This window comes from Archocentrus centrarchus, chromosome 13 (genome assembly GCF_007364275.1).
Source record: "Archocentrus centrarchus isolate MPI-CPG fArcCen1 chromosome 13, fArcCen1, whole genome shotgun sequence".
NCBI classification, from domain to species: Eukaryota; Metazoa; Chordata; class Actinopteri; order Cichliformes; family Cichlidae; genus Archocentrus; species Archocentrus centrarchus.
In genome coordinates, this window is record NC_044358.1 from 41,881,079 (window position 1) to 42,025,257 (window position 144,179).

Genomic DNA, 144,179 nt, shown 5'->3' on the forward strand with positions numbered 1-144,179 from the left:
ACTCCTTGGGAGACAACATTGACAAAGAACCTCCAGGAATTCGTGATGAATGAGACCCTTGGATGCAGGCATTTTGGGACCTACAAGCTTAGGGTTAGGTTAAGGTTCGGTTGGCTCAGGACCCTCTGGGTTAGATGACTTGGGATACTCAGAAGACTTCGGTGATCCTGGTGGCTGAGATGACTCTGAAGGCACTGCAGCACACTACTCTGAAGGTGTTGCAGATGCTGATAACTCTGAAGATTCTGATGACACAGATGACTCTGATGACTAAAGATTATGATGATTCAGGCGGTGGAGACTCTGATGACTGTGGAGACTTTGACGACTCAGGCCGCTCAGGTGACCTTGAAGACTCGGGCCACTTGGGTTACTCTGAAGACAAGGGTTGCTGTGGCAACTCCCAGCACACAGGCTTGGGTTGTGCTGCGTATGCAACTGTCTCCTTTGTCGACTGGGGAACATCACTGCTTCTAGAGGCTGAAGTGGTGGTTGGGTCCTTGCTGTAATCACTCTTGAGACAGGTACAGGTGCATGGATAGGCTGCGCTCTTACTGCCCTTACCTGGAAACAGGTACAGGTGCAGGGATAGACTGGACCTGTACTACTGAGTCCAGTTCAGGTACATAATTCACAGTCTCTGGAAATGCGGGCTGTGAAACATTAGTCCTAGAGCTGGGGACACAGGTAGCAGTCTCTGAGGTGGCAGGTTTGAAGACACAACACAAAGAGTCTCTTGTTTTGTCAGCTCAGATACACCATATAAAAGGCCATTGCTATTTAGCTTAGAAATACAATATGAAAATTTATCCTGAAGCTCAAGCTCAAAAACACAGTACTCACTCATATTAGCAACTGGCTTTGAAACAAAAAGCTTAAAAAAAAAAAAACTGAAACAAAAGAATTTCCAAAAGCCCAGTACCATGACACAGGCTTTCTCACATGCTCAGTATAGATACTACCAGGTGGCGTATTACTCAGTCTTTAAGTTTCACATTAGTCGGCTGGTAGCGGTAGTTGTGCCAATGCAAAGCAGGCTAACTCTAACAAAGCCAAGGCGATGTGCCTGAAACCTACAGTAAAACCTCACTGCAGGATATTGAAAATAATCTGAATTAAGGTTGAGCCTGGACACATCTGGCTCATCATATATCTCATCAACAGCACAAATAGCAACAATAATAATAATAATAATAATAATAATAAGTGCAGCTGGAAACCCAGCGGTGGAAATCTGCTCTGTGATCTTTTGGCAACATGGAAAGTGGCATAAATTCCCTTTTTGCATCTGCACCTCCTGCAGGTGCAACTTGACTTGAAAAGCTTTCACTGCGTCATACATGTGAGTAATCCTTGTCGTCCCTGAAGCTGCAGGTTTAATGCATTAAGATGCTTCGTTATGTCGCACAGAAAGGCCGACTCCTTTCATCCTGGAGTCTTTTCCTTTACTTTCTATGAACTGACAGATTTCCTCAGGCAGCTTATCGCACCTGTGTGTGATAAGGCACATCACCAAATTCAGAAGCTATTTCCCCCAGAAAAGACCGAAACTTTGTCGTTGACTTTTGACTTTGTGGCTGTCGTGCAAACAATGAAGCCCAATCTGACCAGAACAGGAACAGAAATCTTTAATAAATTAAAATAAAGTTTAATTAAATCAGCTCCTTGGCCGGCATATGCGAGCAGACTAATGGCTTTGAAGGCTAAAATTAGATAAAAATTTCCTTTTTTCCTTCCTATTTAGAGAAAAATATACATCAGCAGACACTATTGAAGTCCCAATAATGTCCCTGCATTATCATAACAGTTTGCACTTTTTCTATATTTCAGGTAAAGTGTGGTTTAAATCTGCACCACTGACTTGTGCCATAAAATTACCTCTTGATCTTCTTTCAGCTGCAACAAAAGTCTTATTTATTAGTGACAAAGCTGCCGTTGAAGCAGCAGCGCCTATGTGTGCATGCACTGTGACACAGAGAACACGGTGAAACCTGTTTTATATGAAGAACTGCTCATCTGTAGTGCTTGTACCTGTCTGTGTGCACGTTTAAAACCCAGTTAAATTGTTGCATTGTCCCCAGTACAGTAACTGCCAGTCTTCACATGCCATAAGCAGGCAAACTAACAGATTTTAGGTCTTGGCACATATTAAACCAAAGATAACATGATGCCTAGACACACTGTCAGGTAGATTTTGTTTTCATTAAAAACAGCCAGGCCTGTTTCCATCAGCTTCAAGTGTTTGTATGCCAAGCCAAGCAATGCTGATGTGGTCTTTAGTGTAGCTTGAAAGTGTTAACACTCTTTTCATCTAACTCAGCAAAAAAACAAACATTGAACTCAATATGTCAAAATATTGCTCAAGGATAATTCAGTTACTCTGAAACCACTTATCTTTGAATCCATTCATACTGCTCAACAAAACAAACAAGCAGAGAAGTAGGTCAAATAAAAAAGAAATGATTTCTTATTTCTGAATAAAATTCTTTGGAAAAATTCAAAATGATGCAAGTATTTAAACTGCATTCCTTCATACAACAAATACAGGGGTTGGACAATGAAACTGAAACACCTGGTTTTAGACCACAATAATTTATTAGTATGGTGTAGGGCCTCCTTTTGCGGCCAATACAGCTTCAATTCGTCTTGGGAATGACATATACAAGTCCTGCACAGCGGTCAGAGGGATTTTAAGCCATTCTTCTTGCAGGATAGTGGCCAGGTCACGACGTGATGCTGGTGGAGGAAAACGTTTCCTGACTCGCTCCTCCAAAACCCCCCAAAGTGGCTCAATAATATTTAGATCTGGTGACTGTGCAGGCCATGGGAGATGTTCAACTTCACTTTCATGTTCATCAAACCAATCTTTCACCAGTCTTGCTGTGTGTATTGGTGCATTGTCATCCTGATACACGGCACCGCCTTCAGGATACAATGTTTGAACTATTGGATGCACATGGTCCTCCAGAATGGTTCAGTAGTCCTTGGCAGTGACGCACCCATCTAGCACAAGTATTGGGCCAAGGGAATGCCATGATATGGCAGCCCAAACCATCACTGATCCACCCCCATGCTTCACTCTGGGCATGCAACAGTCTGGGTGGTACGCTTCTTTGGGGCTTCTCCACACCGTAACTCTCCCGGATGTGGGGAAAACAGTAAAGGTGGACTCATCAGAGAACAATACATGTTTCACATTGTCCACAGCCCAAGATTTGCGCTCCTTCCACCATTGAAACTGACGTTTGGCATTGGCACGAGTGACCAAAGGTTTGGCTATAGCAGCCCGGCTGTGTATATTGACCCTGTGGAGCTCCCGACAGACAGTTTTGGTGGAAACAGGAGAGTTGAGGTGCACATTTAATTCTGCAGTGATTCGGGCAGCCGTGGTTTTATGTTTTTTGGATAAAATCCGGGTTAGCACCCGAACATCCCTTTCAGACAGCTTCCTCTTGCATCCACATTTAATTCTGCCGTGATTTGGGCAGCCGTGGTTTTATGTTTTTTGGATACAATCCGGGTTAGCACCCAAACATCCCTTTCAGACAGCTTCCTCTTGCGTCCACAGTTAATCCTGTTGGATGTGGTTCGTCCTTCTTGGTGGTATGCTGACATTACCCTGGATACCGTGGCTCTTGATACATCACAAAGACTTGCTGTCTTGGTCACAGATGCACCAACAAGACGTGCACCAACAATTTGTCCTCTTTTGAACTCTGGAATGTCACCCATAATGTTGTGTGCATTGCAATATTTTGAGCAAAACTGTGCTCTTACCCTGCTAATTGGACCTTCACACTCTGCTCTTACTGGTGCAATGTGCAATTAATGAAGACTGGCCACCAGGCTGGTCCAATTTAGCCATGAAACCTCCCACACTAAAATGACAGGTGTTTCAGTTTCATTGTCCAACCCCTGTATGTAATATATGTTTATATGTAACAAGCATGCATCACATATATACATTTCTATATTTGCTCTATCTTTCTATCTGTTCTGCTTTATTGGCACGACAGTTTGTAAAAACTATTTTGCTAAAGTACAAAAAATAGAAAAAAGATACATATATAGTATAAATTAATTCAGATTATTTCATTCACTGTCCTGCAGGTTGGGGGGGGTTATATGTTTATATATGGGGCAGCCTGTCTCCTTCTCATAGGAGAATTTTTAATTATGAGATTTCATTTGGCTCAGTGAAATCTGGATAAAGTAAATGTTCCTTACTTCACTGAATGATTTACAGTTTAGGAGAAGAGCATTTCCATTTCAACCTCAGTTTTCAAGCAGTGATCACATCTGTTTTCTCTCAGTTGCTGTGTTTTTCTTTTTCTTTTTTTTTTCAGCCGCCAGTTTGTAATTCGGAGCCGACACTTGGTTAAGCATACATCTCTGCTTTCTATCTCTGAGAGTTAAGCCATATTCTACCAATTTATCATTTCTGTTTAGGGCCAGCTAATATTCTACTGAGTTTTGGCTTTTAATTTCCATATAGGTTTATTTGCATTGTGTTTTAATTTGGTTTACTCCAGATGGTGTTTGGAAAGCAGTGTTGTGCAACTGACTGGGGTGTGTTTGAGTGTCAGGAGATTGTTTCCTGGCTTCATCTCTTGGGTTTCTATTAGTGCTGTCACAATGTCAGATTTTCATGATTATTTTATATGAATATATAATTATATAAATAAACAAACACAATATCTCATAATCTACAATTATTAAGTTACTTAAGTGAATTAAAGGACCTCCAGTGACTGGCTCTTTAGCATTTTCGATAACAGCTAGCAACATGTACATCCAGTATAAACACTACAGTCTCTGGTTTATTAACCCATAACCCATTTCTCCTTGAAGGAAAATTCATTCAGAATTAAAAAAAAATAAAAATAATTAAAAAGATATTTGAGAAAATTTCCAGAACATGTGAACTCTTTAAAGAAAGGGATAATAAAAACAAATTAAGGTAAGAGGAAATTGTAATGTTAGGGCCAGTGTGAAGAGTCCTGTTGCAGGGGTGGACTTTGGAACTGCTGTCCTGATTAAATTGAAATGTACAGCTCACTGAAACTGTTTTAAAAATGTATAGAACTAACAAAATGATTCATTATTGTGATAAATGTTTAGTATCAAAATGCTTTAGATGCAAGAGTTTTATTTTTTGAAATGGTAATCATCAAAACACAATTATCATGACAATTCTAATACATCCCTCCACCAATCTATTTTCTTAACCTCTTACCCAGATTAGAGTTGAGGGGGAGCCTGCCTAGCCCACACTGTGAGTAAATAAAATGTCATAATTTCCCTGAAGATGTCTGACCTGCACATGTTGAGGGTGATCCTCAGGTGAGCCCTCTCTGACACTTTTCTCCCTGCTGACGCTGTTAGATCTCATGGTGGGATGTTTTGGGAGGCAGGAAATGGCAGATGACCAGGTCCAGCATGGCAGCTCCACAGGATGCCGACAACAGGGGCAGAGCACAGAGCAGATGGGTCGTCGTGAGCCATCACGTGGCCTTGCTCCCTCTCCAGCTGCTACACAGCTACTACACATGTTGTGAGAGCATGGCAGGATCAGGGTAATGTCATATTCCTGTTTACAAGCTGGACAGCAGGGGAAGTGCTGCAAACACTCTGTGTATTTGTCCTCATCCTCTCCCCTTCTGAGCCATCCCACATTTGACTCCTTGCTCCTTATTTTAGGACAATAGTTGTTCCCTGGCATTTTGGTTTTTATTTAGATGCTTTATTGTTGTAGCTGTATGACATCCAATTTTTCTTTGAAATTCTGAGAAACCTAAAATCCACATTTGCCTGACTTCACATATCCAGCGATCATCTCCAGAAAGCCTCAGTGTCTAGAAGCAGCATCCAAAATCAGTCCTCTCAGGAAAGAGACCACGGGGCAACGGCTGAATGTAGAGATGTCCTTTTGGCAGAAAATCACAAAGATACTCTAATGGGTAGTGATATTCCACTGAGGCCTTTCACACAGTCAGACTGCAGGATTTAAGGAACAGATATATTCCTGTTGTGATGTCTAGTCTGGCTATGGGGGTGAAACAGGTGGAATGACCAAGCAGAATAAAATATAGAAAGACACAGAGAGAGAGAGAGAGAGAGAGAGAGAGAGGGAGAAAGGGGGTGGGGTGGGGGGTGGTGCAGAAGGGAGGGTGAGCAGAGAAGAGAGGAGACCGGCCTTTTGAGAGGTACTTGTTGCTGCAGTTGCCATGGTTATGGCTCTTCCTGCAGGGACTCAGCTGCAGGATAATGCACTACAAAAAACACTTATGCACACAGGCGCACGCACACACACACACACACACACACACACACACACACACACACACACACACACACACACACACACACACACACACACGCACACATACACACACACACACACAAACACCTGAATGTCCACCCACATACGCACACACACTGAAATTATGGGTTCATCTCTGGGGATTTTCTGAGTGCTATTACCAACATAATCCCTGCAACACTGTTGTACAAATGAAGTAACACTTTTTTTTTTTTTCCTGGTCTGGATGCTGCTCTCCTGTTGAGCTGTGCATCCCTCATGGAGGACAAGAGGTCCACCTACAGGACTACATTACATGAATGAAAGATAATTGTTGCACTTCTTTGTAATTCACAGCTGGGGAGAAGGTGACAGCTCATTTTCCCCCTCATCCATAGGCAGTGGGGTTGTGTGAAGCCAACGTGAGAGAGCACTCTCAGGCGTTATGAAAACAACAGTGAGGTATCAGGAGATTATTTGACTTTGAACGATGTGTGTTTTTTTTCATTGTGGTCTGCATTAAAGCAAGGAATAAAGATGACAATGTGTGTGATAAAAGTGATCTTAGACAAGCATAGACACAGTGTGATTATTTTTTGGCAAGATCCCCAGTTTTCCTCATGGGAATTCTTGTGAACTATGGTCACATAGTTGAAGCATTGCTCAATGTAATACCAGAGAAGTTTGTCAAAGCCTGTGATCAAGTGTTTCCTTGAGTTCACCTGTGTGCAGTATTGAAGTGTATGGATGCAATAGTGTGAATTATTAGGCACATTTATTCATATTCATCACTGGTAGGGTTCAGGGGTACTAGGGGCATGTTTTGCACCCTGCAAGAGATTTGTACCAGTGATATAAACCAAATTCATAATCTCTGAAAATACCACATATAATAATATATTGCAAGACAGTACTCAAGTTCCTGTGTAATATTTTGTTCTTCCTTGTGGCTTTCAGTTATTTTCATGCATGAATTATGAGAACCTCAGTCAAGATTTTTTTTTTTTTTCCTGTGTGCTTTTATTCCTCTTTAGGCATGAAAAAAAATGCAGTTGAAATTTTGTTTATGAACCGGTTTTTCATGGAGTGACAAACATGTCCGCCCAGCTGGGCACCATGCATTTGACTCTTAAACCTGAGAAACATGTATTTAACCCACCAATAACAGAAAAGGATATTGCACCCTCAGATCGACTGTCACTGCTGCCAGCATTGACTAATCCTGATCCTGTTAATTACATTCACATAACAAGCTTCCCATGACTGGCCAATGATGTGTGGGGCTGATAAGCAACTATAAAAACAAAACATGCGTATACAACAGAGCAGCTTTTGAATAACTCTTCACTGGGTCCTACACATTTTGTCAGTGAGCACTATGTTGATTTAGGGCTTAACCAGTGTTTTTTTGTTTTTTTCATAAAAAGCCTATCCTAACTCCCACACTCTCGCAGGGCAAATTACAACCACCATCTCTTTGAACGTGTCTTTGGACTGTGGGAGAAAGCTGGAGTATCTGAAAAGAACCTTCCCAAAACACTGGAAGAGCACATAACGGCCCGTGGGTCTGAGCCAGGTATTTTTTTGCTGCAACCAAGGGGGCATGCCTTGAGTATTGTATGCCATCAAAATGTCTGGATTTTTGAATTTGAGAAAATGCTATTTATTGCAAAAATGTGTCAGTTTTTATTTATGTAACTGATAATGGTCTGTTATGTTCTAAGTGTATGACAGCAGCGCCAGTTTAAACACCTTAGTAGTGTGTGAAAGTGTTTTTGCATTTTGCCAATGAGTTCAACCTCTAAAACTCCCAAAGGTGCAGTGAGTAGTGAAGACCATGTCATTGTTGTATTTTTTGCCAGTGCCTCCGCAATGTAACGGTTTAGATGTTTACTGAACAAGTGAATCATCCCTGGTTTAGTTCTGGGTTGTAAAAATCTGTCAACTCAAACATGCGCAGACCAGCTGAAAGTCACTCACTGTATTTTCTTCCTCTTCTGCCACTCCCTAGTTGAAAACATTCAGGGAATGCTGCTTGAAAATCAAATCTAAAGTGCATTCCAGGACAGATATACATGCAATAGGGGTACAAGAGAATACTGAGGTTGCAGCAGGAATGCACTTTAGATTTGATTTTCAAATCTAAAGTGCATTCCTGCTGCAACCTCAGTTTTCTCTTGTACCCCTATTGCATGTATATCTGTCCTGGAAGAGGTCTCCTCCAATATTCCTGTTACCTATTACCTAGTCCTATTACAATATACCTATATACAATAACCTTTCATTTCTAAATGTGCCAAAACAAACTGGTTTCCTTTTTGTAAGCAACGAACATGACTTGGCCATTACAGGTTGTGTCAGTAGTATTGCTGTTGCTGTTGCACAAACTACCTCTAGTTTAGTGTCTTATGAAACTAAACAGACAGCTATATGACATAAATGAAATGCAACATCTCATTATGAATTCAGCATGAGTTCTATATGTCTGCATCATGGTGTCATAACTGGGTTACGATAGTCTGGGTCTACGTGGTGCCTCTCTGATTTTATTTGCACTGAGGAGCCAAAGCCAATTATTAACTTGAGCTTAGTTAAATACACAGCCTTCATTCTCTAAAAGCCTGCAGCTAAGCCACAGACCACCCTTAACAAGTGCTTTATTGTGCGGAACAACTGACAGAGAAAACAGCGGAAGAGATTTTTGACGCCAGTAATTCTGGGACTCTGCTTGAGCTTTGCAGACAGAAAACAGATTACCTGATGAATACAAAATGATTTTGAAATGTCTGTGATCGGACCTAATTTCCACGGCAACAAAAAGAAGAAGGTGCAGGTTGAGAGACCATAGCTGAAGAAACCATGCGTGCAGGAGCGGGTAATGGCGTATAGCAGTAAGTATACCGCCTGTACTCATGCTCTATATTGCTGCTCACAAAGATGGAGATCAAGTGACTGATTTACACATACTCAGAGTGGTGTATAAATGTTTAACTTTTATGTCAAACATGGAGTCCTAGATTGTCAATCTTATCTCGTGTAGTACAAGGCTTGGAGGAGGGGTAATGTGAATAATAAATCATTATTAATTGTGTCACATGCCCCAAAACCTGACAGAAAAGGTTTTGGCAATACTCATACATGTTATTATCTGTTATTTGAACATGTTAAAATGATTGCTACAAAGAAAAAAGGGACAAAAAACAAACCAAAATGAAATAACAATCATCATCATCCTAATCAAATAATGATAAATAATGTGCAAAAAAAAGAGTAAAAAGAAACATGTAAGTTTTCAGAACAGTTGGAGCTTCATGCTCTTTTTTTTTTTTTTTTAAGGAATTGTGATTCATGACATTGTTATGAGTCATAATCACCAAGAACAAAGGCTAAATGAAAGTAGTTGAAGACATTCCTTCATTCATCCCATTCCAACTTTCAGAGTAAACCTAAAGATATGTGGGCAGAGTGTATAAATGGAAATAGCTGTAAACCTTGCCAGGATGAAACCCGTGGGTGGTGTTTTGGTAAGATGAGAAGATGACACATAGCCGGACGAGCTACACCACTTGCTGTTTACCTCACTGAACTCTTTGCACCGGTATGAGCATGAGAGGGAGGAGATATAATAAAAACATATGCAGACGGATTAAAGTCTGTCTGCTGCTGCATGAAAGAACCAGATGGCATCTCATCAGTGGTCTCCATTGTGTACTCCTCCAGGACTTCTGCTACTACTGCTGCTGATTGGAGTAATTTCCATCCACCGACCTCAAGTCCATGCAAGACCATTTTTGTGCTTACCTGAAGCAAGGAAAACTATGATGAATAGATTTGTAAACCAGGTGAGGAAATGGCCCATCTATTTTCTTCCACTTATCCATAGAAATTTAACAAAGTAGAATAAAAACTATATATATATATGGGGACACTGATAAACAGTTTTTAAATGTTCACATTTAAAAGAAGAAGAAAAAGAGCTTGATGCTTTTTATTTATTAAAATGAGTAATTTCTATTAATGCATGAATGACATGCTAGGGTTGCTGTACTCAGGTTGGCTGCAGCGGCTCTGACGAGCTGCCCTCTCCGGTATGCCTATGTATCACGTTGCAGCCAGCGGAGTGGGAAAAGAAAACTGTAAGTACTACCTTCATACACCGAAGCACGTCCAGCACAAACAATTTGTGGGAATATGGGAGTATGTGTAGTGTAGGTGACATTTTTTTGGCTTTCAGTTCACCTTTGTTTAGTTTGAGTGTTTCGATTTAGAGTTTATTGTTACAAAATGTTCAGTTTAAGTTGGGTTTTTAACACTTCCAGTGTTTTTTTTTTTTTTTTAATCATATCGTAGGTGGTTTCTGTCAGGCTAAAGATTTACGATGCACAGAACAAACACTCGACACGCCGTCACACAGACATCCTAATCTCAGTAAATGTGTATGTCAGTGGCGACTGACAAAGACTGAAACTTATTTTATTTAGTTTCACAAGGGGACAATATATTTCAATTTTTTCATTTTTAATTATTTTTCAGTTATTTTGTAGTTTAGTTTTACTTAACTATCACGAGCTCCATCGAGACTACTTCCAGAAAATCCTGTGCTCTGGTCTTCTGTTACAAGTTACTATCGTACGCCGAGCGTCAAACAGCAATTTTGAATTTCTTGAAAAGTAGATTTTCTCACGTGTTCAATAACATACTTTACTTTTATCGTGTAGTTCAAGACTTGGAGGAGGAGTAAAGCGAACAATAAATCATAATTAATGTGTCACATGCTCAAAATGTGGCAGAAAAGTTTTGGTAATACTCCACAGGCTTCCATGGAAGTTATATAATGCCACTGTACTTCACTTACAAAGTCTGTTGCTCTTCCGGTCTGACAGCCATGCTACTGTTGTGACTGGTAGCTGCGTGCAGTCAAATTTTCCTGTATATAGACTCAGTGGATAAAATGTGATTGATACTGACTCTGCCCATACATTTATAGATCGTATATTTGAAAACCTCCAAACAGTAACTAAAAAAGTAACATGTTTAATTATATCAAACAGTACTTTCGTAAAGTGTGTAACTAGCTGCAATCAATCGCTGGTCCTAGCCATGCCAATGGTAGTGTAAGCCATTATTTGACAGTACTCTGGCCCAATCACACTGGTAGACGGGCACCAGGGAGGTCCAATCATGTTTCTCTGGATACACCCCTGCTAACACTGCTAACAATAAAAATGTGGACATGCTGACAATTTGTTCTAAACACAAAATTATATCTGACTGTTGGGATTGAAATTAGGTCTGCAGATATTTGGGTGCATATAAAATTAAGATACATTTATATTTTATAGTAGTAATAAATGAAATATCAAATGTTATAAATGGGATGTAGTAAAGCCTCAGTCTCTTGTTCTGTTTGTGCTGAGGATCCAGAATAATAGCATCAACTGCAAAATCAAACAGTCATCAAGACATTTCACTTAAACCCACATTCACGTCACTGTTACATTGGAGGTAAAGCGAGAAGATTGCCAAACCAATACGATTCCTCCTATGGAAACATATACCAGATCTATCTGCCACTGCTGCTGTAGCTAAAAAAGGTAAAATGCTTTAATAAATAAATAACAAAGGCAAAAAACCATAATTTCTTTTCAAAACAGGGGCATAAGATCCACTGAATAGTGACAACTGCTATTTAGCAGATTTGCATCTAACAGTCAGCAGGTTACAACAACAATAAATCTGCATGTTCAAACATTTCATATCGCATGCCCTGCGCTAAATAGCAACAGAAGACATTTGGCTCAATTTTATGTAGATCAGCTGTTGTTGTAGCCATGAGCAAGATGTATGATATCCAAGTATCATTCAAAAACAGACCCTGCATCTTTCTTGTTCAGTTGACCAGGATCATATCCATATCAGATTGATGGGGGCATAACTAGTGTTTACAAGTGGTGGTCATGACTGAGTTAAATTCCACTGAATTTAGTGTGAGTGAAATGCAATTCAGTAGAACTGGACAGAAACCAAGGTTCACACTGCGAGACCAGATTAAAGTGCAAGACACTGTTGTGTAACGGGCTGCTGCCAACTTTAGTCTTTCGAGTAGGCACATACTCCCCAACCTGAACCAAACTGTGGGAATGATAAGAAATGATAACATTTAATGGATGGATAACTCTGAAGGCAGATGTCATTTCAAAGCCATAACCCATGATATTTTCCAAACAATACTGAAATTATTATTTTAATTCATTTGTTGTTCTGTTTTTTCATTTGTAAAGTTGATATTGCATCATTATGACTGAGGTTTCAGGCAATCTTTCAGCAATCAATTTGTTGGAGTTTGCTGGTTCCAGAAAACGTTTAACATACACAGCCATGTTATCAAAGAAGGAAGGCAATGTTGGGTTTTGATCTCCTATCTACTGTGGTGTGCATATAGCATACTGACATTATGCTGGTACAGTCTTACAGAGCCACTCAGATACCTTTTTTAAAAAAAAAGGAAAGTGGTTTTGAGAGCAAAATGTTTTCACATTCTCGTGTGACAAAAGTTTTCAGCTACTTAATCTTCCAAAAGGTCTTCCCTTAAAAACAGGTCATCTGAACGTTGGCATATGCTGTTACAAATCCCAGATATGTATTGTTTAGCATTAATGTGACCATCACTGCACCACAATATCCTCTTTGCTGCCCATATTTTCTGAGAATTCTTTGAATATATTAATAATATTAAACCATAAAAAGTACTCCAAATCTGTGCAACTTCATAGTCAAAAACAGTCATCAGCCATTTAAATTCTCAGTATTTTTTTAATACTGAGAATCCATCCATTGGGCAGCTGGTAGGGTACACCCTGGGCAGCTTGCCAGTCCATCACCAGCCTTTTCTAACCACACTTTATATTAATTTAAATGCAAATCACTGCATTCTATTTTTATTTACATGCATCACAATACCGTATGTACAGTATTGGTAAAATGGGATTGTACCTCATAGCAAAGTTGTGACCATTTGTGCGACTGGGTTTGTTTTTGTCAAGCTCCAGGAGAAGCGCGCCGATGTGCTGGCATCCCTCCAGTTGTTTAAGGAGGTAGTCCAGACTGTGAGGAATCAGAAAATGTCGACGTGCCTGGGGGTTCTGGAGAGCACTGTCAAAAGTTATCAGGCCAATATCAGGAGAATCGCAATTCAGGTAACATGTCGAAACACTAAATGGTTTTATAAACATTGTACAAAATTTTAAGGTGTTGTTACTATGGTTAATCAGACCCTCCAACACCAACAAGACATCTTTTAATGTCCAGTGTATCCTGCCTTATAGTCGACACAGACACAGACATGTTATTAGCAGTTTTAATTTATGAATGTCTATAGATTCACTGAAAAAAAAAAAACAAAAAACTCTGTCCAATGAATGCTTAACTGAATTTTTCTTGCTTACAGGGTGATCTGGTGATCATGTCTCCTTCTGAACTTCAGAACTGTTCAAATAAAACCAGCTTGAATGAAGTGATGGAAGATTTCAAAAGACTACTCGCAGGAAAAATCGAGCGCTTTGCTGTGGACCTGTGTCGAAAATGACACAGGATAATGAGTCATTATGGACCATTAGGCTCAGTCAGTAAAAGGATGGGATCTGATTTGGGCTGCTGTGCAACCACAGTCCTGATCCAAGATGTCGAATAAAGTCAGCTGAGAGGACCTGAGACGCAGGAAGAAAGGACTATGAGTGAGCATGTGCATAGAACAGTATGGCTGTTTTGACATTTGCACTGGATACAAGAATGAATAAAGACCTGAGAGTGCGCTATATGCATATATGCATATATGAGGATGTAATAGGTGTGAGCTGAATGTCTAAAACCTCGAATTAGACGGTATGATGTTTATAACATACTTACCTTCTATGCTTGGCTTTTGAGAATTAGCACACATAACTCACTAAGCCTGCCTTTAGTTCTGCAGATTTTCAGTCCTAAATCAAAAATAGTGGACAAATTGAAGTTTGGACCTCATGCTGGCATGAGAAAAAGTTAAGAGATCATTACAGTCAATAGGCTCGCCTCATCCAACTGAAATGGGAAATTTCAGAGTGTGCTGTAGCTTTCGGCCGAACAACTGACACGTCAACAGACCGCTGTGTCACACTGCCTGCATGGCTAAAATTAAGATGAATTACTTAGACTCAAATGAAGGAGTTGATACTGATAATAGAGTTGACAGCAGCGTGCTTTAGATCTAAAAGCCCACTGTTTGTCTTTACAAAGATATATTGCGCAATCAAGTGTTAGTGCCAGGTAAATCCAAATCAGCTTTTAAGATGAAGAAATCTGAGTAAAGTGCTATTTGCTCTCCTGGCTTTACATCAGACAGCCCACACATTAACTGTTACCCTGCAGGGAATAATGACCAGCTACCTATACTGGAGCTAAAACAAGCAGAGCATGTCTGTATGTGCTCATCCTTGTGACTGTTGCGCCCTCTGTAGGTGCTGGATGAGAGGTGCTCCGTGTTGGGTCCTGCAGTGACAATAGGTATCACCTCTTTTTCATCACCAGCTGTGGATGATGGCTGGTAACTGCGTATTTATGAAGGCCTGGACTGCAAGAAACACTGGTACAACATGATGACTGTACTGATGTCTGTAAATGTCAGTGTTGAAAATTCAAGGCGATATGTGTGCATGCAGAGAGAATTTGTTATTCTGCATTACTTCTATGAATTCTGCACATATGTATGTGCTTGCTTTTTTAATGTATGTAAGAATGCTGCTCAATTTATATATATACATATATATATATAAAATAAACAGTAGCTAATTATTGGTGATCCACTGCAGTGCCTATTGAAGGCTTTTTGACTGTATTTGTTATTTATTTATTTAGGACTTTGGACTGTGTGGCAGCAGTTGGATCACTCTGTATTATATGGATCAGTTTAATCACTAATATTAAATTAACTCTTTCAACATTTTTTTTTCAAATAAAGCCACAAAATATATATCACTTTTTCAAAATCGTGTTTTAAAATAACAGTGTGAAAAAATGGAAGGAGCATGATTTCTTGATCTTGGTTTTCAAAGTTCACAGATTCACTCAGTAATAAAGTATATTTAATATCAATACTACATTGACTATGTTTTCTTTTTTAGTTGAAAGTTTAGAATTGTAATCTCTGTATTGAAACACTGTAAAATCGTAAGGGTATCCAGTGCCAAAAAGTGATTTTTGGTATTTGCCAAAAAATTACTGGCTGTATTTAAACTATTGTAAATGACTTTTTGACCTATAATCTGTGAAACATCGGTCAAGCATAACTCTCATGAATGATATCAAGTCATTTTGAGCGAGAAACAACATTCTTGTAACAGGGTTGCAACTTTTATATGTTCTTTATCAGGGTAAAAACTCATGACATCACATTTTTTTCCTCTTCAGAACGGTGGGATTTTCTGGTTTTTAAGTGGCTACTTCAGGGAGATCTGGCCAAGAGGGCAGCAGAAATTGCAACAAATTTAACATCACAGCTCTATAAAGATATTTTAAAACTACTGAAATGTAGGTACAATAGCTCAGTAATAAAGATACTTGAAAAACAGGTAATTTCTTTATTTTATATGTAAGGTCTTTATAAATCCTGTTGACTACAATCTAGTTACCAATATAAGCAAATATATTAAACATTAAAAAAAAAAAAAAACACACACAGAAACATCTGAGATCACTTTCTGGCACTATACCAGCTTTACTAATGCTAATTAATGCCCAGCCTGATGCAGCACGTGGCCAGAAGAATGCAGTGCCGTGATTGGCCCAGCTTAGCTGATCATATGACCGAAGGCAACAGGCAGGAACAGAGGGGCAGTGGAAAACGGATCAGTGGAGCGTGTCAAGCTACGGAAGAACGGACAGGATAGTACCGGAAGTTGCCTCCACAACAAGGCGTTTCTGCAGTCGTCTGTGCTGGTATTTTGTGAGTTATGCTGCCTGAATTAACACCAGACAGTAGGTTTTAATATGTGTGTATGACTTTTGTATGTGTGGTAGCTAGGTACAATTACGTTTCTAATTTTTTATTTAGGGGTATTTTAGCGCCGTTAACCTGCCGAAATCTTTTATTCTAAAGGTTAAAACCGGAAATTACCGTCATTAAGGCAAATTTACGTTCACACGTCACATGATACTCTTAAATAGCTGAATGAAAGGATGTTACGGTGCAACGGTCACTAGATGTAGGGTTTAGCTGAGGTTTTTATCGCTATTGGAAGGCGCTACTCGTTTTAAAATGTAGGTTTTACGTGCTACTTTTATTTTAAGTTATTTTTTAAATTAATGACACAACCAGTGCTTTGCTGTGTAGGTAGGTAAAGTTGATTATTTATTTTTTTATTACCACTCAGCAATCAGGACGCATCAGTCAGTCACTGATAGACCTGTGTTGGCCTTTGAAACTGTTCGCAAACGTTTATTAGCAAGATATCCGACAAAACAGACAGATTATCAGAGTAAAACTGTGGTGACAGCTCGCTCAGAATTTGTTAGGGGGACACTTCATGAAGTTTTGAAGCTCGTCCGGGAGCAGGTTTCACTATGACAGAACGGACCCCTCTCCTCCACTACCGCCTCTCTACCAGCGTCAATGAATCCGAGCTGCGGTCACAGTCGGGCGCGCAGGCCCCGGATGAGCACCCGGGCACCCCCAGGCGGAGGGCTGCCCAACAGAACCAACCGAGGAAACTCACCACCTTCGTCGGTGTAGTCATCCCTACCTTGCTGTCGATGTTCAGCGTGGTAGTCTTTCTCAGAATAGGTGAGTACTCATTCTGACAGATGTGCGCTTCTCACCTGTTTGATGAGAGGGATGCCAAACTCCATTCAAAATCTATAAAGTTGAGTGTGCATAACTTTGCAGCTTCTGAAATGCTCAGTGCTCTTCTGTTTTTTAATTTTTTAATTTTTTTTTTGAAAGAGCACAACCGAGCAGCCACTTTAAATCAGAGTCCCCTTATTTCTGACATGCCAGCTTTGCAGTGCAAGTGTAACAGCATGTTTTGATCTCACATAGTTTTCCATATAGCAGTGGATGAATTCCCGCAGTCAGCATGAGAGACTTTCCCACATAATTTATCTACAGCCTTTGTCTTCCTACCTTTGTGCAGATTTGCTAAAGAGCTGAGCTTCACATAGCCAGGATATTAATGTTGTACAAAAGTGAGAAAATGTAAAAATATCTCTGGTGTAAACTGACTGTTCTGTATGGGTTAAATTCTACAAGCTGTATTTGTTGCTTGTAGACCAAATTAGAGGAAGGATTCCTCTGTCACTGTGGTTTTATTCATAAAACTAGAAGCACTCAGAGAGTGCAAACCTCCGTCAAGGCCATAGGGTCAGTGACGCTGTAGTACGTGTATCTAAATACTGTGAAATAATCTTTCATCTTTCCCAGACAACAACAACCCCCTATCCTGCAATAGTGAAGAATCCTTAAAAAATTCCTGGATCCAGATCGTGATCCGGATCACCGCCAAAATTTAATCACTTCTTCCTCTTGTCATTTCTAACCACTCCACAAAATTTCATCGAAATCCGTTCATAACTTTTGGAGTAATCCTGCTGACAAACAAACAAACAAACAGACAGACAAACCAACACGACCGAAAACATAACCTCCTTGGCGGAGGTAACTATCCAAGAAATTCCTCTTACAGTGAGGACTAGATTCTGGTGATAATCAAAGTGGTTTACAAATTAAATTAGGTCATAATTTAGGTCATGAGAAGAGGACTGTTGGGACTAGGGAGAAGGACTTTTAAAAACCTTAAGAGTTCATTAAGCAGAGGAGAAAATGACAGAAAGATAAAGAAGTCAGAGAAATGATCTCCAAATATTAAATAAATGACAGTGTGTTAATGAACTGTTCCAGATGAGATTGTGCAGGGATGTCTGGGGTCCAACTCATTAAAACACTACATAAATATATATATAATATATCATAATGTCATGCATTTTCCCTTTTTTTCCCCATTTAAAACATTAAAAGAGGTCACACCCAACTTCACCTCTTCTCTCTCATCACTGTGTTGCTTTTCTGGGTGTTGCTGCTTGTGTGCGTCTTCCCCTCATTGGTTGTTTTCTAACTCTTTTTCTTTTTTTTTCACTCCAGCTCCCCCACTGTCCCCCTCTCCTCCCTCAGTCCCGTGAGATGTCAGCTGCTGTGCAGCAAGCACACCTAAAACACACACATGCACACACTCACACGGGTACACATAGTGTTGTGTCTGTGTTCAGACTGCTCTTCTCTCACTCTACCCTGGTAGTCTGCACAGGAACTGCTAAGAGTTTCATTGTGGATGTGAAACTACTAATTTATCAGCCTTGACAACTGGCATAGATAAAAATGAAGACTGGTGGTTTTTTTAAGTCCAGCTAACGGGTTTCATATCAAAGTTTGCCTTAAAAAATGCCATACTGACAAGATAGTACTGACAACAAAGTAAAGCTGCATTCATTAACCATGTCTGCTGCTTTCCTCCATCCCTTTTGTTTATTAAAGAGCTTGTGGTTCTGGTCCTTGGTGATGATGTGACATCCACAGCAGTACTGGTTACAGACAGTGTATGAAACCATGCTGCTTTGAATGCTGCTCAGTTCATTTTTACATCAGTAGAAACTGACAATAATGTGGTGTCTGCCATGCTGTAACAGGAGCTTAATATCTTGTCCCACCTTTATTTCAATGCAGATTACTGTGCTTTTAAAAATCATTTTTATTTATATGTATTGTTGTATCAAGACCATAATTTTCCCCAGAATGGCTTTCTGTCAGGAACCATTCCAACCACAGATGTCACTGTGGGTAGTGGGAATTTCCTTCCAACATGTGATTCCAGTTTTGCTTTTGCTAATGTTGGAATGTTTTCACGAGTTACGTTTTTAGCCAAAGACAAAGCTTTCATTTTCATTTCCTGAAGGAGTTTTGCAGATTTACCGCATTCACTGTACAGTGGAAGCAAACAATTTTTTTTTCTGCAATGCAAACTTAGCCTTCTTAATGATAGCCACTATAATCAGCTGCTTTTTGGAGGAGGGGGGGGGGGGGGGGGGGGTCATGTTACTTTAAATGCTCAAATTTTCAACACTGTGTTTGATACTATACTGGTGCAACTTCTGCTTTCAGTCAGCTGAGCAGAGGTCTGTACCATGAAGCAGGAATAGTGGCTTAGTGAGGTAAATTCAGGTTTAAAACCATTTTTCAAAGGTGGTTCACTTCTTACTGGGGTACATCTCCAAGCTAAGATAGCTTTGTCTTCTAGATTTAGCTTTTGGTGACGAGCATAAAAAAGACACAAAACATAATTAAAGTTCATGTTTCTGTCTGGATGATATTTCTCTGTATAACTCCCTACCTTGGGCAACTGATAACTGACCCTAAGCAACACGCTAGACATCTGAGCGTTTTTGATCAACACCTCAGTTTGAAGCAGCACACCGAGTCTAGGTCAGACGTTCTATGTAGAAATGTTACCAAGACGTTTATTTCTTCCTAATTAGAGTATTTAAATTCATTGTGCTGCTGGCTCACAGTCGCATGCAGCTGTAAAACTACTAAGTGACACAGAGAACATGTTAATCCAGAATTACACTGGCTTCCCATTCACTGCAGAATCTGATTTAGGGTTTTATTGATTACTTTTAAATCACTGCGTGATACGGCTCTACTTCATATCGCAGAACTTTTACTCCTTTATTATGCACCCATCTGACTATTGAATTTTGTATGAATCTTTAAAAAAAAAATTTTTTTCCTCTTGCCCTCTTAACTGTTTTGTTCTCGTGTTCTTTTATGATGTCATGCTCTTATTTTCTGTATTTTTGGATTCTGAGTGCTACTGTTTCTGGTTTACAAAGGTGCTTCAGGTTAAATTAAACCAGATCAGGTGTTCTTTGGAATCTCTTTGTAGTAGAGGTCCCAGGCGGTCTGTGTTTCTGCTGATTGTGTTTGTGCTCTGTCTGACTAGGGTTTGCAGTGGGACAGGCTGGACTCTACCAAGCTATTGCCATGTTTGTGGTGGCCTACTTCATCATCTGTATGACTGTGCTGTCTGTCTGTGCCATCTCCACCAATGGAGCCCTGGATGCTGGGGGAGCCTATTGTATCCTCTTAAAGCACACACATATAAGACATCTGCATGTGTCAGTAACATAGTCAGTGGTCCAGGTATCCTAAGCACACACACTAGTTAAACAAAGACAAACTGTATGTTAGTACAATTCAGTTCTTTTCAGTGACATTGAATGGACCTGGGGTTGGTCATTTTAAGGATAAAATCATGTTTATTTTGGGTCCTGACCAATAGAACCCTTATAGCCACATTTATGTAAAATGTGCTGATAAGCCAGGATTAAATTCTAAGTATTTTGGTTAGATGCCTCCTGGCTTCCTGCCTTCCATGCCTTTATTAGATTTGTTTAGTCTGTGCTGTTCAGAAGTCATAACATGCAATCGGCAATATGATCTTTCATGAAAACATGCAGAGTGCATAAAGACGTCTGTACATAATGTAGGTATGATTGAGTCACTGCTGTAGTGTTCTCTTAATGTTTTCCAGCCATTTTGTCTTCCTATTTTGCCCATTTTCTCTAATTTTATTTGTGCCATGGCCCCAGACATGGGTACTCACAGTGTGATAGCACTTGGGAGAATTCAGCTTTCCAGCCATGATCATGTCATTTACACAGTTCTAATTGGGTGCATTTCCAAGATTATTCAAAAACTCCCAGTATGAGTTCATGAAACTTGTTTGACAGTTGGAGGATGGCCAAAGGAAGAACCATTTAAATTTTACTGTGATTCTGGATCATGTTGATCAAAACTGAGGCAACTGACCTTGTCATATAATATGCTTCTAGTCCTCTTGGAGTAGTAATCTCAGCCCAGTAGGTTGAGATTTTGACAAACTATGTTTATTCATGATCTTTCTAAGAATTAGAAATATCGACACTGTCTTTTTGTATGTTCATTAAACATGACGCCTAAGCCTGAAGTCAGCTCTAACTTAGACTTGAGCTTAGGCCTTGCTTTGGCTAAATGAAATGTCTGCCTTTCAGCACTTATCAAGCTCAAAAATTAACCACACTGCTCAATAACATTAAAGGAATAGTTTTTAATCAGAGTATAACATAAGGTCAATTAAACTTATGCAGCTGGTTTCCCAGTCATGGACTAAGCATGGTCCTAGACTAAAAAGAAAAAGTCAGTGAAGACCACAATAGGAAAAAGTATTTAGTCCTGGATTAGACATAATCCCTGTATGGGAAACTGGGCCCTGGAATATTGATCTGGGCACTTAAGTAGCCAAGGGGTTGTTAATCAGTTTTAGCTGCTTTGGTGTTCATGAAATTAACAACAGATGCACTAGAGGGGCAACAATGAGACAGACAACCCCCAAAACAGGAATGGTTTTACAGGTGGAGGCCACTGACAAGTTTTCCCTCCTCATCTTTTGTGACTTTTTTTTTCTTTTTTAAAACCAGTTTTACATTTGGCTCGGGTCAGTGTCAATACTGATAGCATGAGTTGATACCTGGACCCTACAGAGGTTGCACAGATAGTCCAACTCCTCCGGGATGGCACATCAATACATGTCATTGCCAGAACGCTTGCTGTGTCTCCCAGCAAAGTCTCAAGAGGATGGATGAAATTATAGGACACAGGCAGTGATTATAGGACAGCTTGACAGGGCCGTAGAAGGTCCTTAACCCATCATCAGGACTGGTATGTGCTCCTTTGTGCAAGGAGGAACTGTATGAGCACTGCCAGAGTCCTACAAAATGACCCCCTGGTGTGAATTTCTCTGACCAAATGATCAGAAACAGACTTCATGAGGGTGGCCTAAAGGCCCGATATCCTCTAGTGGGCCCTGTGCTCACTGCCTGGCACTGTGGAACCCTGATTTTCATTTGCCATAGAATACAGAAATTGGCAGGTCCACCACTCATCATACTGAATGATGCATAACGTTCTTCATGGCTTCTCAGGATCCTTTCACATCTGTCACGTGTGCTCAGGGTGAACCTGCTTTTCACTGATGAGAACACGTTCACCCTGAGTTCATGTGCCAGATGTGAAAGGATCCTGAGATGCCGTGGAGAACGTTATGCTCCCTGTGACATCGTTCAGCATGACCAGTTTGTTGGTGGGTTAGCGATGGTCTGGGGACGCATATCCATAAAGGGATGCACAGATTGCCATTAGGCATCACGATGAAATCCTTGGACCCATTGTCAGACCCTACACTGGTGCAGTGGGTCCTGGGTTTGTCGTGGTGCTAGACAATGCCTGGCCTCATGGTGAGAGTATGCAGCCATTTCCTGGAGGATGAAGGAATTGATACCACTGACTGGCCCCACACTCGCCTACCTAATCTAAATCCAATAGAACGCCTCTGGGACATTATGTTTTGGTCTATCCGACATGGTCAGGTTGCACTTCAGACTGTCCACAAGCTCAGTGATGCCCTGGTCCAGATCTGGGAGATCCCCCAGGACACCACCCATTGTCTCATTAGGAGAATGCCCCAATGTTGTCAGGCATGCATACAAGCCCATGAAGACCATGAAACACTTTGTACTTTGCCTTAATGTCACCCAGACATGATCAGCCGAGCATTGGGTCCAGAGTTTGGTGGTAGCATTGGCCTCATGTTTTTCCTGGCTAATGTGTGCGGCAGTGCTCTGTTTGTACTGGGTCTGGTTGAAGCCATCTTGTCTACATTTGGAGTCCCTGAAGGTAAATTTAGCTTTTATAGTTTGTCTCATATGCATAATTAAAAAAAAATTAAGTCATGTTGAGGTTGGGAGTGGTGTATTTAACTAGAAGAAAATGCTGGAGCTTGCTTATCGAATCTCTCATTCTGTCCTTCTAGTCGGGAATGTAGCCACTTCTAACATCCAGGTCCTTCCTTCTGGCTACTGGTGGTCTCTGCTTTATGGTACTTGCATTGCCCTACTCTGCCTGGTGGTGTGCCTGGTGGGAGCCCATATTTATGCTAAGGCCACCTTCCTCATCTTTGTGATTGTTATTGTTGTACTAGTCACTGTCTTCATCAGCTTCTTCGCCGTACAACCTCGAACCATCCTGCTTCCTGACGTGATGCTCAATGCGACGGGCCCCACCACAGCCAATTTTACTGGCTTCAAGTTGGACACGCTCCTTGGGAATGTGTGGGGTAAGGTGGGGGACTGCTGGGTCAAAAATTTGAAATGCTGCTTGCTCATACCAACATGTTTGGAATGCTTTTTATGCTCTCCTGTATGTTTACTCCTTGTGCACATTTTACTATGTGATACCATGATTTAAAGTTACTTTTAGATTGGGGATGGTTAGAACTAATTCATCTTCTATTAACTTCTGTTAATTAGATATATTAAAACTATGCTAATCAACAGCTTAAAATACAAGACAAACGCTGGAGTCTGGATGTAGTGCTGGGTTGCAGTCCTTAGAAGTTACTGGGTCTCACTGGATGAAATCGGTTACAAAGAAGCTGCTGCACAATAAACCTCCTTGTGATAGCTTTGGTTGCTAGCAGATTGCCACAGTTACTTATAGTTTTTCATATTTGTTTGCAAATGCTTGCTAACTACTAGCCGAGTGGTAGTAGAAGTTTAAAAGGTGTGACACAAACCAGAAATGTTGAATGTTCACTTTCAAAGTAAAAGTTGAGCCTACTGAAACATGCTGACTGTAGCACTGAGGCGCAACAGTCTCCATTTTTGGTTTTGTCACACTTTTCACTGTTTCACTACAACTCAGAGTAGCTGGACAGTGGTTATAGGCAAGTCCTCCATTCCCATCAAACTAGGACTGAGAACCGTCCAGAGAGAAGGAGGCAGTCATGTTTCTATAGTTCAATCCTGGTTTTCTGCATTGAAAACATTAAACTTTTACTGCATCAGAATCTAGTGGTTGCTTACAAACATAACTGGTAATATGAGATTTGAAAATTATTTTCTTTGTTTAACTTTATAATTTAATGAATAATGAACTGCATTTTTTTGAGAAGTTTTATTTGTGGTGCATCTCCCTGAAAAGGGACCACCTTATGCTGCTTTCCAGCTGCATAGTTGGCATCTACTAGAGTAGCTTTGGATGACTCACAATTCAAAAATAATTCTTCATTATCTTATCCTGGGCCTTCGTGCAGCCCCTCATTTCATCAACTTCATCAAAAAGTAAGGTGTTTCAGCACCTCTGTTTAAGACCTACCTTAATTAAAACTACTTTTCCACTGATTGGCTGCTTCCTGCAAATAGAAGTTTTAGACAGCAGGTGGGTGGGGTCTTCATGTTCATATCCAGCACTGTGGCCTGACATGACGAAATAAAGGACATCCTCTCTCATTGACATCATACAAAGGGTATTAAAAAACTGCCTAAAGCCTGAGCTTTTATCTCTGAATAGTTATCAAAAGTCTGTTTTGTTCTTACATATGATGTGCACTCCCAATTGTGCACATTTAGCCCTTTTAAAAGAATAAGATAAATCATGATGAAGTTGGATGTGCAGGCTGGTACAGAAGACTGCATGCCTCCAGTCCAAATTGAACTTTCTTTGAGGAGTGGTAGTGTTGATAAAAGCATTGACTCCAATGCCATATCTGTTTGTCTTCCTGCAGCTAATTACACTGTAGATTATACAACACAGAATACAATGACCTTTGCCACTGTGTTCGCTGTCATGTTCAACGGCTGCACCGGCATCATGGCTGGCTCTAACATGTCAGGTAAGTGAACAAATGTTGTGTATGCGAAACCTGATTATGTGTGTAGGAACATACAGCCAGAGGTGGCAAAAATAACATTCTGTACTTCAGTAGAAGAATAAGTACTTGTGTTAAAAAAATACTTTGGCAAAAGTTGAAGTACTGGTTCAACCTCTTTATTTGAGTAAAAGTAAAAAAGTACAGGCCCTGAAATGTACTCAAAGTACAAAAATGAAATTAGTTCTTTGGAGGACGTTTTTACCAGCTATTATTTGTGTAAAGCTAACTGAACTTCATTTTATATTATTGTAATAACATAAAATAATACATGAGAATACAAACATTATTGCAAAATAAATTTTAATCCTAATGAATGCACTCAGCTTGAATCTGTTATGTAGGACACAAACTGTGTTTAAACACAGCTCTATTCTCTGTAGCCTCCATAGTAGAGGGTGACTGTGCCTCCACCTAAACACCAACATGAGGATACTCAGGGGTTACAGTGGGATTCAGAAGGTGAAGGAACCCTAAGATCAGCTGTAGTGGCTCTGCATGGGGAGAAGAATCACAACTTTCTCCAAACTCATTGTACATCCTATATAATGACAATGAAGGCATTCTATTCTATTTCTATTGTGAGCTCCAGGAAATTTTCTTGGTGTTGATGATCAGCTGACCTGCTGCTGCTGCTCTGAATCTCAGCATCAACAGCTTTGATTCAAAATCATCTCTGTTACACTGATGTAACCTGTAACTCTGACCATGAACACAGCCTCTGTGCACCAACACAGAGCTTTACTGTAAATATAGTACAGAAAACTAACCTGTTTATCACACACTAAACTGCAGTATTTTCATACAATCTTTGAATTACACAGTCAGCATACTTCAGTTTGTTTTGCAGTCCTTACCTTTAAATCTAACCTCTCTTCTTCCTCTCCTGTCCTCTTTCTTACATCTTTCTCCATCTCTGAGTAAAGTTATCACACATTCTTTTCTCTCCCTGGAAATACAGCAGCTGTTGTTATAGCTAGCAGACACTTTTTGTGTTTATTGATATTTGTTGAGTATTTAGAAAGGTTGCATTTAAAATTACCTGCAACAAGTTACTTCCTTTATTTTCACACCTCTTCAGCAGTGCTAGCTAAGATGCTGGAAGTAACGCGAGTGTCATAGCTCATTGTGTGGCAGGCAGGATTGGACCCCAGGATGCAGACCCAGACAAAAATTGAACTTAAAGGTGGTTTTATTAAGAAAACACAAGAAACCATAAACTCAGCTAGACTGGAGTTGGACAGGTGCCAGAACTAAATACAAACCAATGGTGCTGGGACACACACAGCGAGGGAACACTGAAGACGACGCACCAAAGAACAGATGAAAACTGAGGGCTTAAATACACATTAGGTAATCAGGGCAAGAGGAAACAGCAGGGCACAGCAGGTGAAGCAAATGAAACTAATAACAGGGGAAGCAAAACTAAACACAAAGCATGGGGAACACAAGGCTGTCAAAATAAAACAGGAAGTGACTAAACAAGGTACACGCAGACTTGACACGCGGAACTAGCACACAGACACTGGACAGAGACGCAGACCTGACACAGGGAAACACAAGGGACTAGAAATAACCAGGAATACAAAAGAGCACCAGTAAACACAATCAGAGAAATAACTGAAATAAAACCAAGAGAACACAAAACCCTGGGCCACCGGCCCAGGACCATGACAGCGAGCACAACGTATGGACACTGGCACTCAGTCTGGCCCCCTGTAATCCCTGATTACAGCGCTATAAATGATACATAAATTATATGGTTTTGCCTCTTTAATTTCTGTTTATGCGATAAACCCCGTGATGGAGGATACGCCAGCAGGATTGTCTCTTATGTGTTATTGTTCTGCCATTTAGGCTCAGATTGTTTGATGCTTTACAGCGCAGTTACCGGAAATAAAATCTTCTCTCAGACGCGTTACACCTAATGTAACGAGCCTGTTTTGAAAATATAAGGAGTAGAAAGTGCAGATAAAATGTAAAAATGTAGGGAGTGAAAGTAAAAACTAGTCAGAAAAATAAATACTCAAGTAAGGTATAGATATCTGAAAAAATCTACTTAAGTACAGTAACAAAGTATTTGTACTTCATTAATTGCTACCTTTGCTTATAGCATAAAACCTGTCTTACCCACTAGGTGACCTGAAGAATCCCAGCTACTCCATCCCACGCGGCACCATCACAGCCGTCATCTTCACCTTCATCATCTACATGGTGCTCAGCGTGCTGGTTGCCTGCAGCTGTGATCGGTGAGTAATAAATTTACACTTTTTTCACCTGCTGTAATGCATTCATTGCATCATTAACATCAGCAAACAAACAAAAAACTGTTGAACCAAAGATGGCTATTGATAAATGTTATTAATACCAATACTGGTTGTCAATAATGCTGTCCATATGTTGGCGTAAAATTAAGACATTACAGTGGCTATGACCACTTTGGATGCAATGGAAGCTGCTATGAGGGTGTTTGGTAATGTACCTACAGTGCCAGTGAACATGTAGTTAGTTATCACAAAATTCAAATTCTGTAAATGTCAGGATAACTCACACTAAAGCAGGCAAACTAAAATAATAATATCTAACTTGCTGGGGACGCCGTGAGGCCACAGTCATCTCTGCCATCCCTTTAAACATCCCGTCTGCACTGCAGTGTTACGACTAGAGAAAAAGGTGATGTGGCAGCTGTCCTAGCCTGTGGCAAAGTTTAAAGACGCACAATTCATATCAGCTTGGATTGTGTTAGATGGAAGCAGGTGAAAAGATACATCTACATGTTCACGCTTGTTGAGTGCTAAAGGAGTCTAATTTTTTTTTTTTTTGCATTTTTGGCCACAGCAGCTTTTGTTAGCAGTGGAGAGAGAGGGGAAATGGGGGAAAGATACAGGGGAAGACACACGGGCAAATTGGCGACAGGGCGGGACGCGAACCCGCGCCGCCCGCACCGCAACGCGGCATATGTGTGTGGTCGCCGGCTTCACCACTAAGCCATCCAGGCGCCCCCAAAGGAGTCTAATTTTATTCTAATTTTACCCATCAAGGTTTTGATTACACTTAGAGAAAAAAGTCTGTCTGCTGTGTGTTTGCGTGTGTGTGTGTCGTGCTTGCAATGCACAAACTCCAATGCACGCACAAACTGGTCCAGCTCCACACACCCTTCACACTGAATCACTTGGTTTTTTTTGCAGCATTGAGATGTTTTACCGTTATGTGACTTTTTTTCCTGTCGTGTTCCCCCGTATTTAATGACTGAGAATGGTTTACTTTTGATGTTGGATCTTCTGACGAAGCTGTTGCTGCTACTTGTCATCAGTTAGGAACATTTAAGGAAGTGTTTTAAACCAAAGTAACGCTGTCCTGAGCAGTAACCATAGATGGTATAAAGGATGTAGGTGATGATGTTGTGGAAAAAAATAAATTGAGCTCTGAAACGTAACTGATTTTCTGAGATTTAATGACAGAAGTCTTTGCAAAGGGATCAATACAGCACGAACAGTCTTCACACCAGCATTGACAAAGAGCAAAACTAACAACAGCTCCTTTATAGCCATTGTGTGGATACACAATCTTGTTCTCTTAGGTGTGGGGAGTTTCAGTTCCCACCATTGTGTCGGCATCAGCATGATAATGACCTGCGTCGTGACCTTGGACACGGCTTACATTTTAGTTGTTTTTCTCATCTTCGCACACTCAGTCTTTGTATAAGAGAATTACAATTACATGTACACAGAGGTTGTCTCTGGAGCTTGAAAAAGGCGACTGGACTTCTTTTTGTTTCTTGAAGACGTTTCACCTCTCATCCGAAAGGCTTCTTCAGTTCTCAACCAAATGGTGGAGAGACCCAGGTATTTAAACCCCTGTGGGCGTAGTCCCCTGGAGGTGGTTATGACCCTCTATTGATCATGTGCGTGAACACATGTGCCCAGGTGTGAAGGGGGCGTGGGTCATATTTAATCAGTGGTTTCAGTTGAAACCAATTTAGGACTCCGCTCCATTGTTTCCTGTGGCCTATTGAGGTCACTGGAACAAAGGTGTGAATGGGGGTTGAGACGTCTGGGAAGGGAGCTCAGGACAGCACTGTAAGCGGGGGAAAGTTGGTGACGTAATCCACCTCCTCTGTTCAATGATGGTTGTTCACAGTGGACATAGATGGCTTCTTTCACTCCTCTTTCAAACCATCTGTTTTCCCTGTCCAAAATGTGAACATTGGCATCCTCAAAAGAGTGCCCTTTTTCCTTCAGATGCAGGTGTACTGCTGAATCTTGTCCTGTCGAGGTGGCTCTTCTATGTTGTGCCATTCGTTTGTGAAGAGGCTGTTTGGTTTCACCAATGTAGAGGTCCGAGCACTCTTCACTGCACTGAACAGCATACACTACATCGCTGATCTTGTGTTTGGCGGGTTTGTCCTTGGGATGAACCAGTTTTTGTCTTAGGGTGTGACTTGGTTTGAAGTATACTGAGATGTCATGCTTGGAGAAAATTCTTCTGAGTTTCTCTGACAAGCCTGCCACATATGGGATGACAATGTTGTTCCTCTTGTCCTTCCCATTCTCTGTAGTTTGTGTTTGGCCTTCATTCCTGTGCATCTTAGCTGATTTGATGAAGGCCCAGTTGGGGTAACCGCATGTTTTGAGGGCTTTCTTAATGTGTGTGTGTTCCTTATGCTTCCCTTCTGCCTTAGAGGGAACACTTTCCGCACGGTGTTGTAGGGTCCTGATCACCCCAAGTTTGTGTTCCAGAGGGTGGTGGGAGTCAAAGAGGAGATACTGGTCTGTGTGTGTGGGCTTCCGGTAAACTTCAATGTTGAGGCTTCCATCTTCCTCGATAAGCACCGCACAGTCCAGGAATGGTAACTTGTTATCTCTGGTGTCCTCCCTGGTAAAACGTATGTATTTATCCACTGAGTTAATGTGACGAGTGAAGGCTTCCACTTCTTGGGTTTTGATTTTGACCCAGGTGTCATCTACATATCTGTACCAGTGGCTAGGTGCCATCCCTTTGAAAGAACCAAGAGCTTTACTTTCCACTTCCTCCATGTAAAGGTTGGCTACAATGGGAGACACTGGGGAGCCCATGGCACATCCATGCTTCTGTCTGTAGAATCCATCATTGTATTTAAAATATGTTGTGGTAAGGCAGAGATCTAAAAGTGCACAAATCTGATCTGGGGTGAAGCTGGTTCTGTTCAGTAAGGAATCGTCTTCCTGTAGTCGTCTTCTGACGGTCTCCACTGCCTCAGTTGTAGGTATGCAAGTGAAAAGTGAAACCACATCAAAGGACACCATGGTTTCATCTGGATCCAGTACAAGATTCTGGACCTTGTTAGTAAAATCTGTAGAGTTTTCAATGTGGTGGGGTGTGATGCCAACAAGCGGTGATAAGATGGTGGCGAGGTGTTTGGAAATGTTGTAGGTGACCGAGTTTATACTGCTGATAATGGGTCGAAGTGGGACTCCTTCTTTGTGGATCTTTGGGAGTCCATAAATGCATGGAGTGGCTTCTCCAGGGTACAGGCGGTAGTAAGTGGGGCGGTCAATGGCTTTTTCCTTTTCAAGTTGTTGCAGGCAGCAAACAACTTTTTTCTTGTAGTTGCTTGTGGGATCACGTCTCAAGACCTCATAAGTATTGTTGTCACTGAGGAGTGTAGTAATTTTGTTGTGGTAATCCGATGAATTCAGCACAACCGTGCACCTCCCCTTGTCGGCTGGCAGTATGGTGATGTTTTGATCCTTGCTTAGGGCTGTGATGGCCTTCTTCTCCTGAATGGTGAGGTTGGAGGGAGGAAGTCTTGCACTGGAAAGAGTGGCTGAAACTTTCATCCTGATCTGTTCTGCTACAGGATGAGAAAGTTTGTTATTTCTTATAGCGGTTTCTGTTGCTGTGATGAGGTCTACTATAGGAAGCTGTTGTGGGGCTATGGCAAAGTTGAGTCCTTTGGCTAGCACATTTTCTTCTGGTTTGGTGAGGACCCTGTCTGATAGGTTCTTCACCCACTTTCCTTGGTTTCCATTGCTTATCGTGTCGTTCTGTTTGTTAACAGATGAATGGTATGCCTTGGTTTGCAGAGTTTGAAATTTACGTAGTTGTCTTTCCTTGCCTTTGATGTGTTGTGCGAGCTGGGCTTTGTCCACAAATGTAGAAACTTCTTCTGCGATGGTGTGAGGTAAGAGTGATGAGAGTTTCTGCTGCGTCTGGTGGATTTTGTTCTGGAGTGCATCTATGGTGAAATGGACCTGTCTTATCCTTTCACTTAAAAGGTGGTTTTGTGCTCTCCATAGAATTTGGTCAGCTCTATGTCCTTTTACTGTGGACCCAAGGTGCAAACTCTTGGGAACCAGTCTGGACTGTCTGCATCTCAAGTTGAAACGAAGGTGGTTCCTGTAGTCCGCTAGCTTTCTTGAGTCCCTTTCATACTCAACTTTCCATAGCCCCACAACAGCTTCCTATAGTAGACCTCATCACAGCAACAGAAACCGCTATAAGAAATAACAAACTTTCTCATCCTGTAGCAGAACAGATCAGGATGAAAGTTTCAGCCACTCTTTCCAGTGCAAGACTTCCTCCCTCCAACCTCACCATTCAGGAGAAGAAGGCCATCACAGCCCTAAGCAAGGATCAAAACATCACCATACTGCCAGCCGACAAGGGGAGGTGCACGGTTGTGCTGAATTCATCGGATTACCACAACAAAATTACTACACTCCTCAGTGACAACAATACTTATGAGGTCTTGAGACGTGATCCCACAAGCAACTACAAGAAAAAAGTTGTTTGCTGCCTGCAACAACTTGAAAAGGAAAAAGCCATTGACCGCCCCACTTACTACCGCCTGTACCCTGGAGAAGCCACTCCATGCATTTATGGACTCCCAAAGATCCACAAAGGAGTCCCACTTCGACCCATTATCAGCAGTATAAACTCGGTCACCTACAACATTTCCAAACACCTCGCCACCATCTTATCACCGCTTGTTGGCATCACACCCCACCACATTGAAAACTCTACAGATTTTACTAACAAGGTCCAGAATCTTGTACTGGATCCAGATGAAACCATGGTGTCCTTTGATGTGGTTTCACTTTTCACTTGCATACCTACAACTGAGGCAGTGGAGACCGTCAGAAGACGACTACAGGAAGACGATTCCTTACTGAACAGAACCAGCTTCACCCCAGATCAGATTTGTGCACTTTTAGATCTCTGCCTTACCACAACATATTTTAAATACAATGATGGATTCTACAGACAGAAGCATGGATGGGCCATGGGCTCCCCAGTGTCTCCCATTGTAGCCAACCTTTACATGGAGGAAGTGGAAAGTAAAGCGCTTGGTTCTTTCAAAGGGATGGCACCTAGCCACTGGTACAGATATGTAGATGACACCTGGGTCAAAATCAAAACCCAAGAAGTGGAAGCCTTCACTCGTCACATTAACTCAGTGGATAAATACATACGTTTTACCAGGGAGGACACCAGAGATAACAAGTTACCATTCCTGGACTGTGCGGTGCTTATCGAGGAAGATGGAAGCCTCAACATTGAAGTTTACCGGAAGCCCACACACACAGACCAGTATCTCCTCTTTGACTCCCACCACCCTCTGGAACACAAACTTGGGGTGATCAGGACCCTACAACACCGTGCGGAAAGTGTTCCCTCTAAGGCAGAAGGGAAGCATAAGGAACACACACACATTAAGAAAGCCCTCAAAACATGCGGTTACCCCAACTGGGCCTTCATCAAATCAGCTAAGATGCACAGGAATGAAGGCCAAACACAAACTACAGAGAATGGGAAGGACAAGAGGAACAACATTGTCATCCCATATGTGGCAGGCTTGTCAGAGAAACTCAGAAGAATTTTCTCCAAGCATGACATCTCAGTATACTTCAAACCAAGTCACACCCTAAGACAAAAACTGGTTCATCCCAAGGACAAACCCGCCAAACACAAGATCAGCGATGTAGTGTATGCTGTTCAGTGCAGTGAAGAGTGCTCGGACCTCTACATTGGTGAAACCAAACAGCCTCTTCACAAACGAATGGCACAACATAGAAGAGCCACCTCGACAGGACAAGATTCAGCAGTACACCTGCATCTGAAGGAAAAAGGGCACTCTTTTGAGGATGCCAATGTTCACATTTTGGACAGGGAAAACAGATGGTTTGAAAGAGGAGTGAAAGAAGCCATCTATGTCCACTGTGAACAACCATCATTGAACAGAGGAGGTGGATTACGTCACCAACTTTCCCCCGCTTACAGTGCTGTCCTGAGCTCCCTTCCCAGACGTCTCAACCCCCATTCACACCTTTGTTCCAGTGACCTCAATAGGCCACAGGAAACAATGGAGCGGAGTCCTAAATTGGTTTCAACTGAAACCACTGATTAAATATGACCCACGCCCCCTTCACACCTGGGCACATGTGTTCACGCACATGATCAATAGAGGGTCATAACCACCTCCAGGGGACTACGCCCACAGGGGTTTAAATACCTGGGTCTCTCCACCATTTGGTTGAGAACTGAAGAAGCCTTTCGGATGAGAGGTGAAACGTCTTCAAGAAACAAAAAGAAGTCCAGTCGCCTTTTTCAAGCTCCAGAGACTACTATGACCTGGATGACTGAGAATCTACACAGACATACGTCCACAGAGGTTATTTGAGTTGAAACAAATTTTCCACTACAGTGTCAGCAAGTGGTTGATGAAGTGACTGAGCACATAAACTCCTCAGGAAAGCATATACAGAGGTCGAGACAGAAAGCCACTTTCCCATAGACTTCTATAGGACTAGAAATCTTTTTGCAACCACACGTGTTGCATTTTCACTTTAGTAAATCCCATAAAGGCCCCAGTAAAGCAGCCTCTTTACTAAAAGAGTCAAAGTTGCTGCACTTTACCTTTAGACAGTCAGTGCGTTGCATGTAGCTCTGTTATGATAAAATATTTTTATGTAAGCACACAGCAACTTTAAATTTGCTCTATTGATGCCAGTAGCTTTGTAACTATAAGATGTTTCTAATAGCTCTGTAAGAATGAATTAACATTGCATGAATACCAACAGCAGCACCATTTGTTCAGGCCCATGTCAATACTACGATACTGACGAGTATGGTCTTTTTATCAATTCCACACAGTGCCTCATTACCCATCCCTATGTGTAACGACCCACTGTTGATCACTGATCCACTCATATCCAAACAAGTTGCTGAACCCTTTCAGTTCATGTGCAGTCCTGTAGTAATGGATGTTAGCATGGTTTGCCTTCAGTGGATGAAATCCAATACTTATAAGCTCTCAGATAATGTGGACAGGGTTCATTTTCTGCTTCACCACGCAGAATATGAGCATCAAACATCAGACATATCAAAACCATTCATTCCAACAAGATCCTGTCCAATACCAGGTGTCAGTTAATCAAGCCAGCAATTGTTAACAACATGGACAAAGTAATGGAAACATATTTAGGATTATCAGATTTTTTTTAATACACTGTTCAGTATGTTTGCACTAGTCACTGTTGTTACTGTATAGTGTGGCTCCAACATCCATTTTATAAAAGTAAAAGCATCATGAAATCCAGATATTCAAAACCCTTAAATACAAGTGAACCGTGTCTGGATCGGACCACAGTTGATGGTGTTTTAACTATGCATACATTATTCCCACTTTATTGTCAGAATAGATAACTGGTGTTTGTGTCTTCACTTCACTCTTAAGGTTAGAGCCATAAAGTCCTTGATGTAGCAATTACTACTTGCTTTTTTCTGTTTATCTGTCCTCCCTCTCCCACGCTCTAAATGTCTGTTTCTATCGGCCTCTTGCTGAAACTCAGAGTTCAGAATTGATGCGTCTCTAAAGCGAGTGCTGCCAAGGTGCTAAACTGACATGACAGGGCTATAAAAGAGCATTGGAGATCAATACCGCCATCAGCATTCTCCCTGTCTGCTTACCACACACATACACTTGGTGATAAGAAGTTTCTAACACACTTTCTCTACATCTGCAGTCTTAAATATTTTCTTCTATAATCACAAATGTTCATATATCTATTTCATCTGTTGTAGCTATCTAAATGCATACTTACTTTATGTTATATTGTAGTAAAGGTAGACTTCTGTTCATCACCAGTGAGGCCTGTAACACTAAACCCCAAACATCACATGACACACACTAGGGATTAAAACATGTATCTGGGCGATAACTTATTCTTAAACCTGTTTGTGGTCACTGTAGTCGCAGGGAATATATAAGGGCACGTAGAGAAATTATTCCCAGCTGTACCTTGGCTAAACATTGTACAGTTTCCAAGATGAAAACACAGAAATTACATAGTAAGTCTACATATTGAGTCAACTACATAGATGAAGATTACAATAGTGCGAGAGTTAACAAGAAGACAATGAGTTCAGTGGAAGATAAATGTTGATAAACTACAAATAGATGAAATAAATAGTTAAGCAATTGTTAAATGTTCAAAGAGCTAAAATATTAGATAAATGATGACATGGCTGAAAGTAAGATTAATAAGATAAATAAACTGTGTTGGTTAAAAGCGTTGCATGAAAAATTCCAGTAGAAGTAAAATATAAATGGTTGAAATAGTCAGCTAAAAGTAATGGATAAATTGCTACAGTAGGTAACTATAAGTAGCTGATAAAAGCTGGAAGGGATATGTAAATAGTTGGTACTGCCAAATGATTGCATTTAGCTACTATATTTACTACAGATTATTATAAATCAACACTGAATACTAGATAAAAGTAATGAATAAAGAGGTGAAATAAATGGCTAACAGAATTTTGTAAATGGTTAATATGGACGGCTTATTTAAAAAAATCCAGTACAGTGTCCATCCATTTTCTGCTGCTTATCTGGGTCTGGGTTATGAGGGCAGCAGCCTCTTCCCAGTAGGACCCCCCAGTAAATCGACAGCTTTTCTTTCACACTGCTCTCTTCATCACAACAGATTGGTATAGCAAGCACCAGTGAATCAATCTCCCGCTCCACTCTTCCCTCACTCACGAACAAGACCCAAGAGATACTTAAACTCCTCCACTTGGGGCAGCAACTCGTCCCTGACCCAGATTATTAACTCCACCCTTTTCCAGCTGAGTTTTATATGTGGTGCTGGCTGATAAAAAACAAATAAAATGCTCAGACTTTTTTTTTTCCCCTCCTGGGGGTGGGGGGTGGTTAAACATACTTGTCCCTCAAGTTTTTTCCACTTGAGTTCTTCCCTTAAATCCATGCCAATAGTTTCAGCAATCTCTCCAGGAATTTGCTGACATTTGTGAGTTCTTCTCTTGATGTTATGATTATTATTCCTTATATTGAGACAATGATTGTTATTCCCTTATTGCAAAATTTAAAAACTGTAGCTAGAAATGCCTAGGAGGAATTGAAAGTACTGAAGAGACCAGTCACAACAGTTGCGGTCTGAGTTGATGTGATGTGTACTTACATTTCTAGGGAGGTGCACGTCAGGCTTTGCTGTAGGTTACAACACAGGGTTTCACAAAAATTTGTGGGTATGATTGGAGTATAAAGGCTCAGTAACAGGTAAAATTGGCTAAACTGTTATCTAAAAGTGAAGACTAAAGAGTCAAAAATAGACTGTTTATGACCAACAGTTCATAAACATTGCAGTCATTACAGGTCAGAAGTAGGATTATAATAAACAGCTGAAAGAGTCAGCAAAGGTCATGAATAAATGGCTTTTCAGAAAATGAAAAAGTTACCCATAGTATTAAACTGTTAAAACCATTAGCTAAAATGAAAATCAGTTATTCCCTAAGGAATGACTGATATACAAAAACATATGGCTTATAAATGGATAAATAAATGGCATCGGCTTTAAAACAGTTTAAGTGTGTTTAAGCCGATCACACAGGCCCGTGACGTGTTTAAGGCTAATCAATGCTAGTAACGACTAGCCTAGCTTTGTACAGGGCTACAGGTGTGGTCAGTGACACACTTGTTTGCGGTGTTTCTTAGAAATTTGATCATATGATTTACTGGCTCGCTGTTGAGAGGAAACGTATAAGTTCTTACTAAAGGAACAGATGGTTGAGGCAGAAAGTGAATCATCAGCTTTTATAGAACTGTGCGATCTGTTTAATTAGGAAAGACACAAATGCCTGGTAAATCACTTCCCTTATTCAGTTTGCTGAGGATCGTTTGATTTATTGAGGTTAATGTGTAATCATTTCTGAGAGCCACTAGAAAGTTCTTGCTATTTCTGTTCATCCTTGCGTAGGCCAAATATCTGACTTTGAGATTTCTGATTTTTTGTTAAATGTGTCTAATTGTGGAAAACATGGAAGAAAAGTTGCTAATTTAACCTTACAACAGTTACAGAGTTTGGCATATTGGCTTTTATTTCTCATCTTATTGTAAGAAGTATATGCTTTTTGGTAATGAAGCTCACTGTGTAGTCTTTTTGCCCTCTAAGAATATAGCTGGAATTCACTGTTTGCACTTCTCTCAACTTATGCAATAATCTGTGGTGTGTGTGTGTGTGTGTGTGTGTGTGTGTGTGTGTGTGTGTGTGTGTGTTGGGGGAGTTAATGCAAACTCATGAGACTACATTCATTTGATCTCCAGTAGCTACCATCAGTAGCTGAAAAGTGTGCTTGTAGTGACATTGGACACTGAACAGTCCATTTTATGATCCAGCTTTCATTTTCTCATGGAGCAAACAGGAGCTTATACGCATTACCTGTTTGTAAGGAGTGAGCTGCCTTGTACATCATCTCCTGCTTGCAGGAAAAAAAAAACAAAACATTTATTTTAAACCTTCACTGCTATTTCTGCTACATTAAGCTGGCTCACTCCTTGAAAAATATTACCAACAATACCTGAAGTGCATCATAAAACTTTATTGAATTTCTGCAAGGAAATTGCTGGAAGACCCATATTTATCACACTGCAAGAATTCAAGTAACATCTATTTTTCAAGTGCAAATGGTTCTAGAAATGAGGAAAAAAAGTGTCATCCATTATGAATGCAGGACTCGCTAATTGGCAATGAAACATTCATTACGAAACAGTAGCATTTGGTAAGCTTTGAAAAACACACTCACCGGACTCTTTATTAGGTACAGCTTGTGAGTACTGGGTTGGACCCCCTTTTACTTTCAGAATGTTCTTAATTCTTTGTGACATGAATTAAATATCATTATGGAAACATTTCTCAGAGATTTTGGTCCATATTGACATGATGACATCACATAGTAGCTGCACATTTGTTGGCTGCACGTCCATGATGTAAATCTCCCATTGCACCACATCCCAAAGGTGCTCTATTGGATTGAGATTCGGTGACTGTGGAGGCCATTTGAGTGCAGTGCAGGGTTCTAGCCAGACAGTTGGTATAAAGGTCATAAAGGGATGGAGATGGTCAGCAACAATACTCAGGTTGGCTGTGGTGTTTAAATGATGCTCAGTTGGCACTAATGAGCACAAGGTGTGCCAAGAAAATATCCCTTACATTAGATCACCACCACCAATCTCAACTGTTGATAAAAGGCAAGATGGATCCATGCTTTCATGTTGTTCCATGCTAAATTCTAATGTGCCATCTGAATGTTGGAGCAGAAATTGGGGCTCATCAGACCAGGCAATTTTCTTTTTCTAATTTTCTGTTGTCCAATTTTGTTGAGTCTATGTGAACTATTGCCTCAGTTTCCTGCTCTCAGCTGACTAGAGTGACACACAGTGTGGTCTTCTGCTGCTGTAGCCTGTCTGCTTCAAGGTTTGATGTTCTGTGCATTCAGAGATGCTGTTCTGCATACCTTGGTTGTAACAAGTAGTTATTTGAGTTACTGTTGCCTTCCTGTCAGTTGGAAGCAGTCTGGCCATTCAACTCTGAACTCCGGCTCCAACAAGGCGTCGTCACCTTGAGAATTGCCGCTCACTCCATATTTTCTCTTTTTCTCACTAGGCCCTAGAAATGGTTGTGTGGGAATGTCCCGGTAGATCGGCAGTTTCTGAAGTACTCAGACCAGCCTGTCTGGCATAAAAAACCATGCAGTGTTCAAAGTCACTTAAATCATCTTTCTTCCTCATTCTGATGGCTGGTTTGAACATCAGCAGGTCTCCTTGATTATGTCTACATGCCTAAATGCACTGAGCTCCTGCTGTGTGATTACCTGATTAGATATTTGTCTTAACAAGCAGTTGAACAGGTGTACCTGACAAGTGGCCAGTGAGTATATAGAATATATAAAATGTTATGTGGACAGAGGTCTGAATGTTCAAACAGCATTACTAATGAGTAGCAAAAAAATCTTAATTATGATTTAATTTTTAAGAGTAAAATAACTATACCCTGTATATAAGTAAACTTATAAATATTTGTAGCTTTGTCTAAAATGAGATCACTCATTTAAGGACATTAACTACAATAAAGGTGGGCTGGAAGCTGATTACTCCATGCCTTCAGGAAGACAGTGCAGTCAAAGGATGATGATTGGCAGCACATGAAATTGGCAGTAATACTTTTCTTTGCTGAACATTTTTAAAGTAAGTTCTCAAATGTTAGATAATAAAAGCAAAAAAGGAACACCTTGTGCCTGTGTTTGCCCGAGTTGTCCAAAGTGTGGCAGTCATGCTCTCTCCACAAACAGCCGCTCTTCTCTGAAAGATCTGAACTGACAAACCGACCTTTACACAAGGCTCTTCTTCTAAATTGCTACCCATTGCAAATTGTAGTGCTCCATCATAGCTTTTAAAGGCAAAGCGGTTAAGATTGTGAGTATTTAAAAGTAAATGTTGGGGGTGGGTGGGAGAAGGGCTGTTGAAAATAGCTCTTGATAACTGCTTACCTGAGTCTCTCTGTGTGTGCCGGTCTCACAGCAGCTCCCTTGTCTCAGGTGTGAGCGATTGTCGGTGTGTGCTCATTATAACGAGGGCGAAGATTGTTCACTGTGGCGCTGAGAGCTTCAGACAGTTCGGGCTCGATTTTAACATGAACTAATGTGTGATACGCTTCAGCAAGCAGAACTTTTCTGTTATGAGCTGTAGGTGGAAGTCTCACTGAAATTTCCTAGCAGTGTTATCAGTCACTTGTAGGCAGGGAAAAGTAGCAGAGTTTGATTTAAGTATACATCAGAATGAACATTTGAAGATTGATTGATTCAGTTATTATGGTTTAGTGATGCTACATCATTATAGAATATTTCAAAATGTAGAAAAGAGGAAAACCTTTCACTGAATGGGTAACTTTGCAGATATACTTATTTTGTGTTTTGCAGCCTGTAGCAGTGCACAGAAAATGAAGCCTATTTGGATGTAAAAGCCATCCAACTGGTTTCCAGGTCACTGTTAATCGAGCGGCTATTTTTTTAAAATTTATTTCTTTTTTTGTCTGTTTTGAGATTATCGCTGATGATATGCCACTGTGGTAAAAGGGGCTGTTGATGATGATGATGAAGTCTGAGGGGATAGGCGATAAAGGGGAATCTATTAACCTCATGTGGCCAGCCAGCCAGTCGTGACAGATTGCCCTGTCGCTACTTTATCAAGCTCTTTTGGTAATGTGTGTGTGTGGATAAGAAAATGCATGACAACTTATTATGATGTTCCAACTTTATTATTGTTATTGCGCTGAGTATTAGCTAGTTAAAGTGATTTAGTGGGACTTTCTGTCTTTGCTTGATTGACTTATTTGTGTTTGTGTGAGTGCACACACGTTTCCCTCAGTACTGTGCATCAGTGACCTGTGGGTAATCCGCTCTGTGCTATAGAAGCTTTTGTATTAATAACTGACTTGATAATTATATTAATTTGAATTTGCTGGGCCTCCTTTTGTGGTGCTATCTCTGACATGCAGCTTTGTAAATGCGTGTGCAATCCATACACCCCCTGCCTCTACCTCTCAACTCACACACACACACGCACACACACACACACACGCACTGTGTCTAATTCCCCCCACTTTTCTAGAAAACACATCTTTCTTCACAGAATTTTACACTTGCCCCCCCCCTCTGTTCTTTCAAAAACTGCACTGTATTTCGGCTTTCTCTTGTCTTCACCCACGCACTGCCAATTTCCATTCCAGTGTTTTCCTATCCTGTATTTAACCACCCCTCCCCTAACTTGGGTTACCTTTCATGCTTTTGATTACTTTTTTAATTATTCAATGTCATCTCCTCTGTTGCTTCAGCCCCTTCTGTATAGATCTTCTCCCAGAACTCAGATTTTTTTTTTTTTTCCAAGAATCGACCCTTATCTCTATCTGGGGGAGAAACACAGGATTTTGTGTCCCCCACTAAATGACTGTGGCCTGAGGAATGGCCACGAGCAATTAGGTTGCAGAAGTAACTGTGACTGATCACAGTTGCACAGCTAACCAAGCAACCAGAGTGTCGCATATGCAATTTCAAAATTTGAACTTTTAACGCTAACTCGTGTAGGATTTCAGAGTTTCAGCTTAGGTGTCCCACAGTGGAATTATCAAGAAGATAGAGACTATTCAGCTGAGGAGGCCGAGTAGATTTTAGATTTTAAATAAGGTGTATGACCAAAAGTGGATGAAATGGCTGCACTTAAGCTTACTGTAGGATTAAAAAAGGAACTCTAAATCATGCAAACCTGCTTATGCACGTGAGCATAGTAGTTCCCCTTTAACTAAAGCAGTCCACCCAAAGGGGTAATGAAAACAGAAATGGGATTCCTAAACTAACCTCATCAAGTGACAAATTGAGGAACATAGCGTTCTTGTCTTACCAAAGTGGCCTGTGTTGTGGTGCGTAGAGAAAATCAGGTATTTAAAAATGCAGATGAACTTCAAAATGTCTAAAAGCTTAAAAAAAAGAGATAAAATTAAAGAAATGTGCAGGAAAGAGAGCATGATGAGAGCAGAGACATTTTAAGAGTGAGACATGGTAAACAAAGAGTCCTAAATGGAAGGCTATGGGAGAATGCCTTCTCTTCTCCTTTGTCCAGTTTGTAGTTACTGGAAGGCAACAAGTCCAGCATTCCTTCTCCTCTTGTCCACGCTCACCTCCTCCTCCCTATCCCTTTCTCCTGGTGCTATCACCCCACAGCAGCGTTCTTGGCTTCCATTTCCAGTTTCTCTCTCCTCTCCCTGTCTATCATTCATTCATCCGTCCACACAGCTGTACTCCCTCCTTTTGTTAGTCACCTCCTATCTCTCTGCTGCAGAGATTCCAGTCACTTTCGCCCACTTTCTCTTCTTTTTCTCACCGCTGTCCCAGTTTTTCTAGAGGTGGGAGCTTGGGGTAACAATGGCGGCGGCACAGGCCAAGTCTTCGACAACATGTCCTCTCTGGATAAAAAACTGCAGCAATTGGAAGGAGAGACACAGGGGTAAAGAGCTTCAGACAGAGGAGAGAAAGAGAGGATTTAGGTCACAGAGAGGTGTGTATACAGGGCTTTTCATTTAAAATGCTTTGGCAGGCACATGTGTTGTCCATGATGGATATGAGGCAGTTTATTATAATTGATGGATACTTCACCTGCCATTTGTGGGATGCACTGAACTTGAATTTTAAATAAGCATTTGGATCAGATTACAAAAAATTCAGTAGAAAAGGCCTTTTTTCACTTCTGTAACTTGGTGCAAGTCTTACTGAAAAACTATTCTTGCTTTAAGTAAATGAAAATGAATATTCAGATAAATATTCAAGCTCATTTGTGATAATGAGAACATCAGTGGAAGAGAATCTCAGCACTTGGCCAGTTTAGTGGCTGTTTTGGAGCTTACAGGGTTTGTTTGAAATGACATTTGTAACTTTTTGCTAATATTAGGTTTTGTAATGATGAGAAACAGTATTGACATTTTTTCTTTTAAATTGAACTTCTCTGAGTTGTGGCATTGGCTTTATAAAGTTAAAATGTTACCCGCATGGATGCAGCAAAAGCTGCAGTTGCTCAAATGGCCACTTGAGGTGGGCTCCAAAAATGAGTATCACCACAGACTTCCATTTGAAATGCGCAACTTAAAGCAGAAATAAACGTGTTTGCAGCCTGGTACAAAACAGGTTTTTTTTTTTATATCCACCCCAACTGGAGTGAATTTTTATAGAAGTAACCTGTTTAATTATTCAGTAATAACTACGGTAAGTGATAATGTAACCCTGTGTTAGCGTTCATTTATTTAGCAAGTATTGTCTTGGTTTCAGCGACATTGGTGTCAGCGTCTGTTTCACAAAACCTTTAGTGTTGGCCATAACTCTAGAGCGTTTTGACCTAGGATGTTCAAAATATTTGAATCTTGGCGACCTTGACCTCAAGCTAAAGGTCAGAGGTCAAGTTTTCTGAAAATCTTGTGACTGGGATAACTCCAGAACGATCTCACCTAGGATGTTCAAATTCACAGTATGCATAGATGCATGCTGTTCAAGCTAGACCCATCAAACCTCACACACTTGTTCACTGACTTTACTATAACAGCACTTTAACCCCCCACCCCTCTCCCCACTGTTATGAATTCAAAACAGCTGAGTGTTGGTACCCGCTCAGCAGTGCTCTTGTTTTTTTTGTTTTTTTTTTTCTTTCTCAAAAACCATCCTTTTGTTTTTCTTTAAACATAGGGTTAGGGTTTTGGTTAGGGCCAGGGTCAGACTGCTATTCAGTTGGTGACTGAATGGGGTCAAATTGGCAATTACATGCAATTTGTTTTTGGTAATACAGCAAATGGCTATTATAAATCATCAAACATCACATATCTGTTGCTGTCTACATAGAAATTCACATTTAACAGAAATTCAAATTGAACTCTTACACTGGAACTCAACAACCTTCCTGTTCTACAGGAATATAACCAGAATATAACCAGCTGGCAGCCAGCTGAGTTATGCTCATTGACAAAGACTCATTCAGACTGATGGCAAAATGTTGACAGTCTGTCTGCATTTATAAGTTAGACAGCAATTATTTCCAAACCATTGACAATCTCTCTGAGAGTGATTTCAGTCAGTCCAAGTCAGACTGCATCTGTTTGCAGAAAAGTTGCGATCAAAAGAGGTTGCGAATGTGCAACACCCTCAAGCTCTGGGCAACCATTTAGTCATTTTATTTATTTATTTATTTTGTAGATACAAGGAGGTTGCTGTCCTGTTTTCACTCATGTGACTGAGTTATTAGCTTGCTCTTAATTAGGAGGTGTCTTTGTCAAGGTGAGCGTGTCTCGTGTTGGGAAGGGTGGTTTTTCGGGTGGAACGATTTAATGTGGTGCATGAGATAAGCCATCTTGTACGTAGTTTTCCAAGAGTATTTTAATTTACTATTTTAATTTAACTCAAAATATCGCAGTACTATGCTGTATCGATCCAAAACTCAAAGCCTCTGAAGGCTCATTTGCCTTCACTGGTGAGGACCAATAAAGTTTTGCAACCGAACAACTGACAAGCAGGCCCACTTTGTAGTATCTGCTTTTGCAGCAGTTTAACTGAATGTAACCACATCACAAACTGTTCAGTGAGTTTATTTAATGCACATCACTTCAAAATGTTAATGGTTCACTGGAGTCTTTCACAATCCCAAGAAAAAGTTTGTTTTTTTTTTTCTTCACCATGAATCCCACATCAGTCATGCTTTGTTATAAGCATCAGTTGCAAATGATGGAGTAATAAAAACAAGTCGCTGGAAATTGGAAGTTGGTGCAAAGAATGACTGAATAAAGAAAATTGGGAAATGGAAAATGAAGAGCTGCTGCAAAAACGAGATGACAATGTCGGAGGGGAAAGGATGTGATAAACATTTTATAAAAGAAGAAGACTGCCTCTGAAAAGACTGAGACGTGCTGAGAACATGTGCAGGGCTGGGAGGAAAGGGAAGACAGGCGACTGAGGAACTGATGATAAGGAAAAAAGAGAGGGAGGTTGTGTGCTTCTGTGCACGCAGAGGCCTTGTTAGTTATTGATCCTATTTAATAATCCTTAACCACACTCTGCTCCCATGAGAGCACTTAACCATCCTCCCCACCTTTTGCTAACTCTGATAACACCTATCTGCCTCCTTTCTTACTTTATGTTTGTCTCCTTTTCCTCGGCTGTTACTTTATGTCTTTGTGCATCTCGTCCTCACCTTTTGTGTCTCTTGGCTACACTCTAAAAGTAGCTGCAAGGTCAAGGTGAAGGGAGGCTGAAGACCAACAGTAAATCCCATCTCTAAAGGGTGTAATTCTGTGCTGGGCATTTGTTGTTATAGAGTCCTTGCAGTCGTGTCTAAGAGGTCTGAACGCATTCAAAACACACTGAGTTGGATGAGGACTGTAATGGTGACATAAGTTTATTTGCAATTTGCCATCCACATGTTTGGGCTGTTTCCGCCTCAGACTTTTTGAAGTGTTCTCTAAAGGTTTTGGTGCTGGCTTTGAAAGTCTTTTTCTTTAGTCCAATTTTCCACCATGCCAGTGGGAGGGAAAAAATAAAGAAATAAAGAATGTCACCCTTTAATGTTTTTCAGCCAAGATGCTATACTTTTATGTCATATACTTAAAATTCAACACTGGTTGGGATGATGGTGCACTTGTAAATAAACAAACACTTTCAGCATTTTTCTTTTTTGTAATCGATGCCAAATTCTTTGCCTGTGAAAAATGAACACTTGCTTTCTGACATATAATATTTTAATAGAAAGTCAGGGTTAAAAGTAGGAATCGGTGTGGCTTTTGAAAGCAGTAATCATTTAGATGTCGGTGATCGAATAAAGGATGCTAGAAACTAAAAGTCTGGAGTTCTTCGTTGCTGCTGTTGCTAACTAACACTGGTCAACAAAAAAAACCTTTTTTTCTGCTACCTGAGGAAAACTCTGATTTTTACTAATTTGGGTACGCTGATTCCAAATATGCAAACCAAATTTCTCTAGCACGCCAGGATCTTGAGTTACGTAACTATGCCAATAAATGCCAATCACCAAACTCGAGGTCAATGATTTTATTAGAAAAGTACACCATGAACATACAACTGGTGAAAAAAAAGACACAGATACCAAAATCAATCATATGAGGAATCTGAAACTAATACAGTCCACAATTAGTCTGCCTAAACAGTTCAGAAGTGTGACTTGTGCTTCACGGAAGTTTGACGCTGTAGAAACCAGCTTTAGACACCCATCCTGGTTGCGTTATAGTACCCCTGGTACCTGATCTCCATTTCAGAGATATCTTGATGGAACCTTTCTCCATGCTCATCGCTCACATCACCCAAATTGGGTGGAAAGAAGTCAAGATGAGAGTGAAGGAAGTGAATCAGTGACATTCTGCAACCCATGTTTGAATGATACGAGTATGTCGGCAACTAATTCTTCATAGTTTGTGGCTTTGTGGTTGCCCAAGAAATTCTGAACCACCTGAACAAATGATTCCCCTGCTCTTAGTTCAAGGGGTCTGAGCTTAGATGGAAAGTCTTTGTCTCTAACAAGCTCACGGACTTGGGAGTCCATCAAAGATTCCAGCTTTAAGCTTGGCATCACTTTGGACGGCCCCAGAAACACTATTCATCACTTGATGTAGCACTAAAACTTTGTTTTTATTGACAGATCAAAGCAGTCACTATAAGAAATTGCAAATTTCTGACATTGTTGATCCTCAATATTGGCAGTTAAACTTTAGTTGATTGAATTTTAATGACCGTATTTAGATTCAGCACCCCAGATCACCCAAATTATTGCTAAATTCTCTTCAATTTCACAATTAGAAAATCTTAGCACTCTGCATTTGCATGAGAAGCGTCAGTACAGCAATGCATTAGCTAAATATTGACACGTGCATAACTCAAGAACCTGATGTGCTAGAGAAATTCTGATTGTAGATTTGGAATCAGCATACCTGAAATGCCTTATATCAGGTATTTTTCTCCAGCTAGTAAAACCATTGTTGACCAGTGTAATCAGTCTCTTGTGTGGGCCTTCCTTTGTTCAATTCAGTTAACTTATTTTTGTTGCTTATTTAATGGAAACATGTTGTGTGACCCATGTGCTTAAAGATCCCATGAAATAGTGACTTCAGATTCATGGAAGAAGGTGGACCATCATTAATAACCCTCACGCTGCACAAGCCCTTGTAACATAAAGGCCTGGTAGGATAGTACAACTACATATTAAGGTAAACACTTTACTAGATCATGTGGAAAAACCCAACAATTACCCCCTTGAGACATAAACTTCCTTTTAACAGGAATGCTCATCTGACAAGTTAGGGTGGCTGCTTACTTTGAACACTCAGGTCCTCTAGGTTAACCGCTTTGGGGGCAAAGAGGGAATGAGCTGCCACTGCATAATCTTCTCTTTTTCTTTACTTCTGTGCTTACCGGTCAATTCTGCTAACTCTAAAGTGCCAAGAGAAGCACACCAAATGTTTATTTGTTGGAATATTGCCATCAAAAATAAATACAAACCATTGGGTCCAAAATTCTTTACATGGCAGGAGTGCCATGTTTACTTTTGCAGCCAACAACAGGAAAGTCCTTTGTGTTGGCATGTTATCTGGCTGATGTTACAATCAAAGCTAATAGTAATATGAATTAAGACCTTAATGAACCTGTTGGTGAGCTTAATGTAGGCTTCTCAAGCTCAGGGTTTTGCCTGTATTTTTGGGTGCCAAAGGAAAACCACCAACATAAAGCTTAAAAAAGTAAGTTTTGTAAGTTTTATGTTTTTGCATTAAATTTTAATAATAACAAAGATGATGTCTTGAAATCAATTATTCGAAATAATTAATATTGCTAAATTTATCTTTTGACAAGACTGTATGACTTACCAAATTAGTTTCTAACTTTGTCGGCATGTTTTTTGGTGCTGAGCAGATGACGTTTTCCAGGAACCAGATGCTTGTTGATCTTAACAGACCTATGAGGTAGAATTTGTAATTGGCAAAACAAAAAAAATTAGCTAAGAGGTTAAAAACAGTGCAAAAGTGAAATTATTGGCTGACAAACAAGATTAGACTATTTTAAACCTTTAACAATACCTGCCTGTATCCGGGCTCAAAGAAATTGGCCAAAGGATTGTTAAAGTGTTAAAAAAAATGTATTATTTATTGTATCTGGATTTATTTCTAATTTTTCTGATATGCATCATTCTTGTTCTTTATTGTTTGCATAGTTTGAACTTTGATCAGAGAAGAAGTTTTTTTTTTTTTTTTTTGTTTTTTTTAATGAGCCATGGATTGAGATTTTATCTGGCTCGCTGACTTTTTGAGAAGCAAAGGACTATCTTAATTTTTTGATGAAGTATACTTTAAAATGTAAAGCCTAAAATTGTTTTAATGTTAAGAGGAAAAAAAAATTACAGAAAGTGTGGATTAGTCCACATGAGCAACCCCTTTCACATTATGTAGTTAGTGAACTTTCTATTACCAAATAATAATTAGTTCAGCTTTAATGCTTTTTTTGTTTTGTTTTTTTGAATGTGCATATCCTGGAGAAGTGCTTTTTACGTGAAAATAAATCTAAATTAAATAACGTTTTGAAATCTAAGAGAAGAAATTATTTTTCTTTTTTCTTTATATAAAAGCATCAGTCCTGTATCCCACGAACTCTGTTACCGACTAAGAAAACAGAATCTCTTCATCAATATTGCAGTGACATCCTGCAGTACCGTGCAAAAGTCTTGAGTCACCCTTCATTTATTTGTGTTTTGCGTCCAAGGAGCCATACTTGTAACATGGCTGCTTTTTCACTGATTTTCATTCCAGTCCTTGTATCTTCCTATTTTCAGAGGTGTTTCTTTGTTTGTTTGACCTGTCAACCATTGAAGCATAAAAAAGGCACCTAACTCAAAGGATGCACCACTGTTGTGTCTGCACATAACGGACAACTTAGCAAAGAACCATTTTTAAATTGTCTTTAGGCACTTTGTTACTTGCAGCCTGTCAAAAAAACACATAATTTATTCCCAATCTTGTAGTTGAATCCATGAAAAATGCCAAAGATAACAGAGAGAAACTGGAGAAGTGCATAACAAAAGAAGAAGTGGCAGACATTATAAAAAACTACAGCAGAAGAACAGCATCTGAAATTTATGTCCTTAAGAAATAGGAGGAAAAAAACCCAGCATAGACCAGACACAGGTCCTGAGAGATGCATCTGGCCCTTCAGTTGATTCATCTACTGTTCACTGAAGCCTCTTCAGAAATGGTCTCAGTGGAAGGGTGGCTGTCAAGAAGATGGGAAACAAGGGGGAAAGGCTGAGGTATACCAAATTACACAAGAGCAGGACTGGAAATTGGTGGTAACAGGTCTTAAGAAGCGATTAATCCAAATATGAAAATTTTGGCTCACATCATTGTAAATATGTACTGTAATGGGTTGGGTCTGCATTTCAGCCAATGGTATTAGGGATCCTGTCAAAATTAAGGGAATAATGAACGTGAAAAAGTACTGTCAGATTTTGATCCACCATGCAATATCCTCTGGAAAGTGTCTGGTTGGCAACGGCTTAATTTTTCAGCATGACAGTGATCCCAAACACACTGCCAATGAACTAAAAACATAGCTGGCTAGAACAGTGGAACACTATCAGTCATGGATTGGCCTCCCCAGAGTCCGGACCTCAACATTATTGAAGCAGTGTGGGATCATCTTGACAGAGAACAGAACAAAAGGCAGCCAACATCCAAAGAAGAGCTTTGAATGGGAGAAATCTGCTCTCTCTTTCTGGTCCCTGTCAGTACTCTAGCTGCAGCATTTTGGATCAGCTGAAGGCTTTTCAGGGAGTTTTTAGGACAGCCTGATAATAATGAATTACAATAATCCACTAACTGCATGTCTTTGGACTGTGGGAGGAAACCCATGCAAACATGGGGACAACATGCAAACTCCACACAAAAAGGTCCAGGCCAAGATGGATTTGAACCCAGGACGTGAGGTAACAGTGCCATGCTGCCTGAGGACCATCATGTTTATATTTCAGAGAAGCAAATGGGTACATAATGGTGCAGTGGTGATGTTAGCTATGAGCTAGAGCCATAACCAACTCTGATCTCGTCTGAGCATGTATCGGATATTCTCTGGGATCATTAAACTGGATGATCGTTATTAGTCCCGATGAGCAGTGACCTCGGCCTTCGACAGAATGTTTATATGTTCTAATATGCCTAAACACACACACATGTACCTGCTCCTCATGTCAACATGTCATTTTTCATCCCATTTGAAAAATCGCACATAATTATTCTATAATGTTCAACCAAAGCACTGGTGAATTATCAGGAACACAAACAAATGAAATGATGGATTAAAAGATGAATGTGCATGAATAAAAAATGGTAAACAAATGAGCTGAAGGATGGAGTGGGCCGGGAGGAGTGAGAACAATCGACTAAGCAATCTCTGCAGGCTTCGTTTAGTCATCGAGCTTTGTTTCCGCCTCTTTTCTAAATGAGCTCCTTTTATCTGTCACTCTCTCCCATCCGCTTTTGTTGTCCTCTTTATTTCAATGGCAGAGCTCATTTCACGAGGGTGATCTGATCAATAATGACTATACTGCTACAAACACACACACACACACACACACACACACACACACACACACACACACACACACACACACACACACACAAATTAATAAAAAGTACACATTATAACTTTATACAGCATTAGGCCATTTCTTCATGACCACATTCGTCTTAACATTATATATAAAATGTGTGGAAATGATCAAAAAAATGTCACTTGCCTGATAAAGGGTTAAATATTATGAGGAAAAAAATATTATGGGGGAAAAAGTCAGAAGCCACTACTAAAATATCAAAACAAAGAAAAGGAAAGTGACTAAATTTCTTTGTGAGATAGTGTGAACCGATAGGGCTACTTTGCTGTTTCCTTATTTGCGTTGGATGCTTTTGAGCAGAGTTTGGTCTGTCTTGTGTCATTCCAGGTAAGTTAAACGTGATAAATGAACCCAGCTAAATTTCTTTTGTCCAATTCAAACCAAACTCTACTCTGTTTTGCTCCTTCCATATTTTTTTAAACTCCTACTGTACTTGATTGCACTTGAAAACAAATCTGCCATCTCAGGTGAAATCAAACTAGCTGATGTAATCAGGTGGCGTGTGTCTGATATTAGAAATCAGAGCCTAATTTGTAAATGAAAAGAATCAAAAAGAAAGGGAGGTTGTTGTTCTGGCAGGATCTGTCCCCAGATAAACCCTGAGTGTGAATCTGGTCTTGATTCTGGATGCTATGTTGCTCTTATGGGAAGTGGAATAGTGGAATAGCCCTCTCCTAAATTTGAAATCACAGCGATTCACACACACAGGAGTCATTGTCTTGGGGAGAAATTAATGCTACTTGCTGCTGCAGTGCACTCAACAGGAGCAGTGCCACATATGTGGAACAACTGGTCCACTCTTGTTTGTTTGTGCTGCTGATCATTAGGTTAATCTTTATAGTGTGGAAGTCATAATATAAAAATAGCTTATTTGTATTAAAGTGAAACTGTGTTAAACACAATGGAAAACGGTCCACTGTGCCCACAGTCTGGGCTTCTCATGGGTGCTTTTTCATTATTAAATGTTGTCCTGTGTCTTCTGCATCATGGTAGCTTTTTGGAGAATTGTACTCATGCTAGATGAATTCTCCCAGTCACTTTCTCCCTGCAGCCAAAGAGCTTCCCAAGCACACACCAACGAGAAACCATAAATTCTACATACGAAGCATCTGGTTGTGATAGAAGGTGACTGTTATTGTAGTGGGTGTTGCACTCTGTCAGGCTACCCTTTGTCACCAATTCTGTTTGTAGTCTCTGGAGCTTGAAAAAGGCGACTGGACTTCTTTTTGTTTCTTGAAGACGTTTCACCTCTCATCCGAAAGGCTTCTTCAGTTCTCAACCAAATGGTGGAGAGACCCAGGTATTTAAACCCCTGTGGGCGTAGTCCCCTGGAGGTGGTTATGACCCTCTATTGATCATGTGCGTGAACACATGTGCCCAGGTGTGAAGGGGGCGTGGGTCATATTTAATCAGTGGTTTCAGTTGAAACCAATTTAGGACTCCGCTCCATAGTTTCCTGTGGCCTATTGAGGTCACTGGAACAAAGGTGTGAATGGGGGTTGAGACGTCTGGGAAGGGAGCTCAGGACAGCACTGTAAGCGGGGGAAAGTTGGTGACGTAATCCACCTCCTCTGTTCAATGATGGTTGTTCACAGTGGACATAGATGGCTTCTTTCACTCCTCTTTCAAACCATCTGTTTTCCCTGTCCAAAATGTGAACATTGGCATCCTCAAAAGAGTGCCCTTTTTCCTTCAGATGCAGATGTACTGCTGAATCTTGTCCTGTCGAGGTGGCTCTTCTATGTTGTGCCATTCGTTTGTGAAGAGGCTGTTTGGTTTCACCAATGTAGAGGTCCGAGCACTCTTCACTGCACTGAACAGCATACACTACATCGCTGATCTTGTGTTTGGCGGGTTTGTCCTTGGGATGAACCAGTTTTTGTCTTAGGGTGTGACTTGGTTTGAAGTATACTGAGATGTCATGCTTGGAGAAAATTCTTCTGAGTTTCTCTGACAAGCCTGACACATATGGGATGACAATGTTGTTCCTCTTGTCCTTCCCATTCTCTGTAGTTTGTGTTTGGCCTTCATTCCTGTGCATCTTAGCTGATTTGATGAAGGCCCAGTTGGGGTAACCGCATGTTTTGAGGGCTTTCTTAATGTGTGTGTGTTCCTTATGCTTCCCTTCTGCCTTAGAGGGAACACTTTCCGCACGGTGTTGTAGGGTCCTGATCACCCCAAGTTTGTGTTCCAGAGGGTGGTGGGAGTCAAAGAGGAGATACTGGTCTGTGTGTGTGGGCTTCCGGTAAACTTCAATGTTGAGGCTTCCATCTTCCTCGATAAGCACCGCACAGTCCAGGAATGGTAACTTGTTATCTCTGGTGTCCTCCCTGGTAAAACGTATGTATTTATCCACTGAGTTAATGTGACGAGTGAAGGCTTCTACTTCTTGGGTTTTGATTTTGACCCAGGTGTCATCTACATATCTGTACCAGTGGCTAGGTGCCATCCCTTTGAAAGAACCAAGAGCTTTACTTTCCACTTCCTCCATGTAAAGGTTGGCTACAATGGGAGACACTGGGGAGCCCATGGCACATCCATGCTTCTGTCTGTAGAATCCATCATTGTATTTAAAATATGTTGTGGTAAGGCAGAGATCTAAAATTGCACAAATCTGATCTGGGGTGAAGCTGGTTCTGTTCAGTAAGGAATCGTCTTCCTGTAGTCGTCTTCTGACGGTCTCCACTGCCTCAGTTGTAGGTATGCAAGTGAAAAGTGAAACCACATCAAAGGACACCATGGTTTCATCTGGATCCAGTACAAGATTCTGGACCTTGTTAGTAAAATCTGTAGAGTTTTCAATGTGGTGGGGTGTGATGCCAACAAGCGGTGATAAGATGGTGGCGAGGTGTTTGGAAATGTTGTAGGTGACCGAGTTTATACTGCTGATAATGGGTCGAAGTGGGACTCCTTCTTTGTGGATCTTTGGGAGTCCATAAATGCATGGAGTGGCTTCTCCAGGGTACAGGCGGTAGTAAGTGGGGCGGTCAATGGCTTTTTCCTTTTCAAGTTGTTGCAGGCAGCAAACAACTTTTTTCTTGTAGTTGCTTGTGGGATCACGTCTCAAGACCTCATAAGTATTGTTGTCACTGAGGAGTGTAGTAATTTTGTTGTGGTAATCCGATGAATTCAGCACAACCGTGCACCTCCCCTTGTCGGCTGGCAGTATGGTGATGTTTTGATCCTTGCTTAGGGCTGTGATGGCCTTCTTCTCCTGAATGGTGAGGTTGGATGGAGGAAGTCTTGCACTGGAAAGAGCGGCTGAAACTTTCATCCTGATCTGTTCTGCTACAGGATGAGAAAGTTTGTTATTTCTTATAGCGGTTTCTGTTGCTGTGATGAGGTCTACTATAGGAAGCTGTTGTGGGGCTATGGCAAAGTTGAGTCCTTTGGCTAGCACATTTTCTTCTGGTTTGGTGAGGACCCTGTCTGATAGGTTCTTCACCCACTTTCCTTGGTTTCCATTGCTTATCGTGTCGTCCTGTTTGTTAACAGATGAATGGTATGCCTTGGTTTGCAGAGTTTGAAATTTACGTAGTTGTCTTTCCTTGCCTTTGATGTGTTGTGCGAGCTGGGCTTTGTCCACAAATGTAGAAACTTCTTCTGCGATGGTGTGAGGTAAGAGTGATGAGAGTTTCTGCTGCGTCTGGTGGATTTTGTTCTGGAGTGCATCTATGGTGAAATGGACCTGTCTTATCCTTTCACTTAAAAGGTGGTTCTGTGCTCTCCATAGAATTTGGTCAGCTCTATGTCCTTTTACTGTGGACCCAAGGTGCAAACTCTTGGGAACCAGTCTGGACTGTCTGCATCTCAAGTTGAAACGAAGGTGGTTCCTGTAGTCCGCTAGCTTTCTTGAGTCCCTTTCATACTCCCGCACCAATTGAAGGGTGTTCCTCCCAAAGTGCAAGGCAATATGTCTGTGTAGATTCTCAGTCATCCAGGTCATAGTAGTCTCTGGAGCTTGAAAAAGGCGACTGGACTTCTTTTTGTTTCTTGAAGACGTTTCACCTCTCATCCGAAAGGCTTCTTCAGTTCTCAACCAAATGGTGGAGAGACCCAGGTATTTAAACCCCTGTGGGCGTAGTCCCCTGGAGGTGGTTATGACCCTCTATTGATCATGTGCGTGAACACATGTGCCCAGGTGTGAAGGGGGCGTGGGTCATATTTAATCAGTGGTTTCAGTTGAAACCAATTTAGGACTCCGCTCCATAGTTTCCTGTGGCCTATTGAGGTCACTGGAACAAAGGTGTGAATGGGGGTTGAGACGTCTGGGAAGGGAGCTCAGGACAGCACTGTAAGCGGGGGAAAGTTGGTGACGTAATCCACCTCCTCTGTTCAATGATGGTTGTTCACAGTGGACATAGATGGCTTCTTTCACTCCTCTTTCAAACCATCTGTTTTCCCTGTCCAAAATGTGAACATTGGCATCCTCAAAAGAGTGCCCTTTTTCCTTCAGATGCAGATGTACTGCTGAATCTTGTCCTGTCGAGGTGGCTCTTCTATGTTGTGCCATTCGTTTGTGAAGAGGCTGTTTGGTTTCACCAATGTAGAGGTCCGAGCACTCTTCACTGCACTGAACAGCATACACTACATCGCTGATCTTGTGTTTGGCGGGTTTGTCCAAGGACGGGTTTGTCCTTGGGATGAACCAGTTTTTCAGCCGCTCTTTCCAGTGCAAGACTTCCTCCATCCAACCTCACCATTCAGGAGAAGAAGGCCATCACAGCCCTAAGCAAGGATCAAAACATCACCATACTGCCAGCCGACAAGGGGAGGTGCACGGTTGTGCTGAATTCATCGGATTACCACAACAAAATTACTACACTCCTCAGTGACAACAATACTTATGAGGTCTTGAGACGTGATCCCACAAGCAACTACAAGAAAAAAGTTGTTTGCTGCCTGCAACAACTTGAAAAGGAAAAAGCCATTGACCGCCCCACTTACTACCGCCTGTACCCTGGAGAAGCCACTCCATGCATTTATGGACTCCCAAAGATCCACAAAGAAGGAGTCCCACTTCGACCCATTATCAGCAGTATAAACTCGGTCACCTACAACATTTCCAAACACCTCGCCACCATCTTATCACCGCTTGTTGGCATCACACCCCACCACATTGAAAACTCTACAGATTTTACTAACAAGGTCCAGAATCTTGTACTGGATCCAGATGAAACCATGGTGTCCTTTGATGTGGTTTCACTTTTCACTTGCATACCTACAACTGAGGCAGTGGAGACCGTCAGAAGACGACTACAGGAAGACGATTCCTTACTGAACAGAACCAGCTTCACCCCAGATCAGATTTGTGCAATTTTAGATCTCTGCCTTACCACAACATATTTTAAATACAATGATGGATTCTACAGACAGAAGCATGGATGTGCCATGGGCTCCCCAGTGTCTCCCATTGTAGCCAACCTTTACATGGAGGAAGTGGAAAGTAAAGCTCTTGGTTCTTTCAAAGGGATGGCACCTAGCCACTGGTACAGATATGTAGATGACACCTGGGTCAAAATCAAAACCCAAGAAGTAGAAGCCTTCACTCGTCACATTAACTCAGTGGATAAATACATACGTTTTACCAGGGAGGACACCAGAGATAACAAGTTACCATTCCTGGACTGTGCGGTGCTTATCGAGGAAGATGGAAGCCTCAACATTGAAGTTTACCGGAAGCCCACACACACAGACCAGTATCTCCTCTTTGACTCCCACCACCCTCTGGAACACAAACTTGGGGTGATCAGGACCCTACAACACCGTGCGGAAAGTGTTCCCTCTAAGGCAGAAGGGAAGCATAAGGAACACACACACATTAAGAAAGCCCTCAAAACATGCGGTTACCCCAACTGGGCCTTCATCAAATCAGCTAAGATGCACAGGAATGAAGGCCAAACACAAACTACAGAGAATGGGAAGGACAAGAGGAACAACATTGTCATCCCATATGTGTCAGGCTTGTCAGAGAAACTCAGAAGAATTTTCTCCAAGCATGACATCTCAGTATACTTCAAACCAAGTCACACCCTAAGACAAAAACTGGTTCATCCCAAGGACAAACCCGCCAAACACAAGATCAGCGATGTAGTGTATGCTGTTCAGTGCAGTGAAGAGTGCTCGGACCTCTACATTGGTGAAACCAAACAGCCTCTTCACAAACGAATGGCACAACATAGAAGAGCCACCTCGACAGGACAAGATTCAGCAGTACATCTGCATCTGAAGGAAAAAGGGCTTTTGAGGATTCTTGAGGACTCTTTTGAGGATGCCAATGTTCACATTTTGGACAGGGAAAACAGATGGTTTGAAAGAGGAGTGAAAGAAGCCATCTATGTCCACTGTGAACAACCATCATTGAACAGAGGAGGTGGATTACGTCACCAACTTTCCCCCGCTTACAGTGCTGTCCTGAGCTCCCTTCCCAGACGTCTCAACCCCCATTCACACCTTTGTTCCAGTGACCTCAATAGGCCACAGGAAACTATGGAGCGGAGTCCTAAATTGGTTTCAACTGAAACCACTGATTAAATATGACCCACGCCCCCTTCACACCTGGGCACATGTGTTCACGCACATGATCAATAGAGGGTCATAACCACCTCCAGGGGACTACGCCCACAGGGGTTTAAATACCTGGGTCTCTCCACCATTTGGTTGAGAACTGAAGAAGCCTTTCGGATGAGAGGTGAAACGTCTTCAAGAAACAAAAAGAAGTCCAGTCGCCTTTTTCAAGCTCCAGAGACTACTATGACCTGGATGACTGAGAATCTACACAGACATAATTCTGTTTGTAATTTTTATGCAGTCGAGCGGTAGAGGGCGTCAGGTTCTGTGGTCAATGAGGTTACCATATTTGGTCTCAGGATGTCACCTCTGCTTTTTGCACATGTGGCAGCTTTGTTGGTTTGATCAAATGACGCCCTCTAGGTTGGACTGTAGCGGTGGGTCAGAGGCCCTAAATATGAACTTTAGTGAGAACAATTTAACACTAATTCTCCATCTTCGCTGTGCTAACATTAATCGAATGATAGTAGTGTAGGTGTCCAAAAGGTAGCATATGTCAAAAACCCCAACTTCACCCTTCCAAATGTAGCTGGTATCTAATTTTCCATTTTTGTTAATATACAATAACAAAGGTATTATTGTAGTGCTTTTAAAAAAATTGTCATCTTAGAACATTTTTAGATATCATCAAGCCGGCTTACTTACTTCTAACTTGGCTAAACCTGGTATGTCCTCATTTTCATGGACGCCTAGGCGTTACATTTTATTGTGTACCACCAAGGAGAACAGCTACACAATCATTTTTTGGAACTGAAGTATCTGGACCATGAACTGAGGCAGCACTTTGACCTGGTAATAGCTAATAATGTCAGATTTAACAGATGGATACCAGAAGCTCAGATAGTGGTACTTGACACTTAGACATTCTCATCTTACATCAGAGGTGGCAGTGCTTAACCGCTGCATGAAAGTATATACACAAATGCATTTGCTGTCATTTTATTATGAACTCATGGACATTCTCCCTCGCTCTCTATTACACACACACACACACACACACACACCATTTGTCATCACTGTCATTTCACTGTGGCTTTGTTTTTGGGAGTCAGTTTGGAAATGTCAAGCTTTTTCAAGATTTATTTTGCTGCTGCCACACGTCAGAGAAATTAATAATCAGTCTATATGTTCTGACCCACATCATCACTCACCTCTTTGGTAGGTATGCGCACACACACACACACACACACACACACACACACACATGTGCCCACACGTTTTTTTTCCTCATCATGCATACGGTGCTCTTCTTCTACTTTTTTTTTTTTTTTTTTTTTGAGAATTACACGTGCACATTTATGTAACAGACCAATGAATTTTTTTTTTCTTTTTCAGTATTATGAAAATGTCATGGAGTCTGATTAAAGCAATGGTTCATCAACTTTTCACTGCAGTGCTCACCCCACACCACACACACACACACACACACGCCAAATAAACAAAGTAGTTGGCATTTCCTAATTTCGAGGGTGATGTTAACTTCACTGCAGAACCTTTTGTTTAGTTGATTTGTGGTAATGCAAAAAAACCTGCGCGTGTGCGTGTACTGACTGCCTCTCGGGCTCCATGTGAAATAATAGTGTTCTCAGATCTTTGGATGGAGTGAACAATACTTAATAGGGCCATGATAATAAGTATTAAAATCAGTGGACCTGAAAGAAAACGTGATGGGACTCTTAATTAGGAGAGAAAAACAGAGAGAAAAAGACAGTGGACAGTGGTACACGTAGAAATAAAATGATGACTGAGAGAAGCAAGGAAAAACCTCTTGAATGGGTTTAAAAACATCATGATGAAAGAGATGGAGGGGAATAGATGGGTGTGTGTATGTGTGTGTATTAAGTTACAAAGAGAGATTGAGATGGATCAGGAGAAAGAGAGAAATACTTTGCACTCTAATTCTCATCTCTCTAGCTGTGTTGTATTGAAAAGAGGTGGGGGGGGGGCAGGCCGTAATCATGCGCTCCCTGCTGTTTTTTTTTTTTTTTTTTTTGGCACGCTCTGATCTCTCTATCTCTGTGTCTAAAACACAATCTTACACACACACACACACTGTATGTGTGTATGGTGTAGTGGTGTAGTGGGCCCTATTTTTCAGGATCTCATCATTAGGCACCTCGGCATTGTAATCATCACTTCCTCTTCAATCTTTTTCTTTTTCATCGGACATCAGCACATTTGCACAAACAAGTTTGAAACCTTCTGGATTACTTGATTGAGATCTCCTGATGTAAATAGAATATGATTAAAATAAAAGTCTGTGTTGAACGAAGAGCACTCTTTTTTTTTTTTTTTTCGTGCTAGGTCACCATTCTGTCTTCACACCAAAAGTGAGTGCCAGCCTGTTACAGTGCTCCAAAACCAACTGTGACATAAATAGTGAATTGATAGCAATATCTGGCCATGTATGATTAACATCAGAGGTGTAACAATTTACCATCGTTTGGTTTATACCTTGATTTTTTTTTTTTAAACCTAGATTTTTTTTTTTAGAGGGAATGAATAACCCAAAACATTTTGTTTTGTTTTTTTAAGACTGTTCACTTGATCATGATTGGATAATGAACAAAAAATAAACTCCATTATTCTGATATGTTTCCAGTTCACACATTGCATAAACAATCTTAAGACAATATAAGAATTTTCTTTTTCTTTTTTTTTTTTTAAGATTGATGCCAATATTTAATGCTATTAAAAATCTGAACTGGTAGAATGGTAGGATGTTACAGACATTTGTATCACTGTTTTAGAACTCCTAATTAACATTTCAATGATAAGAGAAACTAATAGGATAAATATACATTTTTCCCCCTTATGGATTTTAAAGAGTAAAACAGAAAAATGCTGCCAGTAAAACAATTTTTCTGAAGTTTATATGGCTACAATTTCTTCTTGCATATCCACCAGATCCAAGGCCCCAATACACTTTCTGTAATATTACACTAACAGAGTACTGTGACGAGTGACAGTACTGATACATGAATCCTCAAAAAATTAAAGTACCGTATTTTCCGGAGTATAAGTCGCACTTTTTTTCATAGTTTGGCTGGGGGTGCGACCTATACTCCGGAGCGACGTATATGTGACATTTATAACACATGAACCAAAATACTCCAGCCACTTGACATCTCCGTGAACTGCAGCTTTAAGGCAGTCTTGCGTAACCTGTGGGCGCAGTGGATGATGGATGGAGAGCACAGCTTAACGGCAACTGGGAGAATGCGCCACCCAACTTTCCTGGAAGTCATTGGATGGATCAAGAAAACATGGGCTTCAGTGACAACCAAACCATCCTGTTGGGATTCAGAAAGGCTGGAATAATTGGAACTGCAGCTGACGACGAGTCTGACTAACGCGACACAGAAGAGGAAGCGGCGCTTCGTCTACGGAGTGTACGGAATTGTTTAGAAGTGACACCGAGGATGAAGAATTCAATGGATTGATGGTTTGGTTAACTTGTTAGTATGTTCTTTATGCTATGGTTATCTGAATAACTTAATGTTACGTTAACATACTGTAGCGATTCTCTTAGTTAGAGAGCGTGTTGATGTTGTGGGATTTCGGACTGTTCGGGAGGTTCGTGAAGGCAGCATGGAGAGAGAGAAAAAGACCGAGAGCTTGCCTGTGTGTGTGTTGCTGTTCCGCTGTTGTAGTTGTGGTTGGCGTGGCTGTGGCCTACAGCAGCTGTTTTTCTGTTAATAAAGACGACCTTTGTTGTGAATATCGCCGACTTTGGAAGTGTGTTTACAACGTAACAATACCGAACACGTGTTCGTTGTGCGTCATGTAGCTGAATGTGCTACGTTAGCATAACGTAGGTGTAACCGTGTTCGTCCTGTTCTTTAATCCATTATTATTTTAAATTGCCGTTCAAGATGGAATTTGTGCTCTGAGTCTCGGATTCTATCAACCACCCCCCCCCCCCCCCCCCAAAAAAGTGCGACTTATAGTCCAGTGCGACCTATATATGTTTTTTCTTCTTTATTATGCATTTTTTGGCTGGTGCGACCTATACTCCGGAGCGACGTATAGTCCGAAAAATACGGTAAAGGCTTTTTAATCAGAGTAGAGCATCAAGTCAGTTAAACTTGTGGGATACTGATCTGGTCAGTTAAATAGCAGGGGGAGTTGTTAATTCATTTCAGCTGCTTTAATGAATTAACAACAGGTGCACTAGAGGGGAACAATTAGACAACCCCTAAACAGGAATGGTTTACAGGTGGGGGCCACTGACATTTTTCCCTCCTCATCTTTTCTGATTGTTTTTTTGCTAGTTTTGACACTAGTAGTGACGCTGACCCTAGCATTTGGCTAGGGTCAGCGTCACTACTGGTGGCATGAGGTGATATCTGGACCCTACAGAGGTTGTACAGGTAGTCCAGCTCCTCCAGGATGGCACATCAATACGTGTCATTGCCAGAAGGTTTGCTGTGTCTCAGTACAGTCTCAAGAGCACGGAGGAGATTCCAGGACACAGGCAGTTACTGTAGGAGAGCTGGACTGGGCTGTAAAAGGTCCTTAACCCATCATCAGGACCAGTATCTGTTCCTTTGTGCAAGGAGGAACAGGATGAGCACTGCCAGAGCCCTACAAAGTGACCTCCAGCAGTCACTGGTGTGAATGTCTCTCACCAAATGGTCAGAAACAGACTTCATGAGGGTGGCCTGATTGCCTGACTTCCTCTCGTGCGCCCTGTACTGACTGCCTGGCACCAGGGAGCTTGAATGGCTTTTGCCATAGAATACCAGAGTTGGCAGGTCCACCTGTACTTTTCACAGATGAGAGCAGGTTCATCCTGAGCACATGTGACAAACCTGAAGGCGTCTGGAGAAGCCATGGAGAACGTTATGCTGCCAGTAACATTGATCAGCATGACCGGTGTGGTGGTCTGGGAAGGCATATCCATGGAGGGGTGCACAGACCTCTATAGGCTAGGTATGCTCACCTGTCCTAAATCCAGAGGTGGGAAGTAGATTTTTCAGGTATCTGTACTTTACTTGAGTATTTATTTTTCTGAGTACTTTTTACTTTTAATCCCTACATTTTTACACAATTATCTGTACTTTCTACTTCTTACATTTTAAAAACAACAACTTTAGGTGTAACACAGACACACCACACAGTAGAGGGAGAGGCTCCTGCAAAGCTCGCTCAGAGACTGAGGAGCTAGAGGAAGCTGTGCTTTAGAGACTCCATGTGGGAATGGTGAGGAAAATGAGTGACAGAAAACATAAAGCACAAAAAATGTGTGCAGTTTGTCACACAGTGTGTCTCCTAGCTAAGGAAACAGCTGCTGTATTTCCAGGGAGAGCAAAGAATGAGCGATAACTTCACTCAGATGGAGAAAGATATAAGAAAGAGGACAGGAGAGGAAGAAAAGAGCAGCATCAGCAGCTCAGCTGATCACCAACACCAAGATCATTTACTGCAGCTCACAGTAGAAAGTTGTGATTCTTCTCCCCATGCAGAGCCACTACAGCTGATCTTAGGGTTCCTCCACCTTCTGAATCCCACTGTAACCCCTGGGTATCCTCATGTTGGTGTTTAGCTGTGGAGGACACAGTTGTTTTTTAATTCCCTTTCACAGTTTGCGTCCTACATAACAGATTCAAGCTGAGTACATTCATTAGGATTAAAATTTATTCTGGAATAACATTTCTATTCTCATGTATTATTTTATATTATTACAATAATATATAATGAGGTTCAGTTAGCTTTACACAAAAATAGCAGGTAGAAACGTCCTCCAAAGAACTACTTTTTACTTTCTTACTTTGAGTTACTTTGAGTTTTTAACACAAGTACTTGTACCTCTACTTAAGTACAGAATGTCAGTATTTTTGCCACCTCTGCCTAAACCCAATAGAACACCTCTGGGAAATTATGTTTCGGTACATCCCATGTGGTTGGGTTGCACCTCAGACTGTCCCAGGGCTCAGTGATCCCCCTGGTCCAGATCTGAGAGGAGATCCCCCAGGACACCAACATGGTCATCTCATTAGGAGCATGCCCCATCATTGTCAGGCATGCATCCAAACTACTGGGTATCATTTTGAGTTGTTGCAATGAAATTTTATCAAGATGGATGAGCCTGCTGCATCATTTTTTCACTTTAATTTTCAGAGTGAATTCAGCCCTCTGTAGGTTGATAATTTTCATTTCAATCAAATGATGTGGCATCCTTTCATTCCTAACATGTTCCGCAGTCCATATCAGTGTAGATATCCAGCATGGTTTTTTTTTTTTCCCCTTTGAGCTCTGATGTGTGTTTTCAGCAGTATAGGTGGAGATGAATGTCACGGGTGATTTGTGACAGGATAGCAGCAAAAGTGAAAGGGAAGGTTTACAAGATGGTAGTGAGACCTGCTATGATGTATGGTTTGGAGATGGTGGAACTAACAAAAAGACAGGTGGCAGAGCTGAAGATCTTAAGATTCTCACTGGGAGTTACCAAAATGGATGGGATTAGAAATAAGTACGTCAGAGGGACAGCTCGAGCGGTTCAGAAACAAAGTCAAGGCAAGGTAAGGTTGAGATGGTTTGGACATGTGCAGAGGAGGGAAAGTGGATAAACTGGAAAAATGATATTGAAGATGGAGCTGCTAGGCATGAGGAAAAGTGGAAGACCACAGAAGATCTATGGTTGTAGTGAAGGAGGACATACAGAGTGTTGGTGCTACAGTGGAGAATGCTAGTGTTAGGTTGAGATAGGAAAAAAAAAAGTAATGTTCTTATCCATTTACAGTGCCAAGTCAGAATGATATTCCCTAAATAATAATAATTACAAAAATAATAAAAAGCTACCAGAGCAACAGTTCAGACTTTACTGTGATGCAGATGACCTGTTGTTTGTTTAAGCGACAAACATAATGTGGAATATCTGGTGCATAATTAGGCAGCTGTGGTATATTTATGTAATTTCAGAGGTGTATCAAAAGGTGTATATGTATGATCATTAGTGGGCTCAGGATACAACAGTAACAGCAAGTGAATATTTCAAACAGTTGTTTTTTTTCTAGGAATAAAATAAGAACTTTATATATAAGTTTCTTTACATATAATATTCTATTCTGTGATGTTCCTGTCAGGTACTCTCCTAGCTGGTTACATAAAAGGAAAAATCATACTAATTAATAAGAATGTCTAAAACTAAGAAAGCACTAAGAAAAAGAGCACAAAGTTAAACATTGTCCTTATTAAATATTGTGTTTTAGAGTCATGGGAAGCTGTTATTCATGTTGTTCAGTAATCAAAAATGTCCATGCTAGCCAGCTGAAGTTTTCAATCCTGTTTTATATAACTTGAAACAACACAGTGCCATTGTTCCTGCAGGATGGCAAAGCCATTCACTTTGGAATCAATCTCACATCGGTTTTCTACTGTAGCTCCAAATTGTTGTGTAGAAGTACAATGGGCAACAATAGTATGAACTGTTTATGGTTGAAAGTTTTTCAAAACTGTGGTTGAAAAATGTTCAAGAAATCCTCAAGTTCCCAACCTGTCAACAAAATCTGGAAAATATTATCCCTTATAGTTTAATATTCACTCTGGTTCCGCCTGAAAAACAGGAGCACTGAGTTGTAGCACGCAGAAGTATAGTACCTCTGTAATAGAACATATGAAACTGGAGATGCTGCAGAAGCAAACTGAACATCCATTCTTCAAACCCTCACAGCATTCTGCTTCAGCGGGATTACAGTTTCCTGAGGGACATCAACATCTGGCACCCCTTTGTCATCATCGGCGTTTATTCCTCCACGCTGTCTGCTGCCATGAGCAACCTCATTGGGGCCTCACGCATCCTCTACGCCTTGGCCAAAGATGACCTGTTTGGTAGGTGGTTCCTTTTTGTGTGTCGTTTTGTTTTGTTTTTTTCAGGGAGGCATTTCCACTGAAACCACTCTTAGATTTGTTTAACATTTTGCTGACATTTCAGTGTTTTAAAATATGCCAGGGACACAGATGTGATTTGTAATGTGAAAATGCCACTGACAATTGGGAAAATACACTCTAAACTTTGGCGTGTCAGTTTCACAGCAGCACCGGCTGACAGACAATCAGATGTATCACTTTTCATAAAAAGGGTCATCCTATATGTAAATGCAAATGTTGCTACTGAATATTGTATATCCTAAGAGCAGCAGGAGATGATACGTTTGATTATAGACTAAATAATGGTAATAATAAAGCAGTTGAAATAATAATCTGCCGTCAGCTTTAATACCTAGAGCCATAATTATCCTTTCAGCTGGAGTATTTTTTACTGTCCTATATAATCCAATATCATAGTATTTGTATAACAGTGCTGTCAAAAAGTATTAGTAAAAAAGTAATTTTTTATATCCCAATTTATTTTTTTGCAGATTTGTCATGTTTCAAATCATCAAACAAATTTTAATATTAGACAGAGATAACCTGAGTAAATACAAAATGCCATCTTTAAATAATAATTTATTAAGGCAAAAATGCTAACCTAACCTCTCTGGCCCTGTGAGACAAGTAATTGCCCCCCTTGTTAAGTCATAACTTAACTGATGAGGATGTCCAACCATCAGTTATGCCCTGAGGTTCAAGAGCACTTGGGTTTTGCAGCAGGACAATGATCTGAAACAACCAGCAAGTCCACCTCTGAATGGCTCAAAAGACCCAAAATGAAGGTTTTGGAGTGACCAAGTCAAAGTCCAGACTTAAATCTGATTGAGATCCTTTGGCATGACCTTAAACAGGCCGTTCATAGTGGAAAACCCTCCAATGTGGCTGAATTAATCCAAAGACGAGTGGGCCAAAATTCCTCCACAGTGATGTGAAAGACTCACTGGCACTTATCACAGATTCTTGATTGCAGAGCTTGCTGCCAATCAGTTATTAGGTTTGGGGGGCAATTACTTTTTCACATATGGCCGGGTAGGTTTGGATAGCTTTTTTTCCCCCTTGATGAACAAAATCTTCATTTAAAGATTGCAGTTTGTATTTACTCTGGTTTACGTTTCACAGCACTGTAGTACATGTTGGGTAGTAAGTAGGTTTAGAGAATTTTTTTTAATTTCTAAAATTGCTCGTGATGTTTCTTGATATTTTTTTGACCATCTTTCAATTCGTTTAGTTATAATTTCCTCTAAAATGTATTCCTTTGCAGCATTTAAGTTGCTTCTACAGCAGGGACTGTGGGTGTGGTCCTCTACGTGAGGCTCATCTAAGGATGAAAACAATGAGCCTCACAGATTACAGTGTGAGAGCTGCTGCTGCCTTAAGAGCAGAAGCAAAAGTGTTTGGTATCACTTTTTGAGTTGACTATAATCTACATAAATATTCAATTTTTTTTACTCAGTGTCATCTAACAAAATTATACACCTGTGTTAAATATAATGGCTGTGATAGAGCAGCTCAGAGAATTGGAAGCAGCACCATGTCTGCCAGTCTTCCTTTGCTATGTCAATATTTGAGAAAAAGTTGCTAAAGACGTGTGAAAAGTTGACTAAATGTTGAATCCGAGCCACTAAGTTAGCAGCAGTGCGGTAAACTGAAGCTCCATCACAAGCTGTGATGGTTTCTATTTAAACATTTGAAACAAAAAAAAATGTGCAGCCTGCATTTACCAGGCTTGTGTCTGCATTGACTGATTAAAAATATGATGATGGATTTGCTGTGATTTTGGCTGTATGTGCAAAAATCAATGGGAGAGGACGTTACAAGCAGAACACAGTAACAGAATGTTACAGCTGCATGGGATCTGTTACAGAACAGTTCTGACCATAGATAACACAGGTGTGTTTAAATTTCCACATTAATAAAAAAAAAAAAATGTGATGCAGCATTGTTAAGATTTTCAATACCTCATCATCATCATGAAGTGTCTGGGAGCACAGTCAGGTTGGGTTGGGAATTTGGTTTGTACCTACACAGTGAAAGAATATCCAAAAAGCTGCATATTTAGGTATAACCTCAACGTCCAGCAGAACATTTTTTTTATATGTGCGTGGGAGTCTGTGTGTGTGTAGGCGTGGGTGTGTATTTCAGGGATCATTGTTGCTTATAGCTTCTTTTAAACTTCGAACACAAACCCTTTGAGTTGAAGCCATTCCCATATCAAGTGAGCGCAGCATTTGTGTGATTTCAATCACTTCTCTGTGTGAGTCGACGCTGCCTGCTGCTTTGTCATTATTAATGATTCTGAGCAACTTCCTTATCCCGTCCTCTCCTTTTTTGTTAAGCCTGTTGCAAATGGATTTGGCCTGTTTCTCTCTGTGTGTATAGCTGTGCTCGTGCGTGTGTGTCAGGGGAGATAAATGGCCGTATTAGTCAGAGTTCCTCGATGAAGTGATCAGACAGAACAGAGGCAGACGACTCCGGTAAGAGTCTGTCTGCTCGCTGACAGCCAAAGGGTTAACTTAAGTTAGATTAATCTGTTTAATTAAGAGTCAGTAACTGTGGACCCATAAATGTGTAATTTTCTTGTAGGAGAGGGTGTGTGTTTGTGTGTGTGTAAAAGGGATAATATGATCACACTGTAAATGTGTGTGTTCTTGTTGTTGTCACTCATGCATGCTACTCACTGCTTAACCTTGCCACTGTCCTATGCAAACGAAGTGATGGATGCGTCACTTTCTAGCGCACACACTCAAAAGGAGTTTCTTGTTTTTTTTCTCCTGCCATCCCACACATCTTTTCTTTCATTTCTTTCTCTTCTCTAACTCGCTAATCTCTAACTCCTTCACCTCTGTCCTGCCTCTCTCCATCTTTTCCATCTCCATCCTCTGCTGCATTGATTTGACTTCAAAGTCTCGCTGATTTAATTCCAATCCTTTATCAGCTGTGAAATTTACTCTTAAACTCAGATTCCCCTCGACCACCCATCGCCCGTCTCATCCCTGAACTTCCATTCTCTCCATCTTGTGAGCCTCATTTATGTTTCCATAGTCAGCTCTGTCTTTCACTGATCTTACCTCTGCTGTCTCAGCCACAAAAAATGAAATGTCATGGAAGAAGCTATGAGATGTACGCTCCCCTCCAAAAGTATTGCAGTGAGGACAAAACTTTATTTTTCTGTAAACTGAAAACATTTGGGGTTGACATTAAAAAATCAATATGAAACAAAAGATCAACATCTCAGCTTTTATTTCCAGGTATTTACAACTGGATGTGATACAACGTCACCCATTTTTCTTGTGAGCAAAAGAACTGGAACAAATATAACAGATTAAAGTGAATAAGACTTCATATTTAGTTGCAAATCCTTTGCTGCATCAAGCCTGTGACCCACTGACATCACTAAACTTTTGCATTCTTCTTTTGTGATGCTTTTCCAGGCTTTCACCTTAGCCTCTCCATTTGTTTGTTTTGGGGGGGTTACTCCCTTCAGTCTCCTCTTTAGCAGGTTAACTGCTGTATAAGGTTTGAGTCTGGAGATTGACTAGGCCAGTCTAAAACCTCCCACTTCCTGCCCCTGATGAACACCTTTGTAGTTTGGCAGTGTGTTTTGGGTCAAATTACTTCCACTGAGTTTCACAGATGAGCTTGCATGTTTGGGATCATGAGCAGATCCTTTCTTTCTCCAATCTTCAGCCTAAAGGTTAATCTTTGTCTCATCAGTCCATAAAACTTTGTCCCAGAATTTCTGAGGCTTGTCTCTGTACTTCTTGGCAAATTCCAGCCTGGCCTTCTGATTCTTCTTGCTGATTAGTGGTTTGCATCTTCTGGTGAAGCCTCTGTACTTTTGTTCATGAAGTCTTCTGTGAACAGTAGATTGTGATTACTTCTGATTCCTTCATTCCTGGCCTCTGGCCGTTGTTGTTGTTGATGTCACTAACAGTTGTTTTAGGGTTTTTGCTTTCCTTGGTCAACCTGTTTGACATCTGTTACTCAGCACACCAGTGACGACATCCATCTTCAGGACGTTCCAAACCCTTTGTACTGACTGTGGCCAATGTTTGTGCAATGGCTCTGATCGATTTTGCATCTTCTCTCAGCTTCACAATTGCTTGTTTTTCACTCATAGACAGCTCTCTGGTTTTCATATTGGTTATTACTCTAACTACAAATGCACAGTCTGCACAGGCAAAACCCAAATCTGAAACTGAGCGCAGACATTCAGCTCTGTTTATTGTTTGAAACAGGACACACCCGGGCAACAAAACACACCTGTCAGTCACATGTTCTGATACTTTTGCTTGCCGTAAAATGGGTGGGTTCAGACAAAAGGTGCCATCTTCTGAACTGTGTATCAGATCCAGATGTTAATACCTGTAAATAAAAGCTGAGATGTTGATTTCTTTGTCTCAAATATATCAAACCCAAATGTTTTCACTCTACAGCAAAAATAAAGGGATTGGCCTCACTGTTCCAACACTTTGGGAGGGTGGTGCATGTAAATATATGTAAATGTCTTTCAACAGACCATACAGGCCTGTAAGGTATTAGAGTGACACGTCAGCTTAGTTTGTCTCCCTCGCTGTCGCCTGCCCACTCGCTTTCCCTCTCTCTTTCTTTTCAAACCAGACATTTAGTTAATTACATAAATTTTGTGCAAATGTCAGTAACAGAAAATACCATCCCTAGTGCAAATCAGATCTGTTCTGTGCACTTTACCATTGTCACTTATTATTTATATCTGTTGCTATTGGAAATAAAAAATGAAATGAAATGGAAAGAGCCTGTGGAGTCACAGAGTGGGATTTTCAGTTGCTTCCAGTTGGTGTTTTTTTTCTCTCATACTGTGTTAACATCTCCCTATTTTAGTGTATTATTCAAACATGTCGGGTGACAAATTAGATAGACAATAAGACCTGGCAATATAGTCAGTAATGCATATCAGCAAAGTCTTGTTTATGGTCATTGCTTTGTTTAGTTTAGTTTATTATTGTCATAAATGGGTAACAATGGCATATTACTACCGCCAATGAAATACTTAGACCCAGGCCGCTCAATATTTCACATGTAAACCAAAAGCAACATTGCAGATACGTAAACTAACACTTAAATAAATAGAATAAATAAAGACCCAATGGAGCTGATTTTGAACTCTGCACATAACCTGCTACTGACCAGGTTATGTGTTCAGCACAAGTACAGGCAAAGAGATAACTGAAAACTGACTCTAAGCTCAACTTAGCTCACTAACCCATTAATCTGGCTTCATAGTACACCCCTCTGCTATTTAACTTAACCCCATATCGACACTGTGTCAAACTGTGTCCTCTTTTCTAGTTCTGGGAGCACATTTAATAGATAATACTGTCTATTAAAACCAAGGAAGGCCATTTATTGCACTCGCACTAATGTAGCTGTTCTGTCTACACATGGGCCTTGAAGCCTGGCCTTATGGTAAAGATGGTGCTAAATATTTTAATGCCAAGATTTGAAGGGTCTGTTGTTCACACCTATGTATATTTTTTCATGTCTGCAGGTAAGGTGTTGTTGCCAGCTAAGAAGACATCCCACAGTGGGAACCCCTGGGTGTCAGTGCTAATCTCCTGGTTCCTAGTGCAGGTTAGTAGTGATAAGCAAATGTGTAAAGGTTAGATTTTCTCTCGTCAGCGTCATGTTTTGTCCAAACATCAGCCGTTTTTTCCCCTGAAAATGTGGGAAAATGTTCTACATGGCATAAACAAACAAAAATAAAGAAAGAAATGTAAAAAAAAAAAAGATTCAAAGGTGACAGAAGTCCAAATAAAACAACACTAGCCTTAAACTTGGTTTCAAATATTTTTCTGAAATCAATTAATCAAGAATAAATTCCCGCTGAGCAATGGGAGATATAATGCGTGGTATAAAAGGAAGCTGGAGAACATTCAAACAAGCCACTCTTATTCCTGTATAATTAATGCAAGGTTGGCGAGGTATGAGGACAAAATCATCTCAAATTCCTGTTGTTTGGATTGTTCAGTCTTTTTGAAAGAAACTTTCCTCAGGCAAAAAGATCAGAAAGTCCTCTCTTCCTTCAAACTCAACTTATTCGTTCACCAGTTCAGCCTGAGCAGTTTGATGTCTTTGTTTTCTGTCACTGCTCAATCTGCATCCACACAGACCTGTCATTCTGCTGCTTAAATTTGTGCATTTGCATTAAACAAATGGCACCTGAAGTCAGTCATTCTGTCGACTAATGCATTCCAAAGGCGTGCTTCGGAATCACTAAAGTCTCTTTGGTTTAATGGTGTTCAGGGAGTTTTCCAGAAAAGTACAACTGACTTACTTTAACTGTTTATAGCTGTGTAGTTTGGTATTATATAGAACTTTTAAAAGGGGAGGATGCTAAAATACCACCCTTTCCCCCTTCTTTAATTAATGTCTCAGATATATACTCTTACTGGATGACTTGTCCTCCTTGTGCTATTGTGTGGTGCCCACAGTCTGTGGATTCACAGCTGATAGCAGCTGGGAGCAAAATGGATCAAGATGAAATGCATCTCACTTTTGTTAACATGATTACAGACTGCTGTCACAGAGGCTAAATCTGTCAGGTATCTGACACTTTATAATGTTATTCATAACTGCTGCCGGCATTTATGTCCCTTTAGATTAAAGTGGACCGATTATGTGCTTACTTATTTTTCTGTCATTCATATATATATATATATATATATATATATATATATATATATATATATATATATATAATTACAATGGTGGATGCCAAAGATTGAAATAATGATGTCAGTGGATGTGCAGGTAATCCTTGTGACCCAAAAAGTCCGGCTTCAGACTCCTCTAAATGCTTCATTCCAGACAGTTTTTCTAATCTTTGATCTAGGAAGGGCATCCGTCCGTCCGTCCGTCCATCCATTTTCCACCACTTTTCTACGTCCAGTTTGTAGGAACAGCAGTCTAAGCAGAGATGCCCCAAACTCTCTTTCCCCTGCCTCAGCTTTTCTTGGGGTGTGGTGGGGGAGCGGTTGGGGGCACCAGGATGCTCCTTTGCAGTGTGTCTTAGAGCTGGTCTTGGACATGCCTGAAACATTTGACGTAGGAGGCATCCAGGAGGCAGGAGTTCAGGTGCCTGAATACCTCAACCAGCTCCTTTCGATGCAGAGGATAGCAGTGCTACTCTGACCCCCTCCCAAATGACCAAGCTCCTCTTCCTGTCTCTAAGGGAGAGATCAGGCTCCCTTCAGAGGAAGCTCATTTCTGCCATTTGTATCCACAGGCTCATTCTTTCAGTCACTCTCCACAGCTCATGGCCATAAGTGAGGGTAGGAATTCAGATCAACTGATAAATTGGCAGCTTCACTTTCACACTCTTTCACCACAGCATATGGGACTGATCTCCACTCTCCCCTCACTGGATGGATGGAAGCATGGAAGGAGAAATGAATGTTCATTTCAGGTGCATAGCTCTGGCCGTGAACAGTATTTCATTTTTTTATTCGCATCTGCCATGGGATTAAGTCAACAAACAAGACATAACTAAATAAGCATTTATTAGTCTCTTTTGTACTTCTTTAAAATTGCAACTTGATCTGCAGTACTTTGGAGTTTAAAGCTTAAAGTTCACTTCACGTGCCTTTATTTTTCCATTTGATCAGAGCGTCACTCTGCAGACTCTCATCTACCAACATTAACACGGTGGTATTCACCACCCTAACAGCCCACTTCACTCACGGTGTCATAGTTTTGCTAATCTAACACAAATGTAAATGAAACACTACCAAAGCAACTTTAGAAGGATGCAACATGCATACTTACATATTTATGCCAAAATCTAAATGCTACTTTTAGGAGACTGCAATAAGAAGAAGAAGAAGAAGAAACAGCCTTTATTGTCCCGCAAAGGGGAAATTTAGGGTATTATAATAATAAGGGTATAATAATAAAAATGTAATAATAATAATAATAATAAGTTCAGGGTAAGGCTGGTGGCAGGTAGTTGTTCCTTTTACTGTCCTTCCTTCTGTCTTTCTTCATACTCATCCATGACTGCATGCATGGACCTTTCTTCAGCCTGACAGAGCTCACATTAATCCACACCACACACTAATGTCATGCCGTCAGACACACATAGTGAAATTATGCTCTCTAGAGCTTTCTTAAGCAGTTGTTTATAGTTCATGTTCACTCAAATTCAAAATATTTAAGTGAAATTTGATGATATTTAGTTTGCACAGCTTAATCTATTCAACTCCTTTCAGCATTCAGGTTTACAGTGTAAGTACAGGCTGATCATTTTGAACTGTGAATCATGCACAGCTAATCTAGTAGAGTCCACGGATGAAAATATGGAGGTGGAAATGAGCAGAATAGATTCGCTTTAATTCACAAACATTTGATAAGCAAGATTAAGTCAAACAATATCCTCTGATTGATTCTCTTCCAGTCTGGGTTAATTACTAGCAAAAAGTGATTAGAACTTTGATGCAGTGCAGACTGAACAATATCAGAGCAGCTGAATGGAACAAACCGGCACTTTTTTCCCTCTGACCAATACACAGCACACAGTGTTTTTTTCTTCTATTGTGCCATCTAAGTGGAGGAAAGAAGCCAATTTAGGCGAGGAGAAAATATTGGCAGAGGAGAGGAGGGTGGGGATAGAGAGATGAAGAGCAGGCGGAGGATCTTAGGAGCAAATAGGCCTGACTAAACCATCATTATCAGAGGTGAGTGTTAAAGGCTGAATGGCTTGTCATTATTTGCGCCCTCTCTTTTTCTCACTCACTGTCCCTCTCTCGTCCTCTTCATCCCCGACGCTCTCCAGGAGCAGAGGAGCAGCAATTAGATGGAAATCGTTAGCTGCGTCGCCGCTGCTGCCATCATCAGAAATCATTGACTCCCGTCCTCTTTCTCTCTGCCTCGTCCTCCACCGTTTGAATGATTTACTGATGACAAAAGTTTGATTGTAATCTTTGCCTTGAACTTTCACGTGCTGTGGGATTGAAAAGGAAGACAGAGGAGGGAAGAGGGAGGCACGGGCCTTGCGTTGATTTTATTGGACTTCTAAGTAAAGGCGAAATAGCCGGGGAACACACGGAGAGAAAAAGCATAAATGGTTGAAAGGAAGATTGCAGAGCATAGGGTTGAATGGGTGATCTGAAAATAAGCTGTAACCCAAGACAAATGAATAGTTTGAAGTACGTTTGGTCCAACCAAGAGCGAGACTGCAAGGTACAAACTGAAGATTTTGCTCATGAGTATTGAAAACCTTGCATGATTTAAAATTGGCCCAGCCCCTGTTAAAGGTTATCTTCTTATAAAACCTCTGGACCAGTTCAAAGAAGTCCTTTGATATTATTGTGTTGCCTATTTGATTTAAACTTAATTTTGTGACAACTTTATGAGTGACAGATGCCTCAGGGACACACGTTACAGTAGAGCTGGATTTTTACAGTCAGACCCTGGGGAACTCCTGACAACACTGTGGATTTTTTCCACTGAAAACTGCTGTTGTGTTTCCTTGGTTGTAGCTGGGTCCAGCTTTAATGACCGGTAATGATACTTAATATAAATTTGTGGTCATTTTTACAGTGAAGGTGATGTTTGTTAATGTTTGACCACAGTTTTAGAGCAGACATCCAGGAGTAATCTAACACTAGCAGACAAACTGAAAACACTCCAGAAGTGCACAAGGAGGCTACTTTGAAAGGTAGATCGGTTTTGCTGAAATCTTTTTGTTTTTTTGTGAGGAGTTGTTGAACATTTTGATTGATTGAGCAAAAGGACTGTAAATCCTAAACTGTGTTACAGGGAACGCTGACTGCTTCATCTACTGAGCTCATGTCCTCTCTTACTGAAGCACGTGTGAAACCGTTTCACTGTTTTGAAATCCTAAATATTTGTTACACATTGTGACTTTTTTAATACTTTTTGTGCATGGTGCATTCTGGGTCGATGATGTAAATTGTAAACTTCAGAGCTGTTGCAATTTCTAATGTTCCGGAGTTTACAAAACACTACAAAAAGTGTGACAGCGCACCACTTTTTATTTCTAGTGGAAAGGAAAAAAGGGAAGTGATGTTAGTCTTCACAGCTTTCCTGAGACAACTTCCAAAAGACCTGTGGCTGGGTTTCTTGGCAGTTCTCTCCTGATGTATTTGACTGAAGTTGGCTAAAAGAACCCACAAATGCTGCTTGTCATAAGGGACAACTAAAACAAAATGCTTTGTCTACAATTTTCTGTCATGAGGAATTTAAATGGAGAAACTTGACAATGGGTCACTTCAGTCAGCTCAGTGGAACAACTCAGACGGATACAGACATGTCATTTGCAGCCATACAATAGCCACCAGATGTTCTCGAGCCGGTAATTATGGACCATGTTTATGCGTGCAAATGTGAAATTGAATTGGATATAAAAGCAGAGGGGGGACTATATCATGGCAGTGGATGCAAATCTTATCTGAAATGACTGTTGATGGCATCTGTTTTATCATAAAACAATAGTTTGTGTCTCTAACAGCTGATGACAGAAAGCTGAGCTCTGTACAACAAACATCTTTCCTCTTAGTTAGCATAAAGGAGCAGTTGCAGCACCGATGCTCACCTCCTTGTCTCTGTGATCATTTTCATTTTTGATGTACAGTTTGAGTAATGTCAGTTATGCTTTCCTCCCTGATGACGCTACACTCAAAGAGAGTCCAGAGTTTGGGACTAAGACCGTTCCGACCATTTGAGATTCCAGTCTGTATTCCAATGTTAACGATGACCTATTTTATAAATACTGAGATGTTGAGATTTTATAATATAAAATTTACATTGCTTATATTAATGTTAATGTAATAAACTTTACACGTCTTCATAGTCGAGGTTCATTTGAATCCTCGTTCAATTAAAGCTGAAAGTTTTCACTTCTTTATTGTTTTATTTCAAATCCACTGTGGTGGTGTACAGAATTCAGAAAATCTTTACTGTCCTAAAACGAATGGACCCGGCTTTCTGCACCTGAACCCGAATACACACTTAAGCACGTGGTGTCTGATTGTTGCCTGGAACCTTTAGCCATTTCTGGAAAAGCACAGTTCTGTAGTCCAAAGCATTACTCAGCTTCTTCCACTTACATTTTTTTATTTAATAAAAGTGTGTGTGTGTGTGTGTGTGTGTGTGTGTGTGTGTGTGTGTGTGTGTGTGTGTGTGTGAAGGAGAGAGAGAGAGCGAGAGAGCCCTCATGCTGCATTATAATCTGTGGTAAATAATGCACACTCCTCTCCAGTAAAAACAATCTTTTAAATCAGTGCACAGTAACATGAGAGATTTGGTGTGCATACTGACACACACACACACACACACACACACACATGCACGCATCTCATTCACACTCAGTTGTGCTGTCAGAGCAGTTGTACATGCAGGCCTGTGTCTAAGTTAATGGCTAATTAATGCTCTGGTAGAGTCGGCTCCCAGGGGTGCACTGGAGAGACAACCACTGACTTTGACTGCCAGAGGTCAGCAGTGCTCTCGCCTGCTTTCTCTCTTTCTTTTGTCTTTCCCTCTCCTCTTTTTTTCTCCCCCCCTTCTCAGCCTCCCTACTCCCTCGGTGCATCTTGTGACCTGTTCTCACTGCCTGTCAATAATGTGACATCATTAATTTCAGCTCCCTGCCGTTACATTTTCTGCTTTTTCTCTCGTCTTCATTGTACATCTGCCTTATGGTCACAAAGTTGGTGATCACAGTGCTTCTACTATCTCCCCTCCACATGATATATCCCGCCATAAATATGTTCCCCAACTCTGAATGAGTTTCTGAGTGCAAATCATAAAACACACATTATCAGGTGAGGGAGAGAGAGAGGGACGGCATTCTGTGTTTGTACAGTACAGCAGTACTGTACAAACACAGTACTGCACCCCCCACCCCAGCCTGTTCTGTACAATCAGCCCCTGCAGCCCACATCCAAAAAGCTCACTCTATGATGTTGAAACAACTGCAGAAATTGTTTCATTCAGTGCAGAAGAGCTAATGACGGTCTTTACCTGAAAGATTTACACACGCTGTTCCTCTACCAACGTGATGGTGAGATGCTTGAGGAATGGAAGCTCGCAGTGGGAAAGAGATCCATTTTTTTACCTTTTATTCGCATTCACGCCACAATTCAACAGAGATTGTTGCAAATGAGTGTAATTTACATACTGAATGAACCGCTAAGCTGTGGGTTGTGTGATGGGCACAGCTGATAATGTGTTGTGAAAGTAGCATGCAGGTATTAGTGTGACATTAGAGTTTCAATAAAATAAATGATGGTGTTCAGCTGGGGTGGGGTAATCAAGGTTGTTTATCGTTAAGATTTAGTTTCATGTCAAATGGATCAAAGATGTCTGGTTGTAATATTTGCTCGGATGTGGATGCCGTTGCCATTTGCAAGCAAGGTAATGATAAATATTATAAAATGCAACACAGAATATTCTAAACCAAAATTTGATCTGATAGTTTTGATGTCTTCCATGTTGTGGTATGAAGTATAAAATGGTAAATGTGGGATTCCTTGTGGTTCCTCGAGTTTCTAAAAGGATGGGAGACAGAACATGAATCATCCCTTAGCTGTGCTGCTATAGGCTCACATTGCTTTGGGATTTCACATGATGCACTGAGCATTTCTTCTCTTCTCTCCTCCCCTTTTTTCACTCCTGATGCATTTACAGGCCAATACTGCATATCATTAACTTTTTGTCTTCTCTCTCCTATAGTCTGTGTTTTGTTCTTGTGTCTCTATGCTCTCCTTTTTTTTCTCTTCTCTTTCCCCTCACTACCCCAGTTGGTGGCGGTAGATGTCTGCCCCTCCCTCAGCCTGGTTCTGATGGAGATTTCTTCCTGTTAAAAGGGAGGTTTTTTCCTCACCATCACAATTGCTGCTAATAAGGGACCATCTGATTATTGGGGTTCTCTTTCTAATATTGTAGGGTCTTAACCTTGCAATATGAAGCACCTTGAGACAGCTGTCGTTGTCAGTTGGCTCTCTATAACTAAAACCAAATTAAAGTGAATAAAAACTTTGGATTATTGACAAAGATCAGAAGACCCTCTGTTGACTTTTCAGTCTTACACAGCTGTATTTGAAGCTGGATTTCTGATCTTAATCCTCGCTGTCAGCATTTAGGGGAATATTTAGCAGCTTGTAGTTGGAGAAAAAGCTAAACTGAAAGAAAAGTGAATATTAGATTTATCATTGACGGGTTTCCAGTTGGTTGACACATTTTAAGTTCACTATAAATCTAAAATTGTGCTGTAGCTTTATGTATGTGACTTATGACTTTGGTTGCACTCGTCTAAATATCAGTAAGTTTTTGTGTTTTTTTTTTTTTTTTTATTAATTTTTGCTTAGATGCCTGAAATAATATCTGTGGTTAACACAAGCATTAGACATTTCCATAGTTTGCTCTGTAGCATATAATAAATATGTAAAAATCCAATTTTTGTCTTCTGAAGCTTTTGTGTCCCAGGGAAGACGATGGCTAACAGCCGGCTAAATGAGAGTCTAGGTTTTCAGGGACATTCAATGTCGTCACTTCTAACACCTGAGCTCAGTGATGATGACACGTAACATTCAAACATAATGTAGTTTAATTTATAGCTTAACAATTGCATTTTACTTCTAGGTGCATTACGAGATACCAAGCACAGTAAAACAATGGAAAATGTGCATTTTAACAGGAGATACATTTGCATCAATTTATCTATCTATTTATCAATCAATTTAATGACTTCTCCAATATCCAAAATTCATGACTATTCCTAATCCACATTATCAAATCACACTAAGGACATTACTGTGCACATTATACTTTGTCACCATAATTGATTATGCTTAGTAAATTGCTCTCAGGTAAAACAGTGGCAGCTCTGACTCCCTTCAGTCACGACTTTCCTGTCCACAATTACTTGCAGTGAGTTACACAGAGCCATGTTCACCTATCCTGATATCAGGGAACATAGCAGGGAGCAGTGCTTATAATGGGGTCATCTTTTCCCTTCTCCATTAGAAGTCAACTAGTGCACTTCTGTAAGAGAAGGTGAGTCTCATACGGCCATGTGCTGTCATCATTATTAGATGTGTGGCTCTCCCTCTGAATCAGCCACTGAGAATATGAAGTGTAACTGGGTTTGGCTGTATTGTCATGTAGCTGCCCTCACTAACATAGTTGACTGACTGAACAGCAGGCTAGATAACATCTTAATTAAAACTCAACATTAGCCTCAGTAAGTGGTTGCCCGAGTAGAGCCAGGTGACCACCTGTGGTCCTTCCAGGATCCTCAGGAAAATGTAGAACAGTTTAGTTTAACAGTATCTTGCTCCCTAGATGCTAGTCTAATCTATCCTTTATGTCACCTCTTTGCCACAGTGGAGCCAGATAATTATATCTCACAGCAGAAAGGTTTCTTGGGACTAAAACTCAATTATCTGGGGATCCTTGACTTGAAAATGGATGGAACCTCTGCCCTTGTTTGCACCTTACTTTAAAGCCTCGAGTGGCTCCAGACTTTTTAATTCTAACATTTTTATATTTGGCTTTGATGACTCTGATTGCTGGGTTCCATTTGTGGATCTTATTTTATATTTTGGGAAAATATCCAGCCAACAAAGCCCTTATCAGATGTTTTCTCTGTTATTGCACTTTTCATTAACAAGCGAATGTGTAATGTGGCACACATTTCAGTACCAGGCTCCTCTTCTTTTTAACCATCTATGACTGTTACATTTGCCAGTTAGGGAACATGCTTGTTTACTTGCGTATATAAATGTGATGCTTTATCACTTTATTCTTGCATTAAAATCATGTCCTTAACTTCATATTTTGGAGTGAAAAGTTGGCAGGAGCTGGAAAAAGGTCATAAAAAAATTAAAATAGACAGTTCTGACTGCGGAGCGTAGTGTTGCTGTGAATGCTAATCCCTTCTCTCTGTTTGTCTTTCCCCCTCGCTCCCTCTTCCTTTGTTTCGGTCATTCTAGCTGGTCCTGTTTTCAGGGAAGCTCAACACCATCGCCAGCATTGTGACCATTTTCTTCCTGCTGGTCTATGCTGCCGTGGACTTGGCTTGCCTCGCCCTAGAATGGGCCTCAGCGCCTAATTTCAGGTACACACATCTGTCAATTTACACACATATGTACACAGAGATACTTTTGCATAATAAAGACTTATGGTCCTTTTTTTTTCTTCTAGCAATTTTACCCGACTCACTGAGCATACTGCCCCCCCCACTATTGTTTATGCATGTGTGTATTTGGAGGTAGTTGTTTGCCAGCTGGACGCTGCTATAGCAACGGTGTACTAATTAAAAGACATAAAACTGGCCACTGCTTATAGCCCCATATTGGACAGGGACCGACAATAAAACGGTTTGTTTTTGTGGGCGGGGGGCACAGCCTGAACTGGATGTTCAAGTAACGGCGTGTGGAGATGCTTAGAGATTTAAATTTACAATGTTTGTGTCGTGCGTGTGTGTGTGTGTGCGTGCGTGCGTGTGGTGTTTGTATTCCTAGGATGCTTGCAGTGATTCTGATTTATAAAAGCTCCCAGAAGTCATTCTCACACAACAGTAGCACAACCTAAGGATCGTGTGTGTGTGTGTGTGTGTGTGAGAGTGTGTGCGCAGCTCGATGACATCATGACACAGCCAGGCATTTAATTCGCTGTGCAACTTTTTATGACTCGTTTCATATTTTCTTTGTGAGGTGTTGATGGTGTCAGGCAAAAATGTCTTAGAAAATCCAATAACCTGTGTTATTGGATTTTTGTTTTGTTTGTGCATTTTTTTTTTTGGTTTTGTTTTGTTTTTAAAGACTTAGCTTCTCCGCTAGCTGTGAAATACATTTCCGACATGTTAACTGCCGCTGTTTTTATTTGTTATGGAGGAAAGGAACTGTTTAAAAACCACGCATTGCTTTATTGTTGTGACAGATTGCCTCCAGCGCTGCATTTGCTGTTATATATTCCTCTGCAGTGATAGTTTGAAATGAGGTGGAAGACATGTGAGAACACTTGCATCTGCCCACATCAAGGACACATCAGTCAAGTGAAGCTGAATTCAGGATACCGCAGCAAACAGCAAACATACTGTATGTGTGGAAAACAAAGAGGCTGATAAGTAATTCTTGTAATGCAGAATCTGGGTGCAGTGGGATTTATTCAACTGTTCTCTGAACATTTAGGTGCACACTGTGAGTGGATTAAACTGATGGCTGCATATTGGAGCTGAGCACCACAATTATGCTCCTGGAGAGCAGTTTAGGGATTGAATACCTCGCTTAAGGACATTCACAGAGAAGGAAAGAACTGACTCACTTGTAAGGTGATGCTCTTCAACAACAGCTGCTTCTATTTTCAATATTGAAAAGGAACCATTTATTTGCAATAGAGCTATTGATCGAGACACCGTGAAGGTTGCAGATGAAGCAGTGCCCCCCAAAAAATAACTGAGCAATGTCATTAGGTGCTCCTCTAGTGAGTTTGTCTGTCCTGCGGATGAACTCCAGCTCCACTGTATTGGACTGCAGTGTTGGTACACTCGGCGTAGCAGCAAATAAAGTGGGTTTGTCACCTGCTGGAAGTTCTTGTTAGCTTGATCCTATATCATATATTGAATCTTGCATCTCCAAATACTGTCTTTACTAACTGTTGTCCGAGATGATGGCGTTTGTGGTACAGGATCCTCTCTGGGGAGGCAGCTGAGTGATATTAAGGTTTGCCAGCAAGCTAGCTGGCAGGGAAAACATGAGACAAGAAGTTGTGGCTAGCTGAACTTTTAAAATAATAGCAAGGGGATTTTTCACAAGTAAACTGATCACAGATGTGTCATTTTCTCAGATGATTAAAAAACAGAAATAAAATGATACGAAAATGAGTTGCAAAGTACTTAAGTGGCCATTAACTCTTTCCCCCATAAAAATGACATGTTACACTTAATGACACTTCAGTATAAAGACGTGGTTTGATGACCATTAGAATAGGTTCCTGGTTTTTCTAATGGTAGCCCTAGCAAGCTGTATAGGCAGGGATCACCCCCACTAACTTCTGATGCACACCCGGTCATTTTGTTCTGGAAGCAGGCCTCAAATATGACAGAAACTGCTCAGTTCAGAAAAGAAAAACAAGGGTTTACCCAGTAGGCGTCCAAAGGGGAAAGAGTTTATATACCTGTGCATTCTGGCCATGTACAGTAAAGCCTGTGTACGAAACAGTGATATGTGAGAAATGCTTGTATTAATATTGAGAAAATTTTCTTTGCCAGTATGTTGGTGGTTTTTCTGTAGGTGTCAGATGACCGCTACATTAAAGAAGCAGCAAAAATACAGATGAGTAGCAAATCAAAGGGAAAATCAACACAAGGTAGTGTGGTGTTTGACTGCCACATGCCAATCAACTCTTGTTCATACCTGTGAATTTCAATCTAGTTACCCAGCTGTTAACAATCTGAATCTGAAATTGTCATTTCTGAAGAAGACCTGCTCAGTCAAATGAAATCAATATGACACACAGCACTTTCAGATGGATCCACTCATATAAAAAACATATTAAAACATGTTTTATATAAAATGTACATAAACCCCTGTAAAAGAGATTCATAAAGAGAACGAGAGAGAGAAGCAGAAAGATATGGGAGCTGAAGGCTGATATGATGCTGATGAAGAAGAACCTGTGTGTCTGCTCTGTATCTGCCTGCTCACTGAATGTGGCTGAACCGTCTCTTAGTCCGCCTCTGCAGTGGTACTATGGAAAGCACTGCTGCTTACTTGAATTAGAGTTGGTTATCAGTATTTAGCAAAGTAAATGCGCCTTTGACAGTTTCTTGAAAGTATTTCGTATTTCGATTCGAAAGTAGTTCGAGTTTGCTTCCCTGATATTTTAAAGTTGGCTGTTCCAACAACAACAAAACCTACTTGCTCTGTTTTTCTCAGTGAATGCTGCAGGATGTTGAACAGTTTGGCAGTGGAGGAGCTAAGAGCGCGAGTTGGTACATAAACATCACGGAAATATAGCATGACCTGAGGCCGTTTGAGGTCTAATATACAAATGAGAATATTTTAAAATCTGTTCAGTAGGATACCAGAAATGCTAAAATGGGACTGATGTGCTCTTTTTTTTTTAGTGAATAACCTTGCGGCAGAGTTCTGAACAAACTGCAGCATAAGCATGTGTTCCAAGTTTGGGGGAAAGTTTTCACCCTTTCAAAGCTGCTGTCCCTTCATCTGTATTCTTTCAAACTAGCAGTGGCTAACTGCCACAAGAGTGCACTGTCGACACCAGTGTAAACTGCACGCTTTAGTGAACAACTGGCTGTTTAAAAGTGAGTGTGAGAGAATAAATAGCTTTGTGCAAGCCACACTCAGTACCCAGTGTTTCCTCTGGTGCCTTCCATGTAGAATGCTGTGTGCTAGCTGCTCATGGCTCGTTATCGCTATGTGACCGCTGGCAAAGGCTGCAGGACACAGAGTTAGCCTCAAAACTTTTCCCACTATCCTCTCTCTGTCGGCCAAGGGGACTGGGGCCTCCGGAGCTGATAAGGTGACATGTAGTCTGGCCAGCCTCGACCCCTCCCTCCCTCCTCTCCTGAGCTGTTAATTCTGTTCACTGTTGCTGTGTCACCGGGCAAATTTTAACAACGGTTGTTTATGTATTTATTCTTTCTTTCTTTTTCCTCTCTCCGCTCTGCCTGGCTCTCTCCCACATCTCTTTCCAGGCGAAAAGAATTAAAAGCCATTTAGCGCTGTCTCTCCCCCTGAGAACTACTCTGTAATTAGCATAACTAATTTAGCAGAAATATTTCCCTTTCCCTTAAATTTGCTGTTGCGTAGGGGAGGGAAGGGGGTTGCAATTATGATGTAGCGGAAAAGATGCCCGCTTGTTAAGTGCGTCTGTGCTTGATTGTGTGTGTGTGTGTGTGTGTGTGTGTGTGTGTGTGTGTGTGTGTGTGTGTGTGTGTGTGTGTGTGTGTGTCTGCACAGAGAGAGTGAAGGTATGCAATTTTGGAGCCTGGGTGTTTGACATCCTTGCTTTCTATTTTTTTTTTTTTTTTTTTTTTCTTATGTATAAGTGCATGTGCGTGCTTGCTTGTGTTTCCCTTTATTGGTGTGTGTTTGGACCTTTATCTTTATTTGTGTGTTTGTGGGAAGAGGCTTGTGTTGGCTGTGGCTTTATCAGCAATGGTTCCAGCTGCGTGGAGTGGTCCTGCTGCTGATGCTGCACGGGCACCAGCCACTTTGACTAGTGGCTTAAACACGCATGAGCACATGTGCATGTAACAGGCACGCACACACACACACGCACAAACACACACTGTATCGCAGGGTCACTGGCCAGGATTCAGGACACAACTGTGTGCTCTGCATTGATACACAGGGTGTATGTGGGATGCATGGAGCTCACAGATGCAGTGACCTTCAGTTAAATTAAAACTGGCAGCTCAACAGAAACCTTTTTTTTCCCCCTAACTTTTACCAGCTTGGTGCCATGTGATGTCCAAATTACAGCTGTATCCTCTTTGATTGTCTTTGTAATAATGTGTAAATTAACCAGCCATCAGCTCCAAAAACAAAAGCTGGGTCGGTCCTTTGTCCAAATACGAGTCAGCCTGTGTTATTAAATGAGATTGGGGTGGTGTAAAAATCCAGATGGAACGTCTGGATGAATGAGAGAAAATAGGTTGTTAGAGAGTCATTATCTGTTAATGGATGGATATGACTTGATGATGGTTGAGTATAAAGTTGCCTGAATCTGAACATCCAGTTCAGAACTAAAATTTAGTTTAATATACAAGAATATAGCATCATTTTTAATAGATCTGTATTTTATGTTCGAAGTCTATATCAGCAAAAAGTGTGTACTAACTCTTTAAAATGAATGCAGGGAATTAAAGAAGCTAACCCCCTGCATACTGCAGGTATCACTGCTAGTAAGAGACTGGGTGGCTGCTGTCAGCCTGCAGCAAAGAAATCTGCCAAATTTTAGTTTTCTTAATTTAATTTAGCTGTCACTGTGTTAAACCGGAGCACATGAAAAGATTACTATTCTTGACGTTTAAACTATCCACACGGGTAGTTTGATGAAGGGCAGCCAGTTTACTTCATAGGCGAAACAAAATGTGGAAACAGCTGTTTGCCCGAACAGGCCAGCAGCTTTCCAGTCAACTTGCCCAACATATTTTTTTTATGGGCTCACAGCCACTGTTTCGTTGGTTATGCTGAAACCTGCCCTATACTGACCTCCTGCTTTCCCCCCCTCAAATTCTGTGGCAGCCATTGGTGGTTAAACAGGATCTCAGGTTAGATTGTGTATTATATATTAGAGTAAAGGAACACTATATCACTGTTACTTTTTTAAAAAAAAACATTAAAAAGCGCTGCTCAGCTAAAATAGTGCTGAATAATATCTTCTTGCCTAACTTCTTCAAATGTAGGCTGAAAAGAATCACTTTTTGTGTCTGTCAGCTTTGGCCTAAGAACTTAATGCATTTAACTGGATATGGCATATGAAGAGATGGAAGTAACAAATGTTGCAGTTCCTTAGGTGCTGTGTGAGGCTGTCGTCATGAGGGATCTCCATTGAATCCCATGTTTACAGCCTGGAACAAAGAACAGTTTTGGCCTGTATGGATAGTGGGATGAATTTTATTTTATGACCCCTTCTGTATAAGTCAGTTACACAGATGGGGGCGTAGCCACATTGATTGAGGTGTCCCGACACAGACATCTGGAGCCAATCAGATGTCTGTGCCAGGATATCTGATTGCCTCACCTCCACTATTTTGAGTTATTTAACTGGACCTCTTCACTGTGTGTGCACCGCTGGTTCCATTTGGAACATTTTTCAGAGGATATCTGACCAATATTATGGCCTGCGGTGTTGTAAAAAAACCATGCAATAAATTTGTGCTTCTCTTTCGGTGGGTGAAACATAAGTGGTTTATTAGTTTGTTACTTAGCACTAATTAGCTGATGTGTGTCTCTGTGCATTGTACCTGTACCGTTTATGGATGCAGTTTGCTATTCAAGCTTGCTAGCATTAACTGCTAACTTAGCACTCCACCCTTTCATCCATGCAATGTACCTTCAAGCTTCAAAACAACATGACGGCATACTTCATACTTTGAAGCTACAGAGTATGAAGTTCAAAACAGTGGGTAACAGGAGCGTGGCTGCATCCATGTTTTTGTACTGTGAATGAGGGGTATGGTACACAAAATTCGCAGTACAGTATGTTTTTGATAATAGAAATATATATATAATATATAATAGAGAATATTCAAAAGTGTATAATTGGCCATTAATTGTGGTGGAACAGTTAAATCACTCATTCTAAGTTGGAAAAAGAAGCAGAAAGCATGAAAAAATAATTCAAAAACGTATACCTGACAAGCCTTTGCAGTAGCCAGTGAGCATTATTAGCTGGTCTAATAATGTTTATTTTGGTTAATTAGTATCTTATTTCAGTCTGAGCTGAAAAGTTGTTTATCAGTCAGTCTGCTGTGCTGAGGTTGTTCATGTTACTTGGTTCCATTTAACTTCAGCTCTCATACTGTCCTAGGCAGATGAAACTCAGCAACAGTAAGCAGCTGTATAATCATATTTTTTAAATGCAAAGTGGATTTCCGAGCTGGATTTGCAAGAGGACCTGGGAGTTTGGTGAAAATCTGTGTGAAACTCGGCCTGTAATTATTCCTTGGGTGGAAGATGGTGAAAAATCACAGACATTGAAACTGCCGACAAAAGCAGGTAATAGGGAAACACCTCACAGTTCTGAAAATAAAATACTGTCCAAGTGAGACTTCAGTCAAAGATACAGTGTGTGTATATATATATATATATATATATATATATATATATATATATATATGCTTTGATGTTTGATCCGTTATATAAAAGGCTGATGCGGTATTGTACAGTGGATAACCTTTTGCAAATTGTCATTCATATTCAGCAGCTGTGGAGTTCATTCATTTTTTTATCAAAGCTAAAGAATCACATCACCATTCAAATGCACTTCAGTATCAGTAAGTGAACACATCGCACTTCATAATGCTGTGACACACTCACTCTGACTCCAAACCCCTTCAGTGGAATAGTAAGCGGTGCCTCAGCCTGTTGTTGGTTCAAGCCATTATCCTCATTTCAGTATAAAACCAGGACTAGACAAGCACTAGACCCTCCATCAGCTTAGCAGCTACCTATTTACAAGAGCATTATCACATTATGATTGGAAGGCACTCTCCTGTTTCACAAATAACTGTTGCTCTCTAATTGCAGAAGCATGCAGGGCTCCCACATGACTTGTACAGTATGTGTCAGAATTAGCTGGAGAAAATGATCTTATGTTACAAATTGCAGACTCCATGTTGCTTAATTAATTTATGTAAATTCATTCAAAAATGATCACAGTTAAGCTCATCGAGTTGCTTTCAGACACCGTTAAGGGGAGCTCCAGGGAGCTAAAGGTGTCCCTTCAGTTAGTGGTGATACTGATTCAGTATAGTCGGTGTTCAGTTCATAGATTTTATAACTGATATTTGTTCATACATGACCACCATTACTTTGTATTGTACTATGTGAAGTCAAGTCAATTCTGTTTTTGTAGCCTAACATCACCAGTTTGTCTCTGCAGGCTTTACAGTCTGAGTAACCAAACTGTACAGTATGACATCCACTGTTTTTTATACTGGCTTCAAACTACATAATATCAGCCTGACACAAAAGACTTGCAGATTCAGAGTTGGACAGCAGACACAACAATTCAGAGTGATGTGTTGTGTAGTATATCACAGTGCAGGTTTTCTACCAGAACAGTGGTTAAGGCAGAGGCCTGTATTATGAGGCAGGATTCAGGGCTTGGTGAGGTGACTTCAGCTTTAACCCTTGGTTTTCTCTGTTTCTTCCTACCGGGTGCATTCCCATGGAAACTCATGTTCTTGAGCAGCTTATGTATGGATAGTGAGATCAACATGTACCAAATCCACTGCCTGCTGACCAGTCATTTCTCTGGAAAATGGTATCACTATTCTTGAAAGATTTCATAGACCTTGGTGTGGGTCTACAGGATTTAAAAACCATCTCTGCTTGACAACATCAATGAAAAATGTAGGTTCTAAGGAAGGTTATTCATTTATTTTTTTCTTTTTTGGATGCAATTTTAAAGATGTTTTATTCTTTAATAAGCCTAAATTAATCTTAAAACAGAGCACTTGGGGTTGTAGTAGTCGACCTTTTTGCATTTAGGATGAATTTTGGTCTGAAGCTCTAAATTTGTTTGTAGAGTGCAAACATATTCGAGTGTGAAATATTGTTGAATTGTGTATGCACTGCTTTTAAATGAGGCACAGTGCTATTTGTTGCTAGTTTCACTTTGCTAATAGACTATGAAAGATTACAAGCTGTGATTGACTGGGGACGTACCTTTTTTTCCTCCTGTGACAGAATTTATAACTCTGTAACATGTTAAGACAAAAAATAAAAGGGTGATTTTTCTGATCAAAGTATTCAACAGTGAAAAGAGAAAAACCTCAGTAGGACAGGACAGGCTATATTCTCTTAAAAAGAGAAGTTAATGATGCAAAAACAGGTATCATGATTTCCATGTTAAATTGTATAGAGGGTTTTCAGATAATATTATGACTTCCAGTTGACCCACTTGCGAACTTGTGTTCAGCGATCTCGTATATCAAGCACTAAGAGGAAGTGGCTGTAATTTACTAGGCTGATTGAATATCAAGTGATCTAAGGTTTCTTAAGGTCAATCCAGTCTCCACTGGTGGTGTGCCAGTGTGCTGCATGACGTAACGTCTCAAACTCACTGACCTCTTACTTAAAGAATCTGGCATCTTCATGCAGCCTCCCACTGGGTGTGTATGTGAGGAAGGATAAAATTTCTGTCCCCACTTCTCATCAATTATGACGTGTCTTTTGGCTAAAGCCTGGTCCTCCTCCTCCTCATCGCTCTGTTTCTTTTTCTTAATGTCTCTAAGGATTTGATTGGCAGCATTTTGCTGTGTCAGCTAAGTGACATCAGTCGCTTGAGAACAAGAAAGGCGGGGAGATAGGGGAGAGTGTGAGGTGACTGTATTGGGGGACTGTTGTCGCTGATGGTAGAGGGAAAAGGCAGACCGGGTGGGCAAGCTTTTATCGTAATTACACCCACTCTTCGATGGGATGGAGAAAAGGATTAGATGAGACAATTGTGGGCAATGCTGATGCTGAAGGGATCAGGTCAAGAGGAAATAAAAGCAAAGTTTGAAGACAGTAGGTCTGTATGGTACAACACTGGTAACAAAAAGCAGAATTCTTTCATCCATGTTTGATAAGATTGACATTCCTGTAGAATGTCAGCAAGTTCAAGTGTTTTATTATTTTCTTTTCAAAATGGCAGCTTAGCGTTCTCTAAAGTGTCAGTCTGTAAACTTTACTGAAAGCAAGTGTCTCTGTAGCCTAAAGAGCTGCTAACCAGCTCATTCCTTCAATTCAATTTAGTTCATTTCAGTTTGATTTATATAGTTTCATTTATATTAATTACACTATAGCCATTACAGCTCACAGCACATCACTATGCACATAGGGCTTTTGGGGGCAGGTGCAATTCCCAGAGGTTGGTGTGTGGGGCTGCTAAGGTGCTGTCTTCCCCTCAATTTTATCTGCACCTTAGACACTGGGGATTTTGGGGGAGGTGTCAGTGAGCACTGTTGATCAGCTGTCGGGTGCTCACGTCTCAATTTTAATAGCACTTTAGTTCTTACACAGTCATACACTCACATACACCAATATACGTGCGCAATTTATTGCCTCTTACACTGATGAGTGGGGGAGCAGGTGGGTTTTCTGACACCCCTGCTTCCTGTGCCCTGCCTGGGGTTGGGGCTGGCTGGCTTTTTGGGGGCCGGGCTGCTGTTGACTCTGTGGGGCATCCTGTTCATCTGCACTTCAGAGTGTGGGCTTTGGTCCCTTGGTGGTTCCAGGGTCCATGACTGAATGTTTTGGCGTGGTTGTTGGCCCGCTTCCTTGGGAGTTTTGGTCCAAGAGTTCTGCCAGGTGCCGGGTGGCTCTCGGATGCCTGGGAGCCTTGAGGCCCCTGTCCTTGGGTCATCCTGGGATGGCCGGCCTCTGGTGGGATCAGCTGCCCTTTGGCTTTAGCTCTTTGTGTCTCTTACTCTTTAGTCATGGGGCTCCATCTGGAGCCTGCCTCTTTGTTCTGCGGGGGGGTGTACACAGTTGTGATTGGGATGTGTAACCTTGGGTCTTCAGTACTCTTTGGGGGGCTGCAGATGGCCCCGGTATCCTGGGCCTTTCTCTGTCTGCCTCTGGCTCCAGGGGGCTGTTGTAGCAGCTTTTCACCCTCATTATCAAGTACAACACACACAAATGTATGTTTGTTTATCTGGGGTTTTTTTGTTTGTTTTTTTTCCTCTTTCAGGGTCTGTTTTTTTTTTTTTTGCATGTGTTACAGGTGTACCAGTTGGCGACCCCTTGTGTTTTACTTGTTCTTTTTCATCTTTTTTTCATCTTTTTTTCTAGTCTCCCCCCCTTTTTTTTTAATTAAAAGTATTTTTATACTGATATTTTGATATACTGGCAAATCTTTTTTTTTTCTTTCAGACACACAAAACATAAACAGATTTTCCTAACATGTTATTTCTAGTTATTTATTGTTTAAGCTCTGCCTGACTCTACTCGTATCAGCTGGTCATTGTGTTTGTTGCATTACAAACATGTTTGTTGCCAACAGGGAAACTGATGATTACACTCCGGTGGGAAAACTATCCAATGTCAGCACTAATAACAAAATGAAGGGTGTTTCTCCTGTCTCTTCTTCCATCCATTCTCTTCCGCTTATCCTGTTGAGGGTTGCGGGGGGGGCTGGAGCCTATCCCAGCTGACACAGGGTGAGATGCGGGGGGGGGGGGTAGTACACCCTGTACAGGTTGGCAGCCTAACACAAACAACCCTTTACACTCACACTTATGGGCAGTTTAGAGTGACCAATTAACCTAACCCCAGTAGCTGCATGTCTTTGGACTGTGGGAGGAAATCCACGCAGACACAGGGAGAACATGCAAACTCCACACAGAGGCCATGGACTAAACGGATGGTAAATGGACTACTTCTTATATGGCACTTTTCTACTCTGTCTGAGCACTCAAAGCACTTATACAACACATTTACCCATTCATACAAGCACTTCCATGATTAACTAAGCTAAGTGCTTTTATTATCTAACATTCACACAATTCACACTCCAACGCTTGCGTTGGAGAGCAACTTGGGGTTCAGTATCTTGCCCAAGGATACTTTGGCACGCAGCCTAGAGCAGCCGGGAATCAAACCGCCAACCTTCCGATCAGTAGGTGACCTGCTCTACCTCCTGAGCTACAGCCACCCTGCCATGCTGCCCTCTTCTTTGCTTTTTAAATTTTCTTATTTGTAGGATGTTATAAATATTGATGTCAGTTGATAATATCCACAATTGGCTGGGCTTTAGCCACAAATATTTCTGGAAAATAGGCTGGATTTACCGTCACAGTTACACAGAATAAAGCTTTCATTAATAAGCTGGTGTAAGCAAAATTTTTGCTTAAGGAATTTTTGTCTTTCAAAGTTTTACCTGTCAGGTTTCTAATCTTAGACTGGCACACATTTTCCTCCCAATGACTACCTCATGTCTGCTTCTTTGTGTTGATCCCTGTGTTTCTCTTCTCTCTGAATTTAGCTTCCTGGTGGTCTCACCCTATCCCCTTCTCTCCATACATTAGCACATGGTGAATCGTTGTGTTCAGCAGTTGTTACTTCTGCCTATTACAAAGAGTCTAAATCTGTAAGTGAATCCAGGAAGGAAGCCCGCCGGTCATTTGAGCTGCTTTGTGTAATTACAGCTGGGACTATTTTAATGGCTGTTTATGCTCACAGCGTTGGTTATTGCAGCAAAATCAAGTCAGTTACATGCTCCTCCAAAAATATGAGCACTTCCATCCGCTGTGTAGCTACCAGCTCCATGACCCTCAAACTAATTTTCACTAAAAACCAGCCCACAGTTGCAAGTGTTTGTGGACTGAAGTCAGCTAATGTGTCCATATGCAATCATGCATTCATATAAGAATTTAAGCCCATTCACACAAACACTGAGAGGTCTAAAGCAGTGAATAGCAGCAGCCTATTATCTGTGTGTGGTGTTTGTTTTAATTGATCCCAGCATTAACGCCACATTAGTTTTGATGCTGCTGCGAAGTCACACATTAGGGAATGTCTCTAATGTTTAATTATGGTTTGTCTAACAGTGAGAGTGAGACATCACTTTTGGTTAAAAATCTGACCTTTAAAAACTACTTTAGCAAAATTATGGCAGATATTAATTTGCCATAATTTCTGAAATGTATATTGATTGAAAAGTTTCATTATAAAGTTTACTTAGCCAATTTAAGTAATTTAACCTTACTTACTTATTTACCCCCAAGTTAGATATTTGCACCTCAGGCTGTTGGAGCATCAATCAGACGTACTGGGAAATGATGTAATGGGAGGCAGCAATTTTTATTTTTTTTAAATCATGATGTCAAAAGCCAAGAAATTCGCAAGAAGTAGACCTTGGTAATAAACCTTAAGCATAATTCTGTATAGCTCATACGTTGATTTCTATAAATTTCTAACTTTAAAATGTATTATTATTTTCCAAACAACTGGCAAGCATTCTCGAGTATTTCATGTCTGTTAAGAGCACAAACGTTTCAGGAAGTGGGATTTAGACTTTTATGTGTCACTGAAATTCTTTAGTGAAACTCAGACAATTTAAATTCTTTAATGCAATTTTAAAGACTCTTAGCAGTGGGAAAAATTTGCTCATTTTCCAAATGGCTCTTTCACTGTTGGGATATTACCAGTCTTTATCTTCTTTGATATGATATATATTTCAGGATGCGTGGTACGTAGCGCAGCTATAGACTAGGCAAAGCAGAAGATCACAACAATAATAATCTCTACACTGAAACATGACAAATACAAGAAGATGGGTGCAGTGTGGTCATGATTACATTTCAGTTCAGTTTTATTTTATTTATATAGCACCAAATCACAACAACAGTCACCTCAAGGTTAAGACCCTAGAATAATAGAGAGAAAAGTCAACAATCAGACGACCCCCTATGAGCAAGGCAACAGTGGGAAGGAGAAACTCAGGAAGAAACCGCCAGCAGAACCAGGCCCAGGGAGGGGCAGCCATCTGCCGTGACCGCTTGGGGGTGAAGGGAGGGAGACAGGATAAAAGACAAGGGATGGACATGTTCATCAGCAGTGCTCAAGTGGCATTTAACTGATGTTATCCCTCAGACCATTAAATGACCATCAGTCTGAACCAGGATGAATTCTTTCATGTCAAATGTTCTGTTGTCCACCTTTTGGAGAGTCTGTGTGAATTATAGCCTCAGTTTCCTCTTCTTAGTGACAGGAGTGGCACTCAGTGTGGTGTTCTGCTGTGGCCCATCTGCTTCAAGGTTTGATGTGTTCTGCATTCAGAGATGCTGCTGCATTCCTTGGTTGCAATGGTGGTTATTTGAGTTACTTTTGCCTTCCTGTCAGCTCAAAGCAGTCTGTCCATTCATTGTTCTCAGAGCTGCTCACTGGATATTTTCTCTGGAAACCCTAGAGATGGTTATGTGGGAAAACCCCAGAAGATCAGCAGTCTCTGGAATACTCGGATCAGCCCATCTGCCGCCAAAAACCACTGCACATTCAGTGTCACTTAAATCACCTTTCTTCATTCTGAGGCTCAGCTTGACCTCGACCAGGTTGTTTTAACCATGTCTGCATGTCTAAATGCATTCAGTTTAGATATTTGCATTAACAAGCAGTTGAAAAAGCATAGCTAATAAAGTGTATATGACCAAAAATACAGAAAAGTAGAATATGACCCCTTTGAAGGCAAAATATTAGAAGCATTATTAATTTTCATTAAATCATCAATCGTAATCTCTCTTCAGAGGTGTGAGACGGGAGCTCCAGCGAAGGAGTCTCATCAAACAGAGCAAATGGAACGTGATATTGATTTAATTACACAGAAATGACCACCAAATTACAGCAAAAGCCACGTCAGAAAGTCTGTTTGTGTTGGCTTCAATGTCAGTTATACTGTGTAAAGTAGGCCTAGGTGGTGTCTGTTTTTTCATAGCTTACTCAAATTTCACTGGGCTCTGCAGTCTGATTGTATTGACATAAAACAAAACAAAGCTAAGCTGCTAGTGATAGAAGTTATTGTAGCTAGAGACATAATTGGACTAAGTAATTAAACTTTGCAACTCTTCCTAGCTGACGCCATAAATGAACTTCGTGTACAGCACCAGTTCACTGTTGAGACATGATCTATGGGTGGGAAAAGGCAGACTGGCATTTTAAAGTGGTTTCCTCCTCAGCCACAACTTTCTAGAGCTGGCTCGCCTTCATCAACAGGACTAAACTTTAAATACTCTGAAACAGTTGTTATAGTTGCACTTAGTTTACTACTCCTGGTTTATCGGTGCATATCGTCTTCTGGTGGCCTTTTGCATGCAGTGTACTACAGCGTGTGACTAAAGCACAGCATCATATCAACTTAAAAGGAATTGTCTTTTTTTTTTTTTGTAACCCTATACGATGGTACCATGAAAGCCCAGTCTGAAGCATTTGACTGTGTGCAGACGAAGCACAGTAACTGTTGAACTTTTGAATGAAGGTTGGAGGAAGCAGAGATTTAAAGTTTGTTTTTTTTCTGCAGGGTCGCTGTCATAACTTTTTTTTTCTTTCAACCCTCTGAAGCAAATCAATACCTCATCTTTACTATATTAGATTTAAAACCTCCTGGTGTATAAATTGAACAACTTCAGAGGCTAGCGGTGTGTGTTTTTTTTTTTTTTTTTTTGGAGGGTTGCTGTCATTTTTCTCTGGCTAATGTTCCAACATCTACATATCCACTACCCTTGTTTTTTCCCCAGGCCCACCTTTCGTTATTTCACCTGGCACACGTGTGTGTTGGGAATCATCGGTTGTGCCATCATGATGTTCCTCATCAACGCCATCTACGCCTCAGCCAGCATCGCCTTCATGCTCCTGCTGCTTCTGCTGATTCACTACCTCAGTCCCACCTCCAGCTGGGGCTACATCAGCCAGGCTCTCATTTTCCACCAGGTCTGATACACACAAACACACACACGCCAACACACTCAGTATTGCCTTGTCATTACTATAGCAACTAAAATCTCATCCCCTCAGCTTTACAAGAGCCCGTACCTCTGCCAAGCAATCGTTCTGTCAGGTTTATAGAGACACACAGACGCACACAAACACAGACGGTTCTTCTGCCTCTCCTCAGCCGGTGATTTTGCATTTAGCAGACAAACACACACATTTACCTCTTTTCTCACATATGCCGGCTTGTCATTCCTACAGCAGCTATCTGTCACCTTTATATCAGGCTTACCAGACACGAATACACACACACATTCACACACACACACACACACACATCTGCATCTGCTCCCCCTGCAAAGCTCTTTACATTTATGACACTGATACACACAAACAGAGCTTTACATCATCCAGCTCTCCATGTCCTCTATCTGGCCAGCCTGTTGCTCTCAAGGAGACGGGCCGCCGTTGCCAGGACGGCCCGCAGCCGAGTGGGGGAGTCATTGCCAAGGCTGCAGAGAGGGTGCAGTCGCCAGTCGCTTGTCAGGGGGGAGAACATGATTACAACCACTTAACTTATTGCACTTTTCCTCCTTGTCCTCACCAACCCTTTTTCCCATTTTCTTCTCTTCTCCTCCCACTTTTGTAGTTTCTCTCACATCGAAACACAACACTGAGGCAACAGCCACTCTCACATAATCCGATTGGCCTGTTTACCAGAATGGTGGTGATGGGTAGGGATGAGCGTGGAGGATTGGTTTAAAATTTATATCTGCACTAAACTGGTCAGTCATATTACAGCTCTGCTCCTGTCAGTACTTAAATAAGTTCTTTCTTTTGGTTTTCTACTACATCTAGTGACTTGCTAACGATTCAGTCAGTGTAAAATGTATTTAACATTTCACAACTCCCTACATCTAAATCATTTACAGTTTCTTTGTACTTTTTTTTTGTTTTTTTTTGTTTTTACATCTGTTCGAAGCATCAAATCTAACCGTACATCCACTGCTTCTGACACCCGAGTCTCTGTGTGGTTGTTTTTCCTGTAAGTCGATCTGTTATCATTTTTAATCCTATATTATAGTTATAGCTTTTCTTAAACCAGGTGTCACAAGCATGGTTGCTGCACAGTCATACTGTAGCAGCTTGTCATCACAAGCTTGGCCCTCTCGAGCATACCCTCCTTTATTGTTCTTATAGATGCTAATGGGGAGCATACTTTACACAATAAACATCATGTTGTGATCAATAAGACCTGAAACTAGCTACTGTCTTCTAAGGTCATAGATCAAAGGAGTGTGGGACATCTTCCCATAGTCATACACTTCAACATCTAGACAAGTCGCCCCCTGCTGGCCATTAGAGACAATGTTGGCGTATTTAAAGCGCTTCAAAATTGTGTCACTTTTCAGATCTGGAAACTGCATTTATTTTTGTATGCAGTCTGTGGCTGTTGATGTTTAAAAAGCTATTTGGCTGACAGTTTTTTGTTGTTTTGTTTTTACTTGTTTATTTTTTGCCAGACAAGCAAAGGATCTTCATTATAAAAATAACTGAACTGTTAAATCACAATATGTTTGAACATTTTGCCAGCGCACAATGACTTCACACACCAGATAAACATTTCCTTGGTAAATGTCGTCTTTTTGCCGATAGGCTGTTGGCAGTGAGCAAGGCAGGTATATTGGTGCATCCGTAATTATTACCAACTATCTAAAATGTAAGTCATAAACCCTGTGAATACTCATTTCACAAATGAGCCTCCGCTTGGCCCTCAGAGTTTTGAAACTTCCCCAGGCAAAGAGCCCATTCTTATGAAAATTATTACACTAATAGACCCAGCAGAAGGGGCCATACGTGCACATTTACAGATCTCATACATACACTTTGTCCAGTGCTCCTGCACCTTCTAGTAGTAACCAATGTGGCGGTCTGCCAACTGGGTGACATTGAAAAAAAACACACAGGATCCTACAACAGCAACAACAAAAAAATTCTCAATTGGCGATAACAGGCAGCTGACAACAGAGTTCAGGGAAGAAAGTGAGAGAAGAAAAAGACAAACTGAGGCACAAAAGGCTGATGGTATCGTGGGAAGAGAAAGAGGGATGCAGAATATAAGCAGGGAGTGGGGTTGAGTGATTGAGAAACTAAGTGATGGATGAGACTGAAGCGACAGTGAAATGATGATAGCCTGATGGATGAGAAGATGGGGAAATGGAGAGATAAAGGGAGACAGATGATTAGATGAGTGGAGGCAGTTGGACGTTGCCTCTGGGACCATGTTTTTTCTTTGTGAGTGTGTTTTACAGCAAAACCAAAACCAAGTGCGATGATTATAATGGTAATAATGTTGGTTGCGTCCTCGAGTTTTGATCGATAGTCACACAGACACAAACGTGCGCTCAGCAGTGTGAGCTGAACTTGCATTGGTAGAGCAGTCAGATTTTTCAAGGCTTTTCAGGCTAAATCCCAAAGTGGAGCTGCAGCACAAGAGTCTATAAAATGAAACACATCCTGGGAGTCAGTGGCGGTTTCTGATATGGGCGACATGGGCAGCCGCCCAGGGCGGCATTTCATCTAGGGCGGCATGACCGCCCCCCTCCCCCCAACGCATTGCGATCGCCGCAGCAACGCCTACCGCACTGCTCCACTTGTGGGATAATGGGCGCCCTCTGCTTGCTGTGTATTGCATGTAGCTTTCTGCCATGGTCAGACAGGTTGTAACAGAAGAAAAAGGGCAGGCGGGGATTCTCTCTCTGTCTCGCTGTCACTGCTTCACTCGACCGTCACACACACAGCGCTGCCCCGCCCCCTTCTCCTCTCAGCCTGGGGTGCGAGTCGAGTGAAGCAGTGATGGCGTGAGAGTGAGACTGTCAGCCGGGTTCATTCATTCATGCCTGTACAGTTTGGGCCTGGTTACAGCCAACAGTAACCGCTGAATTATAAATAAAGGCGACTTTTGCTGGCAGTCTCTCGCCAAACCTTTCATCCTCACGGACACTGCCATATCAAGATTAACGCGAAGTGTATGTCCTAATATTGAAAAGTTTTGCGAGATCTCGCAAAAGTAACTCAGGATCTCGCAAAACTTTTGCGAGATATGCAAAACTGACTCTTTTTTTTTTTTTTTTCCTCCCATGTTCCACAGAATGAATCTGTGCGTCTAATAAAATTAGATGCACACAACTGATAGAACACAAAGCCAATTTCATTTATAATACTGTAAATATGGTCATTAAATCACAGTATTTGTGTGAACCCGAATCCTGATAAAAAAAATAACACAAATACGAATCTAGACAGTTTGGACAAATGTTGGTGGATGGCGCAGTGTTGCCAGATTGGGCAGCTTGTGAACACATTGGGGTGGAATATTATATAGATATTTCTATATAATTATAAAATTATATAGATATATAATTTTACAATAAAAACTTCCTAAAAACCTACCAAATATGGTGAAAAGCAGCCAAAATTTTAACAAGTTACCCAAAGCTTGTATATTTAAATATATATCACACCTGGTGCTATTAACATGAGTTTCAGTGGAGGTTTTGTTGTGTTGGGCTGGCAACTGTCAGTCAGATCTGACAACCCTGGGGATGGGCGGTGGTGGTGGCGAATTGTGGCAGATGGAAAGGAAAAGGTCAAAGCCATCAGGTGCACAGTTTAGGAAAAAGAGAAAAGAAGAAGAGGAGAAACAAGCAAAGATAAAGGTAAGCAGAAGCTGTGTAATATTTCAGTTTCTTCCATGTTTTTTCAAATAAAAATTTAAAAGAAGGCCCTGTGACAGGCTGGCGACCTGTTCAGGGTGTACCCTGCCTCTCGCCCTATGACAGCTGGGATAGGCTCCAGCCCCCCCGCGACCCTGACCAGGATAAGCGGAAGCGAATGGATGGATGGATGGAAATTTAAAAGAAATTCTGAGTGTGCCTGTGATGGTGGGGGGACCTTCTGTTAAAGCCTGTCTGTCAGACCATGGCAGAAAGCTACATACACCACACAGCAGTCGCTCATTACCCCCCCAAGTGTAGTAGTGCGGCGATCGCTATTGTGTGTGTGTGTGTGTGTGGGGGGGGGGGGGGGGGGGGGGGGGGGGGGGGGGGGGGGGGGGGGGGGGGGGGGCCCGGCGGGGATGCTCGCCCAGGGCTCCAAACAGGCTAGGACCGCCACTGCTGGGAGTATTTTTAAGTGAAAGCCATTTTAAGTATTTTTAGATATTCTCAAATTATTTTCTTCCATTTGTCTGTTTTATAGCCATCATTTAATTGTCTGGAGGTACTTAAGGCTCCACAATTCACAGCTGTTTTTTTCCAACCATTTTTTCCTCCCCAGCTTTGCTTTTACACCAGGAACACCCATTTGAACTACAGACTGTGTATAAAAGGTAGACGGAGCCAACGTAATGCCATCCGTTGGTTTTGTACCTGGCATTTTAAAACCTCTAGATTAGCAGCAGTGGCTGCTCCCATGTTTTTTTGAAGCCATAAATGACCATATTTGGACTTGAGAGTAGACTGCAAAGTTATCAGCTAATGCTGGAGTTGGGTAATAAATTGCTAATTACTGCTAAATAACAGACTAATAAAATACTATAAGTTCACAAACCATATAGTTATTTGAAGAGGAAGATGTCCCTACAGGCCTGTTCATTGATTTTTGTACCAGGCTGTAATCATGCTATTTAATGCTGTGAAACTGGACGTTGTTGGGAATTGACTCACTTTTGGAGCCAACCCCAGGTGGTCATTAGTGAAACTGTAGTTTTTTTTTTGTTTTTTTTTGGGTTTTTTTTTTTTTTGGGGGGGGGGGGGGGGGGGGGGTGGGGGGGGGGGTATTCACTTTCTTCTTCGCTTCATTTTTCAGCCCCAGAAACTGCTGCTTCGTTTTAACACTCAAAAGTCCAAAAGGTTAAATAAAAAATAGAATTGTCCTTTAGCCTTCTCTCCCATAGAGATGAATTGGACAGCATAGGCAGCAGCTTTATTACGGCTGCATGTCATCACTGAGTTAATGATCATTCATTCCAGTGAGAGTATGTAGTGAGTTTTTAATCATTCCTAAAAGACTGTGGGTTTAGATCTAATGTTTGGTTCTACTTGGTTGCATTTCCTTAATGGTACCTTGATCCCATTTCATCAGCACACTTTCAGAATCCTGATGATGGCTGTGTGATAGCTTGCATTGTAATACATACTAATACACACTGGCATTTAAGTGTATATTCATAAGCAGCTGCATATGGGCACGTTTATCACAGTAACAGTCTGAATGACATAGCTACACATTCATACATGCATATAAACACCTTTACATATATCTGACCATTTAATGGCAATGATCTGCACTGGTACTTATATAACTGTTTTACACTATAAGCACTTTATCTACCTCTCATCCAGGGCCATGAAACCCCTCATGTGGTGGTGTCTGTTACTGGGACATCTGTGGATCAGGCTTCAGTTGAATTGGGATCTGAAGAATTTAAATTTTAAGAACCTTAGGTCCTCGGTCCTAAAGCAGGGACTTTATTCTGCGGTGGGGGGGGGGGGGGGGGGGGGGGGGGTCACCGCTACAAGCATTAATAAATCTGCATCTGTCTTAAAAGAAGTTGGTGAATGAATGTTTCTAGAGAAAACTGTATTGCAAACCTATAGAGATTGTAGAGAGATGAAATGAGTTTGTTTCTAAAAGCTGAATGTGCCTCATGCTAAATCAGGTGACCAATAAAAGTCCCTTTGTGCAAAAAAACAAGCAAACAAACACACAACATGAAACAGGCATAGAAATGAGCAAGTGAACAGGTTCAAGACTACATATTACCATTTTTGGCTTTCATTTTTTTCCCCCTGCAGTATGTTAAATAAAGGAAATTAAAATTAAGTGCAGAAAATGAATTTTTCAGTCAATGCTAGTTCAGTCACATCTAGATATTGTTTTGGGGACTCAGACAACTGCAGATGCATCTCAGTTTTAGTGAAACTCAAACTGCAGGCATGACTATGACTAGTATGGACTATGGGTTTCATTAATTAGGAGGTCAGTGGGTTAAAAAATAAATAAACAGATTTCCCATCAACAGCTCTGCTCAAAAGTCTCTGTTCCAACCTTTAGGTGCGTAAGTACTTGCTAATGCTGGATGTGAGGAAGGATCACGTGAAGTTCTGGAGACCTCAGATCCTGCTCATGGTTTCCAACCCCCGCAGCAGCGTGGGCCTCATCACCTTCATCAACGACATCAAGAAGAGCGGCCTCTACGTGCTGGGACACGTCCAGCTCGGAGACCTCAGTAAGAACACCACACTTCAACTTAACCTCTAGAAACTTTTTAATTTGGTTAATCAGCTTCTTCTCCAGTGACTTTTGCATTAGGAGTGTTTGAAGGTTTACTTCTGCACCATTTCTCATCTAAACCCACTCAGTGTGAGAGGGAGACTATTAATTATGAGAAAAATAAATTGGGGTGGTGAGGAGATGCTGTTTTTGGATGATTCTAACATGACTGTGATATTTACAGGCAGCAGGGACAACATAGAAAGCCTTGCTAAAAAAAAAAAGAAAAAAAATCAGTGTTTTTATCTCGATTGAGTTCAAAATGGTCAAATATGTAAAGTATATGAATGAGAAAAATGTTCCACACTGAGCAGTGCATGATTGAATGGTCCTTTTTAGAATGCTAAACCTTTCTCTTTGACATCACTTCATCTGCTGCAGTTTCATTTCAAGGGAGGTAATCGCACGCACAAAGCTCTGGAGGCATCTCCTTTCTCTTCTGCACGGGCGCACACTTGCAGGAGCAGGGTCATCGACTGTCTGTTTCTTTGTCTTTTGAGGAGTTTTTTTAAGGGGTGGGGGGAGATTATGGGAGACCGGGACTGGCGCTGAATGGAATGTTCACAATCCAAGTCCTTTGAGTGTTTCGCAGTGGAAAAAATGATATGTTCATTAGCTGCTGAAGGGCCCTTCTGTCATTCGAAGAGCCACTTGGTCTTGAGAAATATGATCGAGCTATTCATTCACATAATTACACTGAAGTGGAGGTTGTTGTTGAGGACTTGCGCATTGCCCCGTTAATCTATTTTAAGCCTGCACATTTACACTTACCCCTTGTGTGTAGCAGCTGTTTTCCTTAAAGCTGAATAGAATACATGGCATCTTCTAGCACAGCTCAAACTACCACAGGAAGCTTCAGACGTGGCCTGTGGATGGCCCTCTACATACGTACTGAGGCTTTTTTGGGATGACTGATCACCTGCTTGCCTGTTTGTACTTCCCTGTGTCTTTCACTCTGTCTCAGATTTGTCTACGCTGTCATTTGTGCTTGCAAAACCCCCCCCCCCCCCCCCCCCCCCCCCCCCCCCCCAATATCTCAGCGTCCTGTCTGGCATCTCTCTTTTGCTCTCATTCCAGCTCTGTCAGACTCACTACTCCACTCACTCCTTTTAATTTTTGTCTTTCCTTCTAGTGGCTTCATTTCTGTCACATTATCTGAGTCTTACCACACTTCTGTTGAACTGTCAGCTGTATTCCTAATATAACTTTATTTTTTTGCCAGAAACGTTACCATCCGACCCTCTGCAGGCGCAGTATGACTCCTGGTTGTCCCTGGTGGACCATCTAAACATCAAAGCCTTTGTCAACCTGACGTTGGCAGATTCTGTGCGTCACGGTGTCCAGCATCTCCTCTTCATCTCAGGACTTGGTCAGTAACACTGTTAACAACACACAATGTCCTTATTGGTTAGTAGAGCCGTTCAAAGGCAAATATCAATATAATATGATTATATACATTATTATATATTATTTGGCTTGTAGTTAGTGAAAGTCTTAGTCTTCTGCTCTTCAACCAGTGGATTGGTTTAATATATTTATTCAACGATTCAAGTGTTGAACATCAGAACTGTCTAAACATTTTGAGATGATGTGCTGTACCGGTTGTTAAGCTGCGATATCCAAACTGCTGTTTGCAAAGTTTACTTTTTATCTGTATGCCTAAAATGCATGTAAGAGACTTGATTTGAAAGGTAACTTCTTCTAGTTTCTGTGTAAATATGCTTATTTAGCACGCCTGAACTCTAATCCTGCCCCGAGGGCAGGGATTGGCAACCTATCAAAGAGCCATATTTGATCGGAAAGGTCTGTATAGAGCCACAAAACATACAGTACTCTGCAAAAGTCTTGAGTCACCACCACCTGCCTCACCCCCACTTCCTTATATTTTGCTTCCAAGGAGCCCGGCTTTCTTGTATTCTTTTTAAGTAGTTTTGAGCAATAGTTCTTCAGCTTTCAGAAGATCTATTAAAGTTTTATTTGGACACTGGCTGCTTTTTCACTCACTTTCATTCCAGGCCTTTTACTGCCTGTTTTCAGAGGAATGTTTTATTTCTTTGTTTGTTTGTTTAGTTTTTTTGTATGTTAAGCCCCGTAACACTTATCTATGAATTATGAGAGGCAACATACACCCTGGACAGGTTGCGAGTCTGTTGCAGGGGTAACACACAGAGACAACCATTCACAAACACCAGTTTAACCCAGTCCCACTAACTGCGCGGTGGCGCAGTGGTTAGCACTGTGCCTCACAGCGACGACACTGGGTTCAAATCCACCGTGTGGTTTGAGCCTTTCTGTCTAGAGTTTGTGTGGATCATTCAAGCATAAAAGGCACCTAACTTAAGGGATGAACTAATATTGTCTACACATAACAAACAACAAAGCTGGATCTTTGTTACATGAACACATCATTTGTTCCCATTTCTTTGGTTGAATCTATGAAAGATAGTGCAGTTCACCTAAAAAGCTATCTACAGCGGATGAACAGTAATCTGAAAGCCATGTAAGAAATAGAAAACAAAATCCAGCAAAGACCTCACACAGGACCTGAGAGACACATCTGGGCCTTTGTTTCCACATTTACACTGAATTCTTTTCAGCAGGCTTTGCAGCTTTGGCTCATGTGACATCTGCAACCAACTGCAACCAGCACCAACTTAAACTGACAATTCATCTCCCATTCACTTCTTAATGAAGCTCCGTTTGGCACTTCCATTCTAACTTCCACTTCATCTTCTTACAGTAATATTGTTTCCACTCCAGTTTGTCCCGGTGCTTAGATTTTAAAGGACACTTTTATTCAGTACTTGTATTCCTTGCAGTCTTTGCACATTTACTATCAGTTCTGTTTCTGTAATTCATGCAGATTCATCTGCCCCTTAGCCATTTTAGTTTTGGATTGACGTTTAAAAATTAAATAAAATTGTTTTGAAGTCTTTGTTCTTTTCTTTCTTCGGGGTTGGCACTCATGTATTTTTGACCACTTTCTTTCCTGTTATCTGTCTTTGTTTTTTCCCAGTTTTTAACTCAGCAGGTCTACTCACATTTGTCGTATTTTCTCATCATGATATAGAATCGCTGAATCGCCCCTACGTCTACCACTCACTTAACATCTTAGGAAATGAATGATAGTGATAAAGAAATAATTTTTCTCTTTCCTCCTCTCAGGTGGGATGCGTCCTAACACCCTTGTCCTGGGTTTCTATGATGACTGTCTTCCAAAGGACAAACTGATCGATCCATCAGTGTCTACCAGTCAGTCCACTGATCCCTCGGGCCCTTCTAATGAGCTTGCACAGCATCCTCTCTTCCACTTTGCCTCCCTGCGTGGCTCCAGTAACAGACCGGATTATGGTGAATTTGGGGACGGAAAGGTTCTAGGGCCTCAGGAGTATGTGGCGATCATCGCTGATGCCATGAAGATGCTCAAGAATGTGGTACTAGCTCGACACTTCAACAACTTTGACCGAGCCCAGGTTCTCTCGCCACATTCCTCCTCTTCAGGGAAGGGAGATGTGTATGTTGATGTCTGGCCGGTCAACCTCCTGCGCCCAGACAGCTGTAGCTATGTTGACACCTGCTCTCTCTTCCTGCTGCAGCTAGCGTGTATCCTCAACATGGTGCGGACCTGGCGCAAAGCTACACTGCGCCTCTTCCTGTGTGTTGAAGAGGGCCGAAGTGTGAGGGGCCCGGAGGAGAAGCTCAGCCAGCTGCTTAAGGAGTTGAGAATTAAGGCTCAGATCCATCCAGTGCCCTGGGATGAGCAGGTGGCACTACACTGGCAGCGCCAGGGCAACTGGGGGAAGAAACAGCTGGATACCACTGCAGAAGAGAAGAAGCTGAGACCTGACGAGGAGGGGGACGAGGAGAATGAAGATGATTACGTTAACAGCTTCCCGAGCAACACCACACGCCTGTCGGACGGCTACCTGTCAGCTGTCAATGAGCTGATCCTGGCTCAGGCCCAGCCCCCACCCGCTGTGCGTTTCCTGTACTTGCCACGCCCCCCAGCTGACACCCGCCGCTACACTGCCTACTTACACCAGCTGGAGCTGCTGACACAGGACCTGGGCCCTACGCTGCTCATCCACGGCGTAACACCAGTCATCACCACTGACCTGTGAAATGGAGCAGTCAGTGGCGTGCGCTTCACACGCAGAGTTTTTGTGAATCTACTGAAGGTCTGTGGACCTCAGGGCTGCCTTGGGACTGACCTGTCCACTCAACAATCGAACAAGAAAACCTCCTTCTCACTCACAGAAACTGTCTGCACTTCTTTACACATTACACATCGATGCAGAACAAAGTCTTCACATTTTCGCCCTGACTGTCTACATATTTAACCCTTTCTTTGTTTTATTTGTGCACTCCACTAATCATTCTGGTGTTCCAGTCGAGCACCTGAAGGTGCTATATTATATTTATTTGTCAACCTTGTCTCGGTTTAAGATGAATATAATCAGATGATGATTGTGTTTGATGAATGTTGAAAACAGAGAGCCAGTCAGTCAAAACCACAATCAAATGGCACAAATGTTCCTCACTTTGCACCAGTGTTACACTAATACTAATAATGTGGGCTGAATGGCCCACAGCAGGATCAATCAGGATAAATTTTAATTTCCATCTTCATTAGACTTTCCTTCCCTGTTTTCTTTTCTTACAATGATCATTCCACTTTTTGATTTAATTTTTATTTTTTCAGATCAAAAAGTGCCTTGCTAGTTAGGGCTCTGGAGTTGGACTGTTATACCTTGAAGCAGGAAGTCTGCTTTTGTGCCTTTACAAAGGAAAGTGAACAATAACAACAGTGCTCGATGTCTTTAAGGTTTTAATCGAAAAACCTTAGTGTGTGGGATGTCAGAAAGACATTCCTCTTTTTATCCAAATGCACTTTTGTCCCTTCTCTGCCAAACTGCAGCCTTCCAAAATTAATTTAATATGTTTACAAATGCGACTACTGTGATTATCTGTGTTTTATTGATTACTTTTGTGTCACTTTCAGTTTTCACTCACGTGAGTGACCGGCCTTGTTGATCAGGCTGAATTTAAGTAGCTTAGCCTTTAGTTTAAAAGTGACATTTATGGGATATTTGTAACTGCTAAAGAGTAACAAGCTACATGTTGTGTCTTCATTGTGTGTTCCAGCATTCTGTGGCAAATTGGATTCCACTCCTGGATAAACCCCACTCTTTTCTTTGTAACAATAATCTGAAGATTGGGGGATCCACAAATATTGCCTGTAAAATGGATTCATTCACTTTGACTCAAACTCGACAATTTTCTCACCCTCACTTGAACACATCTGTGTGGTACTTGAAGAGAAGCTGGTGCTTGGATTTGTACTTTGCTGGTGTTTGGAATGGCATATGTTTTATTTCTAGGCCAACTAGGTACTTGTGTTTCAGCAGCTGGCTTCCCTTTAGGACACTACAGTCCCCAACAAGCCACTGACACTAGAGCTCTTTGTCTTGGAAAAAAAAAAAAAATCTGCAGGACACACTTTATTGAAAAAATGAAATCTTCAGTGTTCGAAATATACCTTTAAACTGAAATGACTGATAAATAAAATGTTTTTATTATGTGTCCTTTTTTTGTTTTATATGATCAGATTGTTTGCAAAAGCCAGATCAAACTTAACAACTGTCCCAAATGTCTGCACTTTTTTCCTTCAGCTGAAGACCAGTTCATGTGTCTTTGAGAAGAGATCTGAGGGTTTTTTTGTGAGCGCTTGTTTGTGTGAGGTAAACTTTGGAAATAGGGCCTGAGATAGCTCAGCAGCTCAGACAGAGTGATACAAGAGGGTGCCAGCCAGCCAAATTGCTTTGTCCTACAGTCACCCTCGCTGCCAACCAGGCAGAAATGGATTCTATCTCCGTTCTGAGGTGAACAACAGATTGGAGAAATAAACCCAAATAACCATTGATATCTGTTCAGGAGGAGGGAGGCTGACATTTATCACTGAGGGAAAGACACGGGCTCTGAGAGGATTGTTCTGGGTGTGCAGAGAAAAAAAGTTTCCTGATGTGTTTATTTAGACTTCTATGGAAAGTATTTGTTTTATAAGTAAAAACGTGTATGGCAGTTTGTAAGTAGAACAAAGCAAGTGCCAATTGGTCTGAATAAGCAAACTGATATAAAATCCAACATAATCATTAATGCAAAGTGATATGCTATTACAATTTACTGCTGAAAAAGCAAATTGATTTAATGGTTAAACTCGGACCCTTGTTTCCATACTTTCTATCATAAATATACAGTCAGAATGGTGAAACGTATTACACATGGCCAAAGTTTATAATCAATCAGCTTCTGTACAAGTAATTTCTGTGAGCCGTTTGTTTTCTGCTTGGGTCTTGGATGATGTTGAGAGATATTCCTAACAAAGTCATCTCAGGCATACTGCTCTAGCTTTGAGCACAAGCTGTCCCACCCAGCTGGATTCATGAGAGACAGCCAGTCAGAAGAAAGGTGTCTTAAATGATCAGATATAAGGATTATTTGAACTGTGAGTCATGCAAAGTCAGTCTAAGAGACATAATAGGCCCCCTTTAAATACCGTTACATTAGGACAGAGGCAGACAGCATGGCTGTCGGGCCAATAAAAGGACAAGCCTGCACATGTGTGGCATGACAAAACCACTGTGTGGCTTAAGAAAACAAATGGTTTAAACATTTTCAGCATTATGAAAACAACTGCTTTTTTGGGGGGGGGGGGTTTAAAAAGGAAAAATGCATCAAAATGTAAAAGACAGAAAAGCAAATATCAGTAATATACAGAAATGTGCCGCAAGTGGCAAATTATTGTATACAGTAATGCTCGGCTAAAACAAATACCAGTAATAGTGATAAAGGTAAGACATCATTTTCTGCCAGCAGTTAAACACAATGAGCAGCAACCCACACCAAAATGGAACTGATACACCTCATGCATTGTGAGCCATGTACATGTACCGGAAATGCAAATGTTAATAAGCTGATTTAAAATTAGGGTTGGAGTATGTTTATTATTTTTTAAATTACACTTGTTCGATTGGTCATGTTATTTCAAGATTTTTTTTCCACTATAGTTATTTTAGCCTTTATTACATGCATATGTGTTTTCCTCAATCTAAAACCCTGCTCTGTCATGTCTGCAGCCCTGATCAGAGGAAGCTTGTCACCGCTGTGGCGTGTCAGAGCTCTAACCACTGGGGACGCCGTCGGCACATACCAGCATACTTCATCACTTCTAATTTCTACAGCACTTTAAATTTCATCTCCCTCTCTGCATCTTCAGATCCACTTAATTGTACATGACACGCGGATTGCCAGAGTCATCAGATGGATAGGAGAGAGAGATGACGGCAGGAGAAGAACGTGTGTGTGTGTGTGTTTGGGGGGGGGTCACGTAAGATTTGGTCATGCTGACACCCAGATTCAATTACTAGTTAAGGCCAAACAGACCGCTGGCTTATCCTGTGAATTATGTTTGCATGCAAATGTGCAGAAAGTGCAGCATCACATTTGGAGATTTTAAATTGCTAAAATTCCCACATTAACACAGCAGTTATAGTCTCAATGCATTTAAGACATCTTACAATGCAAAGACTGAAGATCCGTTGTCCGTTTTTAGTGGCATGGCATTAGGATTGTTAGGTAAATGCTCAGCACTGAATATTTGCTGTTTTAATGATAACAATCCTGGGGGTGTGCATGTGTCATGCAATGATAAAGCAGAGGCTTAACAAAGACATTTTTCTTCGTGTCATTGAAATCGCAGCTCTGTTTTCTAAGCAACTATCAGCTAGTTTGCATTTTGTTGGGTAATTTTCAATCATAGACTATAAACAAACACAATGATTTTTCCAAAGCGTGGTCTGCTGACATATTATTGCAGAAAACTGCAGCTTTTAATGTTTGATTTGAGACTGGGGAAAAAACTTCAAGACAGCATTCCAGAGAAAAGCAGTCTTGCAAACTCATCAGATAGTCTGCTAAAAGTGACAAAAGCTATAAATTTGGAAATATCTGGAAAATGTCACCTCTTCTCCCCAGTAAAACTGTCATGGTTGTTTTTAATTTTCTTTGCTTTTATGGTATTACCCTAATGAGTGTCATCTTGTTTTGGTTTGTTTTCTTCTTTTCAGTGTAGGCTTCTCCTCTTTCAGTTTACTTGCTTTTTTATTTTTAAGGTTAGTTTTGTTTTTTTAAACTTCCTTTCTTTGTTCTTTTCCCACCCTTGTATCTGATTGTATCTGACTGAGTTGACCCATTCCTTATTTCCCAGCTCTCTCTCGTGTGTATTTATCGTGTCATTCTGTCAGTGTTTGGAAGCAACTGAATAGTCAGTTTTATTTAGAAAAGTTTCTATGTAGTGTGACCTGAAATTATCTGCATTATGACAGCTGGTTGAATTTTATAAATTAAGGAAAGATGCTACAGGGCTGCCTTTATTGCTTCTTTTAAGACAGGACATACCAGACTGAATGGTTACAGAAGAAACCATGGTTCTATGAATCACACTGTATGGCTTATCAATGCATTGGTGTGTTGAAATTAACATGAAATAGAACAGGTTGTTACAAAGGTAACCATGGATCTTAGAATCAGTGGCACAGCAAGCAGTGAAATCAGAAAAAAAAATCTTTTGTTTCACCTGATCTGCTTCCATAAACTTATTTCTTTATGTATTTGCATCATCCTTTAATGACAGCCATCTTCTGGCCGCAGTTGACTTTTGTCTCTGGAAAGAAACAGAACTAGGTTCCTTTAGGTCTTCAGTCTAATGCTCTCCCAACTGAGCTATTTCGGCATGCTCTTGTGCAGAAAATGCTCTAATATAGCATCTTAATAACCACTCAGGCATAGCAATGGTCAAACTGCACTGCAGCTGACCAACTGAGACAGTGATGCAATGTGACATGAACTTTTAAGCTTTGGATTTTACAGTGAACACTGCCAAGTAATTAACTTTGCTGTTGTAATTACTGTCCCATCTGAAGTGTGCTTCTTCTAAGAACTACTGTATAACATTCAATGTGCAGAGCTGACTTTGCCACAAACCATTTCATCAGCTTTGGTGACTAGCATCTTATCACCATAATCTGCAGGGTGGGCACCAGAGTTTATGGACTGGATGGGGTCACCATCTTTGACAGGGGGGTGTTTGGTTCAAGTCCCTTTGCAGCTCCATAAAAATATAACACTAAAAACCAAAATAATACACGAAAGAGAAGGCTCTTACTAGGAGATGCTCACAGGGGGCAATAACAGCGAGACCTGGAGGGGTGTAATTGGGAGCAACGGTCTGCCTAATCTGGTTATCAGACGTCAGTGTCAATCACAGGTTGTACATAACAAACCCCACGTTCAAACATAAGTGCACAGGCACCCAAACATCCTAGGTCGCAGGTTGCTTTTGTAATTGTGCGATCAAATGTGCAGCCGGATTTCTTGGACACTGGCGTGAAGAGAGGAGCTCAGCTGCCAACTGATCTGGAGTCAAAGGAGGATGCTGGACAGACCTGGTGCACTCAATCATATAGTGAAGGGGCAGTGGGAACAACTGGAGGAGGCCCACCTGCAGCTCATGGACAATCTTGACACAGAACTATCAAGACAGACCGACATACTGAGCTTAATTAATGAATGCAGACATGTGATAAAGACAAGGGGGGCAAGAATAGGTATCCTTGAGAGCACCTGGACAGGGACTTGAACCCTGGACCCTCAGATTAAAAGTCTGATACTCTACCATCTGAGCTAGCCAGGCTCCTCTTCTGGTTACTTTTGTTGCTGTCAATAAGGTCAGTTACTGTGAGCGCTTTGAGCTTGTTGCTCAGGGACATGGTATGAAGTGGCATTTAGTTTTCCATTGCACAAAGCAGGATATTCCTTTTCTTGGCTCACTGCTGTGGCAAACGGGTGCTTCCATCTTGAGCTGGTGATGTCACTTGCAAGCGGGCTTCAAGGTGCCAGCCAGTCAGCACCGGGCCCAATAGAGGACGTCGGGCAATCAGGCCACCCTCACGAAGTCTGTTTCTGATCATTTGGTCAGAGACATTCACATCAGTGGCCTGCTTGAGGTCATTTTGTAGGGCTCTTGCAGTGCTCATCCAGTTCCTCCTTGCACAAAGGAACAGATAGTGGTCCGGCTGATAAAGGTTAAAGACCTTCTACAGCTCTGTCCAGCTCTCCTACAGTAACTGCCTGTCTCCTGGAATCTCCTCTGTGCACTTGAGACTGTGCTCAGAGACACAGCAAACCTTATGGCAATGGCACGTATTGATGTGCCATCCTGGAGGAGTTTGACTAAATATGCAACCTCTGGAGGTTCCAGGTATCAACTCATGCTACCGCTAATGACGCTGACCCAAGCCAAATGCAACACTACTGCGAAAAACCGTCAAAAAACATGAGGAGGGGAAAACATGCCAGTGGCCTCCAGCTGTAAAACCATTCCTGTTTGAGGGGTTGTCTCATCGTTGCCTCTCTAGTGCACTTGTAAAATTTAATTAACCCCAAAGCAGCTGAAACTGATTAACAACCCCCTCTGCTACTAAAGGGCCCAGATCAATATCCCAGAAGTTTAACTGACTTGATGCTACACTCTGATTACAGAATATTATAATATTTCTATGCAGATGACACACAACTATACAAATCAGTGTAACTGTGGGGACGACTGTCCCTACACTCACTCAAAAGGTGCACTGAACAAATCAGTGAGTGGATATGCCAAAACGTCTTGCAACTGAACTTAGAAAGTAATTAAATACCGTATTTTCCGGAGTATAAGTCGCACTTTTTTTCATAGTTTGGCTGGGGGTGCGACCTATACTCCAGAGCGACGTATATGTGACATTTATAACACATGAACCAAAATACTCCAGCCACTTGACATCTCCGTGAACTGCAGCTTTAAGGCAGTCTTGCGTAACCTGTGGCGCAGTGGATGATGGATGGAGAGCACAGCTTAACGGCAACTGGGAGAATGCGCCACCCAACTTTCCTGGAAGTCATTGGATGGATCAAGAAAACTTGGGCTTCAGTGACAACCAAACCATCCTGTTGGGATTCAGAAAGGCTGGACTAATTGGAACTGCAGCTGACGACGAGTCTGACTAACGCGACACAGAAGAGGAGGCGGCGCTTCGTCTACGGAGTGTACGGAATTGTTTAGAAGTGACACCGAGGATGAAGAATTCAATGGATTGATGGTTTGGTTAACTTGTTAGTATGTTCTTTAATCCTGTTCTTTAATCCATTATTATTTTAAATTGCCGTTCAAGATGGAATTTCTGCTCTGGGTCTCGGATTCTATCAACCCCCCCCCCCCCCCCCCCCCCCCACCAAAAAAAAGTGCGACTTATAGTCCAGTGCGACCTACTGTAAAATATGTTTTTTTTCTTCTTTATTATGCATTTTTTGGCTGGTGCGACCTATACTCCGGAGCGACGTATAGTCCGAAAAATACAGTAGTTGTATTTGGCCCTGAAGAAAAAAAGATTTAAAGTTTCTCTGCCTATCTAGAAAGCATGATGGTAAATCTTCAAACCAGGGCAGAAATATTGGAGTAATTATGGACTCTGACCTAAATTTTGGCAGCCACATAAGACAAATCCAACATTAGTATCAGGTGATCAGTCAGCTACTTCATTTAAACCCAGACTTAAAAGGAGGCCTCATCACCCCCCATCACCAAGCTTCGGACTCTGGTAACAGGGATGTGAGTAGTCTGCAAGCCTGAGGAAGGGCATTTCCTGTGCCTGCCATGTAAGACCATGGAACCATGATTTCCTATCAACAGGAAGGCCACAAAACAACCCCACTGTAAACACCAGTGAAGGGAGTTTCAAGTCCACAAACAGAAAAATGGCCGGCAGTACACAAACATACCTAGCAGGTCCTACTAAACCCCCAAAACTGCAAACAACGATATAGGGTAGAATATGGAGTTTTACATCTCACAGGTGAAGAAATGAATGGTAGATTTATTAAATTAGAATAACGAGGATACCTGCTCCTACCTGCACCTGCTCAATGAGACAAGAAAGGCAAAAACCTGGCCTTATTGATGTGGGGAAGCCCTGCCTCCTGGGGGTCATGGGCATGACTTTGTTTACATAAGGCCTAAGGTGGAACTGTAGTGATGGTCCAGAGTGAGGTTGAAACAGGTCTAACTGTGTATTCATTCCTGCACTGAACTTTCTTCATGTTGCTTTGGTAAAAAGCAAAATTGTTAGCAAGGCAGCACTGCTTATATGAGTGCGGCTTGCATCTGCCAAAACCCAGACTTGAACTAGGGCCTTTAGACTATCAGTCGCTCCCTTTTGAGCTATTTCGAACCATTGCTTTCCAAGGAGCACTCTATAAATTTTATTAGTCTGTCAACCAGCTCAGTGGACAAGCTGCACTGTCACTAACCCACTGTGACAACAACAAGAAATAAACTTGAAATGAAACACATTATTAAAAAAAAAAAAAAAAAAAAAAAAAAAAAGCTCCAGAAGGCAAGGATTTCTGAGACCACCAGGGAGAGGAACTCGAATGCTGGACCTGCAGTTAAGAATCAGATACACTACCATCTGCAATACCCAGGGTGCCTAAAGTCAAGCTTTTGCTATCTGTTGTTTGACAAATTCCAGTCCTTTTTGTTAGAAAATGAAAGGCATACAGTAAGGTTTGACAGCAGTCAAGTTTACTAAATAAGTAGACAGTATGCTGCCACACAAAGAAGGGTTGACATCAAAATTCATGTGAATACCAGGCCAGAAGAAAGAAGCAGGTGGAGGGCAAGGACCACTTATCTGCCAGTACAAGATGAGGTTTTTTTTAGGCATTTTATCACATTTCTAGACTGAACTCGATTCATGTCGCTTTGTGTCAAAATTAGTTTGGTAAGTACAAGCTTGCCAAAAGCCAGGATTGAACTAAGCTTCAGACCAATGCTCTCCCACCTGAGGTACAGCATCTCTGCACACAGTTAAACAGACAAGACTCGACATTTTATTAGCCAGTCAGACACACTGGTGGTGAAAGTGCACTGCAACTGATGCAATGTGAAATTAACCTTTAAACTTAGGATTTTACAATGAAGACAGCCAAGTGATGGAGTTTGTTGTCTAAATTATTGTCCCATCTGGAGTAAGACAGACACTAAGTTAAGGTATGTTTTCAACATGTGGGTATCCAGCTCAGTCAGATTAATTCCTGTTGTCCATGTAGTCTATGGTATGGGGGGGCTGAAGATCTTGTAAGTTCTTGTTTGTAGCTTAAGCAGGGAAGTTCGATAAGCTGTTTAAACATATACTTCTCCAGGTACATGTGGACTTGTTTGAGTAAGAGAATTTAACAAATCTGCACTGTTTCTGGCTGCAAGTCACACTTGCCTTGAGTCAGATTTGACTTGTGTCTTAAATCTCAGGACATTAGACTTTACACTGATGCTATGCTAGCAGTTAAGGGAAACTGCACAACATGCACAATTCATATACAGTAAGAGTCCAATCAGGTTGAATCAGGTGAACAGTACAAACTTTATCATGTCTACACTGTTTGCTATCAAAGCTTCATCTACATTCCCTACCTCTTAATTTGTGTTGTTGATTTGAGTAAGATTTAATATTTATGCATGTTTTCACTGAGGTGATTCACTCAGCAGAATCCTTATAACAGTTTGGATTCACTGAGACCTCATCCAGCACAACCTGTTCAGCACAGTCCATTTGTTCATTGGTGAAATCTTTGACATATTTTTTGACTGAAGTATAAAGCCAGTATAACAGAGGCACTCAAATTAGCATGGTTTACAGTGTCAGCAATGCGTGTGCTGAGTCATGCTGTGATCCATGTTGTGCTTTTGAATATGTATGGTGAATGCACTTGCAGTGCCACAGGTGGAGGAGCATTGCTTATTCTCTTTCATGTTTGACCTGCTCTGCAGCACGACAGCCCTTCAGTCCACGCACAGGTCAGTCAGGATAAGGTGCATAAAGAAGGCTGAATTTCATTACCTTTTCAATTTGTTGTCCACCATGAGAGTCAGCAACCTTGCAATTGTGTGTGTGTTTGTTTGTTTTTGAAGGGAAAGATGGGCAGAAAAGGAAGAAAACTTATACTATGCTGTCATCTCCACGCTTTTTGGAGAAATGCCCCAGAAAGATCTCAGCCCTGTTTGGCCTTTGTTTAAGTTTAACATTGGCAGTACATTCTGAGGCAGGATTTAGATCAGGTGTCCATCTCAGGTTTTTTGGAGCATTGTGAGACACTGCGTGTCCCTAAATAGAAGGAATGGTAAATAGACTGGTTTTTATAGAGCACTTTTCTGCTCTGCTTGAGCTCTCAAAGCACTTTACACAACATGTCTCATTCACACAAGCACTTTTTTTTTCCAGTGTCTAAGTGCTTAGTAGCTAACATTCACACTCCAATGAACACATCAGGAGAACCTGGGGTTCAGTATCTTGCCCAAGGGTACTTTGGCATGCAAACTGGACCAGCCAGGGATCAAATCACCAAGCTACCTGCTGAGCCACAGCCAACCCAAATGAATGGGTGCTATTACCTTGCTGGATTCCATATTTATTCCATGTAATTTAAGTAGGCTAAGTAAACATTCTTTAATGCTAACAGCCCACTATGATGTCCCTTCTCATCACTCACATTTCAACATCTGTTTTCCTACTTTTCTCCTCTATTCATTTCTCCACTATTCATTTATCCTTTAAATTCCCTGCACCTTTTTTTCATTTACACCGTGACCAGGTCCTCAAACAATCTCTCCATTACTTGTTTTATTGGATTCAATCTTATTTAATCACAGCAAACCAGAACAAAGTTTAAAAACTGGCAGCACGGTTACTCAGTGATTAGCACTGTTGCCTCACAGCAACATGGTCTTGAATTTAAGAGGAAAACTCAACAAATCTCTGACTGAGCAAGTACTTAATGGACACACAAGTACTTACCATGGACAGGAAAAATTCCCTTTAAAAGGAACAAACCTTGGACAAAACCTTAGTGCTTGTCTGATTATGGAAACTAAAGAGGCATTGGACCCCAGAACCACCTGATAATTTTAGATGATGTATATGGGTATTTAGTTTTTAAATGGGCATTTTCCACTTTTGAAAAATATCTCCATTCACATGAAAATGGAAAAAAAAATAATTTCAAGCATTGGCAAGAACACGCCACAGCAACTTGTAGTGATATATCTCCCTAACTTTATATAAATGTTGGCTAGACAGAGGCCTACAAATAATAACGCAGTGCACAATTTGACATTAAAGAAGGAGAAAAAGCTCAACACCTTTAATGTTGCAAGACAAAATCTTCATTGTCCTCGTCCACATGTAAATCCAGAATCTGACTTTCTGAAAATCTTCACCCTGGAAAGTTTTTCAAAAGCTTAATTTTTAGTGACCTAAACCACTGCTTATGTGTAGAGGAAAAGCTACGTTTTTGAAAATACCTGTGCACATGTGGCTAGTGTGTCAGACTTAAGCCTGTAGCTATTTCAGTTCCTTATCTACATTAGGCTAGTAAAAATACAGAACTTTTACAAACTTTAAAATGAAATCCTTAGTAACATTGGCACATAGAGGCAAAGTCTGTCTTAATTTAAGCCAATCAGAGAAAGTGTTGCTGTTGCTTCCTTAACATGCAGTAACACCACTGTGAGTATGTTCAGTTTCTAAATAGGTTGTAGTTCTGTTTCCTGTGATACTGTGTCATCCCATTGCTCACAAAACTCAAAATCGCTTTGGGTGATTAGAAATCATTGCCCAAAATTATATGAAGTGACCCAAGCTGTAATTAACGGCAATTTTTGTATCATCTAAAATATGCTCTTTTGCTTAATAGTTTAATTAAAATCAGTTATATTCTACTGAACATTTTCATTGTTGTAATCAAGGCTGCAGTAAAGAACTCTTAAAATATTTAACAAGTCTCGGCTCAAGCTGTTTTGAGAGTTGGAGTCCAGAATGAATCTAAATGAACAAAAAACCTATTCAAAACTGAAAAACCAACGCAGTGTGTATTTTGTTTTGTGGCTCATTGTGGTCCTGAGCCATATCAATTCAAGCACTTGGCTCCAGCTCCATTAATGCTGGAAGCTGGAGCTCCTAAAGCACAGGCTATGTAAGTACAAAAAAGGAGCTGATGGGACCACACTTCCATTTGCTTAGCTATACGAAGGTCTGAAGGGAAACAATGCAGTCCAGTACTACAGCTACAGCTGTCAATCACAACTCCAAACCACAGTGCCAGAAATGATAAATGATTTATGTTTCATCACAGCAACTCATATACTTCATATACTAACACTATGATCATATCACTCTAAAAAAAATAGCCATGTTAGCTGATCTGTGAGGCTTGGACTTGGGCAATGAGCAGCTAAATGCTAGTCAGCATGCTAACATGCTAACAAATGATAACACAACAGTGTTAGGAGACAGAGTTACAAGAAAAAAGGTTTATATGATTAACCTAGGTGAATATTAGAGACATGATCTTGCTTCATTATAGGCAAAACATACTCTTCATGTATTTACTGAAACTACAAGTAACGATTCAGAGAGTAGGCTGGGAAATAAAGTTTTTTTGTTTGTTTGTTTTTTTTTTATAAAAAGCATGTGCTAAAAAACAAAATTCACCTTGGTTTGTGGCAGTTTTAGGATGCTTATCAGCATGAGAAGGTTGTGGCACCTCCTTCCTTTTCTCCAGATGTGTCCCCAGTTCTCTGCATTCTGGTCTTCTTTTGTTAGAAATTTTTCAAGAAAACCAACTTTTGTGTTCATGTTAAAAGGGATAAGAAGGGTGACAGTTTGGAGAGTCCCATTTCAGTTCTAACACCTCTTGTGCATATTAAATGGGTGAGCATTTTGCTATTTAAACAGCATCTGTATGATATCTCTATGATTTAATAAATACATGCATACATTTATTAAATATTTTGGTCCCAGTCATACAGGCCTAAAGACCGGTCAATGACTCCAAAGTAACCCCTGGTTGTTGGTGACCTCGGTTTACTGCTGCTCAGTGGTTAGTTAGCAAGTGTTTGCAGTGAAGTCACCATCTTCCATTCAAACCACAGCAAGCAACCAACACAGTCACAGGGAGAATGTTGGTGTGTCACCCTCTTTGCAACCCATTTCACCCAGCAAGAGCCAGCAACCACTCGCCACGCTGTCACAGAATAACCATTTTTCCCTAGTGACCCGAGGTTGCCTGGGGATCACTAACCAGTCTCTAGGTCTCTGTGACTGAGGACAGCTTTTGTATTAACAGCAAACGTTGCTTTGTCTTTAACCTGTAACCCAGGTGCAGCACTATACTGTTTACTGCGACATTAAGCCAGTCACAGTGCTGTGTCTGGATTTAAGCACAATGACTGTGACATGAGACCATGACTCGATAAAAAAACAAACAAAAAACAAATACGCTCTTGACGCTGTTTGACTCTGAATACTATAATTTCCTGACTGGAACATTACAGTTTCATCTAGTCTTGCAATCCACTGAAGCTCAGCTTTTTAAGTGACTCACAACAGTACAAATTTAATCATTCTTTACCCATTGAGCTCTAGTGGACCATTGGTGGCTAATGTTCTTCATCAAACTGCTTAAACAGTGTTAAGAAAAAGCACACCGCTGCTCATTTTGTCTCCAATAATCAAAGCTGTGGCCCAAATGAGGAACAAAAGGAGGTGAGAGACCTCATCTGCTCAGTTCTACTTCAGTCTTGCTGCTTGTCATTATCTTTCCTCCTCTTATTTCACCTACTGTCACCTCATACCTTCTCTCCTCCTTCACTCCTTTGCTCTACCCAAAGATGTAATCACATCTATTCAGTGATGAAGATAAAATTGTCCTCTCCCTCCACCTCCTCCTTCACTGATTCCTATTTGAGCCTGGTCAGATCTGGTTATCCTTTAGTCATCGAGGGAACAAACAAATTATGTCTCCTTACACAGTCAGGACAAGAGCGATCACTTGAATGAAAAAAGACAGAGAGCAGAAGGAACGAGGCGGGAGGGCTGTGGCTCAGTAAAATTAGCACGGGAAATGGTTATGAGTGTTTGTCTTTGTGTGTGTTTACAGCAGTAATTAGTGCATTATGCTGTGAGTAAAATGCTCAAGCTAGCCATGCAGTGGAAATGGACAAGTAATGGAGTTACGCCAAAGTACACCCAGAGGGTTCATTTAGCACACACAAACACACACGTTGTTGCGGGCGCATCCACTAAACACGGGAACTAAATGTCACACAAGCTAATTGCAAGTGTTTTATTTAAATGATCACTCTGTGTGTCTTTAATCAGATTCCAGAAGTTGAAAGACAACTCAAAGTCTTGCGAATGAGCAGGAATGCTGTTAGAAGTAGAACGAGGATTCTGTAACAGTGAAGTCAGGGTCAATGAAAAGACCAACACTCTGACATTGTTAGGGCAGGGAACTAGTTCCTAATGAGGCCAATCAAGCCACAAATGGATGCACTAATGGCTCTTTAATGTACCAGGATAAAAAGGTCTCTCCAACCTTTGCTTCCTATTATATAGGGTAAGTATAATCGGAAAAGAACAGTCTCAGCTCTGAAAACATACAAATTTAAAATCACACCTTTAGTTTTAGAAGCCCTCACTGCTTAAGCTATATTACTGCAAGTATGAATTATGAAGTATGAAGTAAATACTGACAAAGGGGTACCTCCACTAGTTTATGTTTGCTTCTAAACCACAGACTGTACATAAAAGATGGATCTAACCACATGCCCATCATGTAGGACGTCATGTGATTCCCACTGTCATGCTACCAAGAAAGCCTTTTCACTATCAGCTTTTTGAAACCATATACTGCAGTTGATAAACAGAGTAACTGTTTGTATAGATTAGGTTTTACATTAATTTTAGCAGAAAGTATCCTCTAAATGTGGATGGATTTTTTAAAATATATTTTAAACTTTTTGCCATGAAATGTTTTAACATAATTATGGACTCATTTACTGAGTTGCTCGTGAATTTTTAAAAAGGGTTCAAACTCACCACATCAGTCAAACAGCAGTACAATGAGGAAAATAGTCCATATTTACAGTGCACACTGCGATTTTCCCCTCTTAGCCTGTGTGGTTCAGTTAAAATTAACTCAGCTCTGTGCAGCCCATTTGGGTAGATGTGACTGCTGCCAGTTAGTACCCTCAGTTCATAAGTCCCCAGCATTTCAGAGCAGATTACTGCTCAATTTTTATATAATTTTAAAACCTTATTTTATCAAGTTGGCAAAATTTGTAACCATTCATATTTGGTTAGGTGGTTACTAACACTGGTGTAAAAATCTCAACAAATTTATGGCTGCTTTATATGAACTTTGAGGCTGACAACACAGCTCTTGTTCTTGCAAAAGAACAAAACCTCTGATTCTTCAGAACCTCACCAGACACCAATAACAATAGTCCAAAAATTTTCAGGTAAAATGTTAATTTTGAAATAGCAGAGACCGTGTTTCTCTTAGTAACTATGCTCAAGCCCGAGCTGACTGCTAGCATCTACATTCTTTCAGCCTGCCAGATTTGCTGGTGTTTTGACACTGACTGCACTTGACTCGGTCATGTTACAGCCAGCAGTACTGGACACACTAGGCTGCTCTTGTAGCTAATTTAACTAAATTTAAATGTCAAAGTAAACCAAAGCAATAATGTGATGCAAGTGTAAGTTAGGTTATTCAAATGTACCTCCCTCACAGTGACGGTGCTGCTCTTTGACACTGTTTTTTTCTGTTTCACTGCCAGTCCAGTATTTAGTTGTTCTGGCCAGTGACAAAAGAGATTAAAATACCAACCCGTGAGTGTTATGACCACAAGGCTAAAGGTGTGGAGTGTGAACTGGACAAAAATCAAACAGGGTTTTCTGTGTCTGAGCTGGCCAATAAGAATGCATTTTCTGTTTCTGAGCTGGCTGATAATAAAATTTCACAATGTGTCCCTGAGCCAACCAATAACAAGAATTTTCGTTGTGTTTCTAATAAAATTTCATGTTGCGTATCTGAGCTGATCTGAGTTTGTTTAGTTTCTGAGAAAATTAAAGCTCCATGTGGTGTTTCACAGTCGGCAGGGAACAAAATTTCATGTTCTGTTTCTGAACTGGTTACCAAGGACATTTCATGTTGTATATCTGAGCTAGCAACAAATAAAACTGTGACTTCTGTTTCTAAACCAGCTCAGCTTAGATCTCTGTTTGGCTTCCTAGAGCTGGCTCAACTAATGTGTGGGTCTGCAACAAGACAACTGGTTACCAGAAGATCATTATAACAAAAAGATAAGTACAGCGCAATAACAATTAATCCTGAAACCAGAAAAACCTGTTTTCAGGGACTACCTTAACGGGTGCATCAGTGAGCAGTTAAATGGATAATCGTGGTCCAGCATGGCTGACGAGCTGTAGTGAACTTCATGGGGAAGAATGTGAGAATGTCTGGTGTTGGGCCAGTGAGTATCAAAAAGGTGATCAGGGGACCCCGTATCCTTGAGGTGATTGATCTGTCTTAGAGAGACGTGGCGGTAGTGGCGCTTCTGTGATTGGTCATAAGGCACTTCCCCATAGTGAAATACCAAGTGAGGCATGAGAGAACCTATAGTACAGTATGGTACAGTTTATGTTTTATATGTATCGTATCACTCAATACTATATTTTATTTCTGGTAAGTGCTTTCATCTTTTTTTCTCATCCATTACAATCAAAGAAGTATGACTCAAGGAAACATTATGGTGTATGAGAAATATGCAAAAGGGTAAACTTTGATGGGTAACTAGTAGTATGGGACATTTAGGTTGGACACATGAAAAGGTTTGAAAGGTGAGATTTTGGTACAGAGAATGGTAGAGAGCGCTTTAGAAATTCAGAAAAAAATCTGTGAGAACAAGTCCACAGGCTGCCATAGTGTGAACTGTACCAAAGGAGTCATATATGATGAAGGCCAGTAGAGCTAGTTTCCAATGGCAACACTGGTGATACATCTAAATCAGCCAGAGGTAACTAAAAGTATCTTCAGTACACTTTCAGGTGCTTTCAGCAAACTAATCCTAGGTGCTGAAGCATGTTCTCTGGACTTGCTTTTTATTTCCATTAACCTTGCTATTCCAACTTTTTTTCAAAAGTAACTAATAAAAGGAAGCTGGGTTTGGTGGCAGCTTAAAGGTGCACAAAAGATCGTGAATGATATGTTTTTACTGTAACCAGAATGTCATGTTTATCAGGTGCACTGCAGCTGTGACGTGCTGTGAACATCAGTCAAAAGTTTTAGGGTGCTTACTCACTGAAAGCGAGGCTGTCATCTCTCACCCCCAGTCAAATTTCTTTTATGTCAGGACTCATTCCATCCAAAATTTAGAAGTCACTGGGGTCCCTTTCTCTTCACTAAAATACAAAATTCATTCAAGAGAAATGATTGCTCACCCACTACATATCAAACCTCAGCTAGAAATGGCACAGTGTGTGGTTGATGGATGAAGTCATTGTTTGTTGAAAAATGCACAGTCTGAATATAGGAAAGCAGTGAGGGTTTGTTTGTCGAGATAGCCAGAAAGGTAGTGTCCTGACACTTTAACTGCTTAGTGTGTTCTTTGGCACCTGTGGAAAACAGTGCTGTTGTATAAAAAGCCAGTCGAGCAGAACAGAGATTATACTGGGAAGAGAAGGAAAAAGAATTGGACATATGAGTAGAGGGGGGGGGGGGGGGGGGGGGGCAGTGAATGGGGCACGGTGAGTTGCAGAACAGGAGGAAATGAAATAGGACATCTTCATTTAGTTTTAACATCTGCCTAACTCTGCATTGCAACCTGCTCTGCTCAGGCAGAACGCAGCAGGCTCAGCCTCTAAAACTAGCAGATGGATTTAGACTTTGAGACTCAAGACGCCTGGCAATATTCGCTGCCTCAGGTGAGATTTTAGAATTTGGTATTGAATCAAGCATATCAAACTGGTCTTGGGATATGAAAAGTCGATGCATAAATGGGATTTTCTTCTTTAATTAGCCGATCCCCTGCCATAATTCGGGGCCCCACCTGTATGGCTTGTGCCTGGAGGGCTGTGAATTGTGTATATTTCTCAATTAACTGTCATGAGAAGAAGGAGAATGGCAAAGTAAGAAAGAGATAAGAGGAAAATAGAAGTGACAGCAGACTGTGGCGTCACAACTGGCTTCTGCACTGAATAACCAGCACCTTTAAACACTCATTATTTCTACACACTGTCTTTCTTATTATTTAGCATGTGATTGGTCATATTTAGATTTTATTTAGTCGTTAATTGAAATTTTATTGTGGTAGCATTATAGGAAAGGTTGTGTGTGCTTGCGTGTATCTTAATAGACTATTCTCTTTCCCCAGGCTGACAAATGCAACACATTCTGATACTTGGTCAAGAAGACCTTTTGGTCATACTTAAATGCAAAGGTGTGCCACCAGCTCCTAATTTTCTGCTGTAAATGGACTTTTATATCATTTTGCCTGCAAGGTAGCCCCACTTGATTAGATTTTGGAGAGTTTGGGTTCAAATACATCTTTTCACAAAGTTAGCCACAAGCTACAAGGTTAACGTGTGTCTCATCACAGTGGTAACACACACCCTGTGTGTGTGTGTGTGTGTGTGTAATCATTAGCTTTCCTCACATAGATTAAAGATGTTGCAGTTACATTTGGAAATAGTTGCTTTTGCAGTGAAGCTTTGTGGGAATTGAATTTCCCTGAACAGCACTGGACAAGATGAACAAGAGGGTAATTCATATTCAAGTGCTGTAGCATCTGTCCTAACCATGAAAACTCAAAGATCCTCTAATCAATTAGTGCCACAAAGATGCCCAAATGGATACCTGTGTGGTTCCTGGCACCTGCCTGCATGGTGAGTGTCCTTGTAAAGAAAACACTCAGGGTTAATTCATGTTGAAAATTTTGAAACATTGCTGTACTACTTGGTGGCTCCATGAACATTAATTAATATGAATGTGTAAGGTATCACATTGAACTCATATGTCCTGTGTTTATCCAGAAAGTCAACACTCTTAAAGATTTTTCAAGCAATAACTGTGTGGCTCATTATAGAAGTTTGATCAGCCAATTTCAGGGCATGAAGAGCCACAGCTATGTGCTTTGATTCTCCAGTAGTCTGACACTGGCACACAATTCATTAGACTGTTTCTTTGTATTTCTCGGAACATACTTAATCTTTAACCATTTGTAAATTGTCATTGCACAATGCACTCTGTGTCAGGCATGAAAATACTACATATGGTCTTTCTTTTGGCTTGTTCTGTGCCTGAAGATTTGTGTCTGAGGAATTCTCCATCACACGTGAACAAGATTTTAAAAATGATATACAAAAGGAATGTAAAATCTTGAAACAAGGCGTACTTTATTTGTATTTAATTTAGCTCAATATATCAAATAAAGGAACCTTAAAATTAACATGTTTGTGTAATATCTGATTATATATAGAATGAAGTTCACTTAAAATACCAGTAAACCTCATGGTGAGATCAGATTAGCCATCAACTGGGATTCTCCCACAGACCACGGATTCTCTCCTGACGCCAGCGGCAATTAGGGAGTGGAGGACAAGCTTATTGAAGCTGGAGCTGGATGGCTCAACTTTGCTTTTAGATAGAGACAGAAAAAAAAAGGAGACAGCTTGGACAACAAAATCACAGAAATCATAGGACTTCCTGGGAAATTGTGTAAATATGTTACTGGAACCTGTTCTCAGCTGTCCATGGTACTGCTGATGTCCCATTGGGAACAAATATTTGGCTGTTAGTGGCAAAAATTTGCATGTTTCCAACATGACTAAATCATGCAAGTAATGCACAGCAAAATTTGATTTTTTTGGTCTGAATCTGCCCTCAGAATTTCAGCTGTCCACAAAGTAACTAAATCTGCTGGCATGCACAGAAGCTGAGATCTGAGGTGGATATGGGGCCTACAAAGCCAAGGTTCACACATGAATTCCAGGTTATGTTTAGGTAACAAAAGCACTTTGGTTACAGTTTGGGAAAAAAAGATATTCACTATGGGTTTAAAACCATATCAATATGTCTAAAAATAATCATAAAAAATGGATAAGACTTTAGTTAGGACAAGTGAATATTTGGATTTGGGACTGCTGGTTTGAATCCAGGAACCTCTCACTGTGAGGTAACAGTGGCAAACACTTAGCTGCTCTTCAGCCTGTTTTCTTTTTTAAACTAGCGTAAATGTATCCACTGAAGCTACCTCAATATTTTACATTTTGTTGAGAAATTGCATGTATTTATACACCTAATTAAGGCACACTTAGTGGCACACTAAACAGTAAATGCTCAGAAAAAGAGTATAAATTAACCACTTCAGCAGGAATAGAAGCATTTGTGGAAGTTTTCCAAAGTTTTGTAGGAACCCCTCCCCCTATGCTCTAACACTGAGGTTTCATTTGCCCTTAGAGACCTCCCTGTTTACAAATCTGTGCCTCCAGTCTAAATTAGACCAGACCCGGTGTATCTGCATATAATTAATGAATTATCAGACATTTAAGTTAAAGTTAAAAGTTACCACTACAGTATCACAGAAGTTAGATTTGCTTCTTGTCAGCTCAAGTGAAAAATTAATTACTTAGACCAGTTAGCCTTGAAACAAGCCTAATAACAGGGTGCATTTGGTGCCTGACAAGATTATTTATCGTTGATTAAAAAAAAAAAAAATTATCATCCTGAAATAAGATGTTAAGACTTTACAGAATTTTACTTTTTTTTTTTTTTGCAGTGCAGATATCAAGTCTGTGAGACTGAATGCAGTTAATAGAAGGTTCCCGCAAATAAAGTAATAATGCTCTCACAGTGTGGGTGTGTGTTTACTGTACCGCTGAAGAGTGTAATAAATCTCCGGGGCCGGACCAAGAATGAGAAGCAGTTGTAACTTACCCCTCATGCCACCTGACACACAGACACACACACAAGTTTGTCTATACACAAATACACTTTATCAGCTACACATCAGCAGTAACTCAGAATCTGCAACTGACTGTCTTCCTCTGTGTGTGTGATCCTACTGTATCTTTGTGTTTTGTTTCATACTTAGACCTGTGGGACCATTCAGAATAAAGTTATTTGGCTCCAACCGAGAAAGAAAAGTGTGTATGGTGTATGTGTGTGTATTGTAGGGGAGGAGAGGAAGGTCTGAGAGGAAAATAAAATGACAGAAAGGAAGAAAAAAAACAAAGGCTCCTCTCTGATTGAATCTGTTGAGGCGTGGCATTGAGATAGATCAGAAACAGTAATGTGTGTGTGTGTGTGTGTGTGTGTGTGTGTGTGTGTGTGTGTGTGTGTGTGTGTGTGTGTGTGTGTGTGTGTGTGTGTGTGTGTGTGTGTGTGTGTGTGATACTTGATCTGATCAAAAGTGGAGAAAGATGGAATTTTTCCTCTATTTCTGAAAGACCTCTGTCAGTATGTGTTTGTGTGAGTTTGTATTTGCTCATATGCGTGCATTTTGGAGTACGTGTTTGTGTGCACATGGTAAACACATTAGTGTGTGCATCAGCATTCATGCAGCCCAGTGTGTGTGTGATTAGATATTTACTCAGTGCTGCAGTGGGTGATTAAGTGCAGTTTGAAGCAGTGGTTTTATGCTACACTGCGTGCTAGACTCTGCAGTCACAACAGCACACACAGGTAGAAAGAAAAGCGCATAAGACCGCTGCACCATTTCATGTGTGCTTTAAAGGAGTTCATGGTTTGCTGTATTCATAAACATAATAATTACTAATAATCTCTACTGAAAATTACAGATAAACCCACTTAGAGAGAGAGAGAGAGAGAGAGAGAGAGAGGAGAGAGAGAGAGAGAGAGAGAGAGAGAGAGAGATGTATTTAATGGTTTAAAGTTCTCTTAGGTACTCACTCAGATATAATACAATCATACCATCACAGTACATTTGACACCACCTGTACAGCTTCCTCAGGTGAAGTAAAAAAAAAGTACCTAAATGGATTTAAGTGAATGGGGAAAACTAATTTTTGTGTTTTTTGTGTATTTATAAATTACATTAATGCGTAAAGGTGAAGGAAAATGGGCACTTTGTGCAAAATGAAAAATGCCAACACTGTTTTTTAATGCACGGTTTGTCTTTATATTCATTGTAGGGATGGGCTGAGCTTTCCCCACAAAAGGTGACATCCTGTCAGTTGTGTTACCCAGAAGTGCGAATGTGCAAGGAAGAGTGTAGGTATTGTTGTCTGTTAGTACAGGTAATTATTCACAGGCACCTGCACTGATTTAATATGTTCATAATCTGGAGTTAAGGTGGGATTTGGCATTGCGACTCATATCCAGATCCAAGGATAAAAAGTCAAAATTGTCCAGTTGTTTTTCTACTGAAGCCCCAGATTTCCCTCAATATATTCCAACAAATAAAAAATAAAATCACTACGGTCACCTCAAGGTGCTTCAAATTGTAAGGTAAAGAGCCTACAATAATACAAAGAAAACCCGAACAATCAAAATGACCCCCTATGAGCAAAAACTGGCAACAGTGGGAAGAAAAAATCTCTTTAAACAGGAAGAAACCTCCAGCAGAACCAGGCTCAGGAAGAGGCAGCCATCTGCTGTGACCGGTTTGAGGTGAGGGGAGGGTGACAGGACAGAGACTATTGCCAGAGATTAATAATAACTAAGGATTAAATGCAAAGCGGTATATAAACACAGAGAGAGTTGGAAGAGATGACTGAAGAAAAAACACTCAGTACATCATGGGAACCCCCCCCAGCAGCCCAGGCCTATTGCCATGTAACTAATAGAGGATTCAGGATCACCATCAGGCTCATCCACCCCAGGGGCCCTGCCACCAAGGAGTTCTTTAACTACCTCAGTGACCTCGCCCCCAGTGATTGGCAAGTCATCCTCCATGTTGCCAGACTCTGCTTCCACTACAGAAGATATGTCAGTGGGATTAAGGAGGTCCTCAAAGTATTCCTTCCACCATCCAACTATATCTCCAGTTGACATCAACAGGGCCTCACCGGCACTATAGCCTCAGTTGAAGTCAACAGAGCCCCCTCCTGCACTACACACCATGTGACTAGCACCACTTCTCCCTCCTGAGTCACCTGATAGTTTGCCAGAATCACTATGAGACATTCTGCTTGGTCTGCCAGTAGCTGTTGCCTGCCTCCAAAGTCGCGCAGCCTAACCAGGCCTGATAGGACTCCTTCTTCAGCTTGATGGCTTGCTTCATCTCCAGTGTCCACTATCTGGTTTGGGGATTACCACCACTACAAAATCGATCATCAACCTACAAACTAGGGTGTCCTGGTGCCATGTACATTTATAGACACCCTCATATTCAAACACAGTGTTCATTATGGACAAATTGTAATTTGCAAAGTCCAAAAACAGAACACCATTCAGATCAGGCAGGCTGTTCTTCCCAATCATGCCCCTCCAGGCCTCAACATCATCGCCCATGTGAGCACTGAAGTCTCCCAGTAGGAAGACACAGTTACCAGATTAGCACGCTTTTGCACCCCACCCTGCAACTCCAAGAAGGCTGTGTAACCTGAACTGTCTTTCAGCACATAAGTGCAAGTGACAGTCAGGACCCATTCCCTGACCTGAAGGCTCAAACCTCTTGTCCACTGGAAAAAACGGACAGGCAGCAAGCCAAGAGAATACAAGGATGATGCTAGCCCCTAGCCCACAACCTCTCAGAGGGGCAACTCCAGACTGCACAGTCTAGCCCCTCTCCAGGAGACTGGTTCCAGAGCACAAGCCATAAGTTGAGGTGAACCTAACTAAATGTATATATAGCTGGTATTGCTCAGCCTCACGCACTAGCTCAGGCTCCTTCCCCACCAGAGAGGTGACAGTAGCCGGGGATCAGTCCACCAGTGCCAAAACCCTTGACTGCCACCCGACACACACTGTACCCGACCCCTATGGCGGCTCCTGTGGGTGGTGGGCCTACAGGAGGGTGGGCACATGTCTCCTCTTGGCCCTGGTCAGGGCCCATAGGCAGCCACCAGGCGCTCTCCCTCAAACACTCTCCCCAGGTCTGGGACCCCCTGGCAACACAACCCGTGGGATCACTGGGACACACAAACTCCTCCACCACAGTACGGTGGCGATTCACAGAGAGGTAAAGGTGAAAACATTCAATGCAATCACTTGGCGATGAGGTTGCCATCCTATTTTACTCTAGTGAGACTGAGCCATGAATGTGGTATTCTTTGTACACTTGTGGATTATTAAACTAACCCTTTTCCATCACACTAACAGTTCAAATTTCATCTTTGGGTTTCAGTAGGGATGAATCCATGAATTGGCACATTTCTCTTTGAGCCTCATTTAGGCTTAAGTTTTACTTAAAATAACTGTTTACACTTGTTTTCAAAGAGTTAGAAGAAGATCATGATTTGGGCTACAATGCAGCCTTACATTATTTTTTATTACCATGGTAATGAGATCCCTTATATCTAAAGATGAAGAGACTGGCACATATTTGCAGTTTGTCCTATCTAAAACAAATGTAAAACTTTACAGCAGTTTGCACCAATTAACTGTAAGGTCATCTTTCTCTTTAATTCTGTCTCCTACCTGGTAGGTGATTATAGTTCAATAATTACTAATCCATTTTAAAAAAATGTGCAAAATTTTGCTCCATCTTGCTTCTTTTTTCTGGTTTGCAAATGTAGCAATGAAAGCAAAATGTAAGCTCTGTAAACAAATAGCTTATAACAAAAACAGAAACCTCACTCAACACACAACCTTCAAACATGATTACAATGCAATAAGTTTTTTTCTTTCTTTTCTTTTTGGCTAGGAAAGTGAACATCAGTCACTGTAAAAACAGCTACTGTATATCTTTTAGCATTTTAAACAGATTTATGTATTTAAGGCTTTGTTTAAAAAGTGTGGAAATGGGGATGGATTGTCATTTTAAAAACTGTTTATTTTCTGTGGTAACAGCTGTGCGTCTCACTAACAGATAAATCACAGCACGGCATCCAAGGATATGAACCTTATCTCCTCACTGAAATTACCAGCTTCAAAATCTCTCATTCAAGTGTGGGTGTCTTCTGTGCTACTGTTTGTAGCCCTGATGTGGCCAGTTTTGATTGATAGGTCTGGCTTCTTCACCATTATTGTGAAAGCCGATACTAAAACCCACCTTTGTAGTCCAGGAGGGTTAAATAAACATACTCACTTAATATTGGAACACCAGTTTCACACCTCCTTTGCTTTTTCCCATCCTTCTCACCATCTCATGCTCTCTCCCTGTGGGTGTATGAGGTTACTTCTGAGGAGCTGCTGAAATTCTAAAGCATGTCAGCGAGAGACATATGATGATGGATTTATAAGCCATTCACATATGCTGGAGCAATCAAGGAATCCTTACCCCTGATTCATATTCTCTCATTTAGTAAAAAAAAAAAAAAAGGACAGCAGCAAGAGCAGAGACAGAGTGGGACGAATGAAAATGACAGAGATAAAGCTGAAGACTGAAGGAGAAAAAGAAAGAAGAGTGGGAATTTTTTTGTCTTTTAGTGTGCTTTAATTGTTAGAGAGAAAGGTCAAAAAGACAACAACAAAGTTTGGGTGAGAAGAAAATTTGAGAGCTATAGAAAGCAGAGGGAAAAAAAGGATGAAATGTGGACAATCATATGGAAAGGTTGTTTGACAGTGTGGGTAGGGAATGAAAGAGCACGATTTAATGTGGCGCATCTTTATGAGGTTGTAAGTCTTGTCTTTTTTTTTTGGATGAAAGTGATCTCTAGTTTATAGCTTACCCCCCCCCCCCCCCCCCCCCCCACACACACACACACACACACACACACACACACACACACACACACACACACCCTCCTCTTCCTTTATTTTTCTTCCATCTTCATTCGGCTCCTCTGGTAAATTATATGGTAAAATATGTCCAGAAAATATAAAAAGGAATGATGTTTTTCCTACCATGGTCAATATCTCAAATGTCATGTATATGTTTTTTTTTCATACAATACTGGAAAATCAAACAGTTTAATGTTTGTCTCTGAGACCTTTCATCGTGTGGCGTCAAGGGCAACCTTAAAGTTCTCTGTTTAATATTAACAAGGCAGTGGCTCTGAATGCATTCACTCTTCTGTTCACGTTATTGGGATATGTACTTTATGGTATAATGTAAATTTATTGAAGAACTTAAGAAATGAACATGAATGTTTTGCATGATAAGCGCAAAATAGTCTTCAACAGTGTGAGGTAACCTGTTACATTAGAACATTAGTTTAATTAAAAAATAATCTGTTGCATTACAGCTATGTTTCCAAAGTGTTGTGCTGAGCCACACTGGAGTGCCTTGGAACAAGTCCAAGTGAACCTCGGATTTTTGTGTCCACCCATACATTATCATTACAAATGCCCAAAAGGTAATACATGAGTATGAAAGGGAATCAAGGAAGTTAACAGACCACAGGAACCACCTCCGGTTCAACTTGAGATGCAGACAGTCCAGACTGGTTCCCAAGAGTTTGCACCTCGGGTGACAGACAGTCAAAGGACATAGAGCTGAACAAATCCTATGGAAAGCACAGAGCCAGCTTTTGAGTGAAAGAATAAGACAGGTCCATTTCACCATAGATGCACTTCAAAACAAAATTCACCAGATCCAACAGAAACTCTCATCACTCTTACCTCCCTTCAAAAAAAAGTTTCTATGTTTGTGGACAAAGCCCAGCTGGCCCAACATATCAAAGGCACGGAAAGACAACTCCGTAAATTTCAGATACCACAAACAAAGACGTACCATTCAGAGTCAGTACACAGACCATCTGGAAACAAACAGGAAAACACCATAAGCAATGACAACCAAGAGAAGTGGGTGAAAATCAGACAGGTCCTCACTAAACCAGAAGAAAATGTGCTAGCCAAAGGGCTCAATTGTGCCATATCCCCACAACAGCTGCCCACAGTGACAGCCACAGAAACAGCAATAAGAAACAACATACTATCACAACCAGAAGCAGAGCAAATCAGGATGAAAGTTTCAACTACCCTCTCCAGTGCAAGAATTCCTCCATCCAACCTCACTATTCAAGAAAAGCAGGCCATCACAGCTCTGAGTAAGGATCAAAATATCACCATACTACCAGCTGACAAGGGGAGGTGCACCATTGTTCTGAATTCAGCTGAGTACCACACCAAAATTACTACACTCCTCAGTGACAACAATTCTTATGACCCCACAAACAACTACAAAAAAAGTCCTCTGTTGCTACAACAACTCAAAAAGGAAAAAGCCACTGACCGCCCCACTTACTGCCATCTGTACACTGGAGAAACTAATCCACGCATTTATGAACCAGCTTTACCCCAGATCAGATTTGCACACTGTTAGACCTCTGCCTTACCAAAATCATATTTCAAATACAATGATAGTTTCTACAGCACAGCAGAAACCTCACAGCTAGAGTGACATCTAAAAGGTCTGGGTTCGATTCCACCTTGGCCCGGGCCTCGCTCTCTCCGTGGAGTTCTCCCTGTGCCTACGTGGGTTTCCTGCAGTTACTGGGGTTAGGTTAATCGGTCACTCAAAATCGCCCAAAGGTGTGCGTGTGAATGGTTGTCTGTCTCTCTGTGTTGGCCCTGTGACAGGCTGGCAACCTGTACAGGGTGTACTCTGCGTCTTGCCCTATGTCAGCTGGATGGGCATGGGGCATGTGATTATGCACACGAATAATAGTGGGTCCAGGGGACTACACCCACTAGGGATTAAATACCTGGGTCTCTCCACCTTTTGGTTTTGAGAACTGAAGAAGCCTTTCAGGTCAGAGGTGAAACGTATTCAAGAAACAAAAAGAAGTCCAGTTGACCCTTTTTCAAGCTCCAGAGAGTAATACATGAAAATTAACTTTATTGTGTTAGTACACATCAAGCCCTGGTTGATAATGAACAAAAAGCATGTCTTTCGTCCTGTCTCTCTCCCCTCACCTCCAACCGCTCACAGCAGATGGCTGCCCCTCCCTGAGCCTGGTTCTGCTGGAGGTTTCTTCCTGTTAAAAAGGGAGTTTTTTCTTCCCACTGTCACCAAGTGCTGCTCATAGGGGGTCGTTTTGACTGTTGGGGTTTCTCTGTATTATTGTGGGGTCTTTACCCACAGTACAAAACACCTTGAGGCGACTATTTGTTGTGATTTGGTGCTATATAAATAAAATTGAATTGAACTGAAAAAAAAATGTGAGGGTGGAAACTGTTTTGTGCAAAGAAAACTACAATTAATACAGTGACCTATCGACTAAAGAAAAGAGGAAAAACTAGAATCAGTGTTGAAGTCTGCCTGTTGTCTTTAGCTGGACCAGATATGTCAACAACCATCTGCCCAGTGGCTCACTGGTTAATGACTTGTCAGTAACAATGACTGTGCCTCCACCCCTTGCTCATCACATCCAGTTTCAAAACAACAAAATGACAACAGCAAAAATGCTCATCTCAAGGCTTCAAAATGGGCCTTCACAAATCAGCCTGTGACATTTACTGCTTCCATTTTAAATAAAGTGTGTCTAAATAACAGTGTGTGTAAACATTTTTTTTCACATTGAAGCAAGGATGTGATCTGAGTGCTACCAGCGCTGGTCTTTGCAGGTTACTATTAACAGAGGTTCAAGCAACAAATTATTTCATACTGCTTTCATACCATTATCTTAACAGCATTTTGCTCTTTATTGATCTGCTTACACTCACATGCTTACCAAAACCAGCAGCACGTGTCTGTGTGTGCAGATACTGTGTATGTGTGCTGAAATGTCATGTGGTTTTATCAGCCATCAATCATCAGCTGCTGCATGGAGTGCCCGGCCTACTAAACTCAGTCCCATCAATCTTAATCATACTAATCAGAGAGGATGAAGGGCAGATTTATTGGAATATCCTTACTTTTTTTTTTCAAACAAAACTGGCCATTGCAGAGACAGTTATTACAGAAGAGATATTGACTGATCTGATATGGCAACACTGACCACCGATGTGTACTACAAAGCATATTTGACATAGCTGCCCTTTCTTAGCTTCAGAGGGCTCAACAAAACCTAAAACCCTAATCAGTGATACTGTCTCAGTGGTGCCATTTATTTTTGACCTGCCAGTCAGAATACTTGGAAATTTGTGTGTGTAGTGCAGTGAATTCTTTTTATTTTCAGTTTCTGCATATTCTCTATGACAAATCCCAATGAAATAACTGACCAATCTGTTTTGTGTTAGCTGCAATACCAGCAGTATCAAAGGGCCATAGGAACAGGTTTTATGCATTTTGTGCATCACCAATTTACAGTTTGAGCATTTTGCATATCTTCTTTCAGCTGAGAATTTATATTACCCATAGTTAGTACTATCAAGAAAATAATTAGCTTTTTACAGATGATTTTAAGCCAAAACCCCAACATTCACCTACTTGGCTATGTGTTCGTCATTAGTTACAATGGTGATATAGCCAGGCTAGAAGAGAGCTGCCTTTGTGAAAACTGACTTTAGACTCAGCATACTTTGCTGACAAAATGCTAATAGTATATCCTTCTAGAAGCTACTCAGTACACACAATCTGACCAACTTAACACCAACAACCCTTTCTATTCCAACATGATGCACTCCAGTGCACAAAGCAAGGTTCATAAAGACACGGATGAGCAAGTCTGGTGTGGAAGAATTTGACTCTCCTGCACAGAGTCCTGACCTCAACCTGATAGATGAATTACAGCGGAGACTGCGAGCCAGGCCTTCTAGTCAACATCAGTTTCTGACCTCACAAATGCGCTTCAAAGATTCCTGCTTCAAATGGTCAAAGATTCCCAAAAACACCTCGTGGAAACCTTGTGGAAAGGCTTCCCAGAAGAGTTGAAGCTGTTATAGCTGCAAAGGGTGAACTGACATCATATTAAACCCTATGGATTAAAAATGGGATGTCACTCAAGTTCATATACGTATGAAGTCTGACAAATGAACACTTTAAGCAGTATGGCGTATCTAACAGTGAGAAGTTGAACTTACAATGACTACTTTGGAGGACTTCATTGTATGACAATACCTTCAGACACTATTCAAGAAGAACATCAGCATGTAGTGCCTTGCAAGGTACTAGTCCAGAGGGTTTCTTCTTCTTCTTCTTTTTTTTTTTTTCTTTTGAGTGCTGGTATGCTGGAGCCAGGTGGGAGTTTATATTATTTATACATCTCACCATTCTGCCTTTCTGATACCTTATTCTGCTGTAGCATCTATAAGAAAGCCCATGATATTAAATTCATCTGGCTTAAAATTGCATCAATAAGTCTATGGATACCAGCCAAGTTGGTTTGATCGTTTATAGTAAGGGGGTTGAATGTTTATAATTCATAAAGGGCTGCAATCTATCTGTCTGTCAAGAAGCGATTTCACACATGAAAAGATCATCCAGAGATAGTGATGTTTTAATTCACTATCTTGTGGCCTCAAAGAAGTTTTTTTGATGTAATAGTTCTATGATCTTATGTATTCTCATTATCTTTATTATTATCATCTTATGTAAATTTCCTCTTCCCTTTTGTCCCTCATTCCCACCATTTTTTCACCAGTAATTTTATTTAAATAAAACATTTTTAACCCTAACTGTAGCCATCCATCCATTCTCTTCCACTTATCCTGATCAGGGTCCGCTGGGGCTGGAGGCAGGGTACACACTGTACAGGTCGCCAGCCTGTTGCAGGGCCAACACAAAGAGAGACAGACAACCATTCACACGCATGGGTTATTTAGAGTGACCAATTAACCTAAACCCACTGATTGCATGTCTTTGGACTGTGGGAGAAAACCTGAGTACCCAGAGGAAACCCACACAGACATGAGGAGAACATGCAAACTCCACACAGCAAGAGGTCCAGGCCAAGGTGGAATTGAACCCAGGCCTTCTAGATTGCATTTTAGCTGTGAGGCAGCAGTGCTGACCACCACACCACCATACTGCCCCTAACTGTAACTCTGGTGTAACTCAGATGCAAGATGGAAGGCAGAGCTTGCATTTGCTGTTGATATGAGTGTCCTTTGCATTTCCACCTCAGACAATGAACCTGACTTTAGTCCAGTTGTTCAAGCCCAAAACAGACTAGACTGCTCTCAGTGAACAAGAGGAATCAACTGAAAAACTGTAGATGAAGTACTTAAACTACAAGAGAAATAGCAATAGCACTTTGCATAAAGTTGAAAGTCTTTGAAATTTTGCATGAACATATACAGGGGTTGGACAATGAAACTGAAACACCTGTCATTTTAGTGTGGGAGGTTTCATGGCTAAATTGGACCAGCCTGGTGGCCAATCTTCATTAATTGCACATTGCACCAGTAAGAGCAGAGTGTGAAGGTTCAATTAGCAGGGTAAGAGCACAGTTTTGCTCAAAATATTGCAATGCACACAACATTATGGGTGACATACCAGAGTTCAAAAGAGGACAAATTGTTGGTGCACGTCTTGCTGGCGCATCTGTGACCAAGACAGCAAGTCTTTGTGATGTATCAAGAGCCACGGTATCCAGGGTAATGTCAGCATACCACCAAGAAGGACGAACCACATCCAACAGGATTAACAGGAGGAAGCTGTCTGAAAGGGATGTTCGGGTCTAAAACAGGTGTTTCAGTTTCATTGTCCAACCCCTGTATATTTCACATTAACAATTGTTTTCACATTTACATTTTAATTACCTAATTGCAACACCTACTCTTACCAGTAGCAGTTTATAAAGAGGTAAAATTAATATTGAGCAGAACTGAATTAAACTTACACTCCCTGGCATTATATTTACTGTATGAAATCTGACACGTATTCAAAAATAATATCTATTTTGCTCTGTCAGCTCACATTTTTTCCCAAGTGGCAATTTAGATGTTTTTTTGCTATATCTATGGATGCTTCACTACATCCAAACAATGACAAAAATTAACAGCTATTTTGAAAAAGGTATACTTTGCTTACTTTGATAAGATATACATTAGATCTTTAGAAACTGTATTGTCACTGTGGGCACAGGCATACAACAAGATTGGAAACTAGTATGAGATTGGTATGAAACTGGGTGACCAAGCCATAGGCACGTCGCTCAGTTTGCTGGGCATTACCCGAACCTGCAATCAGCAATGAGACCTGTACGACATTCAGATAAAATACCACCTCCCAGTCTGATAATGATTTGTCTCTAAATGCGCAGACGATCCATCTTCTAGTAGCTCATCTGTCCCCCAGTTATTCACTCAGCCAGAGTTAAATGACTTAGTATGAGATCTGGGGCTGCCAAAGAAAGCAGCTGAGTTGCTTGCGTCTAGGCTCATTGAAAAAAACAAATTTTCTTTTATCATGAGAAGGAACTTATTCCATTCTTTGAAATGGATGATGAAGGTTTTTTTGGCAATGCAATGGGTTGTGAGTATGATGCAGATGAATGGAGGATGTTCACCCCCTGCCAGCATACATAGGTGGGCCGCATATGGGATACGTAAGGGCAAACCTTATGGGCCCCATAAGGTTTTGTCCACAGTTTCCATGGTGATCCTACAGGGGTTTGCCCAGATAGATTTTAACAGGCCCTGAATATGTGTTCATTGGGACCCAGATGGTTGACTTACATGAGGCCCATGCATGGACTATCTGGGTCCCAATGAACACATATTCAAGGCCCGGGGCAGATAAATTAATTATCTGCCCTGCCTTAGAGGGTTGAAATCCCAAAGCAAGAACATGTCTGTATGTATACAGTACCAGTCAAAGGTTTGCACACACTTCCAAGCTGTAGCTGTATGTCTACAGCTTGGAAACTCCATTATTGCCGCCAAGTTACATGTTCCAACTGGGTAAAATTGTGAGTAATTTATCTTTCTCTGGGTCAGCCTTTCAGGTTAACATGACAATTCCCATTTAGAAAAGACCAGATTGTGTTCATGTCTTTCTGAAATGAGTTGCAATATATGCCACAGCCATTACTAATCTGGCTTGTTGCAGCTCAAATTGTTAGAGGGTGTGGATCCCCACCCACATTGTGCACATACACCAGCAGGTTGATAACCATGGAGCAGCTCCAATATTAGAGTATTTTATTTCAAAGTCTCAAAACCCAGTAAGTTGGGAGCTCACCTTGCAACTGGAGGGTTGCTGGTTCGAGTCCCCGTCTGAGCGCATGCTGTCATTGTGTCCCTGAGCAGGACACTTAACCCACATTGCCTAAGTGTGAATGTGTTTGGTGGTAGCTGTGGCTGTGGCTACATTAGTAGCTTACCACCACTAGGTATGATTGATGTGTGAATGAATAGTGTATGAAATTGTAAAGTGTTTTTGAGTGTCTGGAAAAGCGCTATATAAAGACTAATGCATTATTATTACTTATTATCAGATGACAGTCCTATCTATCTATCTATCTCTCTCTCTCTCTCTCTCTACTGGATAAACTATATACCAAATCTCAGTTCAGCACAAGATTTCCCAATGGGGATAAACAGGAACTCTGTCTTCAGCATCCTCCCAGCTTACCTTTACCCATTGTACTTTCTCTTCCTCCTCCTTTATTCTACCCTTTGGTCACTCATTCTCTTTCACCATTCTCCTGTTTTCAGTTCCCTGCCTTCGTCTCCTCTGTCTAATAAGGGATGATTGGAGGGAGGAGTCAGCCTTCTCACGCCACTGAGCCACACTCTCATTAAGGTAGAAAACACGCTGACACGCTGACACACAGGCTCACACACACACCGTCACTTCACAATGTGGAACTTGTTTTTTTTGTTTTGTTTTTTTTTGCAGTCTGTATAATTTTGACCTTTTTCCCCCTTGAGTTCTATTGCTTTTCTCATTTCTGACCTTTTCATTTCTTTGTGAGTGTGTGATTTTGGCACTTCCTTTCTTTATTTGTGCTGACAAACATTCTCTTCTTTTACCCACTAAACAGCTTCTTTCTGCTTTACTGCTTTTTTATTTTGTTTTACACTTTTGCTTTTCTCTTGTGTCGTGTTTTCTAAATCATATTTAGTTTTGACTCATTGATTCAGAGTAGTGATGTGACAAGTTACCTATGCGAGTTCTTTCAGCTTCAAACGGCATGAAATTAATGCCACTGTAGCACTGTCCTTATCAAGCGCTTCAACAGTTTTATATATGAGCTCAGCAAGAACTGTGCACTTACATGTTTAGATTTTGAATTCTTATACTGTTTGTGCATGTTTGGCGTAGTCTCTTAAAGTTCTAATATGCTAATAATAGTCATTTAATGTGTTTCAATTAATGCACTGGTAAAATAAAATACTGGAAGATATGAAGTAAATTAAAAAGCACAACATTTATACTTGCCCCTATGTACACTGCACAAACAAAAGTTTTGGGCCATCTACACATTACACCTACATGAGCTACTTGGCCATGCAAACCCATGCCGTGAAGCTCCCAGCACACAGGTTTTGTGCTGATGTTAATGCCAGAGGAGGTTTAGAACTGTGAGTCAGCAGAGGACTGGCAACTTTTATGCATTATGTACCTCAGCATTCGGCAACCCTGCTCTGTAACTTTACGTAATCTGATACTTTGGCGTAGAGGTGGAGTGGCTCCCAAATGCTTCCACTTTGCAATAATTCCACTTACATCTGATTGTTGAATGTCTGCATTCGTGGTGAGAAGTTTGCGTGCATTCATCATGCGTATTAATGTCATGATAACTTTGGGCTTATAATGATTTCTTTGAACAGTTCTATTTCCAGGGTGGAATGATTGCATAGCATACAACTTTAATGACGTAAAAAAACAAACAAACAAAAAACAAGAACTGCTGCACAAGTTTGAATTGATTTAGGATGTTCTCTAATCCACACACAGTCAAAATTATACATAGAGGCTAAAATATATACATGCATGCACTTAAATCTTTAAATTAGGTGGTGCTGATTGTCTTTTTGACTTGCCAAGGCCAAGGCCTATTAGCTTCTCATTGGTGATCATGATCGATGACAACTGGTAATTTCTCTTTGCCAACATGAGAAGGATTTATTTAACAGTACTCAATGGACTGACTAATACTCAGAACAATGGGAAAGTCCAAGGAACTCAGTGAAGACATAAGAAGGATAATTGTAGATTTACACAAGTTGGGAAGGTCTCTTGCAGCCATTTCTAAAAAACTGCAGATTCCAGTGTCATCAGTTCAAACAGTTGTATATAAGTACAAGTTGTTTGGATATGTCACTACTTTGCCAAGTTCTGGAAAAGACCTACGTTTCACCCTCAGATGAGAGAAAATTGGTTAGGGTGCTCAGGAACAACCCAGGAACCAACAAGTCTCAAGTGTGCTATAAATTGGAAACTGCTGGAACACCAGCATCACTGTCCACAGTGAAGTGAATTTTACACCGCCATGAACTGACAGGGTGTTGACCAAGAAAGAACCCTTGCTCCAAAATCAGCACCTTCAAGCTCAAGTGAGATTTGCATCTGTCCACATAGACAAGCCAGATGCCTTTTGGAGACAGGTTTTATGGTCAGATGTGACAAAGATTGAGCTATTTGGCCACAATGACTAGAAGTATGTTTGGAGGAGTAAAGGTGAGACTTTCAAATCTAAGAACATTGTACCAGATGTCAAGTATGTTGGTGGCAGGATTGAAGTCTGCGACCGTTTTGCTTCCAGTGGAACTGGTACATTGCACAAAGTGGTTGGAATACGTTGAGGCTGTCATTCTGTGTTTGTCCTGCTAGACTTCAGTGCAATGTTCAGTCACTGTTGACCATAATATTTTATTACAGAAATCAGAGCATCTTATGGGTATTAAAGTTACTGCGCTCCAGTGGTTTGAATGAAATGTATCCGATAGATTTAAATTTGTTCATGTCAGTGGGGAGTCTTCCTCACATACTAAGGTTAATTGTGGAGTTCCACAGGGTCCACATAAAGATTTCATAGTATGGTATCACCCCAATAGAGCTCTTTGCTCTCAGACTGCTGGCTTATTTCTAAGTCCTGGTATTTAGTAGTAGAATGGGATGCAGAGCCTTCAGCTTTCAGGCCCCTCTCCTGTGGAACCAGGTCCCAGGTTGGATTCGGGAAACAGACACCTTCTGTATTTTTAAGATTAGGCTTTCAATTTTCCTTTTTGATTAAGCTTATAGCTAGGAATCAGACTGGATCAGGTGACCCTGAACCCTCCATCTTCATGCTGCAATAGGCCTAGGCTGCTGGGGGCTTTCTATGATGCACTGAGTGTTTCTTCTTCTGTATTACAGCCACCCTGTGTCTCTGGGGTGGCTGTAGCTCAGTAGGTAGAGCAGGTCACCTACTGATTGGAAGGTCAGTGGTTCAATTCCTGGCTACTGCAGGCTGCGTGCCAATGTATCCTTGGGCAAGATACTTAACCCCAAGTTGCTCTCCGACTGTTCCGTCGGAGTATGAATGTGAGTGAATGTTAGACGATTAAAGCACTTAGCTTAATTAATTAATCATGGAAGTGCTTGTATGAATGCGTGTGCATGGGGTAAATGTGAACGTGTTGTGTAAGCGCTTTGAGTGCTCATATCTGAGTAGAAAAGCGCTATATAAGAACTAGTCCATTTATTATTATAGGGTTTTTACCTTACAATATAAAGCACCTTGAGGCAACTGTTGTTGTGATTTGGTGCTATATAAATAAAAGTGAAATGAATAATGAAGAAGGAGGACTATCGCTTCTTCAATTTGGTCTTAATTCAGCAACTTAGAAGGTTGAAATTTACACACAACTGGGTGTTCCAAACACACATCAAAACTGGTTTTGGAATGGATAAAGCAGTCTAACATTAAGCTTCTGGAATGGTCTTCCCAATGCCCCGACCTCAATCCTAATGAAAATTTGTTGAATATAGTGAAACACCAGATTGGTGGCAGGAAACCAACTAATTAAATGAACTCTAACAATTCTACCAAGACAAAGGGGTCAAATCTCCAGCCACAGTTATGCCAGAAGCTTGTCGATGGCAAAACCATCTAAAGTAAGTTGCTAAGGGACATTTAACGAAATCTTAGCAAGGGTGTATGTATATATTTGAGCCTGTTTGGTTAAGTTTGGGTGGATTAGGAAAAATCCAAAATCAATTCAAACTTATGAATAATTCAATTTTATTTATATAGCACCAAATCACAACAAACAGTCGCCTCAAGGCGCTTTGTGTTGTGGGTAAAGACCCTACAATAATACAGAGAAAACCCAACAGTCAAAAATGACCCCCTATGAGCAGCACTTGGCGACAGCGGGAAGGAAAAACTCCCTTTTAACAGGAAGAAACCTCCAGCAGAACCAGGCTCAGGGAGGGGCAGCCATCTGCCACGACCGGTTGGGCTGAGGGGAGAGAAAAGACATGCTGTGGAAGAGAGACAGAGATTAATAACAATTAATGATTAAATGCAGAGTGGAGTATAAACAAAGTAAATAAGGTGAATGAAAAGAAACAGTCTATTGTGGGACCCCCCCCAGCAGCCTAGGCCTATAGCAGCATAACTAAGGGATGGTTCAGGGTCACCTGATCCAGCCCTAACTATAAGCTTGAATACAATTCTTTTCTTTCTTTTTTTTTTTAAAGTCATTAAAGGCAAGTAATTCAACATTGTATTAAACTGAAAGTCTCACTCTATAGTGGATAAGTCTCTAGGGCTGATTAAATGTCCCAGTCTGATCTTGTTGGGCAATATTTCATCCTCAGACCTTCAGGCAAAATAACCAAAATGGATAAATTATATTATTTATATATTACACTTTAGCAAGGTGTAATATAAATATAATAACAAAAAGATGTTTCATCATGATTCTCCTACATATTCTGTTGTCTGTTTCTCTCTTTCTAACCCCTCACCTGGACATGTCAGCTTCAGCAATGATGGAGGGGAAAGACCATGTGTCGTTCCTGAAAAGCACAAAATTTCTCTTAGGGACACAACATCCTAAATCAACCACATTCTCTCACTCACTCTCTTGCTTGTCTCATGAGGGCACACACACACACACACACACACACACACACACACACACACACACACACACACACACACACACACACAAATCTTCTATAAAGGAAATTCAAACATGAGAGATGATTATTCGTGCAGCTGATAGAGATCATGCTGGTGATTGTCAAGTCAAGTTAAGTCAAACTTAATTGTATAGCACTATTCAGAGATAAGGTAATTCAGAATATTTTACAGAGGGATAGAAAGAGGAATACAAAGAGACATTTAAAACATGTACAGGTGCATGAAAAAGTTCATTTATTTCAATAATTCCATTCAAAAAGTGAAACTTGTATATTATATTCATTCATTACACACAGGTGTGTGCTGCTGTCATGGTCCTGGGCCGTCTGCCCAGTGTTTTGTGTTTAGTTTTATTTTCCCTGTGTTATCCCAGTTTGTTTTGATTTTCATCGTTCTTAATGCTGGCTTTATCATTTGTGGTTTTCTTGTTCCTTCATCCCTGTCTCCTCAGCATCTGTGTTCTGGTGTCTGTCCTTTTGTCTTACCCCTGACCTTCTTTGTTTCCGTATTGAGTTTTATTCCCAGTGTTGTGACTAGTCTGCGTTTCTGTCCCATGTC

General features: G+C 40.9%; 1 protein-coding gene and 1 non-coding gene across 5 annotated transcripts; one reads left to right on the forward strand and one right to left on the reverse strand.

The window, feature by feature from the left end:
• Nucleotides 1–16,158: 16,158 nt before the first annotated feature.
• On the forward strand, nt 16,159–107,177 carry LOC115791090 (solute carrier family 12 member 9). Of its 4 annotated transcripts, none has more exons than XM_030745188.1 (14): nt 16,159–16,277; nt 16,939–17,114; nt 20,323–20,457; nt 22,956–23,093; nt 23,230–23,532; nt 24,982–25,089; nt 27,263–27,374; nt 64,893–65,050; nt 70,620–70,702; nt 80,083–80,207; nt 95,064–95,256; nt 101,374–101,548; nt 102,815–102,961; nt 104,758–107,177. In XM_030745188.1, exons 2-14 carry the CDS (start codon nt 17,084–17,086, stop codon nt 105,711–105,713), a joined length of 2,664 nt encoding a protein of 887 aa, XP_030601048.1. In that variant the 5' UTR covers nt 16,159–16,277; nt 16,939–17,083; the 3' UTR covers nt 105,714–107,177. The 4 variants fall into 4 exon arrangements, with proteins under 4 accessions (XP_030601048.1, XP_030601045.1, XP_030601049.1 ...); XM_030745185.1 differs by having other exon boundaries at nt 16,218–16,277; nt 16,828–17,114; XM_030745189.1 differs by having other exon boundaries at nt 16,268–16,309.
• A 4,093-nt stretch (nt 107,178–111,270) lies between these two features.
• Nucleotides 111,271–111,343, reverse strand: trnak-uuu (transfer RNA lysine (anticodon UUU)). Its single transcript has one exon. It is a non-coding gene; the product is annotated as a tRNA-Lys (tRNA).
• Nucleotides 111,344–144,179: the final 32,836 nt, after the last annotated feature.

Bases quoted from the DNA above. Each gene is read 5' to 3' on its own strand.
- LOC115791090 (XM_030745185.1), top strand. From the start codon at position 16,895: ATGACAGAACGGACCCCTCTCCTCCACTACCGCCTCTCTACCAGCGTC. The intron at 23,533-24,981 runs GTAAGGTGGGGG...GTCTTCCTGCAG, and splicing joins GCTCCTTGGGAATGTGTGGG to CTAATTACACTGTAGATTAT. The intron at 25,090-27,262 runs GTAAGTGAACAA...CTTACCCACTAG, and splicing joins GGCTGGCTCTAACATGTCAG to GTGACCTGAAGAATCCCAGC.